A 144179-nucleotide genomic window follows, 5' to 3' on the forward strand; every position below is an offset into this window, starting at 1 on the left:
GCTGGGATTTGGTTGGAACACTCCAAAAAACAGCATTGCACATAGTTTGGGATGAATTTGCCTTTATCCCACCTACCTGCAGTGGATAAACAAGATGATTTTACCTCTCAATTAACAATTTGGCAATTGTATATTCTTGCATTAAGAAAAGAGATTAAAGGCTCTGCTTGTAGCCCTGATCTCCATAGAAGAAGTACGCTTTTCTTTAGTCACTCAATAAATGTGGAAATTTTTCACTTGGAAAAAAATTTTTGTAGGTTCAGGAATTTCGGAGTCTGTGAAATTCTATTTATGAGCAGGACTAGGTGGTAATGATTTAACTGATGGTTAAGCACACCAACAAACTATGCATAAAAGATCTTTTCAATAATTATATCTCTTCATGGAGCGGCAGGTTTTTGTGATTCAGGTCCCAGACAGTAATTACAAACCAGATGCTATTTTAGACACAGTCTGCAGCACACCCTTGGTACTTATTCTGAAATTCAAAACAAACACAAAGCCACTGTTGGAACACTTAAGGCAGAAAGATGAATTAAACTGAAGTAGTGTGGTATCACACATGAATTGCTATATGGGTACTGTATATATTATTATAATATTTTCTGTCTGGGTTCACGATCATGGAGCATGATTGGTTTTGGTGGAATTATTTTTTTAAAGTTTTGTATTCAACCTTCTTGGTCAAAAATCTCAGGTTTCATTTGCAGACTGTGTTGCATAAAAATCACCATGTGTCAGTATTGGGCTCTTGGAAAAGTTAGGATGAATTGTTTCCTGACTGTGGTGGTTTGACCCTGACTGCAGGTCAGGCACCCACCAAAGCCACTCAATCACTCACCTGCTCAACTATGCAAGGCAGAGAAAATATAATGAAAGGATCATGAGCTGAGATAAGGACGGGGGGTGTCACTCACCAATTACTGTCACAGGGAAAACAGGTCTAACTTGAAGACATTATTTAATTTATTCATAGTCAAAATCAGAGTAGGATAATGAGAAGTAAAACAACACTTAAAAACACCTTCCCACCCTCTTACCTCCTTCCTGGATTTAGCTTTACTCCCAATTCTCTACCTCTTCCCCACCCAGCAGTGCAGGGAGGTGGAATGGATGTTACAGTCCATTCATCTCAAGTTGTGTCTGCTGCTGCTTGGGCAGAGGAGCCCTTCCCTTACTCCGGCATGGTGATCCTCCCACAGGAGACAGTCCATGAACTTCTGCAATGTGAGGCCTTCCCCCAGGGTACAGTTTTTCATGAACTGCTCCAGCGTGAGTATCTTTCCATAGGTCCTGTCCTTCAGGAACCAGCTGCTCCAGCGTGGGTCCCCCATGGGTTCACAAATCATGACAGTAAACTTGCTCTAGTCTGAGCTCTTATCTCTGTAGTTCCACAAATCCTACCAGGAGCCTGCTCCAGTGTGGGCTTCCCATGGGGTCACAGCCTCCTTTTTGGGCATCCACCTGTTCCAGCGTGGGCTACTTCATGGGCTACAAGTGGATCTCTGCTCCCCGTGGGACCTCCATGGGCTACAGGGGCACAGCTGCCTCACCATGGGCTGCACCACGGACTTCAGAGGAACTTCAGCTCCAGCACCTGGAGCACCTCCTCCCCTTCCTTCCTCACTGACCTTCATGTCTGCAGGGCTGTTCCTCTCCCGTATTCTCACACCTCTCTTCTCTGGATATGATTATTTTGCACAGTAACTTTTTTCCCTTCTTAAGTCTATTATCCCAGAGGCATTACTACCATCTCTGATTGGGTCAGCCTTGGGCAGTGGTGGGTCCATTCAGGAGCTGGCTGGCACTGGCTCTGTCAGATATGGGGGGAATCTTTTGGCAGCTTTTCACAAAAGCCAATCCTGTTGCCACTCCACTACCAGCACCTTGCCACACAAACCCAATATGCTGATAAAAATTGAGGCTTGTCAACAAACTGTGAAAGACATTCCTGTACCAGGATGTTAGGAGAGTCTGGATAAGAGACATAATGCAATTTTGGAACAAGATAATGTCATACTCTGCCTCCGAGAAATACGAGATATTTTACTTTTGTGAATAGTGAGCAATCGTATGCACTAAACACAGGATGTTTTGCATTCCTTGCACATTGAAGTGCTGCTGACTCATCTTGCACCCTAAAATGTGGTTTTGATTCAGGCAACCAAAACAAATAATGATTTACTTTTTTTTTTTCTTTGTCACATGTAATTACCCTTTTTGAAACAGTTCCTAAAAGGTGCCAAAGGGGAAAGGAAATTAATATAGAGCAATAAATCTAAATCTCCTTTCCTTAGAGATCCTTTCTCTTAAGGACAGTAACATTAGAGTTTGCTGTGCCTTTGGTTTATATAAAACTTCCAGAAAGTATTCACTGTTGTTATTTGGACAGTTGGATAGCATATTGTGTCTGTTCCCCTGGTAATTGTGTCTGTTCCCCCTATGGTAACTCCCTTTGTAAACACAGTTCTCTTGCTTGTCCACTTGTTTTCTGTGTTGCTGAACATTATTCTGGACAAGTGTCAGAATGCTGACATCTCAGGCTGTGTTATGGCCTCATTTTATTAAGGTACTTATCCAAACTCCTAAAGACATCAAATGTTTGATTTCTTTAGGAATAGACATGAGAAGCCATTGATTTTGTGATTTGCTGTCACCGTGGATTTTGTAGCATTCATCAAAAGTGTTCCAGGCCTGGCCATTACCATGAAATCATTAAATTGCAGTCTGGCAGTATATTCTACCATGTTCTGACATTCTGCAGCAGCCCTTACATCCCTATACCTTTGGTCTACTACCTGAAGACAGAGTGCATGCTTTTCTAATGCAAATGCTATTGCTGTGAGGTGAGTAGCAGATGAAATATGACTGAAGGTTGAAACAGCTCATTACAAGCCTTGACTATTGGACCTGAGCTCACTAGGAAAACCACAGGAGAAACCAACATATTTGGGGAAGTTTTCGTATAGATGAAGAATGGGACCAGTTGAACCCATCTCTCCAGTAAAAATCACTGAGGGAAAGATGACGAGAGAAAGGTTTTGAGGAAGGGAAGAGAAGAAAAGGCAGATAGCAGAAATGAAAAGTAAAACCAGTAGACAAATAAAATGAAAATATGTCGAGCATATATCTAGATGCAACTTAGATGTTATTTCTACTTGCAATGGAATTTCCAAACCAAAATGTCTTAGATCTTATGAAGATCTCCAGAACTTCTGAACGTTTAGCTTAAATGTGCTGTCTTGCCTTAGCAGGATGAGGGCAGAAAAGGGAGTGGGAGAGAACGGAACTCCACTTGTCAGGCAGATTGGAGGAAATGAAAAAACAATTCAGCAGAGCCTGACACCCAAATTTAAAGATGCTCCACATGAAAGGAAGGATTTTTTTTTTTTTTTGAGTGAGCTCAACCTATTATTTGTCAGTGTTTGGAACAATGAATTTTAATTTAAAGTAGCTCTAAAACAAGGATAGGAGGAAGTAGCTTCCTGTCCTTTCTTACTGAAAGAAGATACAGCTCCAGAGTCATACTGAGAATTCCTCCTTCCGTTTCAATCCACTTTAACTTTTCAAGTAGTTTAAGTAGTGCAGAAAGAGAAGAAGTTTGGGGGCATTTACAAAAATCTGGATAAAAATGCAAGAAATTAATTAATTGGGGGAAATATAATAGAAAAACCTTTCACTCCTGCTACCAGTAACAAGAACCTACCCATAGCAATAAAATGTTTGTTCCTAATTATCATTGCTGGAACTGTGTGATACTGAGCAGATTATAATCATCACTGCAGGTGTACAGTAGGTTTCTGCTACATCTGATGCATAGTACCATTCAGGGACTCTTTTACCTTTTATGATGGCCTAACCTTATTTTATTAATTGACCAAAATTTCACCTGTATTTCTAATTGGTGCAGACTCAGAGAGATGTTTGCAGTTCCTGTAGCTCCAAAGTTCCTTTTCCATTAGATTTAAAATTTTACTTCTTTGTAGGATTTCAGTAATGGAATTCAAAATTAAGCAGAATATATTTAAAAAGGTTATTTGAACTTTGCAATTATGTATGTTGCTGCATGGTCTGCCTAAGTTAGAAGTCGATGAGATTCCTCAAGGATAACTGAAAAGAGGGGACCAGGGCCAGGCTTAGCAGACTTTTTGAGTGCTTAGTGTCCTTTTCCTGAAACATGGTCTATAATAAAACTTTGAACTGAAAGTAAAAAGCCATCATGTTTGGTGAGTTGAGGTTTTGAAGGGAGGAAATAACAGTATCAAAGGTTGTTTTCTGGCAGATAGAAGAGATATTTTCACTGGAACAGTAAATATTTGGAACTGAGTTACACTAAAATACAAGAACTGATTGATGAGCTTGGAATTTTTTTTTTAAGATATATGATTATTAATCAAATGTTATTTAGTAATTTTTTTTTTAATGTGGTGAACTGTCTTAAAAAAAAAAAAAAAAGGCAAAAGTTATTCAAAAGGTCCAAAACTGTTGCATTTTAAAAAGATATTTCTTTAAATTATATTTTTGGCAGACCCAATGTAGCTCAAGTCTACTAATCTATTGTTTAAAAAATGTTTTTGTACCAGTTACCAGGATATAAATGATATGTTTACAGTAACATTCTCAAAACAGAATTCTGCCTGCTAAACTTAGTTACACAACTTTATAAAGGTTCAGCATAAAATTTATTATTAAGAATAGCTTCCCTAAAAAATATGTTTTTATTGATAGTTTCTCCTTTGGGTAAGGACCTAACACTAGCTAACTTACTGACATTTCTGACATATCTAAATGATTCTTTAATATTAAAGCAGTTTTAGTCAAGCTCTTTGAAACAGACTGTTCAGGCACTTGTGTTATGGAACTTTTACAGATTTCCCATGTGTGCTTGTACTGCAATATAAATTCACTGAATGCTATATGGCAAGTTATTAAGTGGTTAAAGGCCATGGTGTGGTGGACTGAAGTGTGTGGTTAATTAATATGGAAATGATAAACGCATAAATATACCCAGAGAATTGTTTGATGCTGTTTAAATCGCAATATTAGAATAACAAACAGGGAGACAAAAACACATGTTGCTTATATTAGAAACCTCTGTTAGGACTTAATCACTGACAATATTGTCAGATGTGAATGGAATTAGTTCATCATACAAAACACTATGTAATTTCCTTGTTGGAAAGGTTACTTTTGGAGTGACAAAGTTTGCAAACGTAATCCTGTCTTTAGTCAGCCTTGTTCTGTGTCTCTGCTCCTTTTTGAGTTACTGTTTTCTTACTGTAATAGCCCATGTCCTCAGCTTTTCAGGGACATCACTCTGCACTCCCTCTCCTGTCACTCCAGGTACTTTATAGACTTTGTAACATGTCCTCACTAGGCATTTCCCCTGCAGAAAGTCTCAGTGAGCAGCTAGTAAGCTTGTTACTAACAAGGTATCTCCCTTTATTTTCATCTCACAGCTGATTAGCTGTGCAGGATTACTAGGCTTCTCAGGTTGAGTCCTGTGTGGGATGTCTTATTTGCTATTGATTGGGTATTTTCAGTGAGGATTCTCAACTTTTGGCTCCTCACTTTTAGTTATTAACAGGCTGTTGCAATCATCTTTCACCTGTCTTGGTCTTAATGGAGCTTTTTTCAAGTCCATAGGCTACATATAAATACTTAAAAGTATGATTCTTCTGGAAAAATGTCGCAATGGATCTGCAGTATATAAGAAAAACAGAAGTTTTTAATGTTGTTTAAGTGAACAGTTTCAAAATGACTTTTTGTAGTTTTTTGCTAACTCACTTTCTTCTTCCTGAAATCCCCCACGTTATCTCTGTTCAGGAATGTCCTAAGGAGATATCTGGAAGTTTTCTCATTGGCTTTTATCTACTCCTTTCTATTGGTTGTTAACCCTTTCTTGCCATTGGTGGGTCTGCCAGACCCCCTGAACTTTTAATTGGTTATTTTGTAATCCCCCCCCCAAACCTATATATATCCCTACCCATACAATAAATCTCTCTCTTGCTCACTCCTCTGCTGGTCTTTGTTGTGAGTCTTGTTGGGCTCCATGGGGACCACGTGGTGGGGGGCAGGGGGGGAGCATTTTCCCTTCCAGGTAATGGGCTAAAAACCCCAGGTCCTGGAGTTCCCCTTTTCCAATCCACCGTCACAGAAAAATGTCTTGAAAGGAGAGATGTGTGGGCCTGTTTTGACAGAGGAAAAGGCTTTTGTTTGTTTATTAACAAAGAAATAGAAACATGCAAACCAGTACTTTTGAAAGACATTAAAAACAATTTTGAAGTTCATACAGTTCCTCTCCTGGAGTATATTTTATAATGGCTTAAGGGACAGAGAGGCATAATTAGCACTACATTCATTGCCAGGGAAAAAATGCCTACAGATGTGTGCCTTGTTAATCTTCAGTCTCTCTTGTTACCCCAGCGCACCACATGGAGCACCATTTACAGGTACCTGTACGTAATGCTGAAAAACAGGAGTCTATCCAGGGCCTAAAGGTATTACCATTATTAAGGATAATACCAACTTCAGAATTACAGGCCTGTTCTCACTTTTTTACTTCGTGCCTGTGATATCAAATAATCCCAAGAAGAGAAAAGAACTAAATTAAATTCTTTCTTAGTTGGATGAAATATTGTTTTATGCCATATGTTACATGTCAGTAGCCCTTTATTAATGTGGTATGTGTAAGTAGGATAGATCTTCCAAATGAGAAAAGAATGAGCTTATCCCTACAGAGACAGAGAGACTCTTACTTTATTAGAAGTCAGGCGCATGTAGAATCCTTTCTGATGGATATGTAATTTCAGTTGGCGTGAAAAAAAAAAAAAAACACAAGAAAAAGAGGACAGGAATGTTGCCTTTCTAGGTGCATTTTGTTTGGTCATACCAGATACATCTTTTCTGTTTGTTTCTGGGCTATACCAGGGGGCCTCTGGGAATATCTTGGAGCTACATGTCAGGTGTTGACAGGAGGACTGCTAATTTTGCCACTGTGCCATGCTAAACAGTGATTTTGGTAATTTAACATACTGTTACTTGATAGAAGCACTCCTGTGGCTGCTTGATTTTTTTTCTTAATATTAAGCATATATGAGATTCATATTTAATATGTCAAATAATCTTTCTGTAATGATGATTGTGGGCATGGGATGAAACAAGAGGAAGTTTCAGTATCCAAACCCCCAAACTGTGTTCAAGTGCTACCAAGTAACTGCCATGCTAACAGCTTTGTCTCTCTGGCCTCATTTATTTTATCAAAACACAACATCTATGGAGAAAAACTGGGCAAAAATATTTCCAAAGTGTTTGTTGGTTTTCTGAATAATGAACTGAACTTTAATATATTAAATACAAAATAGTAATAAATTACAGTTGCACAATTTCTTACAGAGTTTTTATTAAGATCAAAACTTATTTGTTCAGACTAGATTTATATAAATAAATCACAGTACATTTTTACTTGTGTTTAGAAGTTGTAGTACGTTTTACAAAAGTAAGATTTCTTTTGTCCCTCAAACCATCACTGCGAAAGGAGTCATGCATTATTTCTACTAAACGAACAAAATGCCCACCTAATTGAGAGAGCCTTGATACAGGTATGGCTCTACTGTCCAAAATTAGACATGAAACACAGAAATACCAGGACTATTTATTGAACAGGAAAGAATAAAGTATAGTACAATGTTCATGTGTTATTAAAACCAAAAGTATACCAAAACAACACACCTCTCTTCACGCACCTTTGCAACGGGTATTAAAAATGACAACTGGTCAGCATGCAACTGAGTAAAACATTCCAGTTTTACAATGTCTACATCTGAGCAAAAGAAGGAGGAACTAAAAACTCTAGAAAAAACAAAGAAACAAATTAACAGCCCAGGTGCTTACAAGTCCTCAGGTCATCTTCCCCTCTTGATACATGTGCTGCCTTCAGCTCGCAGACAAAACCTTTCCTGGGTGGTGTCCTTCACTACCATCTGGATTAGTGCACCTCATGGACCTTCAAGGAGATGGAGGTCCTTTCAGAGAACTGCAGGACCCTGGAGAACTTCCAGCTGTAGTTCCTTGCCCAGCCCACTCTATTAGAAATTAAGCTGTAAACATAACTCTTGGAACTACTCAGCCTTGAATGTGCAGTACCACTAAAACACAACTCACACCTCATACAGCCAGGTTTACCTACCGCAAGGTTGTCACTTCAGGACAGAATTATGACTGCAAGCAAGGTTTGCCACTAACTGCAGCGAGATCCAGGATGATCCTGTTGCAAAGTGTGTCCTGCTGCTGTTCTTCCCAGCACAGGGGGCTTCTATTACGTTCTACAGTATTGTGGATTACTTTCTCTATGTGTTTTCTTCTTCTAGATAAGAAAGGCATTGTTTTCTGAGATGTAATCACTTGACAATGCACTGTTCTAAAGGGAAAAAAGCATTTAATTGATGGCACTTCAGATGGAGTCACTTAATCTAATTTTTTTACTTCTGTTCAAACAAAATGCATCAACAGTAATTTCAGATCAGTTTCTAACTGGGTAAACCAGATTTTTCAACTAAATTTCCCAGTCCCCATTTATCATTCACTACTTTTAAACTAGGTTTACAACAATTTTATTTTTTTTAATTGCAGATATGTCCCCACAGTGCTTGAATGTGATAAGCATGTAAACATGTCTCTTATGTTACTGACTTTGGGTGCTCATGATAATATAGCTGCATACCATGTTTGCTTGTTTAATAACACACAAAGGAAACCAAGCCAAACCAAAGAATAAAAACAACCAAAAAGCCCCTTAACAACCATCCCGTCAAGCTAAGAAGAGTGGACTAAAATAACATCTTCTTTTTCATTCTTTTGCATTGCCCTTTGCTGTTTTATTTTGGACTGAACCAGCAGTTTGCCCTGCCAGTAGTTAAATTAGACCTCTAAGAAAAAAGTTGCTCACACGTACTGCTTTGGTGTTTTGTGGATCTGCTGGCATAGAAAGCTGAGGTGTGCAATGGCTGGTAAGAACAGTTTGAGCACTGAGTCTTTTATACTACATATTGGCTTTCTGTTCTGGTACTCCCCACGTCCCCAGCTCGAGATGCATGTCTTTTTATCCACTGCCAGGATTATTGACAGGGAAAAGTGAAACTAAAGAGAGCAGGAATGCTTTTGATGTCTTGTGATTTCAGTGAAAACAGACAAAGACATATTTCAGCACTCAACTGCAGAAAAGTTGTGCTGAGAGAGTTTTTTCATGGAAATATCACACAACTGTCCATTGTACTTGGCCTCGGTGTCAGTAACTTGGAAGGCTTTTCCATTGCCACTCACTGCTTTTCCATAAAACAACATCTTGTTACAAAAAACTAGAAGTTAAAAACTAAAATTTAATAGTACGTTGGTAAAATGAGTGAAATGGGATTAAAATCCTGCTGAGATGCACTTCTAAGGGATTTCCTCTTCTGTTTCAGGGTTAAGATACATTTCATAAAGCATAATTATGCGTTCACAGCAAATAAGAAAACAAATGAGGGTCTCAACTTTGAAATCATTCTTGTGAGTCTACTACTAATTTACCTCTGAGAATCACAGTTCAGAAAAGAAAGACTAAACAGTATTGGGACCATAGTTTCCTCTGGGTTTCTAGTGTAACTATCCTCTATTTCTTCCAGTGGCTGTTGTATTATTGTCATACAGTCCAAAGATAGCAGCAGTCTACTGGGAGACCAGAACCATAACATGAAAATATTTCAGGTCTAGGGAATATCACTGGTTAAATGGAGTATAAGGGTGAAGAGTGAAGTATCCAAATATAGAAAATTGTTATCATTCCATAGATGCACTACTATGATAAGGCAGATATTCATAAAAAGCACATAGTAATGCCACAGCCCGAGTAACACTTTGCAACTCATGAGACGGTAAAAATTAGAATATAATAAATTAAGGGGGTTTTCCTCATCCCCAAGCCTTTGAGGTATGCTGGATTCCACTTAAAATGCTCACTGTCACAGAGATTTCTTTCTTATTTTTCAGTAGAACTACATTCAAAATAATTCTTTTGATGCCAGACCCTTGAGCATTAAATAAACTGAGCATGTTAATAAAATAAAAGAACCCTAACCCACTGACAATTATAATGATACTGCTCTTCAGTTGATGCCCCTTTGAATTGCTAGAGACAAATCCCAGAAAGGGACAAATCCTGCACTGCTTGTGTAGGTGTTTTCCTTTTCACAGAACTCTCTTGCTAATGTTGCAGTGGCAAAGAGTGTCGCTGCTGGCTCTGCATTGCAGGCAGGGATGCATGTGTAAAGATTTGTCCAGGAAATCAAAGAACTTCACCCCAAAGCAAGAGCTCCTCCTTCTTTGCTCATGCTCATCTCCCCATGTTGACTCCGGGGAGATGAACCTGGGTAAAGAGTGCAGGATTTTGCCTGAGGTGAGGATCATGCAGGAGTGGATATGCACAATGGATCGCACCACTGACTTGCTGATACAAGGCTTCAGCTGAAAGTGCAGTGAAATAGTTTTTCTGTGGCAACTTCATGTCTGTATTTTTTATTCTTTTGGAAGTGCCCAATTGTTACCCATCTGAAATTGTGCTTGGGCAGGTTTTGAAGTGTTCAGTTTGCCAGGAGTGCCCTTGCCCACGGTATTCTCCACAGTATGGCATGAGATTTTTGAAAAATCACTGTACTTACAGGGCTTCTGCTTTATAGCTGCAGCACACACAACAGATCCAAGATTTCCTGCAAGTGCCAAGCTTACTTTACCTATAAGCAGTTCTGATTTTCTGGAAGATCTTCATTGAAAGGTTATAAAACTAATTTTTCAGATTTGGGGTAAGAATTTTAAGTATTTCTTCATTCTGTGCATGCATATCTTTGTCAGCAAAGTTGCAAATCCAAAACACTTAGTGGCCATTCAACACATACAAGACATGAAGCAATGTCTTATAAAGCACATAAACTTATCCAAACTATATGTAAAGATCAGGGCTCCCTATCTGTAAGTAAATAACAGACAAATATGTTGTATAAAATACCCATACTTTGTATGGGTATTTGCATTTTTTAAACAAAAAATCTCATGTAAAAACTTGAATCAAATTCTCTCTAGAAAAATTTGGAGGAAGAGAGTGCATGGCTAAATAAGTGGCAAAAATTTTCTCAGGGTCTCTTGTTTTGGGGCATAGATTTTATTGTGTGAAAGAGTCCAGTGCTTTGATTTATTTTCTTTTAATGGTCAGAATTTGTCAGAATTTACAATATACCATCATGTAAAATAGCTTTGCTAATTCTACCACAAATAATAAAGGAAGTCTTCACAGGCACTATATATTTGGAACAGCATTTTAAAATGACGTAAGGTGTGCTTGTGCCCAGGCACACATGTGGGCTTGTTTGTATGATCAAACATTGCCACCTGTGACATGCTTCCAACATTTTGCAGTGTTGTGGACCCAACTAAGAAACATTGACTGGAATATCATCTACAAAGGTTGAGGACTAACAACCTCCATGTTATACAGATGGTTATCTTCTTTCTAAAAGAACATACTGCCATTACAAATACGATATGCACCTTGTTCTCACTCAATAGAACTTTTTTACAGTTTTTCAGATTTGAAGGATTTCTTCAAGCAACCATATTAATTTGTTTTCATGTAGGTGATAGGAAGCACCAAATGAGATTGAGGACACATCTTGTCATCCAAAAATAAATGTCTGACAATAATTATTCTTGAAAAAAAATATTTAGAAAGCTATCCATTCACAATACTGCACCTTTTTTGCAAATACAAGGACTGTGTTTGTTGCTGCTTCTCATATTTGTTGGTTTTCATTGCTATCATTTTGCTTGTAAAACCTGGGTTATTATAATAAACAGAAATGACGATTTGAATTTGGGTAATGCTTACGACCATATAAATAATCTATCAATAGCAACAGTGTCAGCTGGAGGATCAATGCTACAAGTGGATAACATTATGCTACTTGAAACCAATAGCTCTTCACACAGTAGAAGACTGAGGGTCCTATTCAGCAAATATTCAGGGTCCTATGGCTGTGGCCCCAGAGGTTCCAGAAGCTCTCGCTGAGTCTAATCCTGATTCAGGAACCAAAATGATATGCTGTGTATGTATTTCTCTGCACAGCCTGGATGCGCTGGACACCCTCCCCCACTTGATTCCTGGGAAGGAAAAAAATATGTCTCTGTTTAGCTCAGTGACATGAAAAGCAGTCCACAGTAATGAAATCTAAAGAAGTTAGCCAGGCATGTATGAAAAGAACAGGATGCCTGTAAAAAGGGAAGAGCTCTCCAAACCTAATTGTGGGCTCTAGCTGCAATGAAATTTATCAAAGAGGGAAGACAGGTTGGATATAAGGATGTACACAACTTTTGATAAGAGACACTTCTATTCTGGGCAGTAACCACTGAGTTACTCCTACAGATGAAAGCTTGGTGAGCTATTTTCCAAACACAGTTCCCAAATGCCCAGGTCAGCATTTCAGGCATGACACTTCAGCTAGTATCTAGCTTGTAACTGAGGGCACAAACATACAGGCAGAGCTTCCTCACTTTGCTCCATCTTCTTTCACAGATAGTTGCATGTTGGCAGCATCTGTGCTATGCAAAGGCAGAGTGCCTTCCCACTCTGACTGCTGAAACTGTGCCGCTGTGGTCCCCAGGCACCAGTAAATGCAGTTGCTTATGGACACACGGAGAGACTGTGGCATTCTTCCCAGTTTGCAGCATCTTCCTATTGCCTGAAAATTATTTATGGAACTGCCTGGGGTCAGCACTCGCAACCAGGCAGGTTAATCTTCAGTTGCACCACTAGTAACATGGCCTCACTCTGATGCATAAGGTACCCTCAGAGAGGCTGCTTCCATATATTAGGTGCTTACAGTATCACTCTTGGCTTGATTCGGATACTATGGTCTTTCCTGTCCTTCAACATGGGGGATAACACTGTGAGTGTTCACAAACATGATAGTTTCTTTTGACTGGGATTACTGCCTGACATTAAGCAGTGACAACAACAATGGAAGTAAGTCATGGCAACTCTTAGGAAGCAATTTAGTTAGATCTCTGATGAAATTTTGTGTCTCATGAATCAGGATTAGTATTCCCTGTATTGGGGAGAGGATTAGACAGAGGGATTAAAAGGACATCTTTACCCCACTGGACTCTGTGGAATAGCCCCTGAGGATATGGCTAAGAAAGAGTTCAACAGGAATGCCAAATTTCTGCTGAATAGGTTAAAAGGGTGAGGAAGCCTCTTCGGCAGCCATCCAAGCGCAGAAGACCTGCATAACATTCCTGCTGAATAGGGCCCTAAAGACAAAAAACAAAACAAAACAAAACAAAAAAAAACATAGGAACCTTGAAAAGCTTTTCTGATTGTGTCGCTTCTTATCAGCGCCTCAGATCTCCAGAGACACTTAAACATATTTTTTTCAGTGCAGTTAGGCATCCTTTGAGATGTGCTAGTGCCATGGATGATACATTGTTACGAGAAAAGAGGTAAATAAGGTTGTTATTTATAAAAAAAATAGATCTTCATTGTTCTGTAAACAAGGTCCATTTCTTTTTATCAATTATCATTGAGAGTTAACCAAGATCATATTTAAAACACAAAATCAAACCCTTAATTGAATGTATAATGTTTGGTGTTTTCATACATATATCTTATAGACATTAGTTACTTTCTGTATCCCTAAAACTGAAAGAAGCAGACTTAACTTTCACTTTATGCTTGACTTTTAATATTGGTGTTTCCAAGCTCTTTTCTAGGATTTACTTCATGCATGTAGATCTTAGGTTTGTTCATAAAATTTTATCCAACCTCTAATGTCATATGAAGGAATATTCAGAATTACTGTAATGGGGAAGTAGGAAATTAAAGTCTTACCTCTACAAGAGGATGCCAATGAGCAATGGGTTTCCGAGGATATGAGAGCATTTCATTCCAGTGGTCACGACCTAGACTTTCTGCATCGTTGCCTACTTGACATACTCCAATGACCTCATTGTGACCTACACTGTGAAAATGTTTCATAATATTTTTTTCTTAAAATTTTACCTTTAGAACCATACCATTTGCATATTTCATTAGAAACATTAATAACAGATTTTTAGAATTAATTCTTGCCTGAAAAATATCATGTACTATAAAATTCATAGGTTTACTGTTTGCATTTCTCGCTAATCAGAACAATTTAATATTTCCCCCCCTTTATAGCACCCACTGTGTGTCTGTGTGCATTTGTTTCTTATTTTTGCATGAAGAATATAAAAGCTTCTTTGTCTCTGTTCTGTAATTAGCTGCAAATAAAAGTAAACTCTAAGCCACAGTTTTATAACTGGAGGCCTGTGTGTGAGGGGTTTGAGTAAATGTGCTCAAACAGAACATCAATGTGTAGAATGTCTGATTATATGCTCACTTACTTCAGTTCTGGTAGACATATATGCAGCGTATTAATGTCAGTTATGAATGCAAATCTATATTTTGAAATGTAGAAAGGAAATTCTGCCTAGCAAAACAAAAAATTTGAGCCTTCTACCCAGATCAACATGAAATTAATTCTCCACAGAGCAAAAGTAATAACTTTCTTTCTGGACTCAAATCTGCTGTACAAGATTTTACAAGCCAATAGTTGATGTCATTTTACAGCTACAGATTTCTCACCGGTCATAATCCATAACTGCTATCGACAAGTTAATTTGGTCAATGTTTTCTGGAGGGACATCAAAGACTATGGCTTCATTGTAAACGGGATTAAGGGTATTCCTCTTGGTGGAAGTTTTTCTTTTCTTTAGTCGCCTTCCTTCACACATTAAAGAAACCTTCACGTAGGGATCTGTGTGAATCATAAGAACAGTGTTGATTTTCTTTTGACGCTTTTAAGCAAACATAAATGGCAAGTGAAGGGAGCAGACTTCTTGTATTGTCCATACCTACTTGCAGAATTCATCTTCTGGACCTGACTGGAATTTGAACTTCTTTCTTACCATGGAATGCTTGGGATGCAGTGGAGCTTTGAAAGTTTTACCTGGTTGACTGCTTATAATGAACAATTTAGGTGCAAGAAGCCCCTTGTCATGTACAAACTTCTCAGAGGGTATTAAAATATCCATTGAACCGTATTATACATGAGTATTCTATACAATAGCCTGTGTATCAGCCTATTTATAGCAGCCTAATTACTTATTAGATTGTAGCACAGACAGAAGACAACGTTTTTCACAATGGGATTTACTGATGTATGGTTAAATATAATTCAAAATGTAACAATTAGTAGGTTGTATTTCTCAAGACAATTATAATTATTTTTAAACTCCTGAATACAGTAAAAAAAGAAAAGCTATTTATTTCCAGATCCTTTCTGGGAGCTCTACAACTCCCTATCAGTATTTAGAAGTAACTTATTAATTATTACTTAAATTAGTTTATAATTTTAATTATCAAATTTTAAGAGGGTGGCTGAAAGGACTCTGGGATGTTCAATTCTTTGTCAATATGCCAACAAAAGCAGCACTGGTTCAGTGGCTCTTGAGGTTGGCAGAGTGGGTCAGTCTGCCTCTGTGCCATAGCCATAACAGTCTGCTGCTCTAATTCCCATTGTTAGGAATGAATTTTAGCCAGTTGTGCTACTCTGAATCACAGTGGCTTTAGAAACAGTTATCCTGCAGTCTACATAAGAGCAAAGTGTTTTAAATTGTTGGTTACAACTGAGCAATCTAAAATATATTATTTATTTCTCACAAACTCCTGTACTCAAGTAACTCAAGAGCTCAAGTAACTCAAGTATAAGAATCCTCTTCTCAAAAATCATTCTGGGATTTGACAGGGTTGAATTCTTTATCTCTCAGGAGGGAAATCGGACAGAAATACACACTGAGTATTAAATTAATTCATACCTGATGCTCCTGTTATATCCATTGCTTTTAAATTTCTTGCCTTTATTATTGTAATAGTTAGTCTACCAGCTGTTGGAAGGTAGCAGAGTGAAAACATAAGGTCACCAAGATCCACATTATCCTGTTCCAAGAAAAGAGAGAGAATATGAAGCAATAATAAGAACTTTCCTATACATAACAGAAGCTAAAGATAAAAATATACTTTTGGGGGTCTACAGTTTGCAGGCAAAAGGTAAATTCTCATTCTGAAACACATCTGAAAAAACAGACATCCATCCGCAACAAGGTTTGAGTCGCTACGTTTGTTGCTGGACCACCAAAGTTCCCAAGGGTAAATGAGGTTTTAGTTTCTAGCACTCAGTCCTTGGAGATGACACTCATTTAAGTAATGTAGTACTGTAAGGCAACGGAAAATCTTTGTCTTGTTTTATATTTTGTAGTAATTTGTTTGTTCCATTGACAAGTAGCCACAGATGTCTGTGCTTTCCCTTCTGGTCTGCAGCAGGATACCCACAGAGAGTTTCACAGAAAAAAAAAATCGGTTGCACAGGGCAAAGTCTTATGCAACTCTCAAGTTTGCATAAACTTAGGTATGATAGGTCTGAAGTGTCTATGGCAATGGGACAATCTCCACCAGCTGCAGAGTAAGGGCATTACTTCCTGTGCCTGGAGCAGACAAGCTCCCTTAAGTAAGCTTATCCGCCTGTTTCATTGATTTACAACCCTTTCCTGTGTTAATGGCATCAGAGTTTCAGAAAGGTCGTAACAAGTGTGCAAACCCTATTTGCAGTTACAAAACATTGTTTTCTTGGTGGTTGTTTTGTTGTTGTTGGTTTGGTTTGGTTTTGTTTTTTTGTTTTGTTGGTTGGTTGGTTTTTTAAAAGAGAAATTCAAGTCTTTCATTAAAAATATAGTGAATAAAGGATTGTATTAAATTATTCCTGTGATTTGATTTGCATTTTTTTTTGGCTGAGCAATGAATTCATACTTTCATAGGCCTGTCTCCTGTAACCTAATATTTCATTCTTGACTTCAAAAAATTATCCTATCCAGCAAATTCAAAGCTACATTCCAGGTTTTACGAGGGGGAAATACAGCTGTTGTGGAGTGTATCTTGCCCACTTAGCTTTGTGCAATAGCTCCTCTCCTTTCCCAGTTCGGCTACTTCTGTGTCAGTCACCAAAAAATGAAGGGTGGCAGATGATATAGAAGGTGAGTGAAGATACCTCTCAAAACAGCCCCTAACACAGGTTTGTCTCTGAGCTGTCTGGCTGCTGTACAGATCAATGCCCAGAGCCTGAGCAATTATATTACATAGTTTTTATGAGTTACTAGCAGAGATAATCAGGACAGAAATTGTTGCTGTCACAGAGTTGTAGAAAAACCTTGTGTCAGAAGGGAATTTTAGGTGTTGCTTGATCCAACACCTTGCTCAAGAGAGGCGTCTTCGCTTTAGCTCTCAGCTCATTCAAGGTAAAAACCCAAAACACATACATTCATTTAAAAGTAGGTCCTTTCCTTGTGCTGTTATTTAAGAGAGATGCTGCCAAAGAAGGAAAAGGTTGATATTATGGGTCCTTTATCAGGAATAACCAGCTTTAAACCCTGACTTGACTTCATCAGTTATCATCTTTTCCATTCTAAAGGTCAGTGCTTCACAGTGGCTGTAAAGCTAATAAAGGCTGTGACAATATCGAGATAACTGATATGAGTCACCCAGTTTAGTGTCTCTTGATGGTGCATACTTGGAAACAGACCTGCTACAACAAACCGTGTCACTGACACTTTGTGAGAGGATCAAAGTGCTGTTTGAGAAGGTGATGCTGTAAGAAGTATTACAGGCTAAAGCTATGTCAGCACATCTAGGAGGAATTTCTCTTGGCTGACACCTGCACTTAACATTACAGGAGGAATTTCCCAGTGATTAGCTGGAGCTTGATACCTATAGCCTGGAGAACAGGAAGCAAAGTTTTCATTTATCCTTCCCAATGTGACAAAGAGCAGCTTCCAGCATGGAAGTGTACTTCCCCAGCTCTGGGGTGCTGAGATTTGTAGCTGTGAAATCCACTTGTGCTACAGCTCTGAGGGGAGCAGGATTTCATAAACCATTTAAAGAAATGATTGGCTAAAGCCATCTTTTTGAGAATTTGTCAGTCTAGAAAATTTTTGATAGAGAAGTTATTTTCAATGAACTAGCCACTAGCCTTCAGAAGAAGACAGCATTGGTGAATCACTCAGGTTTTCCCTGACCATAAAGAAGCCCATTAGGCATCGGTTGCTTTAACTGTGTATTTTGGCATTCCTCAATATTGTCAGGCATAGCAATGTCACTCTGTATTCAACTCCAGTGCTCCACATGGTGACTAGGAATGAATTCTCTGAATAGTGTAAATGCTTCACTGTTACTACCAAATACAAGAGTTTCCATTCCAGACATGGTCATCCTGAATGAACACTTTAAAAATTTGTTATGAATTCTTATCAAGAAGTTCATAGGTAAATGTATTACTATAAAATTGTTTCATATATAAATACCAAGAAAAATTGTATTATCACAGAATACCCTGAGTTGGAGGGAACTCACAAGGATCATCAAGTCCAGCTCTTGGCCCTGTACAGGACACCCCAAGAATCACACATGTGCCTAAATATGTTGTCCAAACGCTTCTTGAACTCTGTCAGGGTTGGTGCTGTGACCACTTCTCTGGGGAGCCTGTTGCAGTGCCCAACAACCCTCTGGGTGAAGAATCTTTTCTTGATATCCAGCCTAAACTTCTCCTGACACAGGTTCATACAATTGTCTCAGTCCTGTCACTGGTTACCAGAAAGAAGAGTTAAAATATGTTAACCTTCCGCATAAATGAACTGGCTGGATAGTCAGGCCCAGAGAGTGCTGGTGAATGGGGCTGCATCCACTTGGCAGCTGGTCACCAGTGGTGTCCCCCAGGGATCGGTGCTGGGCCCAGTCCTGTTTAACATCCTTACCAATGATTTAGATGAGGGGATTGAGTCTATCATCAGCAAATTTGCAGGCGACACCAAGTTGAGAGAGAGTGTCAATCAGCTGGAAGGCAGGAGGGCTCTGCAGAGGGACCTGGATAGACTGGAGAGTTGGGCCGATTCCAATGGAATGAAGTTCAACAAGTCCAAGTGCCGGGTCCTGCACTTTGGCCACAACAACCCCCTGCAGCGCTACAGGCTCGGCACAGAGTGGCTGGAGAGCAGTCAGGCAGAAAGGAACCTGGGAGTGCTGATTGACAGGAGGCTGAACATGAGCCAGATTGTGCCCAGGTGACCAAGGCCAATGGCACCCTGGTCTGCATCAAGAACAGTGAGGCCAGCAGGAGCAGGGAAATGATCCTTACCCTGTACTCAGCGCCGGTGAGGCCACACCTTGAGTATTGTGTTCAGTTCTGGGCCCCTCAGTTCAGGAAAGACATTGAGGTTCTAGAGCAGGTCCAGAGAAGAGCAACAAGGCTGGTGAAGGGACTTGAGCACAAGTCCTATGAGGAGAGGCTGAGGGACCTGGGGTTGTTTAGTCTGGAGAAGAGAAGGCTCAGGAGTGACCTCATCACTCTCTACAACTGCCTGAAAGGAGATTGTAGGCAAGTGGGGGTCAGTCTCTTCTCCCAGGCAATCAGCAGTAGGACAAGAGGGCATGGGCTTAAGCAATTTAGGTTGGATATTAGAAAGAAGTTCCTTACAGAGAGAGTGATGAGGCATTGGAATGGCCTGCCCAGAGAGGTGGTGGATTCACCATCCCTGGAGGTTTTTAAGATGAGGCTGGATGTGGCACTGAGTGCCATGATCTAGTAATCACAGTGGGGTTGGATCAAGGGTTGGACTTGATGATCTTGGAGGTCTCTTCCAACCCAGTTAATTCTATGATTCTATGATTCTATGCTTAGGAAAGAATGGATCACATATGTTGAATGCAGTGTCAGGAATTATTCAATAATATACTGGTCCACAAACTTTGTCTTACATGTGAAAAATAATTGTCACCTTCACTGTGATGTGTTTTTAGCAAATGCTGCAATGACAATACTTTGTTAATGCTTTTTGAAAAATTTCATTGGGTATTATACAGGAAAAACATTGTTATACTGGAAACAGAGTCTCTGATTTCTTCAGTCTTTTCCAATTCTAGAAGTTTTGGTGTTGTAGCAATGGGTCACAGATGACTGTGAGATTATTCATAAGCCAATGCCGGCAGTAATCTAACCAGGGCAGTCTGAGAATGTGACTGAAGGGAAGCTTGCAGGCCACTTTTTGCCATGCAAATCCTTCTCTAAGTGTGAAAAAGAAGCCCTGTCTTCTCACAGTTTCATTTTGACTTGCAGGGAATGAATGACTACTCCATCATACTGGCTACTTGTAAATGTTTCCTTAATTTTGCTAAGACAGATTTTCTAATAGAACCTTTCCCCATGCCCTGGCTGTTCCTCCCTGCTTACCCCTGTTTCTGTAATAAATGGGCAACATTTCAACCATTCCATTGTAAATTTTGCTGTTGGGGCCTCAAGGTTCAGTTAGAGAGGTTTAATGAGGGAATGTTCTTCAAAGAGTGCCACAATCTGTGACTACACCACAGAATTTGCATGTGTGTGTGCACCTATCTGAATAACTGCAGTGAAGCAGGCAACATGCTCTGACTGGGGACCAACGATGTCACAGGTGTGACCCTTCCATCCAGCAAATACAAGTCTTTACTATAAATTCAGTTTCTTCACAGAACCAAAGCCTATGTAACAGAGCACAGAGAGGATTAGTGAACATCATCACAAGTTTAAAATCACTGAGCTGCATGGCTTAAGCCATGGATTGTCACTAAAGGTGTGCTGTATTAGCAAGAAAGAGCTTCAAGGAACAGAATTAACAAGCATAGAGGGCAGGATCTTCTTCAAGGATAATGCTCCTCTTTGAATTCAGTACTTATGTTACTATGTATGCTTTTGACAGTATGTGGGAATGTATTACACTGCCAGAACGATTTTAAAATTCCTGCCTAGGAAGAAATGTCATAATATAGTAGGTTATCAAGTCATGCACGTTGTACATTCAAAAATATGTGTCTAACTTCATTCAGTGTGGTAGTAATACCATACTGTGCATGTTACAGTGCAACCATGACAGCTCTAATACAACCAGACCAAAAGCTGGGCAATTGTATTAATAACTTAAAGGAAAATAAATAGAAGATAATTAAATTCCAATTATAATTTCTGTACATGTATATGCTGCATATTATTTTTCTTCTGGTACTGTTCAGCGTGAAACATATAAGACGAAGAAATCACTGCTTCTATTTTTAATCTGTAACTGCTCATTCCTGTGTTTTAAAAAAGGTAGAACAATCTTGGCATCTGCTTTGCTTTTCCAGTGCCCCAGGCTGTGGCCCCAGGCTTGAGGTGATGGCTGAGTGCCTTGATGTTGGTAGCTGTGCCTTACAACAAGCTGCACTGCCTGTTTTTGATAATCCCACCCAGATTTGTGTCTGAGCCCTCATACTGTTCATGCAGTCCTTTGTTCAAAGGGCAAGAGTATGAAGTTGCTTCCTTAAAAACCTCCCAGTGTTACCTAGGAGAGTTATATGTATTCAATCCAGCTGGAGAGTTCAAACCAGAGGTGTAAATCACAAGGTTTGCCTGAAAACTGCAAAAAGAATGAATCCCACGCTGAAATCTCAAGGTAAATTTGACTCTTTGATTCCTGTTAGGAGCATGGAGACATAGCTCCCCTCACATTATCCTTCCTACTTGCTCCATTTTCTGGTGGAAATCATTTATAACATTATAAAATCATATTATTTGAATAATTTTCAGTGGCTTCTACTGAAAGGTTTAGTTTTCCTACTTTTCCAAGAAAACATTTCTGCTTTTCCTCCTGTAAAATTAAAACAAAATAAATATATCTTTAAAAATGTTGAATTATAATAGTAATATTAATAGGTTTTTAATCTAAAATCACATGGTATTTATAGAACTTAAAATTATTAAATTTTGCTGCAGGATAAATCACTCCTTAGTACTGTGTCAGCAGCTCCATGCTGTTGCTTAGTGAGTATAACAGTCTATTAAACAGGGAGAAGTGTAACCTTAAAGAGGATGGTGAACATCGGCCCATAAATGGCCTCACCTTTAATGCCTTGGAGGCTGCATTAAGCAGCTTAGGCTATATCAAACCTTCTCGGGGAAACCTGTAGATAACCTGGTAGTCAGGGAGTTTTTGACAAATGGGGATGACATTTGGGATCAGATTTCTCCTCTCCCTTCTCATAAATATATTTGAGTATTTATATATAAAAATACTAGAGTATGTAAAATCATGCAAAACAGGCAGCAAGTGATGTAAGAAAACAAGACAGATTATAGGTTACAACTTCTGCTTCTGATGCTGGTCTGGAAGAAGATATGCTGTCCTTGCGTTAGGCATTCTTAAGGTTTGTGCACATTTTTTGGCAACTTGAGTTTTGTATTTCTGGAGCGGAGAAGCCGTGATAGGCCTGTCACCACACAGGGCCTGTGCCACTCTAATTAAAGCATATGCCTCAATTATACCAGGTTCCTCTGTTCTCCAGCTATAAAAAGACAGACAGTACTTTTTCACTTTTCGGGTATGTTGCAAAACTAATTATGGATTGTGAGGTGCTCACACGTATTTTTATGCATCTCACCAACTTACCATTAATGGGAGTACTTACAGGCAGTGATGCCCTTGCTTATTTCCTTCTAAGTTCCTAACTGTTGAAAGAGGTTTTCAAGGCATTAGTGATTTTAGAGATTTGATAAATTCCCACTGCTATGTCAGAGCTGTACAGCTCAGGCATTGGTAGCTCTGCATCCTACCTCCTTTAGCAGTTACACATGCCTCTGCAAAGGACAATGGAAACCAGAAAAATAGCAGAGGTTTCATGAAATGAGATGTATCACTTAAGGTTCTGAAGCACAGAAAGGATAGATTACCACTATTTAATTAAAGTCTCTCTTTTTTTCTCCCCTTGTAGCTGAGGAGAATTAGTTACATTTTAAACAAACAAACAAAAAAATCTTCCTAGTTATTTCCAAATCTTAATGGAATTATACTGCTATAGTCAAGATAAATTTTACTGTACATCATTCTAATATTTGATAATGTGGGGATTTGAATTTTGCAAGGATTTATTTTAGAGGACGTTGACTCAGCTAAGACAAGGATGATTTAAATATACTAGGTATATGTGTTAAGTCTAAATGAATTAAAAATATTTTAAATAATGCTATCTACTTTTTGGGATATACATTAATTAAATTGTTCATCTGCTTTGAGAAGCATGAAAAAAGATTTGAGTGATAAGTTATTAATTCAGTTGAGGACACAAATATTATGAAAATCCCATACTAAAAAAAATTTGAGACACTAATCTGTTTGGGAATGACAGTAAATCTAAAGTATCTAACATGAAGAATTCAATAAGTTAGCTTTATATTTTTTATTATTACATCATAGAGTTATTTTGAGTTATATCTACAAGAAATATATACAAAGTCTTTCAAAATGTTTTATTTTAATTGAATTTGTATGTGACTAGAAGAGAGCCCCTAGCTTTCTCATTACACGTTTTAAGATGAATAGAAAAGATATGACTGGAAAATTCTATTTTCATGTCATCTTAAATCAAAGAAATGAACTCTGGTAAAGTAGGTATTTATTAATGCCTCAACCAATCTATATCTACAGAAATATGATTAAGTAAAGTGTGTGGAAAATGGGAATGGCCTGTCTTTTACTATTATTTTTCAATACATCAATGTCAAGCTATATTTCATGTTTTAGTTTAATTTCAAAATTGCATAATTTTCTCACTGTGATTTCATTTTTTTGCATTTCTTTGGCTCTATTTCTTTTCTTCATGGTTTTCTTAAAAAATGAAAGCAAATAGAGCTAGGTGTGCAAAAAATGAGTCTAATTTCACTGACTGGGAAAGAACAATAGCTATTCTGAAGCTTGGTTTCACTACAGTGAAAGAATATGAGAAAGCTGACGTGTTTGCTTGTATTTCACAGGAATTTATACTGCTTTGGGTAATTTTCATGTCAAGTCACAGATGGGCTATCAGCTTTTGTGCCTATACAGCTGTAAGATGTATATATAGAAACTAGTCTGATGGGATACATAAAGAGGCAGGATCAGAAAGTGTACCTTGGAATCCCTAGTACTCTCTTCATGGGCTTGTCTGTGGTACAGTAATTGCTACTTAGCACACATTGATAAAAATGCTGGACCTGTGAGATTTTTGCATGACTATTACAGTGAAAAGTAGAATCAACTAAAGAATCTAAGCAAAAAACCCCTGCAAAGTGGTAGAGAAAACCCTTAGGCCAGCCAGACTACTGAAGGTGTTGTGTATTCTAATTAAAAAAAATGAACCAACAAAACCCTCTGACAACTAAGTTCAACTTAACTTTGTTGCTTAACAAGGTATGTACGTTGATTTTATTTTATTAGACTTTATATTAGTGATGCCAAGATGGTATTTGGAGCACGTCATAGTCAGATAGACATCTTGCCCCACAGAACAGTTCTGAATACAACTACTTTGTACTGCACTTAGTAGGGACTGAAGAAATAAGAAGCCTTCCTGCAGACTGGGCTGCAGAGAACCACTATGATTTTCAGCTCAGGGAGTTTATGTTCTTATTTTAACTTACTTATAGTTTTGCTGAGCATCTCGGCAACCTCTCTGCGAAGGCAGTATCCAAAGTAAAGCATCCAGCAGATAGCATATCCTCTGTCTCCACTTCAGAGCCTGAAGATCTTTTGACATGGATTTTTGGAGTCTGTGTGCTGGGGTTTTTTTTCCCTCTCCTGTTTCCATTATCCTTGTGTCATGACTGCTGTTCTGTAAGGTAGGTCACTGCAGGCCACATAAGAGGGATCCTCCAGACACAGCTTTGTGTTATGATCATTCAAGATACCTTAGAATGTGGGTAGCTGGAGCCAAAGGATAAGCCTTTCACTCCATGTACACTTCAGAACAAAACCAGTCAGTGTCTTTGAGAAGAACATACACATAACTTTCTCTTGCCACAATGCCCTCAGTAAGTAAAGAACAGAGGCCTGCTCCTGTAGGCAGTCAATGTAGTTATCTCTCTGAAGACTCAATATCTCCACTTCCATAATTTCTACCCTATAAATAGGATGGAGTGATTAACTGAAACTGCCTTTCTAATGGGTTAGCTGCATATCGTCCTCAGTTATCTGAGTGCATTTACAGAATATAATTGTTCTTACTGAGTAATTTAAGACTTTATTGATAAATTATTCTGTGTTAAGAGCCTTTAAAAAAAAACTCCATTCAGTAAAGATAAACTTCATTCCTAAACTTATTTTTAAACATATGCTTAAATCGTATAGATTTTACTGGCTTTGAATACTTTTCACAGATCTTCAATTCACAACTATAGTGGTTTGCTGTCTGGGCCTAAGAGTGAATCTAATGAATTATCCTGTAGCTATCAAGATAGCAATAATGTCTTAATTTGTTCCAAACAAAATTGATGAACTGGGGAGATAGTCTGAATTGAAGTAATGAAAATTACTGGAGATATGATTGGAAAAGCTGGAGTACTTGTCCTGTTTGTGTGTCTGCATGTGTGGCCATGTCAGAAATTGATTTCACAGGAAAAACAGAAACAAGGCACGCTGAAAGTGAAACTTCTGTAGAAAGTTAATATAAGTAATTTTTAACTCCCTCATCAGTTATTAAGAAGAGGAAAGTGTGAGTACAAATTTGGCTCTGAAGGGTTGCTAGATGGCATTGAAGTTCAAAGACAAAAGTTAATTGAAGTTTAAGTTTCTCCTTGCAAATTAAACGGTTCCTCTGAAATTTTGGTTTCCTGAATTGTTACTGCTTTTTTTCAATTCTTCTATGATTTGTTACTTTGTAGAAAATACAAAGTTCAGTGTAGACTTAATAGTAAAAAGAAATCTGCCCTGGCTCTTCTTTTCCAGTTGTTGCAGGATGCCTTGAATAATTTTGGTTGATACCGGGGGGTAGGGGTTGCATGTGTGTGTGTGTGTAGGATAGGAAATGCCTGAAAGCCAGAGAAAATAACTGATCTTCACGATCTGATATGTAAAAGTGTACCCTGCAAGACATGAGTTCATAAGCACGGTGCTGTAGACAGATTTGTTTCTCCTACCAATGTATTCCACCTTGTCAGAGTTTACAAGTTGCCACCTTTGGTATTGTGCTTCCAAAATCTGTTGAAAGGGAAGCCTCATGAGGGTGGGATGATTTCTGAACGCTAAAGCTTTAAGGGAGAGCACGTTAGCATGGAGTGGACTTAAATCTTTCCCTCTGCAGGGAAGGCAGTGGTGCTTCAGAACTGTTGACAAGCTTGGGAAGAGCAATGAAATGTCAATTGCCCTATATAGGAATAGATGTTCGGAGGGCAACTTTTGTCAAAAGGAAATAAAGAAGGAGCTTCTGCTGGGAAACATAAGAGTTTTGATGTTAAGTGAAGGTGGTAAAAATGGAAGGACAGGTAGGTCAGGCAGACAAGGGGATGCCTCACAGAGGGCAGTGTCACAAGACAATCTAACAGTGCAGTCTCTGAAATTGGGCACTAGTTGCCTAAAGTGAAGACCAAAGCTTTTAATGAATGTCCATCCGTATTTGTCATGTCAAACCCAATAATTTTTTCACAACATGTAATTGATTTTGACTAGACCTCCATTTTTTGTGAAATACTAAGACTGAAAAAACCCCAAAGTAAACCAGAGGTTAGTGGTGGTTTAAAGGCAGTACCCTACAGTGCAATCTAATCTGGGTGGACCAACCTTGCTGACTTCAAAGGAAACTCTTGGTGAACATCACATAGATTGAAAAAGATGAGAAAATAAGCCCTCGTGGTTTCAAGGCTAAATGCTAGCTTGTTGTAAGAAATGGAGGCTAAATTACAAGTTAAGTGTTCACTATCGCTAGGCAAACATGAACTCAAAGAAAATGAAGCAGCAAATCCATTCTAATGCATAAAATTATTTCTACAATTTGCCAGTTACCTCTTGCTTCCATTCTGACATAAGTTGAAAGATATGTTTAATTATCTCCATATACCACTAATAATGAAAATTTCAAATGGATCCAAGAGAAATTGCAAGAGAGGAAACTGGTTCTTAAAGTTTATTAATCAAAATATTTTAATCCAGAATGTCTTACCTGTTAACTTTCTTTCCCCTAGTGTGTTAAAATGAAAATGTCAATTTAAAGTGAATCTGTATGCAAGTTAATGGATTGGCCTTTCACTCCACCTTGAGTTATGAGGGCTGCATGTGAACTTTGAGCTTCACTAAAATATGAAAATTATCATTCAATTATTTGTTCATGTAAACGGACTGAGAGCAATCAGTATGTCAGGGCCCTGAGGGCACTAACAGCCCTTACTGGCCCTGACTACCTACCAGGGCTTCCCCTCCACATACCCCTGGCCCATCTCCCCATTTCAGCCTGACTCAGGGAGCTTGGCCCATCCCTAGCTGATGCCAGACTGATGCCAGGTCTGCCCCCCAGGTCCCTAACTGTCCCACTCACTGGCTGGAGTGGTGGGATGGGACCTGGGTGAACAGGTCCTGCCCAGAAGCTCCAGGATCCCCTGCTGCTCTTGATGCTGCTCCTGATGTCCCAGCCCGCAGGAAGCAGCCAGCCCTTATGCCCTGCTGACACAGTCTTAATAAAGGATAGTCCTGCAGAGTGGCCATTCTGTACAAAAAAGGCTAATTAGACATGGTGCTGAAATTACATGATACTAGAATTTTTTGGGCCCTACTAACAGTTCCTCACCTTCCCTTGGCACTGAATGTCATTCTCAGTGTAGGAATTTTGTGTTGTGTAAAGCAGCTGTCTGTTATGTCATGTATTCTGAGCACATCACTCTGAGAAGGAGAGAAACTATGCACCTGAGTAGTGCTGAAAAAAGATGAGAGGGTCACAGCATTAGGAAAAAAAGATGTTCTTCCCAGTCTGTGCAAGAACTTAGAGTTTTGTGGATGTATTCATTATATGTACATTAGGTGTTCTGAACTAACTTCCTTACTGTTCAGGCTTAGCACAGGTCATACACAAAATGGGTAATAAAAGGACATTTCTACAAATCCGAATCTACTTTGAGTGTAAGTTTGCTCTACAATTTTGTTTTCGAGGAAGCTGATATAAAAATGAGGATGGACCAAATAAAAATCACGTACTTGAAATACAGAAAGGTAATGTCAAACTCTATGCTGCATGTCTCTCCTGCCACTGCAGAGCTTTTCTCTGAGGTAGGTTTTTTATTTTTTTATTTAATCAGAGGTGCAAAGGTGTGGAGTTTTACTGCTTTGATTGCCCTTTCACAGTCATTCCATTTTAACTGCAAGTTAAATGGAAGAATAGAATTATGGACATTAAGGTTAATCCTAAAAAATACAGTTATTAAATATGTCAAAATAGATGGACCCTAAATCTTCAATACTGCAAAATTACCTCATTTTATAATTTAGAATCTCTCTGGTTTCCAAACACAAAATAAATTGAAATAATAGAGGGAGGAAGAATGAAAAAGACAATAAAATTAATGATAACAAGACAATGTCATTCCAGAAGTGTGCAAAGGAGGACTGCTTTCATCCTTTGCTTCTCAAACCATGCTACAACGAAAATTGCACATTTGTATGAGGAGACATGTTGGAGGTTTAGTGGTTCCTTTTTGGGGGTGGGGAGAGAAGGCAAGCTCTTCTGTTTCCTCTCAGAGACACAAGTGACAGTTTCATAACAGACTGCTCTGTAAAATTTGCTGACTGCAGAACATGCTGAGATGCTGTTGGTATCTCACGCTTTCAGAGCAAATCTCCCTGCCTCACCTCCCCAACGAATGTTCTGGAATCTCTGGTAATCCAGTGACATGGGGTTACTTCTACGACTTTTCTCAGGCTACTCCAGGAACATTTCAGTGTTTCTCAGTATCTTAATTGCTGATGCTACCCAAGTTCATGCAAATCCAGCCACCTTCCTTTCTTCAGAGATAGTTCTGGATTATTGCCATTAGGACACTTAAGCTATGTGGATCTGCTAATGAAGAATTTATGCTCTTGCTGTGCATTATCCACCTACCTTACAAATAAACACAACCCTTTAATCTTGAATCTGCTAGGCAGTTTACCAACCCAGTACTACATCTACTTAGGAGCTATACAGAAAGAAAAGAGCTTTAAAATAAACAAAAGACTATGAGGAAGCTGAAGGAAGGTGAAGAAAGAAGACAGAAATCCATTTTAGAAAATGCAGACTCTGAAATCAAGTGTATCATCCAGGTATCTACAGCATGAGCAGGGGAAGATGTGACTGTGCAGTGTGTGATAACAGTTCTTTTTCTGTAATGCTCTTTCTCTATCAGATGTGTTCGTGCCTCCCTATTATATTAAGATATGCACTGGAGGCAATTTTAGGGCCAATTCAGTGAGCATGTTTTCTCTCTTAAAGAATGCACAGAGGGTAGCGTAAGATGTGAGATAAAGAGAGCACTAAATATAGAAGTGCTTTAATGCTTTAAGTCCATAAAAAAATGAGTCAACAGAACTCCCTCCTCTTACCAGACTTTCCTTCTAACTTGTTTTACCTTGCATGTATAATAATAATAATAATAATGGCCAGTCTTCGCGAGCAAAGATCCGGGGAAGGTCTTTACACCTTCCAGCCTGCGCATTGGATTTTTTAGGTGAGACACAGTGTGCGCAGAACTGAGCCCACCCTTTAATCCTAAGGTTCATCTGCTGGGGCCAAGCGAGCTTGGATGGTGGCAGTGAGGTCCTTAGGATGTAGATGGGTTGCCTTTTTAAGGGTTAACGAGCTCCATCAGCCCGGGAGTGGCCCTGACCGGGAATCGAACCCAGGTCTCAGCGGTGACGCCGCGCCCTTACCACTAGACCACCAGGGGCTCCTACCTTGCATGTGCTACATGTGAAACACACCTAGAGAGGAAAAGGATTGTCTTCTGCAGCTTGTTTTGTTCTTTCTCATGGAATCCTGTGCGCATGTGTGAGGCATGTATGGTGAGTTGTCCAGACTTTTACCTGGTTATGTTTACATTCAGAATAAATAATGTTATTCAGTACCTACTTGCCCATGGGTAAGAAAAAAAGTAGCACTTTTAGACAGCCTGTGAGTGATTCAGTAAACAGTGTGTCACAGTCACTTGGATGCCTTCTCAAATTTTCAGTTTAGTTGCTTATAATTTAAATAATTTGATGGTTTTTAGATGAAATCAGAGTTGTGAATTGACTTGTTCTAAATGGCAAGTTCACTTTAGACTCCATTAATTTGATTTTGGGTACTCAATCTGCCACCTTAACAGGGCCTGACTTCAATTTTTTGGAAGGAAGTATGAATTTAGTGTATTTATCTCAGACCATCCTGACTCATAACTTTTGAAGCAAAACTATCTGAAAAGAAGGGTAGTATCTTTTGTGTGGGGGCTGATTTAGCACTGAAAAGTTTTCTGAAATAAGTAACATTTGAGAAGAACAGAAGTGGCTGGATGGGGATGAAGAAAGTGAGCATCTACTGCTATAGATACTTGTTTGGTTTTAAAAATATCTGTATTTTAATGAAAAAAGTATTACTGTTATACAGAGGATGAAAAAGTTTTTATATGTTATTTCATAATAAAGTCTTTGTACTGAATGAACTGTTTTCATGGCTTTCCCAAGAATGTTGATACTCTATATAGAGTAAGGTGAAAGATTTGGAAAAGGAGCTGGTAAATGAGAAACCATGCTGAGCTACCAAAAGGAATGGGTCAGAGATGCTCTGCAGAAACCTGGAGGGAAAATAATCTGTTTTCATTCCATTAGGAAGGTTACAACCAGGCAAAAATTGAAGATGTGGATATAGAACTCAGCTAATTTCTGATGGAGAGATTTCTATCTGCTTTCTCCAAGAAGAAAGGTGATAGCTCACTCGTATTTTACCCATCAAATTTTGGGGGAGGATGAGTACCTACAAATCTTTGTTGAGTAGGTCATTGTCATGTATTTCTTTTACAGAGAGGAATAATAGGATGGTAATTTGCTTGTTCTGCTGTTCTAGTACATTTTCTGATGTGTATCTCAAGTTATCTGTTTAGTTATTTCATATGGCTTTTTGTACTGTTTACAAGATACTATTTCCAAACTATAGCAAGAGAATATGCATGAAATCCGAGCTTCAGTAGAAATTCTTTCCCTGACTTTACAGTACAGTCAGGATCTAATCCTAAGCACTACTCATTTCTACCTACATAAGGCATTGTGGTCCCAGTAGAGGAAAGTTTATTGTTAAATTAGCATTTACTGTAAGATTCTGTGCTCAGTGAAGTATAAACATGAAAGGTTTTCATTATTTTTAAGTGATTCCTTTCTTCCTCATGATCATAAATAACTCTCTAGGGTGCTCAAAACCAAAGTCTGCTGCTTTCTTTCTATCATTTCTGTACACACTTTTGTTTCACTTTACTGCATACATATTTATTTTATTGTTGGGGTTGTTCAGAGGAGTTATCGTAATGTAGATCAGATGGTTTATTAAACCACAGCTGGCTTTGAAAACTACTTATAAAACCCCAGCATGCTTTTAAAAAGAAAACACATATAGAGTTCTATGAATTCTGAAAACAGATATAAACAATGCAGTATGGTGCATTGTTCTTTTGTTCTTCTGAGTTAACTTTCGTAGTGTTTGGATAGAAGTTTCTATATAAATGGAAAATTTTACATATTGGATGATATGGCTTATGTCCTATTCACTGCTCCTTTTGAAAAAAATTTACTGCAGAAAATGGAAGAGGTGATGTTGGGTAGGAGGGGCGATGGATTTGAGGATGTTAATAATTGATTACCTGGCAAGCAAGGTTATGTTTTCTGATGTTGTGATAAACTGCTATTTTTTAGATGGCAGATTTGGCCCAAGTATCTGAGTGGGGAATTTTATCCCTATAGTTCGCATAATCAACTGTGAAAACCTCCAGCTACCAGTTGTTTTCTTCTTCCATGCCCATCACAAGAAAGATGCCATCACTAGTCAGAAATCTTCTTCCAGATGGTGTACGTAGCTTTAATTCGGAGTTTGCCTGATGAAAGGAGTAGTTAACAATTAAGCATTCACTTGAGGTAAGAGGTAGATGTGACTACTGTTTTCTTGAGTAAATAGAGCAAGGTGTTAATTCAAGCAATGAAGGGCCAGGAACATGTAGCTACATAAATCTCAAATGTCATGATACCACAGATATTGCTAACGCAGTCATTTGAGCCTGTCACTTCACCAAAGTACATCGTATGAAATCCTCACTGATTCTCTGCTAGGGAGCCACAGGAAGGCTCAGGCATTGCAAAAATCTGTATGTTTCATTTATCCCTGTGATTACTTCTAGTGACTTCAGTGAGACTAACTAAAGAATATCCATAATTTTAGAATTTGGGTGTGCATTATGAATTGCCTTTCAGTGTTTGTGACAACTCGTGCAGAATTCAGAGATTTGTGTGTGTGTGTCATTTAATCTTCCTCAGGCAAGAACAAAGGGAGGTTGTTGTGGTCTGTTGGATTTTTTCAGAAAACAGTATACTTTATATATTGTTCCTGATACATATGTATTCTGAATGTTTAGAGAAATGAGTATTCATGAGGAGAAATGAAATAAAATAGTAAGTTAAAAGGAAGATCTCTGCTCTAATGATGTCATAAACTTGGGGCTGATAAATCTTCATGAAAAACTTTTAGTCAGGTTATAGGTGCTCAGTTTTGCCATTGTTTCTTTAGCTCTGCTCTCAGAAGAATAGCTCACTTACCATGAAAGAGTGATACCTTTCTGTCCCTCTTTCCTTGGATAGTTTGACTGCCAAGTAACCTATTTTTCACAAAGTGAAAGATTGGAAGAGCATAGCTATATATTTTTCTGCAGTAACCTGAAGAAGGTTCTCTACAGAGCCTTGGCAGCAACCCTTGTGCTCTGAAGGGCTGTAGCTAAAGACAGAAAAGCTGTCCTGTAAACAATTAGGGCCTCCATAATATTTGGAATTATACTTATTGACCATATAACCAAATCTTAGCAAAATGCTTTGTATATCCTTTGAAATTTCTACTCTCATTTATGTCAGTTCAGTTGTTTCACCTATTTCTTTCAAACAGCTATAAGTTTCCTAGACTAGGAGAAAAGTTAGAAAAGCTATAGGTACATATATAGATACATATTGTGGGAACAATATGTCCTTTTCCACAAGTCATATCAAATTTCAGCTGCAACTTCTGATGTTTTCCCCCTACAGAGGCAGTGGGGAGGCCTGATTATGTAGCCAATGGTATGACCTTATCTTAATTTTGGCAAGATCTAAAATTTAACCTGTAATCATAAAACCCAGGCCTCACAGCACTAGTTATGATCCAGTAATACCTCCCCTTTATACAGATGATACTTTGTCCTCTGTAGCAGGACTCTGGCCTCACAGCACTAGTTATGATCCAGTAATACCTCCCCTTTATACAGATGATACTTTGTCCTCTGTAGCAGGACTCTTGCTACAGATCTTGGAATAGTGAAAGGTAAAAGTGTGAGAGAGATTATCACCTCTAACAAGACTTTGAAAGGGGCCAGACAAATCATTGGTGAGAAAAGAGCCTGTGTACAGTGGTAACTGTATGTTCACATTTTAGGTTGTGTTAGGATGCCTGTTGGGTATAATGTGTGGTGCTTCCTAAATACCTTGGCTACACCCTTCCCAAAGAATCAGTATATCCAGGTAAAAGTTCTGGGAACAGTTATAGTAAGCCCCTACGTAAATAGCAACAAAAAAGTCCTCTTACTGCTTAAATACAAGACCAAGGCAAACTAACATGAAACCTTGGTAAACAGACTGTACACAGAGGGAAACTGTAAAACTCTGAAATACTCTGTTTGGTAGAGAAAGGATGCCTGATGGTTGTGATTTCTAGTGGGGCTTAAAGGCTTAAAATGGCTTGAGGCTTTTCACATAGGCACAATATGCTCAGAGGGAAGAATACTTTCAAGTTTGGTTCCAAATATTGAAACTTCATTTAAAGTGTAGGATTGTTCAGAAATTTTGATGAATCCATAAGCTATTAAATTGCTTTCTGTGACCTCTGCTAGAAAAAAAAATAGAGTAAGCATTCCCCAAACTGTTTAATAATTAAATGCATATTTGAAGTGATTTTTTTCCCTGCCTGGCTAAATACATGTTTAAATTGAAAGTTATATAACCCTGTAGAAAAAAGGCTATAGCACAGTCTAATCCTGAATTTTGTGCAGAATGGTTACAACCAAGATCCCCTTAATACAGCTATTTTAGTCTTAGCTCTGTGTGAGTGTTCTTTGCTCATCTTCAAGAATTGCTGCCTATGAATTGTAAAACACTAGAGCAGTTTTTTGTGTGTTTGTGTTTGCTGCTCCCACTGACAATTTTGGATGGTATAATTGAAGGACAGGCTTGGCTGACTGGGATCACAATTTGGCTTTGCTTTATGTGCAGTGTGTCCGTTACTGTGAGCACTCTGAGATCCTTGTTTGATAGAAATTTCTGGAAAAAAATAATTGGCAGAGGAGGATGAGAAGAAAGAGGAACAGGGACATGTAGAACAGGGACTGTTACAAGACACTTCCACTAAGCAGGAAACAGGAATTTAGGATTGTGTCTAGCCTTTTTCAGCATGCAGCTGATGCGTGGAGGAAAATGTTCTTCATACACTATTGTTGTTCCGGGCCTGTTGCACCAGGGAAACACGCATGACACAAGGGCAAAAGACAAAGCTCAAGAATATGGAGCACTGGTGGGCAGGGGAAGAACCAGTGTAGGAAGCAGTTTTTCAATTTCATAAGGACTGTTATTTCTATTTTGAAGCAGAATATCCCTTGCTTGACTTGAAACATTTTGCTTTGATAAAAATCAGGATTTTTTTTTCTTATTTCATCTTTCAAGACATTAAAAAATATAACAATAGAAGGGCATTCCAAACGAGAGATCAAAACATCTTATTCTGGAACTTCAGCCTTCTCAAAACACTGACTTTGAAACACTTCTTTTTCTTTTAAATTCTTTAACTGGAATGGTGACATTTTTGCTATGTGGGTTTCTTTTTTATTCTTTTGCCTGCTTTAATTTCTTTTCTTTGGTTGTTTATTTGTATGGTTTTTTGTAGAGAAATATCCATCCTGAAAAAGCTCCCTTGGAAACTGTGATGGCCCTGCTCCTGGGTTCTGCAAACTTCATGTGGTACATACACATATAAACAACTCTCTGAATTACCATTTTCTTAAACTGCTCCCAAACCCCCAATACATGTTAGCTGAAGCTTCAGTGATATTACAAGATTCATCCTGTTTCTGGCTATGCCTGTGGAGTTACAAGGCTTTTAGGTAATCACTTGCACAGAATAGTCTTTGTTACTTTTGGAGCCAAGCTTTGAGTGCTTGTACCACCGACTCAGGACCAGAAGAGCTGCATCACAAACCACTGTTCTTCAAAGCATTTGACTTTTTTTTGCTGTTGACCCTTCCCAAGTTTTATTAAATATTATTCTCACAGTTACCCAGTTGTTCCAAGCAGAATTAGGCATATGATGTTTTTAACTTTTCTGAAAACACTTGTTAATATTTTATCTTTACCCTATGCAATTGTACATAACTGTATCTGTTTAGCCATGGTAAGTGCTGGCCCTCATCATTTAAATGTAGGTCATTTCTGACAGATCTTCTCCTACAAAGTCATTAGTAAAATCATTAGACTAAAAAAGAAAAAAAAAACAAAAATACAAAAAGAAAAGTCCAGTTTTGAAAATAAACCTATTTAAATATGTGGTCATAAAAATATGGAAAAAAATTAAGAAAAACACTGGCTGCACCTGTTTTCTACTGTACAATGAGTACTATACCTGTTGTGCTGATGCTGAAGACTAATTAATTTCTGTTTCATCCATACTGTAGTAAATCTGAAGGATTAAAGATATGTGACTTTTCACCATCTTTTATCTGTGAAATGGATCATTACACATGCACTTTTATTTTTTCTGAAAATTTGACTAAGAATAGTCAGAAAAAATCATGCAACAAAAGGTGATACTGTGGCTTTGGAGAAGATGAATATCCACTGATCTGCCTCTCGAAAGCAGCTATGCTTTCTGTATTTTTGAGTTCTTCTGAGTTTGTTTGTGGGTTTGGTGTTTAGTTTTGGGTTTTTTAATAAGTTTATTAAGTGAGGTGAATCTTACCTCTTGCTTTTACTGCCTTAAGTTGTCTAGTCATGAAATAATTGATGCTCCTAAGCTTTTGCCATGCTTTAACATGGGCAAGATGCATGAGTCTGCAAATCTCTTTCTTCTGAAGAGACTTGCATTTGCAAACCAATTTATTTGGTACATCTCCACATCAATAACTGGTTGTTCACCTGATGCAAAAACCTATGTGGTTAAACAAGTGGAACACTAGGTTAATACCAGATATGTTTTCTGTATTACCAAAAAAAATGAAAACAAAAATCAATTTGTGTTTCTCTTTTATTGCCACAGTCCTAAAAAAGAGATATGACCCTTAACATTGATGGTTTGGATTTGAATTCATACACAGAGGCAGAGATTTGGTTTGTTTCTGTTCCTCCTCAAACTGCTAACTCAAAAATTTTTTAACCTTTGTAAATATTTTAAATGCTTTCCTGAGCTCTTGCTCAATGCCATTGCTTCTCTAAACCCTGCAACTTGCCAGAACAGGGATTTCAGAAATGCTAGCTAAAGCATCTTGACAAGCTAAACAGTTTTTAGAACTGGAGTAGGTGGACTTAGCTGACTTCCTGCCAGCTACAGTGTCTGCACACTGTCGAAGGAGATAAGCAGTGCTACACCGAGCGGATTAAGGCTCGTGCCAGGAATCTGCAGATTCTGGACCTGGTCTCATTTCTGCTATTAGGAGTGCTGTGATTTAAGCATGTTACATCCCTTTTGCCCAAGTTTGTTCTGCTGTCTGTGAATTAGGGACAATATTTACCTATTTCTTTCAAAGAAGGAAGTTTATTTTCCTCAGTTTTTGAGGGTATAAGCCCTAAGGACTATGACCTCTACCTATGAATCTGCATTTGGCAGACAATGAATTGCTCACAGCCTGGTTCTGAGCAATGCAATCTCTGAGGAGTTTGAGGTCGGAATAGTTTTGAACTGCAAAAATCTGGCAGGTTTTGTCAGATTTCAATATTTTATACTTTTATCATGCTTTCAATAAAGAACTGAAAAAAAATTAGTGTCTTTTTGTTTCTCTTCCACACATACTGTTATTGGCATTAACATCTCTGAAATAGAGAACTTGAAAATTCCATGTGGTGATCTTATGATTCTAGTTGCATCTCAGTTATACAACGTAAATGCCTAAAAATACAAATTCTCAAATTTTTCTTTCTTGGGCAAACTTGAGAACAACAGCAGTTAACAATTAGCATTTTTAAAATGCAGAATTTCAAACACTTGTAACCATCCTACTTTTTAACTCTCTCTTTGTCAAAACACTAGCATGCATATCAACATACATTCTAAATTCATTATTTTTAAAATACTTTTTGTTTCCTACTTCTGTGAAAAACTAGCTCATCATTATCTGACACACTGTTGTATTCTTGACCATTACTCAGACCCTAAAAGAGCTTGAAGATTCTTACAAAGAGATGCAATCAATTTCTTGCCTTTAAAACTTGTAGCATATGCCGGCTCTTTCTGGATGTCAGAGTGATCAACTTGATATACAGCTCATGTTTCTTCATAGCTTTGAACTATCCAAAGCTATCTTTTGGGTTTCAGTGAACCATACACATTCCTTAAAGTCTGTGGCATGTTACTTCTCAAATTCTATATGTATTACTCAAGGTCTTCTCTATATGTATTAATCCAGGGTCTCCTTTCTGTAACCTCTTCCCAGTTTCAGAAATATTTCCTTCTCTATTTTCACTCTCCTTTTGTACCCTGATCTATTGTTTTATAACTTTGGGGGCTGGATGCTACACTCTTCAATACTTAGTTAGAAACAAGTGAAGTACTTCAAGACAGTAATATTAAAAACAGAGTAACCCTTTGAATCCTTCCTAGTCCTCCAGTTGTTTGTAGGTAAAGAATAAACCATGGTTTGAATGCGACCAACTGCTTTCTACCTTTATCAGACTTTCAGTTTACTTCACACCTTCACAGAAGTTGACAAAGAGGCTCAAAGGAATCACAGATAAGGATAAATGGTAGCTGTCATTCAGGTAGCTACATTTTACAGAATGTTAGGTACATAATCACTACAGATCTTGTTGTAAATATTCTTTCAGGAAAGAATGTTACAGAAATATTCACAAAAACAGATTAGTTCAAACTCAGGGTAAAATGAGAGAAAGGTGCCAATGGGGTGTTATGAATAAGGGTTTTTTTCAAGTGTATATATAAAGTTAGACATTCATAGAAAGAGCAGTTTTCATTGTACCAGTGCCTAGATATTAAACATAACTATATTTGACAACTAAAAAATAGTATGAGTGGCAGAAGCTATATATACTGTAACAAAGTCAGAATATTGCCTCCTAAAATGACTAGTCATTTTGGAAAATGCTGGCCCCGTTAAAAGTGGAAATATACACTGTTCTTTCTTAGTCTGATTACCCTCCTGTTCTAAGTTGAGGCCAAGTTTAAATACCCCTCTCTAGAATTAACACCTGCTTAGTAAGTGCCAAAGGCTGAGCACTTTGAGAATTCAAACATCCAGTATGAACCAGAGTTAGATTTCTAGCTCACGGAAATCCTCTCTGTGCCCTGTAGCTGGCTGGTGATGTTTAACAAGCAATTCTTCAAAAAGGATTTGCCTTTCTGGGTGCACAGCAAGTTATGCAAATGGATCTTCTTGGCATCTTCTGAAAGAGAAGGTTCTCCTTTATCTGAAACAGACTATCTGACACCTTCCTGTTTCATATCTGACACCTTCTTCTGTCATAGCTTTTCATTTTCTTTTGTGACAAAGCCTTTTGTTTTTTTTTTTTTTGCCTGATCCCATCTGAGTTTGAAGATGGCAACCAAGGAAATATTAACCACTTTTTTTCTCTTCAAACATGCCATCAGTCCATGGAAATTACAAATGCAAAGAAAAAACCCCACCCCAAACCATGATTATGTTTTAGATGCTCTTAAACAAAAGATGGCAACAAGAGAAACACAGGCTAAAAATAAAAAGCATCTCTTTTTTTCATGGTAAGCCAGTAGCCAATGTACATATTCAAAAAGCTTATCTACTTCATTTCATGTTCATCTAAAGTTGATCCACGTAATTATTTCTCCCATTATACAGCCCATTGATGCCTCTTTTTCTGCTTGGAGAAAATGTCAGTGTTACAGGAGAGAGATTTTATGCTCAGAGGACCTGGGATTAGAAGAACAATTTTGATATTGGAGATTCATGTTTGGCAGCAGATTGCTTTTAAGCATGTAAAAAAATTTTATGCTGACATGCATCTGTGTTATGAAATAATTTATCTTTAACTCTGGGATGGTAACAGATGTTATTGTCTAAGGAATGAAAACTGCTGGTTGGAGATAAAAAGAATCTTTGAGTGTTATTAGAAAACAGAAGAAAGCACATGGCATAATAGGTCAGTTTAACCACATTGTTTGCAGTTAATCTGACATTTCAGGCATAATCTGCAGTGCTCACTTGAAGTAGGACATTTTGCTGGGAAGAGAAGGATTTGATACATTCTTTTATATTGCTGTGTCAAATTTGATTAGAACATAATGAAATGAAAAATGTAAAATAAAGGCCTTTGGGCTCACTGGTTATGTAGTGCAATAAGACGCACAAGGAATTAAAGTGAATGTACTCTTCAGAATTGTGTCAAACTTGTCATGTGTAGTTTGTGTGGAGCTTCCCTTTGTCTCATGTTTCCTTGGTTTATCCTTCCTGTGTGCACTCTTTGTTGATCTACATTAACTGAATTTCCTTCATTAATTTTGCCCAGAATTTGCCTGTTCTCCAGTATTATTATTTGAAACAACAAGGCGTTCAAATATAAAATCATTGAAAACCTGTGACAGTTGATACAGTTTTGGTTTGCAACCATAAACCTCCCCATGGTGCTCAAAACTTAGCAGAAATTTATTCCTGGGATGCACTAATACTTCCTGCTGGCTTGGAGAGCAGCCACAGGACCATTCACTGCAGCAGCTTCATGAGTAGCCTGCAGAATTCAGCTTCTGCTGTCAGTCTGAGAGATATCTGAGCTACACAGACAAGAAAATGGGCTCAAACTTGGTTACTTAAATGATGTGTGGAGGGTTTCTCATAACTTTATAAAGTAAGTTCTAACCTTTGAAATTTTGGAAATGTTAATTGGTCAGCTAAGTACTCCACACTTTCATTTATCTGATACTCTTATCTCAGAACTCACATTACCCGAAATTGGATGTGTTTCTAATGTCCTGTGAGTCACTTGCTTTGAAAAGGTCTCTTCTAGCTGGAAACCCAGTCTAGGTGGCAGGTTATGTATTCAGTTTGGATAAACAGGGTTACACTTCTCACAGGAATTAGTATCAGTAGGAATTAATAAATGACTCATGTTTCAATCCTGCATTTAATTTCAGAGATTACAGAAAATCTGAATACAAATGACACGCTGCATCATTTTTGAAATTTGGAAGGAGAAGTGATTCGAAAGAAAATACCAGAGCAAACCTTCTGCCTAAGTTAAAGCAGGGAAAAAGGACTTGTACACATCAGAGTAACTCCAGCATGCATTCAGCTTTCAGTTGACCGTAAAAAATGAAGTTGATCTTGGGATGCTTAATGCTGTATGAAGACAGCCTTTCATTTGGAATGACTTGTCAGCTGCTCTGTCACATCCTTACTTGTCCCTTGTGGTTGAAAAGCGATAACTTCTCATACAAAAGCCAGATTCCTCCTCTCTGACACCAAGGCCCTGCCTGTATTCCAAGTGAGGAACTGTTGGTGCTGCTGATGCACTTCCATCCTTGTGTGGGACAGGACTGGGCAGTGAGTGTACATGTTCCACACACTGACCAAGAAGGCTGAGAAATCACCTTAAAACAAGGGAAATATCCATTTTCAAAAAGAAATTCCAAACAACAAAAAAAAAGGATTTCAGCAATTTGGTCTGTAATACAGGCATGGTACCAGACCACAGAGGTATATGATAAGGAACTCAACTCAGGAAAGTTATTTGTCTCAGAACATCCTTTACTTTTTAATGGCTTCTTATTCTCATCTAAGCATATGCTTAAATGCTTTCCTGAACCGAGGTCTAATAAAGTTACACTTTGATCTTACTGTTCATGATGTTTGGTTCATCTGACTCTAAAATATGCACTCCATTTGAGTGTGGTTTGACATAACAAATGAAATATTTACTGACACTTGGCACTGCAGTGTACCTTCACCTCTGTGGATTTCTGTAATGTATCATTCTCACTGAAGGTCTGTCCTCTGGAAGATGTGTGGGATTCATTTCTAATGGCATTACAAGGAGGTTGGCTCCTGCTTTGAGAAGAATTCTTTTTCAGAAGTAATTTCTGTGGTTTTGTACCTGATCACTGTTTGTATTCCTGCTCAGAATTTGATACCAGAGACTTTGGGATAACAGAAAAAGAGACTTAATGTACAAGTTTCCCATTTCCCTAAGAACAAAATTATGGCAAACAAAGAGTTAAACCAATTTGGATGTTTCACTGCTTTCACGGAACACTATTGTCTGAACTCTCTTTGACTGGATTATAGCTAGGGGGTTATCTGAATTTATGAGAATATAGTCTTTTGAAGGACTTAAAATCACTACATATAAAGAATGTTGAATCTGCAGTTCTGGCTGATCAGTATGGTGTAATTTACATGACAAATCATGGAAAACACAGAAAAGTAGGCAAAGTAAGAAGAGTAGTATTTCCTTAAATAAATTTTAGATTAAGTAAGATTAAGAGAAGAACATTTCTACCCTATCAGCAGCACAATGACTAAACCCACTATATCGTACATAAAACATGCTTTAATATATCCAAAGAACAAGAAATTAGGACTGAAAATGCACTGTCATTTTCCTTGGATTAAGGTCAAAGCCTGAGAAAGAGACAGAATAGAGTATTTTCCTTCATAAATTTAACAGACAATTTCAGTTATAATCATGTTAAGGAAATGAAATCAGAAAAAAAATCAAAAAGAAAAATTGTAATACTTACATTGGTGACATATTCAATATCCTTCCAAATATTACATTCCCTGGGAAAATCTGTCAAATCTAAAAAATTATCCACTACCACTTGGCCAATCAAGTCATGTCTGGAGAATCTGTCAAAGTCATATACAGAGAAATGGAGTTTCCTCGTGTTCAGGTCATTGTATGGGACAGTAAATAAAAAAACTTCATCAAATACTGGATTTAGGGTCTTTCTGTGAACTTTAGTCTGGTGTTTTGTTTTCCTGTCAGGAAGCAGATATATCTTCACGTATGGATCTGATGTGCCAGAGAAGTCCTTTGCTGGCAGGTTGATGGCCTTGTGAATCTTCACTATCAGCTGCTCTAAATCACAATCATATTTGAGAATAAAGTTCAGTTTTCCACATGCCTTGATATTACTCCTCCGGCCATCGTCCGTATCCACTGATCTTTGCTTGTACAGTTCTGGCTTAATGCGGCCGATCCCCGTCAGTTGCTCTTGTTTCTGAACCTGCTGGATGTTGAAGTCCGGGTTGGAGAGGTTCAGCTGTCTTCGGATCGAATTGTGCCTTAAGTGAAAATGAAAGAGCTGAAACAGACTGTGTTGAGGATGGTAAGAATCCAGGCACACACACTGTAGATCCTGCTCTCATTTGACATATTTTTGTAATGTACAGCTGGGTCAGACTTTTAATTCATGAAGGGATAAAGTGTGAGACCCAACAGTTGTGAGAGCTGACCTTCAGTGCTAATGTCACTCTATTTCTGTTTCCATGTCTGAAACCAAACCTGGCTGAAGAAGGTGACAAATGGAAATTCGTGGCCATTGCAAATCCAAAGGATCTATATCTTATTGGCAAGTATAGTGTGATGCAAGAACTCTAGCTATTTTTATCACTAGCCATTTTTGACTGAATCCTGTACATTAATGCCTACAAAATGAGTTGCATTATGCAAATGGCAGCAGGGTCAAATGAGCTTGCTGATTTCTAGTTCAGAGGTAAAGCTGGACAAAGGAGGATGCTTCCTGACATCTCTGCACTTTAATTATTTGTTGATTTCTACAATTAACAAGTGAGCTGTTCTGGCCTGAAATCATTTGTTGAGCACCCCAACAATTGTTTGGGTTTTTTTCTCTCATACCTGATGTAATGAGCTTTGTGGTACTTTGGCTAAAAAACTCCTTTAGTTTCATTACTCAAGGATAAAAAGTTGTTTTAATATTCAGTCCTGTGAAATTTATTACCTGGAGTCCCTCACTTATTGTGACTGAAATTTCTCCCTAGTGAATGGTAACAGAAATCAAATTTGCAAATCCTGTTGGGGTAGGGAGATGTGAAAGTTGGATTAGGTAAAATCCTAATCTTAGCTGAGTGGGGTCCTATTTTATCATCCTATTCATATTGAGCAGTCACTCGGTTATTGGTGTACCGTGAGCTGTGGTTGAACACAGAAAGAGCACATGGAAAATTCTAGCAGAGGATTAGCCCAAAGCTATTTATATTGAATCTAATCAGCAATAGTTCCTCCTCTATCACTGTTCATTCATTCCTTGTAAATATCTGGTTTTGCATGCTTAAAACAGGAATAGTGTCTTCTGTACTATCCTAATTTTTTTTCTCTTGTTGCATAATAAATACATTATCTTACAGTTATACATTAGTCATTTCCAGGATAAAATATCATCGTGTAACCAAAAAAATAAGTATTTTTTCAACCCTTAAGCTCCTCATTGCAGTGGCAGGTGCAGAATATCCTGTGGAGGAATAAAAAGGAGGGCACTTCAGAGACATCTTAGCAGTGACTGTAGCAGGGGCAGCTGCCTGGTCTCTGTGGCCACAGAGGAAAACCACATCTGGCTCCCCAGTTACAGCAGAAAGCAGCAGAGGCAAGGGTGATTTCTCTGCTGAAGGAGGCAGGAAAAGGAAGACGGGCCCCTCCTGCTCAGTCAAAGTCTTTCAGGGAAGACCTGGGCAAAAGTAAGGGGTTATGAAAGAGAGGGGTTTGCTGTTCTGTGCCAGCAAACGGCATCGGATAGGGAAGGGACCTGGAAAAGGATCCCTTGGAGGTAGAGAGCCAGTATGACACCTGCTGTAGAGGGCCAGCCTGGGAACATGGCCAGAAGAAAGATCTGCACAGAAGACCTCGTCTTTGCACTCAGGATGCTGAGGCAAGTTCTTTTACAGATTGAGATTAGCATTTGTAATGCTCTGGGAATGTCTCAAATTCTTTCCGAGACATGTTCTGGGCAACTGGCAATTACTGAACTGGCTGTTGTCATCTCACCCATGTTTCAGGTATGCCTGCAGGAAAGAGTCTTCATTAAATTTGCTCTCGCAGATGGCCAGAAAGGAGGCTAGCAAAGAGCCACTGGGCTAGTGCTGTACCTTCTCCAGCTGCAGTGCATTTGCTTTGACTCAGATATTTACTGGGTCTTCATATGCTGATCTTTTTTCTTACTGTATGAAACATAATCCTTCTATCACCTGCCCCTGCACATAGTCTCACCCTCACCCTTTCCTCTTTCCTCAACTAACCAGTTCCCCTGGAGATTTCGCTGACCCTTATTCAGTCCCTTTCCCCCCCACAGTCATGACTGTGGCTAAAATCTATGATTTTTAGTCCTATTTCTAACTCTTACAAGTGTTTCATTAGCTTGCCCTACTTTTCTTCTTTGGTTGTTTTAAAAATCTTTGAGGAGATATTGCTGAGTGCTCAGCATCAGTGCTCAGTGCAAATGAATATGCTTTACAAGCTAAATCTAGGCTGTTCTGGTGCTTTTAAGGGACACACAGTGCTCTGCATTATCCAGCTTCTGAGGGAGAAGCACAAATGAGACAGTAGTTTACAGAGAAGTAGAACAGGATTGTGATCCTGTCCTTTCAACCTATGAGGTTTGTGCACCTCAAAGAATAAGGTTTATGTGATTTTTTCTTTAAAAGAATGTGGCAAGTAGATGATACATTTTTATCAGATCATTGTACTGGATAATCAAGCTGTCCTTTTTGGACTGTATCTGTGTTCATTAATATCAGAGAGAAATTGGAGTAACTGACCGAGCAGAAGAGGTGGGTTCAGTGATCTGACGATGCATTCGCACATTGTAGACGCAGTTCTCCTTTGTTCCCGCCTCAGTGTCTAATGGAATATCAGGGGAGGTATGGCTGATCTTCATGGAGGACTCTGGATAGGCTGTAGGCTGACCCAGATAATCCTCACTGTAGTCACGGTCATTGGTCTCTGTGTCTGTGTAGTTCAGTGATTCCTGCTTGTTGTCTTTGTTCCCAAATGGTAGACCACGCTCTCGCCAAGGGATCCAACACAGCTTCCAGGATACGAACAGAGAGACACCAAACAGAGCAAGACCACAGGCTGTGACAACTAAGGAGAGCAAGCTTATTGAGATATCTGCAAACAAGAAAAACAGCCATGTCACTTCTCTGTGCTCTCTGGAGCTCTGTATCTCTGAACATCACTAAGGGAAGTTAAAGATCTCCTGATTGCAGATCCACAGAAATTGAATTCTGGTTCCTGCAACAGTCATAACATACAAACATATTAAAAGTTCTACTTCCACCCCCCTTCCCCCCAGAAACTTGTTTGGAATTCAGTTTAAGGCTTACCTTGATAGAACTTGGCTTATATTTTCCTTCCAAAAGCTGGATGGTATGAAAGGTCATTCTGAATATAAAAAAGGGTTGTTCACTTGCTCACTCAACTTTCTACTGACGAAAGAGCTGTGTCCGCAATATATTTTGCCATTTTTCTTCCTTTTATGTAGTGCAGTTTCCTCCACCTGCTTTACCAGATCCTAGTACCTTCTTTTCCAGAGACTGTATTACAGTTAAACGCCATGAAAATATGTACACAAGCACATACGTGACCTGAATTCTTTTAGATATTCAGCTGGTGTATCTTGGTTTGTTATTTTAATTCCATTCCTTCTAATTTTAGATTCATTCCTATCTTTGCAAATTATTTTGACTATGCCTTGCTATTCATAATTTAACTAGGATACCAGTATCTCTTAGAAACTGAAATTTTTCTGGTTGTTTTTTGTTTATTTTCTTGTTTGTTTTAAACTCCAAAAGGTCTTTTATTCTGTTTCCAAACTTCTGATATATAAGGAATGTGGACATGAGTTTTCTGTTGGTTTTCCCCCTATTTCCAGCATTATCCTACTCCATCAACACAAATAAATTACAACTGGGAGAGGTTTTTGCTCTGTTTTGCTTTAAGTTGCACATTGGGAAAATGACTCAGTGGAACAGCTGTTTTTATGGTTACAGTCTTTTTGAAATTAGCCTCTCTGTGGATTACACAACACATCATGCCTTAAACACAATTAGTGAGAATTCTATTTTACTGCCTTAAATTATAAACACAAGCTGATCAAAGCAATTTTTCACACTTTGTGTAGGTTCAGAATGTCAGGCTGCATCTCTCTAAGCAAACAGCTAGCCTAAATTTTCAAAGGATGGCATGAGGTTGAAATGTACTGCTTCTACCAAGAAAATTATTTAAGAATGACAATTCAGATGAAACAGCCCCAATCCATTTGAAAGGAAAAAATAAGAATTTTTTTTTTTTTAAAGTGGAAAAGTCAATACCTTTTGTCCCTGCTGTGAATCTCATTCTCACTGGCCAGACAGATTAAATTTCCTCAGAGAGGGGGAGTGACTCTACAGTCCATTTCGCACAGGAGCTGTCCAGTTTACTTTGCATGCTGAAAACTAATTTCAAACAATTTTAGACAGCACGGCCCTTTCTGTCCTTCTCCAAGTCATATGAAGACAAAGCTCATTAAGAGTGGGGGCAGCACAGTAGCTGTTTGGAATTACAGCGAAGAGTTTGAGAGCTGAAATCAATTAAATAAATTCCTCTCATGCATAAAAGGCAATTTGGGAGAAAGTAGAATGGTCTTTCTTGATAATTTTTGAATATTTATTGGTAAACAAGTCTGGCAGTGGAGGCAGAGCACAACCTCTCTGTTTGATTAAAAAGCTGAGGATCTAGGGTGCAGTAGTAAAAGAAGACCTTCAGAAGAAAGCAATTTGTCTTGGATTCCCTGGAGAAGAAGGAAGAAATGCATCAGAGGTCTGCAAAAAGGCCTCTTTTTATAAAGAACTGATTCAAGTAAATGATCCAGCATTGAAAGAAATGAGAAATTGGGAGCTGTCAGAATCAGCCAGAAGATTACAAGATGAGAACTGAAGACTGCCCAATGCCAAGGATGTGTGAATGTGAGGAACGATTTGAAAGGCAGGCCAACAGTCCCCTAATCTTGTAGGTGACCTTAGCAAAGGACAGTCTTCTAAAGAACTGAAATCATGAGAAAAAATACATGAGGACAGCATGAACTGCTTTTCATTTGGAGGGCTTTGATAACATACTTCTGCATTTGATAATGTAACATCCCTATCTCATAGCTTACTTCCAGAGAAGGTGGGTAGTAAACAGCTCAGGTAACTTGCCACGTCACAGCATAAGAGGAGTTTGTTTTTCTGTTATCTTGGCTTTACTTGTTCCTGACTCCTATGTGTCAGAAAGAAGTTTTTCGTTCTGTGAGTGGAAAGGGGACCATCGTGTATCTGTCTTACTTCTATGGAACACACCAAAGGGCAGTGCTCTAAGCTGTTACCTTTCACTGGACAGTGATTTTCATATCCTCCACACTTGCTTGGCAGTTTTCAACAATTGGGCAGATCCATTGTGAATACCTGGGGTAAGTACAGTCCCAAGTGAAGAGATTCTTTTTTTTTTTTTTTACTAGCAACTGAAAAGTTAAAAATGATGCAGAAATAGCAAGTGAAATAGTTTTCTACCTCTGGATCACATCATCAGTTGTTATCACCGACTGGAGATATGAAGGTGGCCTTTCTCTCTGTGACAGATTTTATTACAATCAGTGTGATGACAAAAAAGCCTCAGTTCTCTTACCAAAAACTGATTATGGAGTCATTGCTGGATCCATTTTTAATTTTTTAACTTATATTTTAAAGTAGATCTGTTACACAGAAAAGAAAAATCTCACTCTTTATGTCAAGTGAATGTATGATAGGAATATAAATTCTCTTGTCTTCAGATTATCTTAGTGAACAGAACCACAGAATTACTGGGGAAAGGACCCTTCAGATCTCTGAATTCAAGTATACAAGGTCACCTAGGATAGGCTCCCCAGGACAGTGCTCAAATTTCTCCAAAGATGAACACTCCAAAGTCTGTGTGGGTATAATCTTGTTTTAGTAGGGGTAAAATACTAAATGGGTAACATTTTTTAGATCACAATAACCAAAATATCAAAGCTCTAAAATATTACTGCACCTTGTAGACTATCTAAAAAAAAAAAAAAAAAGAAATAAAATTATGCCTCTATTTTTATTGCACAGATTTTTAGTACAGATAAACTGAACATAAGCTTTTAGATTGAATTTCAATAAAATCATAGATTGTTCTAAAAGAATTTGAATGGTGTTGAATTTTTAGATACATGTAGCATGATTCCTGTTCAGTATGAGAGGTTGCAAGAGCAAAGATAAATGTATAATGATCCAATTCAAATTCTGAGAGTACAAAAGTGCAGGCCTGCGAGTTGTTTGTTTTCTGGCATAAATGGTTGAGCCTTACTCTCTAAAATTCTGATGCTGAAAAAACTTACCAAAAAATTAGGCAAGCAAAATGCTGAAATAATAGTGGTGGTTTTGTCTGTTCATACATGAAACAAGGAATGAAGTAATTTTTTTCCTTCTTGTGTTTATAAAGTTACCATTTGGATTGCTAAATTTTATACAAAAATCAAATATCTAAATTAGCCAACAATGAGGGAAATCAATAGCTTATGCAGATCAATTTATGTGTCTAGATATGCAGTTGGAGTTATGGAATCAAAAAGCACATACTGTGTTGTATATATTTGGATTCACCTGACTCCAAAAGATTCAAATAAGAACAAACATATGAGAAAGGAAAAATAAGTGTGAATTTCTCATCAACCAGGCACAGACAGGGCAAGGGAACTGCTGACCAATAATATAATTATTTAGATAATCAAGTTGTTGGTTGTCTGGATGTGACAGGTGTTCCACTAAGTGAACTCCTTTCCCAACAAACTGTAGTTTAACTTGAGGCTGAAAGAGTTTTACCCAAAATTCTAACTGGAAGAGTTCTTTTAACATGTTCTTATTGAAATAAAACAAGCTTTCTTCTCTATCCTATTTATTCTCCTCTTTCTAATAAAATGCCTATTAAGATATACCAGCATTATTGTAATATACACATTGATCTGTTGGGGGAAGTTTGGTTAGAAAGAAGTGAAGCAAATCTTGGCAATTTAAAATCTTGCATTACAAGCATTCTTTCCTTATTTAGAACCCAACAAATTTCAAAAGGCATTCAATTAAAATAATAAAATAATTTGTTCTGAATAATCATATTACTAAACTTTAGGATACATTGGGACAGATCAGTCAATCTTTGTGAATGATTGTCTAAATTTAGCAGAAATTTCAAGCTATCACTTCCTGAGGAAAAAAAATATTCCTTTTTTGATTAATTTTTTACTTCTTACAAGGAGATTTTAAGGAATATGAAGTGCTCAGTCAGTGAATTTTCTTGAAAAACAATGGAAACATCAGTGCCTATAGCTTAAATCCTAGCTGTGCTTTTGAAAATCTAAGTTGTCTTTCTCTTGTGTAAATACATCCATGGAGGGTTAGCCATCATTCAGCTCAGTAACTACTGTAAAAATCACTGTTGGGTTTTTTCTTAATATTACTCTAAGACCCTAGCTTTTCCAGAAGAGAAGAGTTCTTAGGATTGAGTATCTAAAGCAGTGTTTAACCTAATATTGCAGTGTAGTTTCCTTTGTGCTTCACAGGTTTTCCTTAATTAACATACCTGGCACTTGTCCAGGACAGAAGGTATCTTTTTGCCAAGACGCCTGAGACAAAGGAATAATTCTCAGCAATACTTCTCTGAAATACTGTTAATTATTTATAATACTGTGTTTAGAAACTTTCTGGTCAATTCTTTAAAGTGAGGCCACTGAAAGCCAAAGGAATATATCTCAGATTATACTAATTTTATTACACTCCAACTTTTATGTGTCTGACCCTGACATTTATGAGTGTGGACCAACAAAACAGACCCAAATGAGATCAGTCAGGGCTTCACATAGTGAGAGCATTCTCTATGCTCTGAAAAAGTATTTGTAACTGGGTCTTACTGGTATTTGTAGCTGTTATTAGCTTTTAGTGGCTTTTTTCCCTCCCAAGTTGTGTGTTCTACATATTCTAGGTAGGTTTTAGTCTATGTAAAGCTCTTGTGTTGGTTAAGACTGTTCTGATCCTCTGACTGACTTGCATGTCTTTTTATTCCTAAATAGTGCTACAAATTCCAGTTTATCACTGTGTGATTTCTATTCATCTGCTTGGCATGGGTTACAAACTTGTTTAATGTTTTCTCAGGGATTGCCTAATATGAACTAAATCTCATAAATTAACCAGATCAATGAAGTATAATCCTATGATTTCACTAAGGTACTTGTACGTAAATTCCACAGCACAATTTTGATATCGAATCAGCATTCCTAAATGGCCAACAACAATTGTGCAAAAACAGTAAGAGATTTGTTTGCACATAATATTTTTCCAGCAGCAATTGCTGTGGTACTATTCAAAACTGACATAAGATTGACATAACAGCTTGTTGGTAAGATCACAAAATTAAAGCTTTAAGTGAAAAAAAAAAAAAAAGAACTTAAATTATTCATGGATATACATAAACAAGAAAAAAGTTCTAAAAACATAGCAAAATATTATTTTCTTTTGTTTTGTATCAGCAGAAAGTTTTGCTTATTAAGAAGAAAAGTTAAGTAGAATGGGTTTTTTTAATTTCAGGTAAGGTGGCTTCATATTGGAGACTTTATTAATTACCAAAAAAAATTGTATGTGAATTGGTTCTGAGAAGAATTTATTTTTGTTTGCACACCTATCCCTAATATATTTAGTCTGCATTAATGCAAATTTCCTTGACAACTTAAATGACATGTAATATTCTGCTACAGTTTGTAAGTGACAAAGAAGCCTTTACTAATCAGACAGCTGGCTGAATGAGCAGTGATTTTTAAAGACACAGTTGAGAAGAGTCTTATGTTCAAGGCTTGCATTTTTCTTTCTGACATCTTGCAGTTTTATCTCCTGATAAAGAACGGTGCTGTTCCTCTTGTGAAAACTAAAGCTTCTGTTTCACAATCAACATGGACACAGGGCAGAGTAGAAAATAAAGTGTTTCATGTCTGCACAACTTCAGTAAAATTCATCCAGGTTCCCATGCCTCATTCTTAATTCTTTTTGGTTATTACCACATTCTTTTTCAATAAATGCTTCACATAACTGATAAAATATGCAAAGTTACTGTATAATTTTGATTTATCATATTGAGTGAAAAATATTATAATCTGGGGAAAAAAAATCATAGATAGAAGAGAGGACAGCATTTCTAAAGATACCATGCCAGATTTTCAACTACCCTATATATGGAGATGGCTTCAATGGCTCCATTTCATCCTGGTAGGAGAACCACTTAGGATGCTACATTTGCAGGAAATGTAGCTGGAGCAAAGGAACACAAAATCTTCTAAAAGCCTTTTGGCATTTGAGACATGCTTGTATCTTGTTAGCTAAAAGGAAAAGCTGATGATATGACTAGTGGGAAAGGAATTTTGGGAGTATACACTTACACTGCAAACTCCTGTGACCACTAGGCCTGTGAGGTCCTTCCCAGTGCAAAACCTGAGTAGCTGTATTTTGTAGGAGTTAAGTTCCTGTGACTATAGCCAAAAGCCACAATGCATATTTCCACCCACTTTCTCTGCTACTCCTTATGCATTAAATCATAGAATCAGATGATTTATTCCAAGCAAATAATTAATATGATAGACTTTTCTTTTTCCTGCAGAATCACTCAAAAAGTGAAGAGAGTTGCTAATTAATTCTTTGCAAGTGTTTATCCTTGTGTTTTTTATGATATGAAAAATAAAGGTTCATACAGTAATTGAAGAATTTAACTTCTCATCTAGTCATAGAAAATGACCAGTCACTTTTGGCAAGTATGTTCCCTCATTAGCAGAATGAAAGGTTTTAATAGTGAAATGAAGGATGGAGAATGAATAAAGAATAACCTAGGAAAAATTTTCCAGTAGAAATGTTTTGACAAATTGTGTGTATTAAAAATTATGAAATTGTCAGGATTCGTGAATATTTTAATGACTAAGCCATCAGAGCACACATCAATCTTGAATGTTATGACCTCATGAATAATAATGAAGAGAAATTGCCATTTATTTCTGCAATATATAGCCAGTAGCAGGAAGTTCCCAGGTTATGGAAGAAGAGCAAACAGCTTACTTGAACCATGCCAACAGGCTTTAAGTTCCATTATAGTCCTTGAAAGCCCAGTAAATCACAATAAATATTAAAGTATTTGAGAGCACTAAAGGAAACAACAGAGAAGCATTTCATTTCCCATTTGTATAAAACTGTACAGTAATATTGTACAGTTCAATCAAAGTGCTCAAAACAACAGTTACAGAGATTATAGAATCACAGAATGGTTTGAGTTGGAAGGGACCTCAAAGATCATCTGATCCCAAACCCCCTACAATGGGCAGGGACACTTTCCACTAGCCCAGGTTGCTTAGAGCCCCACCCAGCCTGGCCTTAAACACTTCCAGGGATGGGGCAGCCACAACTTCTCTGGGCAAACTGTTCCGGTGCCTCACCACCCTCACAGCAAAGAATTCTTTCCTAATTTCTAATCCAAACTTACTCCCTTTCGGTCTGAATCCATTCCCCCTTGTCCTGTCACTACATGCCCTTGTAAAATGTCTCTCTCCATCTTTCTTGTAGGGTCTTTTCAGGTACTCTTCAGGAAGGCTGCAATTAGGTCACCCCAAAGCCTTCTCTTTTCCAGGCTGAACAATCCCAATTCTCTCAGCCTTTCCTTGTAGGAGAGGTGCTCCATCCCTTTAATCATCTTGGTGGCCTCCTCTGGACTCACTCCAGCAGGTCCATGTCCTTCCTATGCTGTGGACACCAGAACTGGATGCAACCATCCATGTTATGTTAATAACCATAATAACCTGCTTTTGCTAATAACCACTAACAATATAATTTGATATACTAATAAAAATAATAAAAAAGCAGAAACATTTTTTGTAAAATTCTGATTGATTTCTTTAATTGTTATACCCTTTAGGGCACCATATTTTCAGAGGAAAAGCAAAAAAAAAAAAGTAGCATTTATGCAAATGTCTCACTAAATGACTTTTTTTGGTGGGAAAATTTGTGAAATTAAATTACTGTGAGAGACCACGGAAGATGCAGATAGACCACTAAAGTGTATGAAATGCTGTTTGAGCTTTAGCAAAATTTGTTTCACATTAATAAAGACATACCTAACACTAATAAAGACATATATATGTAAATGTATATACAAATACATCTATAATGTGATGAATGTGATTAAAAGTACTTTCAGAGAGCCAGCCATAATGATTAATACAAGTTGTGTTGCTCATATAGTTCTAGTAAAAATCTATATTTTTCTTTCAGACTTCCATTTTTTTCCTAAGGGAAGCATTAAATTTCACCTACCGTTTAGCCCCTTGTCCCTATAATCTTATTAAGTTCAGTGAAAATCATTAGCCTTTCTGATTTTGAATAACCCCCCAAAATTATCTCTTTTTGAACTTTACTTCTTTTTTTTTTTTTTTTTTTTTTTTTTTTTAGGAAATAAATATGTAAGAAATAAGAATACAGTATTACTCTTTTGGGTAATTTATGTAGAAGTGCAAGCTCAGATTGCTTGGAATGGAAATGGGGTCAATTACTTCATTAGCTTCCTTTTCAGAATCAACTACTCTAAGCCTACATTATGGGACTTTGGCATGTCAAAGTGGTTCAATATTTACAATTCTTGCTTTACATTTAAGGAAGAGCCAAAATTAATTTGCTTTTTCTATACCAGCAGATCATAAAAAGCTTGTCACAAGTGTTGAAACCTCACAAGGGGCTTCAGGAAGGTTCCTGCACAGACTGATATGGATAAAGAGGAATTGTATTGTTCAAATTATATTGCTCCCCAACTTCTTAAACTGATTAAATAGCCTGATTTTTCTTTTAGGAAGGAGTTGTTGGCATAAAGGGAAATAAAGACAGCCCTGAAAGCTTTTATCCTTCTCAGATGAGGAGCCAGATGCACTTTAATGTTCACACTGACTAGTTTTAAAAAGTATTTCAGCCATGGCAAATTTATTATATATCTGTTATTCTTTGTGAATTTAATGTTCCCATTTTATAAAAGGAAGTTTTTTTGGCTTATCCATATGTATTAGGGCGTGATGGAAGTCCTACTGACTGGGAACTTAACTACTAAGGAAGATAATGAATTAATAATTTACAATCAGATCATGTTTACTATGAATTCACTGTTTGAAAAAAAAGATACGGAATATATTCTTTCCCATTCATACTCCACTTCCAGAGAGCAAAAGAAATGAGCTCAAGGCTTCTACAGACTTACAAATGGGTAAATCTGGAAATCATAAAATGATAGAATCATTTAGGCTGGAAAAGATCTATCAGATCGTTGAGTCCAACTGTCTTGTCTGTCTGAAATACTGTCTACAAGAAAACTGTAAAGCAGATATGAAAACAGAAAATCAAGAGAAATCCAAAGTGAAACATCCTAAGAATGTAGCAGCTAAAGAACAGGATGAGAAACAGATTTGATAAAAATTATCATTCAGATTGCTCTTCTGCTTGTTCATTCCTAGACAGGGATTATTTTAAAGCTGTGATGCTCTTGGAAGCCTTCCTAATTTTATCAAATCCAAATACAGAGAAGAACTTCAACTTGCTTGTTTTTGCAAAACAGATACTAAAGAATGTATGCTTTGAGTAAGAACTGAACATATAGGGATTTCTGTCTTCTTGGGTTCAATTGTGCAGTCATGCAAGATATTGTATTAAAAGGAATCTGTCAAAAGAACTAGTAGCAACAACTCTCTTATGAACTCAATAATTTCATTTTGTACGTAGTTGTGAATGTAAAATTGAAACTGGGCAGCCTGAGGGGTTCTTCTGCTTGTAGAAGTTTTATGGAGTGGAAAGCTGATACACCGCAATTATAACCAACAAAGCAAATATTGAACACAGTGTAGTGGTCACCCTATTGCAGATTAATGGACCCACCCTACTCAATATTTGCTATTAAGAAGAAAGCAGGAGTCTAATCCTGCTGTTCCAGTGAAACCAAATTGCACTGGGTTACAGATACGAGCGCACTGAAGTTTGGAGGCTGAGAAGGATGGTAATATTATCTTCCTGCCCAACAGTTACTCTCTGAGGCTGTCTATTCCTACTCCACAACATGCAGGAGGTGTCCAAATGCATGGCTTTCTCACCAGTGTGCTACAGTACAGGGAGCACAATGTACTGTAGCTGACTGAGAGATAAATTCAGGGCTTTTTTCTCTACAGCTGATTTAAGCACTTTGAGCTATAATAGATTAAAAAGAGAAAAAAAATCAAGAGGATAATAAACCTGAACTGTGCACTTTAGCATCAGGAAAGTAACTGTGGGATTGCTACTCTTAAAAATAGAGATGTCTAAGTTCACCAGTGGGATGCAAACTGTTGTCAGTGATTCCTGAAGATTAATGTATTAATATGCCCTTAAATTCCTGAGTAAAGTTGGACAGTTATATCTCGAGAAAGGCAGTCCTAACACATGGTCAAAGGGGTATGCTCAACAACAGTTACTGTGAAAAACTCAGGAGTTTCTGAGAACCTGCTGGATTCATAAGGAAAACAAATCTTTAGAAGGAGGTAGGTGGAGGACAAGGGACAAAGATGAAACTTTAACCCTATGTGCTGTCAACTTCCAAATTTGCCAGTCCCCCTTTTACTTTTCTGTTAACAATACCCATAGCATTGTACTATGGAATACTAAAGCATAAATGCCAGAGAACAGTATCAAAAACTAGTTCATTAAGGCTAAAAATTCTGGCAATTGACAAGATCAAGATATTTCGGCTTTGAAGGAAAACAGCTTATTTTTGCCCTTTGTTATGGGTTTGCTCTGGGCCAATTTTCTCTCACCCCCCACACAATTGCTATAAGTTGAGAGAAGGTTTATGAAGACAAAAGAGACCTGATGTGGGGAGAATAACATTAGGATTTATTACTAGCAAGGTAAAAACTAAAGAACTATATATACAAGAATTCTAACGAGGCAAAAGTATTATGTATTTACAGAAGTACCCCTCCCCCCTTGTATCAGCTCAGGAGAAGAAGCAGTCTCATTTCTATTTCCAGAGCTACAGGTCTTTTAAATAATTTTGCAGCACTTAAGAATTCCTTTTCTATTATCTCTAGGACAACAGCTCCGATTCATCGCCTCTCTCTCTCTCTCTCTTCTATGTCTACCTCAGGGCTGGGCCTACCCCCTCCTGGGCTAAGACCGGAAGATGGGGGTTACCCAGGCCCTGTGGGGCCTCACCATGGTCTTCCCACAGTTACAGGGGATAATGGCTTTTGAGTCCACCCCTGTTTCTTGTGGGGTCCCTCCTCATGAGAGACAGTCCTTTATGGACCTATCTAGTGTGAGTCCACCTTCGGGCAACAGTTCTTCCATTCTCTGTTGTCCCTTAGGGTCACAAATTCAGCTGCACCAGCATGAATCCCTCACTTGGATCACAAATCCTACCCAGGCTGACTTGCTCCAGTGTAGGGCTCTCTCTCTCCATGGGCCACAGGTCTCCAGCAGGACTCTGTTTCGCCTTAGGCCTCCCATAGAGTCATATCTTCTTCATGCACTCCTCTGCTTTGGCGTGGGCTCCTTCATGAGCTGCAGAGGGAGGTCTCCGCTCCCCAACAGTCTTCCACAGGTGGCAGGGTTTTTAGTTTTCAGTCTCTTCCTAGCTGAAGGGGGGAGGTGGGGGGGAGAGAAGGAGCCCCCAGCATCAGGCTTTTCTTCTTTACTCTTTCCTCCGCCTGTCAGCTTTGACCTTGGAGGCTGCGCTGTCTCTCTGCCTGGAATTCCCTCTGCAATATTTCTCATCCAGGCAGTCTTCTTTTAAAGTTTTTCCTCCACTCTATTACATGTCTTGGTCAGGGGGGCTGTCTCAGTTTAAATGAGACACAGGTGTTTTGCTGAGGATGAGTTATGAGGAAGACCCAAACTCCTCCCCCCAAGCAACTGTAAATCTGAAATTGAGAGGCTCCGATTGAAGGGAAAAAAATGTGGAAAAAGGAAAAATAACAGCCCTTTATTAAAAAGATATATGTGTATTGGCAGAAACAACAAAAGGAAACAAGTGAAACAACTAAACAATACTCCTATACCCACAAATAATCCCCTTCAAAACAGACCGATATACAAGAAAAGAAAAAAAGTAAACAGTTCCCTTTGTGCCCTTTGGTGCAATTCTAACCACAGTCAACAGGGGGCGCTGTTGAATCACCAGAGGTGCAGAGCTTGTAGTGTCCTGTCACCAGGGGGCGCTGTTGGGTCACTGGAAATGCAGAGCCTGCAGTAGTTCATGCTGGTCAGCAGGGGTTGCTGTGGAATCACTGGTCTTTGCCACGTGGGGTGACACTCTCCAGGGTGTGTTGGAGAAACTGAAAATGGGTTTCCCTCCCTGCCACACACACACTGGGAAAGGGGAGGGAGAGAAATGACAGAAAAAAGAAGTCCTTCCCACTGGGAAAAAAGCTCACTCTGTTCTGCTGGCCAAGTTGTGCGGTATAGTTTTCCTTCTCCCTTTGATGTGCACAAGAACCACTGCTAAGAAAGAAACAAACGGAAATGGAGAAGGGGAAAAAAACTCCTCAAAACGGTTCCTCTCTGATGAAAATCCAAGCAGAATCCACAGCTGGCAGCCAAGCTGAGAACATAAACCACTCTGAGCTCTCCTCGGACCTTGTTCCAGCTTCAGCAGCCAGCCAGAACTCCTCCCACCCGTTTCCCAGGAGAAGGGGGGGGCGGGTGGGGAAGTAAGAAGGAACTCCTCACCCCTGTTTCCCAGGAGACGAGATTCTGAGGGCTATTAACTAAGAGGCAGCTTCTTTTGTGTTACTTAACTGCTCACTTAACAGCCCTCCATGCAGTGGGCTGCGGGAAGGGAAAAATTCCTGCTTAGTTCCTAAGAACCAGCAAAACCATGACAGGGGCTTCAGTGCCACACCTGCTCCCAGCCCTGGGCCAGGGTAGAAGGGAGGCCTGGCCCACTTGGGGCCTGCTGCCTCCCCCTACATGGCTCCTAATTTCTTCTGTGCAACAAAGCTTCTCTTCCGTTTTCTTAAATATGTAATTGGCAGAGGCATTACTAAAACTTTTGATTGGCTTTGCTCCGGAAATCCACCAGGAAAAAACTATTTTCAGCCCCAACGGGGGTTGGTCGGCAAACCCACGACACCCTTACACCTATATGTAAAACCAGACGTTTTCCAACAAACAGAATCTTTCAGGAAAGGCCTGTTGCATCAGAAGTTAATTTCTTTTTCATTCATCTTGACATAAAGATCAAGATACTAACACTTTAGCATTTCAGGGTTTTAAGTGTGATAGTAACTTAACTGAATACCTAAGCCTTGCATCTATCTGGAGGTTTCAAATGCTGCAAGGGACTTTGTGGTACATTTTTCACCTAAGAAAAGCAAGAAGCGTTATTTTAGATATTTAAGAAACACCATGAGCCTTTTTGCACAACTAAAGAAACTTGTGAGCACCAGAGACTAAGATCAGAGAAAGGATCAGAAGCTCTTACATTCATACAAAAAGTCATTTATAGCAATGACTGTCTGTTGAACCCTATTTACTAGTATCAACCACTTTGAAGAAGTATGTTCTTTTGACGCATCTAAAAATGTTTGTCAATTAAAAAATTATCAGTTATTCTTTCAAAACCATACTGAAGATTTTGATCTATTTCCCTCAATGACAATGAACGGACATACTTAATGCACTCCATTTGTCAAACATTGCAGACTCAGGCAGATGGCTCCACACCAATTTACATTGCTTTGTGTATTCAAAGGTTTCTCCTTTGCTTTCTTTACATGTATGCTCACATATGTACGTCCCAAGTCTAATATACATCAGCATGGGCGGAAAGCTAAGATTCTGAAATATGAAATAAATACATATAAACTGACTGCTGACATAAGATTACAGCTCTCAGATCTGTATGGCTGGAGCACAGTTTACTGAGGGAGCTTGCTTTGTTTTGACTGAGCTGTAAGGAGTTGTGTAAGAAAGCCAAAGCTTCTCTCCATGGTTATATAGGTACTGAATCACCACCCCTGGAGGTATTTAAAAGATGTCTAGGTGTGGCAGCTTGGCACTTAGGGACATGGTTTAGTGATGGACTTGGCAGTGCTGGGCTAACAGTTGGATTCAATGATCTTAAGGGTCTTTTCCAACCTTAATGATTCTATTCTGTGTTTCTATGAAAATCAGAGTCATACAGTGATCTCAGAATTGCAAAACTAAATCCTCTATGCATCTACAATGCCCTGATTTTTACTAGCAGCTAGATATAGGCTTATTTTTATGCCCAGGGATCACTTAATTACTCTTCAGAAGTGATTAAGGGGTTGTCACCTTTCTTGTTGAAGTCTTCAGACAACCTCTCTGATGCACGGTAGCTTCATTACTGTCCATCAACTTACAGTATGCCCCTCAGCCTCTTGGATGATGACAAGAAGGTCTACTACAAGTATTTTCCCCCAGTGTTGTCCAATATGAATGGGAAAAGATATGCAAATCCAGATTTTTAAGGCAAAGATGTAATTTAAAATATTTCAAAGAGAAATTTGCATGATATTTTTTTCAGATTTTGTCTTTACTGAAGTTTAGTGACTTCTGCTATACATCTAAGAAATAAATGACAGCCTTCTGTCCTTATTTAACTGATCAAGAACACTGCCACTGTTGGTAGGATGAATAAATTATTTTAAAAAAAAATTGAGGTTTATTCATGAAAGCTGCGAAAAAGCATTAAAGTTTTGTATACGTTCTCTCCAAGTGTCTGAACATACACAGTTAAAACCACTGTGAGTAAATCTGGATCTGAAAAATGATAATGGAATGTAAACAGTGCAACAAATGTGTTCAGAAACCCTAGTGGATATTTGAAGGATTGTTTGTTTTTCTATTCACTTTACCAAATAGTTTGTAGAATAAAGATGTTAAAATATCTCAATGATTAAACTGCTTATTACTAAGCAGCTTTTCCCCTTCTTCTACAAATGTCAAAGTTATTTAAATACCTTTTTACAAACAGGAGCAGAAACCAAGATATAGCACAATTCTTAAGGTGAGATTTGGTAAATCAGTTGAAAGGTTAAAAATGGAACCTGGATCTTCTCACTTCTTGTTAGATTGTGAGTCTAGTAGCTTTTCAGATGCTTCTCTAGTGAAGCAGGATGCAAGAGAAGGGATGCAGGGAGTTTTACAAGCATTGCTTAGCTCACAAGCAAGACTTTGACCACTAGACAGATGGTGTGGCTTCTTCAAATCATCTAGTTATAAATGAGTTAATTAAATAACTGAATCCTGAGAAAGTGGTCGTCTCTCCAAGCACACCTGCTTTCTGTGAGGCAGCAGGCACTTTGCCTATGTGTGAAGTACTGAAACCGTGAACAGACCTTTGCAGGAAGAAAGTGATACAGAGAGTCAAAAAAAAAAAAATGCGTCACTAACTCTTGAGCATAAAGGGACTGATGCTGAGCATCAGTTCTTAGGTTGTAAACAAAAAAAATCAGGAGTTTTTGGGTAGATTCCAGGAAGACTAGAATACCATGAATCACAGAAGTGTAGAATCATGGAATAGTTTGAGTTGGAAGAGGCCTTAAAGATCATCTATTCCAAAGCCCCTGATGATCAGCAGGTTGCTCAGAGCTCAGAGCCCCATTCAGCCTGGTCTTGAACACTTCCAGGGATGGGGTATCCATAACTTCGCTGGGCCTCACCACCCTCACAGTAAAAAATTTTTTCCCAATATCCAATCTAAATCTTTTCTCTCTGTTTGAATCCATTCCCCCTTGTCCTGTTACTCCAGGTAAAAAGTCCCTCTCCATCTTTCTTGTCAGCTCCCTTCAGTTACTGGAAGGCCACAATTAGGTCACCCCCTAAATAAAAGAGAAGCCTTCTCTTTTCCAAGCTGAACAAACACAATTTTCTCAGCCTTTCCTTGTATGGGAGCTCCTCCATCTCTCTGATCAGCTTAGTGGCCTCCTCTGTACTCACTCCAACAGGTTGATGTGCTTCCTGTGCAATTACAAATAAATTCCAAAACAATTACAATCAACTTCTTTAATAAAAAACTGAAGCAGAGGTTTTAATAAATGTAACAATTCTGGAAGATCTAAGCAGTGATATTTATATACAATGCTAAATGATTCCCACAATAAAGACTTGTAGTAGTCTTGCATGCCCCATGTAATGTATGCCATCTTCTTGTGGAATATGTAATTGTAATAAAAGTTAATAGCCTCTTTTAACTTGGAATTCTGCAGATTTCAATCTTGCTACACTTTCTTCTAAAGCAAACTCTGCAGTATTTCTTTTATAACCTTTTATTATCAAAAGATCATTTTACATATTATGTAAGAACTTTAATCTGATAATTAATTGAATGGAGAACAGCAAAATAATTAACTGGATTCAAAGTAAGCTCTAAAGTAGTTTGAAAGTGCTGGAAATCAGTCCATGGTATTTAGGCTTGGTTTTTCCACTTGCAGTAGTTAAATTCAAAATAAATAGTTTCTGTTTTCATCCGGCATTCTGATAGAAAATATTTCTAATGGCTTAGATGTACAATTATTGCCATTATTCAACATATCCAGACTCTTGGAGATATTACGTGTTTGCAGCAAGTAGCATCTACTGTCATTCTACTAGAAAATGTATTCTACGGGATTTGCATTTTCTTTAATTAAGTTAATTTAGCTAGATCTGTATCTTATCTCCTAAAATTATTTTTCTCAGAAAAAATTGGAACAGCTAGTTTCTTAAGATGAGGAACTAAAGAGTATCCTCTGCTTTAAAAGCTCTGCAAGGAAAGTTATGATTAGCTGTTCCTTGAACAATTTACTGTGACATGAAAAGAGCAGGTGCTGTCAGTCTAAATTTGAGAACCAGACCTGTAGACCTATACTCCAACATCCAACCCCTGAGTGAGAGCAGGAGACAATGTAGCTCTCTGTTCTTGGGAAGGAAAATTTTGCAGATTTCTGTTGTTTATCTGCAGAAAGGGCTTCACTTTTTTTTTTTTTTTTTTTTCCTGCAGTCCTAGACTGTTTCTTGGCAAAGCTCTTTCTTTTATTGAGGTTTCTAGACAGTCCATGCTAATTCTGGAGCTTTGGCTGTTTAAATAGAAAATATTGCCAGGATAAACTGGCAGATGAATTTTTATGAGCCATTCAGTGCTTCTTCCACCTTGTGACCTGGAGTATGTAGAGGAAACACATTAATTTCAAGAATTACTGTCCAGTTCCATAAGCAAAAAACAAATTGCTCTGTGTTGGTAATGATTTGTTTGTCATGCCTTTATGCATAAGCCACTGTCCCTGAAGTTACTGAGATGTCAAGTACAGCAGAGCTATGTGTTTGGAACATGAACTGTGGAAAAATCTTTGTGTTTTTCTACTCTGAAAAAAAAAAAAGTCTCTCACCACAATGATCCCCTTATTTTGAATTGTATTTTTGTAAGCAATTAACTCCCCATTTTTGATATCCAAACAACAAAATAGAAATGTACTGTGCACTTTAGCATATAGCAATTACAGTTAATTGCATATGAGATTCTCAATGAAATTGAAGATGAAACAAGGTGACAAGCAATTTACCAGACTGCACTTCCAGTGCCAAAATCAATTACGACATTCCAAATCCTGTAAACATCAATAGTAATTAGTAAGCTATGTGTCATTGTGCATCTTTGACTGATATCTAGCATGTACTGTCTTATTGTGCTTAGCTACAGGGAAGACTTAGTAACAACTCTTTTAAGAGGCAGTGAACAGCACACATTTACAGAGAGAGAACAAAGTATCTGCGGGTATAGATACTGCTGCTGCAGCTGCCAGCGGCTCAAGTGTGTTTAGGCCAGCCTCTGGATGGCATTGATAGCATAAATACAGAATAATAATTAATTACTAGGCAATGCTAACTAAAGCAGAATGAGGCTGAGTATGAGGCTATATTCCTAGCACTGAGCTTATTATTCAGTTTGGCTCACTATTAGATGATGTTAGTACCAGGGGATTACAAATCCCTCTGGTGATTATTCTGCAGTGAAATACCACCAGTTGCACAGTATCTTATTTCTTCTAAAACGGAATGTCAGATATACTAGGTTCACTCAAGCAATAAAAAAGAAAAAGAAGATAAACACCCTTACCAGAGAGAGAAATTACAATCACAGTATATGGCATAGTTTTTTTAAGACAAGTTCAATTATAATCAGTGATATACTTTTCATATGATACACACACTACTCTATCCAGGTGGGTGCACACAAAAAAATGGGATGTAAGGAAGGGACTATGAGCTTTGTAACCTTCTTGCAGAGTCCTGACTGCTCTTCCCCTGGTCTATACCAAGGGGAGAACAACTGCTCTCCCTACCTCCCTCTCAGAAGTACAGCATGGAAACACTGAGTTTTCACATCTCTTCTCCTCCCCCAAGACTTGCTCAGTTGGATTGCTCTCAAATCTGGGTAATTCCAAAAATTCTGCTACTTCTAAGGGAAAACCAAACTGACTGTAAATTTCTAGCCGCTGCTTTTTCATCTTCTGGTCTCTAAATTTTTTATTCTTGAAAAGAAAAAAAACCAAAAAGCAACTAAAAGTAGTAATGAGGGTTTCTTCCCATTTCACCAGACACAGCTACAATACCCACTCTTTTCTTGCTAACTGGATGGGATTTGCTGATTTTTTCAGCTACTTCAGTAGAACGATTTTAGGATAATTTTTTTGAATGTTTGGTGCATTTTTATTTGTCGTCCAACATAGGTAGATAAGGCACCCACCAATATCTACTGCTTATCCTGGTCCCACATGACCCCTTTAAAATAAATTTTAAAAATGGAGTTAAAAATAAATAAGTAAAATAAAATCACACTTCTGATAGCTTGATTACACTATGAAAAAATATACCTAAAACTGAATTACATGAGTATTATTTGAAATCTTCTCTTTAGAGTCAGGAGCTTGTACACATCCTTTTCTCAGGAGGTGTCTGTGATCCTATTTCCTTTAAATTAACTCGATTCCCATCATCAGGTTGTCATTTAACAACTTGTATTTGCCTCACTAAATTAGCAAAGATTACCTTTCACACTGCAAATTTCTAACTTTTGGAGACAGTCCATAGCATTGAGGGGAAAACTGACCACACTGTTATATTTTTAAGAATAAATTTGTTGTTGTAATTGTGTTTGTTACAGCATGCATTTATTATTCAAATAAGGCAAATTGGAATAAATGAGGTGAGATCATTCAAAACTGATGACTATAAAACTGGAGGAGTGTTTTGAACAGAAGCAGTTATTTCTTATTTTATCAGCACAAACGATTATGTTTAGGTTTTAAAAATATACATGCAGGGTTTACATTTCAAATTCCCACTCAGTTTCACGGGGGTACAGGTAGTTTCACTCATGCACGTTTCTTGGAAAATTTTACTCAGAGATTATTTTGAGTGAAAGTAGTGCTACAGAAGCCATGAGATCAGATTTAGTGATTGTGGTTTATAGAATCATAGAATCACAGAATGATTTGGGTTGGAAGTGATCCTAAAGATCATCCAGTTCCAATCTCCCTGCCCTGAGAAGGGACACCTTCCACTAGATCAAAGCCACATTCAACCTGGTCTTCAACACTTCAGGGATGGGGCATCCACAGCTTCTCTGGGCAACCTGTTCCAGTGCCTCACCACCTTCACAGCTAAGAATGCCTTCCCAATATCCCACCTAACCCTGTCCTGTGCAGTTTACCTGTTAGTATTGTTGTTTTGTCAGGTGCAGGCTATGGTATGTGCTATGATTTAATTCTGAAAACATAAATCTAAGCTTGCAATGAGGTATCATGAATAAATTACATAGATAAACATATCAAGCCCAGCAGAGAAATAGAAGTTTTGAAATCCTCCTTATGCTTTTATTTATTCCCATTTGAATGTGAATTCTATCAAATCACTGCCTCTCAATTATGGCTTCCTTGCTGATAGCAGAGGCACATTTCTATTGGCTAACCTACACAGGAGGAAAATATATTCTGTTTATTATTTATAAGAGTAAAGTGCTGAGAGGCCCTAGTAAAGCCCAGGTTCTCATTTTCTGTTTGCTATGAAAATAGCACGAGCCATATTCAGGCAAACTACTTTCCACCTAAGTCCTTGGACCCACTCTTTTCTCTTCATTGCTTTTTAGGCAGGTTTCTGCTCCGTGCTTCACTGACATCACACTTGAGACATGCTCTGCTTTCTCTGTGGATTACAGACACAACATTAGATGGAATTTTAACTGCATATCAGTACTGGAAAAGCAGTTGAAAGGGCGGGGAAAAACAACACTGACAGATTTCTACAAGATCACATCCCAAGTGCCTGGCAAAGTTGAAAAAAGAGTCTTATTTTCCCAGTCCCCAAGTAGTAATCTATTCCAGTCAACGAAGCCCTATTCATGTCTCTAAACAATACCCCTGAACCCAACACATTTGAATTAATATATTGCCAGCTAATATCTGATTTGCAGGATTTACAGCCAGACATCTCCTATGCTGTTATGTATGTTCACAGTCCTCCTTAGCTGGGGTTAAATCCTTCCATTACCTTGAACCAAGTGCGTCAGCATCACTCCTTTCATTCAACTGCTGATGCAGGAAATACTCTGTCAAAGCTTGCTTTTTCCTCTATTTTTTTCCCAAAAACTAAGCAACGTTTGTGTTTTTAAAAACAACGATATACATTTACCTCAGGAGTACTCAGGGATTTGGCATCTATTTGCTGTCATTTACTGGGAAGAGTACTTCTTGAAACGTTGTAAAAGGGTCCTTCCCCGTTCATCAAGGTTAATTATGCAACACTTCTATATCTAACATTTTTCCTACTCCTGTCCTAAGAAAACTATTTTTATTTATTAGCAACATTTCCAGATTTAACAACCCTGGCATGTGCTATTCTATGCACAATGAATCCAAGATCTCATGTGAATACCCACATTGAGGTGATGTTTCTTTCAACATCAATGATTCTATGATTGCAATAAATTGTTGCCAACTGTGTTTCAAACCGCTGGGACTGCTACAGAAAAGTAAGAATTGTTCATCTTTTAAAGCTTGGGATGTTTTATACTGCTGTAATCCAAAGACTTGTGTATTTCCCAGATGGAGCTGGCTGTTCTTGCTGTCAGGCATTCTACTACACTCCTTTACTGATTGCTTTATTACATCTAGTTTGCTCATATATCTTTGAGATAGCATTTTAAGGCACTATTTTTTTCAGCCTTCCGATCTGCTTTGCTTACTGAGAAAATAAAAAGGGATTTTCATAGGCCTTGATGCAGCACTGATGACTTGAGAAAAGAAAACAACAGAGGACAGAGGGACTGCACAGCTTCTTTGCTCCTCCATTTCCTGTCCAGCATATGTCATAGCAGCTACTGTTAACACGGTTGGGGAGAAGAAGCAGACAATGGAGAAAGAAAAGCAAAGGGAAGAAAGCTGTTAAATTTACCCTTGGCCAAAACATCTCACAAAGTCAGCAAGAAGACCGTCCTGAGAGGAAATCCAGTGTGGGAGACAATTAGGGATGCTGCTCAAGAGAAAAGGGCCTGGAGAAATAAAAGGCAGGACTGATTTGGGGTTTTGAATTCCCTAATTCCCCTCCTCCCTGGCTCTCATGATTTTGAATGAAACATTAATACTGCTTCAGATGCTTCTTCCCTCCAAGGCCAATCAGCTGCTCGACAGGGCGTGAAGCGGTTGTTCATTTGAACGGCTAAGGAGGGAATGGAAGGACAGAGCTAATTCTAAGGCTTTCCCAGCTCACATTTGCCTTGACACACAGGGAATGACCTGAAGAGCTTCTCTTCACTTTGGAAGAAAAGTGGTGCTATATTAATTCTGCATAAACAAGCCCAACTTGTCAGAAGAGATAATTTTTCACAATACGACCCTAAACATAGTTTTAAGACTGGAGTAGACACCTCATCCTGCTTAGTGCCATGGCAACAACCTACCACTGGAAATCTTCCTCATACAGAGGGGTACAGAAAAAAGGAGGTAAAACTGCCAAACGACCAAAAATGTCAAATCATAAGACTTCCATTTTAACAAAATTACTGTTCCTTCTCTCAGTGCACAGAGCCTTTAGGATAAAGAGTGAATCTCAAGACTGAATTTTACATGTTCCTAAAGGTGAAAAACTACTTCCCCCTAATCTGGGAATGAAAAGAAGCTGAGGTGGCTGAAGATGTTGCTGGTTTTGTTGCTATTAAGGTCTGTTCTGGTTTCCAGTTCCCAAGAAAAGAAGAAAAGAGAGAAGAAAAATACATCAAAAGAAGAAAGAGCAGTTTTTGTTCACAGTGCTGGGTCTGACTTATAACACTACATTACAGAAGGACGAATAGAGTAATCATTATCAAATCGCTCTGGCAAACCCATACCTGTGCACTGCTATTTTGGGAACTGTTTTTAGCTATTTTATCATGACTGGCTCCTAGCAGCAGTAGGAAAGAAATCATCTTGACTAATCAATTCTCTCTTTATAACACAATGACAACAGAAAAAGAGACAGGTACAGAACGAATAAGGTAGGCAGGAACAAGACATTAACTTGAGAACGAGAGTAGATGTAAAAATGTTACACCTTCTTCAGCTAAGAGAAGCTGGCAGGAACAGTGATGCTGCTATGCAGGAAAGAGTCAAGGTGACAGGTTTTCTTATTAGGTGAAGCCACGATGGCCAGGCTTTCTCTTTCCTGATTAGCCACAGCCCTACTGTCAGTGTCAAATCATGCCTTCTCAGAATGACTTAGCAAGCTACTGAGCCCTCAAAAAAAACCCCCAATCAACAAACAAACCAACAAGCATGTGATAGGACCACAAGACAGTCAAAGCATTTGGACAAATCTGCTTTTTTTTCTACAGTGAACTCCACAAAGAAGCTCAAAAGGCTTTTAAATTTGGAGAAAAATGGCAGATTTTAGTGTAATATAACACAGAAATATAAATTCTTACAACAAAGATGCAACACAGTATATCTACAACCTTTCCTGTTCATTATGTCCCTGTAGGCAGGTCATTGAAATCCCAGGCTTCAGCTTAGCTAACTAATTTCTAAGTAACAGCAAACCTGCTTGGTGATCGTTTTGGTCCCTTGGGAATATGAGTGATAGGTCTCACTTTAGAGGCTTGGCTGCCTCATGTTCACCTCCTGAGTAGCACAAGCAACAGGCGTCATGCCTGTGCCTGCTGTACCATCAGGTTTCATCCCTCTTTATTTGTGAAACAGCTATGAAACCAAATAAAATTAAACAAACAAACAAACAAAAATAGGTCAACCCCTCACCTCACCTTTCTGTTTATCAGCTAAGCCTAACTTCTGGTCTCCTGTTTGTTTTTTTTTTAACTCATTAATCATCTTTAATATTTGTCAATTAAAAAAAAAAAAAAGGAGGAAAAGTTTACATTAGACTTTTGTTTCCATGGATGCCTTAGTAGCATCTGCAGAAATAGGAGCCTTTCTTAATGACAAAATCTACTGTAGAAGAGAGCACAATCATAGAATTAAACAAAATTGGAGCTATTGGTTTAGATTTGTGTTCAAGCAAATTGATAAAGCTTAAAAATATAAACGAGCACTGATAAAAGCATTTTCTGTTCAGAGCTTTACATATTTTTACAGCAATGCCAGACCTCTTTCCTCTTGTTTTTGTTTGCTAATGGACCTTAAAGCTCTTTTCAGCAGGTAAGAACTGCCATAATGCCACTGCTACACACATCCTACATCAGCCCTACTGCACAAAAAAGAAGAGCACTAAGCAAGAGCCAACTCAATACCTGTTGCATGTCCCTGTAGCCACACTGGGGAAACACTTTCTTCCTTTATGATGTGCAGAGAGACCTTGGCATAATGAACACTAGAGAGCAGCTACTTTTGGTTGCCTTCCCAAAAAGAGACAGAATAACTAGGCATTAGTTTTATCCATTTAACTTCTCTAGGAGCAAAAAAACCCACAACTTCTCTTTTAACTGGGTTAAACATCTGCCATAAATGGAAACAGAAGATCATAAGACTGTTGGTCTCACTGATCATTTTCCAATTAGTATTGTACATTCCTTTCTATAATAGTAGGATTATTCATACTGAACTACAAGGTTTAATTATTTATAAAACTTGTTAGTTGTTAGAAACACCTTTTGTACTATCTTAATATTTATTGGTGAAACAATCAACTCCATAGCCATAAACCTCTTGCAAATTAGAAAAGAGGTAGAAAGTCTTAAAAGGGGACTCTAAAGGGAACTTTATATACCTGTAGCCAGATGCCCCATGAGATAACCTGTCCATAAGATGGGTCAGACTTTGTGTACTGGTTAATTACGCAGCAATACAATTACATTACACTAAATGGGAGAAGAAAGCAAGCCATACTATTGAAGTCAGAGAACTAAAACACGGTTGAATTAAAAATATTATAAATGGGGCAATAAATAAAATGAGCTGCTGCTTGAGAAATGGAGTGGGAACACCCAGATGGAAAATCATCTGAAACACTGGTATATGCACATATAATCTAGAAAAGGAATGCAGCAACCAGACACTAAGTAACCTGGGTGGGACTGATCAAGACTGGTTTACAAGAGGAAATTTTAAAAGATAAATATTTAGTGGTCTGTATACACAAAAAAATACATCCCTCACAGGGGGAAAGGAAGTATTTGGGGAGTTTCATAGACAGTGAGATAGAATTAAGATATTTTAAACAAACTTCCTGATGGAAATTAAACAAACTCAAGAAACATATTTCAAAGGGAAGTCAGCAAGGTTTTCTTTTATGTGTAAAACTAAACTGGGAAAAAAGAAAGTGAGAAAGTATACTGGAAGGGGTGATCCTATTTTAAACCCTCATTCTTATTATTTTAAACACCCTTTGAAAGTTTCAACTCCAAACCATTAGTGCCTGATCTTTTTGTTAGTATGGTGGTTTTACAAAAATAATCTGAAAGTTTTTTCTGACAGATTATGGACTATTCCAACATTTATCTTTGGTACACACAACAACTGTAAATTGGCTTAAAATGTACATACACGTATACCAGTTTCAACTGTATTCACTGTATTGCTAAATTCCAGCTAACCATGGGAGGTATACAATATCAAGTCCTGTAGTGTACATCTGCCAAAGGAAGCCAAACTTGGCTAATGAATGTCTAAAATAGTTTTAAAAAGGAAGTTGAACCTACTGAGCAGCTTAAAACACAAAATTCAGTGTGATTACAACAGCTAATGTAACAAATGTGCAAACCATCACCTGTTGTACATAGCACTTCTTTCTCTCCAAAAAACTGATTAAGTACTCACTACTTAACAGTACTACAAAACATGTAAAAAACGATTTATCTTGTCAGATGATGAACTTTAGGAATTGCAGGTTTTGTAAGTTGCAACTGACAGCATTTTTATGGAAATTCCTTCCATCTGTAATTAATTATTCTAAATTCTTATCCCTTGAACTAAAATTTTGTTAGCAATATGAAAGGGATCTGTTAGCAATATGAAAGCTTTACATCAAAATAATCTCTCTTTATCTCTTTGGGCTAAATAAAGCCACAGAAGAGCTTAAAATAATGACAAAATACAGCAAAATATGCACAGTCCAACATTCTTAAGTACAGCTTTGCACTAAATCAACAGTGATCATTATTTTCAGTGCAGAAAGAACTAAAACATAGAAATGTGGTTTAAAACATAAATACATAAATTGCATTTTATGTTCAAGCTCTACATATTACACACCAAAGCTGGTAGAGCACTGCACAGCCTCAAGACTGAGTTTAACTGGATCTGCTGTTATGACGGTAATAATTTTGGATTTACATTTCTAGGTCTCTGAATTGTCTGTGTAATTAAACTCACACAAATTAGTTTGGAAAGGAATTTTCCAGAAAGCTATCTGGGGGAACACGTGGCTGATCATTTGTACTTGGATCACTAAATATATGGATCACAAAAATATGTAACAATTCAGAATTCTACCAGTACTGAAAAACAGAATTACTGTAACAGAGGTTCATGTTTTTTGAGGAATTAATGACCCGTAAATCCATTGCAGTAATACCTCTACTAAGTCATCAGAGCTTTGTGTGTCAAAGTTAAACTGTTGCCTGCAGTAAGTTTATGGATAATCCTTAAGAAAGCATAATTAGCAAAGTTCTTTCCCCTCTCTCCTTCTATCAAGGAGGAATGTGCAAATCCTAGTGAAATAAGAGCTATGACAAATGCAGTGATCAAGTTTTAGTGGCAAAAAGTTTGTATGTACAAGGACTAAATTTAGCCTACTGCTCCTCACAAGCAAAACTGGCATTTAAGATGGGAATTCAGATGTAAGACAGACTGTATGCTATTTAGCCATCTTAATTTTCAAAAGCTGATGTTCTTGTCCTTACTCTTCAGGTTATTTTCAGTTACGCTACTGCTTCTTTTAGGAACACACGCAGGATCACTCTCAAGGAGAAAAGACAATGCAGAAAGAATAGCGTCTTGTCGATACCATCTAGGGAGTCTTTCTGCTGTGCCTTCTGCAACCGGACTTGTCTATCTCACATTGGCCTTTTTAGCCATCCGCGCGCTTGTAGCAAGCGTGGGTAGAGCCCTTCTCAGATCTTCATTCGCGAAGCCTAGCCATGACGATGATTTTCAGTTACATATATTTTTGTTACCCACAGTTCAAAATAACCATTTTCTTTAACGTTCACTGCACATTTGGAAGAGAAATGCTTAAGTTGCATGATGACTGTAGTGATGACTGATTTCTGATTCAATTAGTATGCTATTTTAACTTTTAGTATTACTTCACAAACAGGCTTGCAATGACTTCAGTAAATATTATGAGTATACTTTTTTCTGTTAAATACAAAGGGGCGTAGTTGGCATCAGGCTATTTAACACAGCATAAAACATTGTTATATTATAGATTCAGTGCATAAGGGCAGACTGTAAACAACAGACATTTGGTATAATTCCCATAAAAGTGAGAAGTAAAACCAAAATGGAAATGGAAGCCCCAGAAACTTCTTACGTTCCACACCTCCACAGAAAATATGGATGCAGAGATCAAGAAGGGCTAGAAGCCACCTTTCTGTTGTCTTTTCCCCATAGACTGAAACTTGTCCTCCTCCCTACAGCAACCAAGAGCAGCCACAGGACAGCACTGGCATTGAGTCTTGGTCAGAGGGACTGCAGAAAACCTACTCATGTTTGTCTTCCCAAGGTAAAGTACTACTAAAGAATACTGAAGTTGCTTTGCACTATTGAAAATATATAAAGTGATTTCAGCACTGCAGTACTGCAAGGATCTGTCCTTTCGTGTCTGAAGAGTATTTAACATGACTATGCTGCAGCCTCACAAAAGCTCAGTTTTATCATAAGAGTTATGTTTGTAGCCTTCCTTTTCTCTCATTTTGAAGTGTAAATCATAACTTAGACATCTATACAACTTTAGGTTACCTATAAAAAGAACAAAAAGATATTCTAGGCAAAAGTTATGTGCAGTTATAGTAAAGTCTTTACTTTTATTAAAATTAATTTACCTTTAAATCATTATTAAGCATATAGGTAGTTCCTTTACTTTGAACATAATTTGCTCTTTTCTACAATTTGTTTCAAAGTTTAATTATCTGTTTTAGACCAATTTCTCAGAGAAAACCGATACTAAACTCTTCCAGTATGACAGGAAAATCTCTGAGAGCCTTTGTTCAAAGGGAATTAAACTAGCAGAGCATCTTAGAATACAAGCAACAGGAAGTAATTATTTTTACCTTCTTCAAACTTGTTCCTGACTGTTCAAAAGAGAAAAAGAATACATATTTTCAGTCTAAAACACATAACACCAGGGTGGTTTTTTTAAACTCTTGAAACAGCATTTGGTTCTTGAAACCCAAAAGAACTTGAGCCTCACACATGTTAACTTATTCGATCTCATGTCAGTGAATATGATTCATACTTGTCCTCTGTCCTGCAAAGACTCTTGCACTGGCATGACATACAGAATACTATCAATTTGGACCAGCAGCACTTTACATTCCTTTTGCAGGAGAAAAAGAAAATTAAAAATACGGAAAGCAATGGCTCATTGTAAGTAAAATAAAAATAACAAACATACTGAAAGTTATTTCACCCATTCAGATCTTCTTCATGTCTTTGCAACTTGTAAATGCTTTTTGGATTTATCTAGATAAATCTAGATGTACTTAGCATCTTGATGAAACTCTGCAACTTGATGTGTCCCTGGAATACTTGGGGAGGGGAGGCAGAGAATAAATCAGTGTGTAATTTGAGTTACAAAAATTTATAAATACCCTTCTAAGAACTTAAAATTCTTTCTGAAGACAGGTTTTGTTTTTAAACTCAGATCTGAATTAAAGGAAACTTGCTGGAATAATATTTAATTGCAAGTATTAGCTTCGTAAGGAATGACCAGTCTATTGGAATGATCCTCTCCACAGAAAACTATGGCTCTCACATTCCATCAGTGGCTTTGGAGGCCTGTTAGGCTTTTTTGTTTCTCTGTGCTTTTCTGTTTCCTGAAGTTGAAAGTATACACTAAAAAAAAAAAAAAAAGTACCGATTCATAAGATTCTCAAATTCCACTGCAAGACCATAACTGCACTTTCTTGTACATTTTGTCTTCAATATCCACCCCATTTTCATGACCACATTTTTTAATTTCTTGATTGTCAACTATCTTTACCTCCATCAAGTACTAAAATCTGACTTTCTGTTACTGTACAATACTGTACAAACTTATGACCTGCAGCATACTTTATGCTTAATGGCCATCACCATACCCACAACATTCATCATGTATTCTGTTTTAGCATCTATTAGTCAATTTTAAAGAACAAAATTAAGAATATTTTAGGACGTTACTGGTTCATCCTCAAGGTGTTTAATTAAACACAACAGAAAAGGAGAGCAAACTTCACTTTTTATTTCTATTCATTTTTTCTGCTACAAAATTAATTAGAATTAATTATGATTAATGGTCTGGACTTTTTTCTTCATAAGTAGCTTCTTTGTCTTAATTCCTCTTTTAGTGGTTAGTCTCTCCATTAAGATTTTCTGCCTTCATGGTTTTTTTTGTTGTTTTAATTTTTGATTTTTGTTTTTACATATTAATGTAATTCTTCTGCTCAAGGAACTTCAATTCCTCATCTACAATATTTGCTTTATTTGGTGTATGCGGTGATATTACATGATCTTGAGTGATTGTTTTCAAACGTCCATATGACAAATGTGATTTTCACTTGAATATCTCCAAAAGATTCACACAACTCTCCTTTATGAATGTATTACATACTTGATGTGTTCAGACTTTGCAATTTACCCTCATAAAACCCTTTTGTGATACAGAAATATTATCGATGTTTTACAGTGGAACAGAAAACGAGTCAGCTTATTAAAGTACTGAAACACTTAAGAATGCCTATTGGGATTTTCAAGGTTTCTCTGACTTATAACCCTTATTGAACTAATTGAAGATTTTTTACTAAATGGCTAATTTGCATTTTTAGTTTTCTGAAAAGCTTTAAAATCTGACTCACCCATGTCACCCTTTATATCCAGTGGACCAGTGCATTAAACCCAGATTTCATCAGCCCTTAAGCTTATACTGCACATGCAGGGCTTCCCACAACAGGGCAAATTACATGAAAAATAAAGATGTGGCACATACCACAGGCATCTAGTCCCCTCCTGTCCCTGTCCTTCTCCCTTCTGGTCTAAGTCACATACCAAAGCCTCAGACAGCAGGGAGCCACAAAGCCAACTGCATCAGATGTCAGACAAGAAACACGTGGATCTCCAGGGATCTGGCTGCTCCATGCTGGGATTGAGGGGTGCCAGGAGGCTGAGCTTGTACACAAATACTTCTGTCATGCTCAGTAACCCCTCAGCTCACTATCTCCCTCAGTTAGGGTTTGATTTTTCTAAATATTGACAGGGGACAGAGCCAACATGCATAAATGGCTCCAACCAAAGTGTTGTAAAATTGTCTATATCCACCATGGGTTTAGGCAAGTAGCCATTTTATTTCTGAAAAACTTGTAAGCATTTCCCCACGCTTTGATTCCTTTGCAAAACCTAATCAGGTGTATGTTTTCTAGTTGCACTTTTCTCAACTCAGTTGTACACGTTGCTTTTTCAGGTGGCCTAAAAGCAAATTACTCAGTTTGGCTAATTCACATCACCTTCACACCTTGGGGGGCAGTAAGTTGGAACAAGGATAGCATCATCTTCTGCCCAGTTCTGACAAGGAGATGCTGTATTTCAGCATGGGTTTTCTTGACATCTGTATACTTAGACCACTAGTGGCTGGAAAGGGAATGGTTTAGCTGTCAGGGCTTTTTAAGCCCATTTTGCCCTTGCTGAGTCAATGAAACTCACTACATAAAGCAGACTGGATTTGGTTAGTGTACTGCCCTTTGATTGTGAATCCTATTGCTTCATTTTGGAAGTCACGTACACTGCATTCTTAGAGGTCACACCCTCATATCTAAGGACTCGCTAAACAAACCACATGAGCAGACATTTTACTGGGACAATATATGTATTTTAATCAAAGAAATATAAGACTAGGTAAATTAATAAATTCCTGACATTGCTACCTTACAGAAGTGCTTTCCAAGTCAGGGCTTATGGATAACATGTTGCCTGCTAGACCCTCTGAGACTGGCTGCAGCTGCAAAAAATAAAAATGTTACAATTGAGGCCAATAGGAAGATGCTGCCTGCAGCATAATTGCTCACTGTTGTTGCAATTGGCTGGCAAAGGTTAGGATCTGCTGCTTTGTGTAATTGAGCAGGTTTGCACAATACTGGAAGGCTGTTGTATAATAACAGTTGAAGCAAAACAGGTAGAAATAAATACACATTTTTTAGGTAGAGGTGATAAATTTTTACTGAGCACACTATGCTTTAAAAATGCTCCCAAACAGATGCCAGGTACTCTTTTTGCCCGAGGCTGATGGAGAAAAAGCAGGTAGCTTCCGAAAGAAATCTGAAAAACTGTATCCAAGTAGCTGAGGTTAAAGTCTCCATATGCATTTCAAGTAGTTTTGTATCCAAAGCGAGCACTGATTTAGGCAGACATTTTTGGAATCATGACCTGATATACAAATATGTGATTGATCCTTTAGTAAATGAAAATTACTGAAAATCACAGGCGTCTGCCACAAAAACTACTGCTTATATGAACAAAGTAATTAAATATGAACCAATAACTAAGTCTGCCTATTTTTAAAGAATCCTTATCAAGCATTGCATGAATCACTTCAATTTGAATATTTCAAGTAGTGAAAAGCTAGAATGGTAGCAAATAGCTTTGGATACAAGTGAACTGAATGATGGAAAATTCCTTATTCATTTGTTGTGGTAGCAGACCTTTTTTCCCTCTCCATTTTTTTTCTTAGTTTTACTTATTTCATCCAGGCCTTTTAGCATATGCAAGGATTTGTCAGTAAGTTGCACTCTGAGTGTTACTTCAGGCTCACCAAATCAAAAAAAAATACGTAAGAATAGTGTCACTAGACTGCCCTACGCTAAGTACACTGATTTATTTCAGAGAATAATAAACTAATACTGTGCTCTGATGACTAGCTGATCTAACAGCAAGGCTTCCCACTACTGCAAATGTTTCTCAACTTCTCTTTTAACTCTCTAAATTTCTCCTCACAATGAGCAAACCCATCTTGATGCAAAAATAAATATAACAAGCTCCTACTTTAAATTGCAATTTGCCTTTCCCTTATGGCCACAGACATAAGGCACATCCGCAGTCTTTCCACATTTTTGTGCAGCTGGAGCTCAGCTTCCTTATGAGAAAGCTTCCTTGAAGTTTTTTAAGTAGGAGTGTTATGCCAAGATGCAAAAAGGCAACCATAATCCTGACACACATGACCATAATTCTGACATACAAACACAAAACCAGCCGGTGAACATCTTGCAAGCCCCACAATCTCTACTTGTACCTACAGAATTAAGAGGAATAGTCTTCTTAGTTTGTAACACACAGAACTGGGAAGTTAGGTTAAATCGCGTTCCAGTTACATTGGGCTTTCTCCTCTGCGCTTAACTCCGGAGAGCCGGGAGGGACAGGGCAGCCCCGGGCTCCCAGCACTGCAGTAGAGCCGCGGCAGCGCCGGGCAGGGCGGCTCCGACCCGCTCCGGGTGAGCGGCGGCGGCCGAAAGTTGCCCGCCCGCCCTCTGCGCTTCCGCACCCGCTGCTCGCACGGGCAGCGCTGCAGCCTCGGGCTCTGCATCTCCCCCGGCATCTGGCGCTGCAACCCAGCGCCAGGCGCAGCCGAGCCCAGAGGAGCGTCCTACCCCGACCAGGCCGGGCAAATTTCCCCCCAGCCCCGCGTTCCCGGGAGCATCCCCCCCTCCACTTTCACCGCTCCGTTGCCGCTCGCTCCGGGCAGCCCCCGCTGCGCCGGCAGGCCTCGCCCCGCGGCGCCCGCCCGCCGAAGGATGGCGGGGGTATTCGCCCTCCTCCCACAGCCGGGGCCGGGGGAAGCTGCCGGTGCCCGCGCCCCCGAAGGCAGCGGCCGTACCTGAGTCGCTGAGGCGGGGCCGGGCTCTGTCCCGCAGGTAGTAGATGAAATCGCGGCAGTTCTCGTTCTCCACCGCCCCGACGGAGCACAGCTCGGCCAGCAGCTGCAGTGCTTTCTGGCAGATCTCGTCCTCCCTGTCGCCGGGCATCGCCCCGCAGCATCATCGGGAGCGGAGCGGAGCCCTGCGGTCAGGCACCACGCCGCTGCCCGCCGCCTGCCTGCAGCTGCCGGGCCGCCGCCCTCATCTCCACTCAGCGGCGCCCGCCCCGCCGGGCCAGGCCGGGCCGCCCCGCCGCTCCCCCTGCGCCGCTGCCGGGGCCGGACTGGGGGGGTCCCACCTGTTGAACGCGGGGGCGGGAGGGCCGGTGGGGCCGCGCTGCGCAGCTCTGCCGGCGGCGGGAGCGGCCTCCGTGCCCCTCTCCGCCCCGGGTGCAGGTCTGTCCTGAGCCCCGGCCCGTGGGATCCGCGGCCGGCACCCCCAGAGCTCGTCCGATCGTCTGGGAACTTCAGAGGCGGCGCAGGGGCTGTCAAGGGGCGCTGCTGGGCGCGGGTTCTGACGGACAGCGCCCCGTCCTCACCCTCCCCATCGCTGAGCAGGCCCGGCCCTCCTCCGATAGCTTATCCCGTGCCGTGTGCCCTTGTGTCTCAGTGCCCGCTCCTGCCCAGGAATTATCCCTCTCGCTCAGCTTATCGCCTGGAAATGCCTCTCTATCCCCGCGCCCCTCGCAGTAGGGATCCCCGGAAAGTGAAAAATGTATCCTGGACAGAACGGAGATCTTCATACAGCAGATTCATATTTTGGCTTGGCTGCTTGAGGGGTTAAAAAGGGTTAAAAGGACGGCTGAGAAACCTCAGGCACCTGAGACCCAGCCATAGCTTGAGGGGAGGGCAGGAGAGCCTTTCCCGGAGGAGGTGGGGGCTGAGGAAATGTCTGCCATTAGGCATGTTTATCCTGACAAGTAGGAGATTCTTAAGGTGCTGCTTTGCTTTCTGAGTTTGTAGGCTGGGAGGCTGGTGGGTGTCATAAGGGGAAAAGCTGAGAATTGGCTGCTCCATTTAACTTCATTTTTTTTTCTCTCACTCCCTTTTATAATAGTTTAAGCAAGTATCAGAGGCCGTGATGAGCTCAGAAAGTTCAGACTATTGTGCATGTTCAGCCTACTGTTTAAAAATTGCTGATAACAGTTCTAGAAATAGCATAATTTTATCGTAGAAGTTTTTCTCATTTTAAAGAAAAATGTATATCATTGAAATAAGATGTATTCTGGGAAAGGAATGGATGTTAATAAGAAAAGTTGTTTACTAGTGTAACTCATCTCCTAATGCTTTTGCAACATTGCTTATGTCTCAAAGGCATTGGGTTTTCCCCCCTAATTTTTAATAGAAAAATAATATCTGTAAATATGGTTGCATAAGCCAGGTATAATTTTATCAGTAATCAAACAACTAATTCATGCTGGCTTGTTGTTATTAGGAATTAACAACAGATAATAAAATAGTATGTAGATATTACAGTTGTTGACGTATTTTTGAAGGCCAGAGGTTTTGATGACATCAGTATATGTTTTCAAATCTAAACATAAGGAAAATTCCTACTGGTCTCAATAAATGCTGCACAAATACATATCATGGTGCTGGAAAAAACAGGAGGATTGGCTTGTTTCCCTAATCATGCAGGGAGAAAGACAGTTCTTGAGAGGTACTGTCAGTCACACTAAGGATTAGGCTTTAGCAGTCCTGTTGCAGTCCTACTTCAACGAAGAAGGGGTAAAATTTAAAGAACTTGGTAAAGCTAGAGAAACCAGAATGTCTTGTAGGGAAAAACAGTTCAATAGGGGTAGGGAATTAGTCATACATATGTAAGCTGTCTGGGGGCAGAAACTTTTTAATCTGTAAAACAAAATCAAGTCCTGGCCAATGCTGGGGGTATGTCATAAAGAGGTGGAAAGACAGAGGAGCTGTCAAAACCCACTGACAGAGATATCTGTGAAGTACAGTTGAGTTAGTCCAGTGGTCGTCTGTGACCAGATTTTGAATTACTGTACAATATAATTGTGACTCATTTAGGCAGATTATTTGCCTATGTTTTGGTAGTTTGGCCCTGGCCAAGATGGCTGTGCTGTTCTATAGCTTTTACTCTGTCCAGGATAGACAAATACAACAACTGCAAAGCGATATTAATGCAGTTACCAGAGTGTGGTTTTTATCCTGTGGGACCACAAGCTCATTGCTAGCTTCGGATTCAGGCTTGATGCTGAGTGAACTCTGGACAGCCAGGTGATGAAGTGTTAATTTCTTTATCCTTCTCCTATAACTAAAGTATCTTGCTCATTTTTTTAAATAGCATGCAATTTGAAGGTGCTGAGACGTTTGTAATACAGATGGTTAGAGTTAGAAATTTTTCAGTCTGGTGGAGGAGAAACCACAAAACTATTTGGACATCACTGCTCATAAATAAAGGCATCTATTCTCAAAATCCCTGAGCTCTAAGTGCATGGTGTGAGCAAATGCCCATGTCTCTGGAGGTGGCAGCAGTAAATGTAATCAGCTGTGTCTCAAAGCAAGTGCAACATTTCCTTCCTGAGTTTGTTTGTGAAAACCAGATTATATCTGCCATTTTGTGATCATTGATTACATGTTTCTCTTCTTGCAGGCACTCCTTGTTGGGATGGGTTTACTCTTTTTGTCAGCTGCACATTTTCCTAATTCAGGGGACTATGTTACATTTGGGATCCCTAGTGAATGCTGTACTAATTAACTGTGCACCTAGAAGGGCATTGCATTATGCAGTGAGATGCTCTTATTAACCTTATCTTGAGAGTTACAACTTGTACTGACTGAAACTCCATTTTTTTCTGTTTAGCTCAGAGCTGCCCTCACACAATACAGTGTACTCAGAAAAACAAGTCCCCAAGCCTGCTACACACAAAGTCAGAATAAGTTTAACTGTTTGACTTACAACAGCTCTGTCTTCATCAATTGATATGTTCTTCTTTGCTTGAAATAAAGCTTTTCCCCAGTGTTCTGGCAGAACACAAGGATTGCTGGCAATGAAGTAATCTTCAAAGCTGAGGTGTTCATGAAACAAATGCATTTCTAGAAGAAAGTGAGGCAACTTGTATCAGAATTTTTATTATGGCTATGCTCCAACTAGAACTTATCAAGTATTTGTATTTATAATTGCTTGAATTACATTTGCCCACAAAGAGGTGGGTATAAGCTCACCATGAACTTTTTCTTTAACAAAAGGGAGAGATGAGGCCATGTGTATTTCAGGAAATCAAGAAAACACATGGAACTACTAAGTTACTAGTGAAACACGACAAACAAGATTATTTTTGTCCCCCAAAAGTCAAAGTGTGTGAATGTGACAGGGTTTTTAGGGAAAAAACCCTCTCTGCGGTCCGTCTAGTAAAGACGGGGCTGCAGTGATGCAAGCCTTAGTGCTGGCTGGATGAGACAACACACAGCACGCAGGCTGTTCAGAGGTAGAGAGACTTTATTCAAATTTCCCACAGCTTATAAGGCTGCTGGAAGGAAGGGAGTGGCTCGGCTATTCGGGTAGCCAATGAGAGGGGCAGAGATGTTAACACCCAGTAGGAACCCAGGAACCAGGGAGGGACAGGTGATACAACCAATGGGATTAGGATAGGGGTGTGGTCTGGCTCTGTGGGCAGGACTAACATGGCGCTGCCAAGAGCGGCCACATGTGCATAAAGTGAAAGAGGTTTTTTACACGGTAAAGGAGAATCTGGAACAATAGATTCGCAATATAGGCTTTCCTGTGCTGACTTTGGGAAACTGCACTCACGTCTGTTTCTCCTCTACAGCTTGTCTCTCACAATTCCTCCGTTTTTATTTAATAATGAAGCATAGACTTGCGAAACATTGTGCATCACCAGACCTTGAAGACACTTGACTATACAGGGGAGAACACACAGAAGGATTAATAACACAAACAACCCTAAAAGCAGAAATAATAAAAAATTTTTCAGGGGTGATGAGAGTCCTTCTAAAGACATCCAACCAAACATGTCATCCCAGCTAACCTCGTTTGATTTTTGGATCTGTTCAATGACTGTGTGGAGTTCGTTTATTTGGGAATGGATGGACTGACAGTAGTCTGAGAAATTTAAGCAACACAGACCTTCAAACTCACTACACCCATGTCCATTAACTAATAACAGAAAATCTATGGCTGCTCTATTTTGTAAAGTAGCTTTTTCAATTTGTTGGGAATCCAGTAAGAGGTCTTCCAGTGCTGCACTGGTTGCATTCACCTCTGGCTAGCCAACATCCCATGCTTGTGAGTAGATTTAGGGCATGCAAGGTCCCAATTGCTGGAATGATTAGACTGCCCCACATGTCTCGATTATGAGACCAAAAGTTGAGGTTAGAGTCACAGTCCTCTTTGAATTGTTGTAAATTTTGAGATTTGAACAGGGGATGTTGGTGAACCAAAGGGTCAGGGGCTGCTTGAGGGACTGTAATCCTTTTGATTGATATCTCATGTTTTGTGATTTTTTGGGGGGGATTATTAACTAGAGAAGGCAATGCCTTAGCAGGGTTATAAAACGTTACTTGTCCAAAGGTGCAAGGTCCTCCAACTGCCTCTTTAGGGATTGATTTCCATACCCAGAATCCACAGATAAGGAATACCCCTTTAGGGAGGACAACAGACAGGGAGGGAGATTCAATTTTAAAAGGTATTTTTTCCTTGTACCAGAACTCAAAACTGGAATAGGCTCCATGAGATGTTACATTAAATTGCCCTTTACTTTTCCCCTCCATTTTTGTATAAAAATAAAAATATGAGCTGAGGGGAGGGTACATGAGTAGGACAAAAACAGAACAAGGAGAACGTTGATGTGGTTAAAGGGTACCATTGTGCTGAAGGCAGTCACCTGAAGTCCAGGCCGGAGAAGGGAGATGCTGTTGTAGCTTCAGAGATTGATGCATCTATCAAATCTTTCTGTTATTGGCTCTGCCAGACTTTCTGCCTCACTCTCGGTCTTCCTCTTCTGTTCTTAATGGATATATCATTTTATGCTGCTTAAAAATAGAAAGTGCTTAGGTGAACATATAAGAAATAGAAATGTCGGTTACTACTACTGAGTTTTTGTGAGATGATGCTTTTCTGAGCAGCTTCATTCTTGAGATGAGTTAGTTATTCTTCACAGAAGATTTTAGGACTGCTTTTAATGGGAGGATAGTTAGAAAATAGGTATGCCCTCATTTGGCCTTTTTACTCATCACTGACTTATAGAGATGGAAACAAGTTAGTGTTAACTAAAGGGAAGGTGGTATCCTCATTTTGAATATGTTAATATACAAAAATAGCTGTTCTTGAGTACAGCCAATAACATGGCATTGTTTGAAGATTCTAAGATCACTGTTAAATACTGTGACGAAAGAAGGGATGGTGATATATTTTCCTTATGGTATTTATAATATCTTAGGGCTTTTTTTTTTTAAATCACATGACATTTATTGACATCTGTTCATATTTTTAAAGCATATTGCAGAAAACCAGTGCTAAAGTGTAGAACACTACAAAGCTTTGTTCCTTTCTCTGCGGGAGACCTGTAAAGTTGCTTCCCTGTCAGAATGAGTGAAATGTCATTTTGGAGTTTTCTGAATGATGGTAAGTAGGTTGCTTTCTCACAGCAGGTCCTGAAGGAAGAGCAAAGTGTCTATCCTGCATTAAGTAAAGAAAAAGTGTGTCAAATCTCTTAGATACCATCAAGTGTCACTAGAAGCTGTGCTGTACTAGAGGATTAGGAATATACATCTGTCAGGCAATGTCCTGATACAACTGGCACTCAGCTACATTTTATGGAGTGATTTGAAGGCATGTAGATAGTGAATGAGTTGTCTGAATGAAGGTTATGAGAAAAAGCAAGACAGCTACAGAAGTCTACCATAGCTCATCAGTGGGATTTTTTGGTTGGATATTTTTTGTTTCCCCACATCACTATTGGACAAAACTTTACTGCCTATAGAAGAGGAAGAGATGCAATTTCAGAGTAGAAGATACTGCCTAAAAGACTGTAAACAGTGTAACATGAATCTGAGCTCTTTCACTTTCATGACCTCTTTATAGCAGATAAACATTTTTTTCTTGGTCTTCATACCATTCACGTTGTTAAGAGAGAGTACTCTGGGTGCTGTAGCTTGTCATATGCTATTTTCATCTATCTTAAGAAAGTTTCCTTAAAACTTGAGAAAGAGAGAGGAAAACACATCTCTTCTGATTTGACTTTAATTCCAATTTGACAGTCTCTTCCTTGACAGCTTTTGCAAACTCTACCGGGAAAAAAAGTTTACTGAATAATTCAGTCTTGAGAGTGAATTGAGATCAGAGTTGAGTTCCCAGACTTGTGATTTGTGGTTTTTGTTATTGACTGCTCACATGGATTTGAAATTCTGTCTTTGCAGCTGGTGTTTTTTATCCCCCCTTTGGATGCTACAATTTTGTCTGGCTTTCCATCCCTGAACACCAGCTCTCTGGTCGTGCAAATAAACACACAAAGAACCATCAAAGGACCTTCCTGCTACCAAGGGGAGACATAGTGAGCATGTTACACTAAGCTCCTTCTAGCTGGAGTTCTGCATATACCTACGCAACTATAAATCAGAATTTAACCCTGGACCTGAATGTTAAAGGGAGTCTAGCAAAAGTTGATGGAGTCAGCATGCTGAGTATGAAACCATCTTTTCTGATTTCCAAGGTCCAGTGGTTTTTTTCCTGTTCAATGGGGTACTATTTATGACACTTTCCCTCAATGTTAGTTGATGCTGCTTTTGTTACTGAAGTTTTAGTCTTACAAATACACGTGAAAACATGGTGTGAGAGAGTGAAATTGATATCCCAGACATAATCGAAGGAACACTTCAGTTTTACCTTGCAACTAAAGGATGGTCCAGTAATCAAATCATCATCTGTGATGCTTTTCTTTTACTGCCAGAGTGTGTTCTCTAAACTGCACTATAACTATGTTGGAGATACAACACTGTCTTCTCTCTAATAGCTAGAGTTTTTCACAGATAAAGAGAAAAAGTATTGACCTTTACATTACTTAATAGACTGTTGTTTAGAAGAAGAATATGAGTGTTCCTCTATTAACCTGGACAGCCATTGCACTGTTCTTTTCTGAGGCACTGTTCCTATTACATTCCCTTCATGTGCTGAAATATCCAAATTCTTAAGAAAGATGAAAGCTTGATATTGGAAAAGAATCTCCTGAAACAGGGGTGTCTTAGCTCCTTCCAAATATACCCATGAAGTTTGTTATATATATTAACATGCTAGTGGGAGTCAGGCAATAACATGAGCTGGTCCTGTATATTATGCATCTGCAGTCAGTAAGTAAAACCCTTCAACTTTGTATCATTTGAGTATTTGTAAATGCATAAACAATAGAGCCAATTTTCTGCAAGGTGGAATTATGATGTGACTCAAAGTAGCTTGTACCAAAAAAAACCCCAAACAATTATAAGAGTCTAGATAATATTCAGGACTCTATATAATATCTGAATCATGCTTATCAAAACTTAAAACCACTGAATAAAGTAAATGCTATTACCTCTAAAGCATTTTTTTTCCTAGTTCAAAAAGCAAAATCATCTGCTACAAAAATTAGTCTGAAAATTGTTATACTATTTACTAGAACCTTTATATAATTAACTCTTATTGACTATCTCAATGAGTGGTACCATTTGTATGAGTAAATAAGTAAGAGCTCAGTCATAATGTGGAGTGCAGGAAAGTTCTGCTAATGTATTTCCATTCAGCTGCTTACAGCTACATGTTAACATTTCCTAACCAAAAGAAGGAGTAAAATGTTTGGTGGCTTTATGATGGATTTGTAAGAGAATTCTAAGAAAGTAACTTTCAGTGAGGGTGGTGTAGTCCCTTATCCTTGAACCTTAAAAGATAACAGAAACTTTGCCTAAATAAGTTAAAGCCAAAAACCAAACTCCAAGACCCAAGGGAAACCTCTTTTTTGATTTCTGGTAGATTAATGCTTTGCAAATAACAGATATTGCTAGTGTTTCTGTAGTCATGGGCTTCTTTGAAAGGCAGTTAGATTGAGACCACATTTTTAATTAAGTGACAGGTCAGATGGGATCTGTTTGCAAGTAAAATAAATCCACAAATCCACAAGTCTCCTTCTGGGTTGGTGAAAATTTTTATTCCTTTTAGATCTATCTTTAGTTCTGATAAACATATAATCAAATAAGCTAGAGTTAATCCAGAAGGCAGTATTGGTTAAAAATAGTCAATTAATTGCGTCAAGAATGGGCTTTCTTCTAGGTATTCTTGAAGTAGGAAACGTAGAAATGGTTGGGTGTGCAATCCCTTTTTGTTGCAGTAACTCTGCTACATAAAAAGAATGCAGGAACCTGTAATATTGTTAAATTGACCACGTGTCCAAGATGGTGATTTTAAACCTTTGTGTAACCCTTCTTGTTCCCATAAACCCCTCACTGTACCTGTGGAATGCCTGAGAGATAACTAGAAACTCATCTATTGGTTGTTAACCCCTTGTCATGATTGGTCACCCTGGGATCCCTCCAAAAGGTACTTAAACCGTTGTTAGATCAATAAAGCCCTCTTCGCTCTCTCTTCGCTGCTGGACTCCCTGCGTGCTGTGTGGTCTCTGTCTGCTGGCATAGGTGCCTCTGCCACCTGTCCCTGCCACGAGGGATGGGCGGTGGGGAGGTGACCTCAGCCCTGGAAACCTTCACAGAGCGGCAGGGAGGGACTCTCTGGAAACCCCCCCAAAACTGCAACACCTTTTCTCACCAGCATGAACTCAAATCAAGAGTTGAAGCACACGCTTGTACATTGTTTCAAGTACCAGAATACTTCTGGCTGTAATTACATGGAACAACCCACGTCCCTAAATTTAGATGCTTCCCAAGTATCAGGAATCAGGACTGCCTATGGTAATACTCCTGGAGTGTTGGTTTGAGTAAAGATGGTAGGATCCTTTTCTCAAATCTCTGGCTAAAGATGAAAACTCCTTAAAACAAAACAAAACAAAACAAATTTAAAAACAAAACAAAACAAAACAAAACAAACAACAACACAACCAAAAAATCAAAACCAAAACCCAAACCTTATTCTGAAACTCACCAGATTTTATAAAAGCTGACTTGGGCTCAACCTTGTTACTAAGCAAACAAATGACAGAAATAGCATTGTTCAAATTCCTCTTATTCTCTGGAAGAAGGAGTTGAAGGAATCACAGCTGAACATGGTGCTTTGGCCGCGGTGTAACTTGAGGTACCACTGCCGAGCAACCACAGAACCCAGTGCTTGGCTTAAATCTGCATAAGTCGGGGAGTTTTGTGGTATCTTGGGCATCTCCCTTCCCAAAAGATTAACAACTTCTTTCTCCTGTTGCAGTTGAAACATTGGGTGAATAAATGAGCAGTGCTGCTGTGTGAGATACTTTTGAGGGAAAATTAGGTAAGCTGTTTCTTTGGCACAGGCATAATTTCAACTTAGGACTGAGACCCCATGTGTAAATATGTTTTTCCACATTTAACTGGCAACACAGAATAAACTTTCCTCAGAAGAGTAGGGCTTTTTAAAAATGTATTACTCTGTGATGCTGAGGCAGAAGACTCTGTAGTTTGCTTTACTGGTTGTAAGAATTATGACCTATGCTTTAGAACAGTTTTTCTTCCACCCTCTGATCTTCTCCCCAGACAGCTAAGAGCTATTTTTCCTTCTCTGAGGATGATCTGATAACGTTGATGCTATGTGGTAGATCTTGGCCACCTGCTTTACTTGGTTATGTGAATGCTTTCCTGAGTCATACTCCCAAAATACATTGTTGCCTAAATCTAGGGAAAACTGACAATTGGTAGCAGTTCAACTTTCATATTACACCAGAATTTATGTTAAAAATAAGTTCTTACAAATGATTAATATCTGTAAAACATATGGGGTTTTTGCTGAGAAACTAGGTAAGCACCTAGTCTGCCATGTGAGAAGGGTTTTCTCTTGTTATTAATTCCTCCAGGAATTAAAATCCACAGTAAAACACTGTGTAGGAAATTGGGATTCATGTTCCATACTTTTCTAGTTAAATATTGACACTGTCACAGAGATGTTCCCAGTCTGTGTCAGCTACTGTTAACTTTGAGAGCCAGGTGACTTTTCAGGCACTGTGACTTTTCAGGTTTTTTCAACAGAGTGATATCTTTTCAGCCAGGAGAGTTAAGGTTGCTTTTTAGCAAGGCAGGGGACACAAACCATCTGTAAGTGAGCTGTTAAGTTGTTCTATGAGCCAGAACCTGTGGGCAAAGACATTTTCTGTGATGAACTGACTCCTGGTCTCCCCTTTCTGTAATGGGATCTAAGTGATGTGGTTATACTGAGATCCCACTGTTTTTTCTATTATGTTTTTTGATTTTAAGCATCTGTAAGAGTGCCTGTCTTTGGGAGAGGATTCTAAGCAGTATTCCATGTGGATGATGAGGTCCACCTTTCAGTCTGGAGGAAACAGGGAAAATGTAAAGTGCTGTGCTGGTGCCAGCTTTTCCTTGGGTTGCCTCTGCAGTGGTGCTTGGAGTGGTTTGACTCCAGCAAGCTCCTTGGTCAGTAACTGGGCTATTTTGAATTTTGCTGAGGTGTGTGCCTGTCTCCATGGATTGATTACATGTGAAAGTTGATGGCCCCTTTCCCTCATATTTGGAAGTAGAAGGTGAGGAATTGGTTGTCCACCCTGCACTTGTACTCTGTGGAATAACTGACTAGAGCAGGACTTGAAAAACAAATTTAGGGTCATAGCAGAAAACAGACAGAGCAAGTTGACAATGTGAAATTGTTGCCAAAAAAAAGACAAACATGGTTCTGCAGTTGGGAATATACTTGGGAATATTGCATGGAAGACAAAGAACATAGTTATTCTGATTTGAAATTGCTGAGGCTTCATCTAATGCAAGTTTTGGATACTGCATTTTCAGATATCGACAAACTGAAGAGTCTTCAGAAAAGAGAAATGAAAAAAATCCTAGAAAACAATTCTTTGTAAGCATGACCTTTGAGAAAATGCTAAAAGAAATAGAAGGTTTCATAAGCTTTTCTAAAGAAAGAAAAAGATCTTTTGACTGTGGAAAATAATTTTAGGTTTTCTGGCTTCTTTAAATAGATAATGAGTATGATTACATAGAAAAACAAGGAAAAATACAAACAACACAACATACAGTAAAGTAAATGCAGTTTTCTATGCAATAGAAGACTGTCTAACCAGATAAGGAAAGAATTTAAGTGAGCAGTGCATTTTTTTCTTGAATGAAAATCACGCAAAATTCTACACTGATGTCTTAGAAGTGGTTTAGTTTAACAAAAATTTATTTTGATTTAAAATATTCCTACTTGAGCAGATAAGCATACCTTTGCAGCTGCTGTTGAATATGGATTAAATTTAGACAAAACATAAAACCTTGTCTTAATTGCTTTGAAAACAGCCCATCTCAGGCCATTTAACACCCGATGCAACTCCCAACAAATTAATTGTGAAGACACAATTAAGAAGTAAGAATTGAAGAATTCTTTACACTGTATAACAACCTTTACTCAAGCTGGGTCAAAGCAAAGTGATCTATATGGGTGCCTGTATTTGGTGCAATAGGAACATTTCAGTAGATTGCAGCAGTCAGTTCTGTTCATGTGAGGCCTGGAGATTTTAGTTCAAGATGGATCTCATCTTGTCCTCTAGATTCTAGTCTTTTATTGTAAACTGTGGATTCACTTCAGTTCTGCGCTGTTGCATAGAATCAAAGGATTAGGAGGTGAAAGCTTTACGGTTCCTCCTTCTGAATCACACAGTGGACTTAAAATACAAAGTTATTAAACCAGACAGGTATGTCTCCTTTCCAATATATACTTTATCAAAGTACAAATGTAAGCAAACTAAGGAATGTGTGATATGATAATTTTATTGGTGGTTCTCCCACTGAACTGTTAGTGGTGACTTAAATTTCTCTGTGTTACATGACAAAGAGGTTATTGGTAATAACTTTGCTCTTTCTTGGCAGACATGCCAAATATCAAGGGTACAGAAATTTAATCTTATTATTGATAGCAACTAGACGTTTTTAAGATCTTCATCAAAAAGGTCTTTGAACTTTTTATTCTGTCCAACAACTTGATACTCACAAAACAAGGAGAAATTCTTATAAAATGTGAGCACCTTAGTTTTTTTTCAAAGGCTCATCTGTCTGTCACAGGAGTTTTCTAACATTTGATGAAAGTATCTAAAGCTTTACGTTAAAGACCTTGATAATTAACAGATCAAGACTTTAATTCACTTATGTCTCACAACATATGCTGTATTTGTGTGAATGTAGAAACAATCTCTTCTGACCCAGTTTGCTGCTTCTAACATTGGAACTAACATTGATTAATAGATCTTAATTAACTTATTGTAGCCTTACATAATCAGAGTGTAATTTCTTAAGGTGTAATTTCTTAACTTTCTGACCTGAAAGTTTTATCTGTAGTTTGTATCTGAATTCAAACTTTCCTTTTCTTCATTATGGCACAACAAGAGTTGAACAAGAAATGTCTTTTGAATTTTTTGAAATTAGAAGGTATTTCATGATAGCTCCTGTTCTAGATGGGCAGAAATCATGCCTTTTTTTTTTTTTTTTTTGCTTTTGCTAATAAAAGAGACTGTCTTCATGTAGCTAGGGACTTCAGTGGTTGGAACACATCTTGGGAAGAGAGCACCCTGAACCAAATGCCTGATACCTCCTTCTCAGTGAGTTTCCTAAAGCTGATTTTGCTATATCCAGCTGAGTGGGACGGAGGAAGACCTACCTTTTAAATTCTTTGCTTTTCCACTCTCTCAAAAAGTTTATTTTTCTAATTAACATTCCTAAACCAAACAAACACAGTTGCATTTCCTTACAGAAACCTGATCAGTTAAAGCATTCCTGGCAATTTGTGTTGCCAAAGGCTTTGGCAGAGCCAGAAGTGAGTGGAGCTTTTTAGTCCCAGCAGCTGGATTTGGGTTCATCAATATAATTCTTCTTCCTCTCTTGAGATATAAGATGACTTCCCATTAGTCTGTATTTTCTTGGTTTGTTTTTGGTTTTTTGTTGTTGTTTTTTTCTCTTATGTAGCTCATAAATCTTTATTTAAAGACATGAGGTCTTGGTTTATCTGCTCTCCCCAGGAGTCTGAACTCTTCAGTTCTAGACTCCTTGCTGCCATTAGGGCAGCAGGGCTGATACGAGCTTGCTTACTGCAGTTTGTCTTCACCCAGTGCACCCAGCTATTTTTCCCTCAAACCATGCGGAGAAGGAGAAATTATTCATATCCAGCTACAGTCTTTGTTTTTTCCCCTGTTGTTCTGTTTCTGTTCATGTGCAGGCTTTTCAATTTCGTGAAGCAGCTTTACATGAAAGCTGAAACGTAATTGTATCCTCCAGAGTAAAATGGACAATTTCTGTGCCAACTGTGTTTTTAAAGAAAAAGATTACAGCAATCACTCTGCTGCCTGCTTTCTTTGCGAATGAATCCCTTTGCTGATGTAAAGCTGTTGCTGTTGCTGATTAAATATTCTAAAACACCAGCCAGACCAATTCTCTATAATTCCATAAGTACACAGAAGATCACCTTCATTATTTTTGTCAGGGGAAGAAGTAAAAAATAACAGGGAGGTCTCTTTCAATGTTTTACTTCAGCAAACACTAGTGAGGATTCATTTCAGTATACATCATGCTTACTGTTCCTCTCAGCTCTCCATATTAACTTAAATTTCCTTGTGGAATTTGTAGCTTTCTGATATACCTTGTAGATCTAAGGCAACAAAATAAATACTGTGAAGTTTGCAGTTTTTATTTCTTTGTTTTAAACTGAATCCCTGGAGTGTGGTAACATATCGCGGGTAGGGTTTCGTCCCACGACAGACCCAGTGGCACATCTTGTATGGGAGACAGGACACAGGAGTGTGACCCACAAAATGGTGTTTATTAAAACAAGATGACAGTTTATATACAGGGGGATAGAGAAGAGTCTGGAACAGAGGTGGGTTTCTTGCTGGGGAACCTCGAATCCCGAGAGCCAGTGATAAGTGAACTTGGAGGGATAGGCTGCCTGGAATATGTCTGGTCACGCAGGGGGAAGGGAGAGCTTAGGGAAGAATGGAAGGAGTGACCTGGGGGCAGAGACAGGGGAATTTGCAGAAGCTGCAAGGCTGCAGCCTTGTAGCTGGGTCCCAAGCAGTTCTGCGCAGCTGCAGTTGCTAGGAGACTTTGATAGAGATCTCTTCTTCTGAGCCTTCCTTGTAGCTCTTTTGCATCTCTCTCAACTCTCTGTAGGCCTCTTCTGGTCCACCCCCAACAGTAACATTTGTTTATGTCACAGAAAAAAATGTAAAAGGGTGCATGGGTGCAAACAAAGCAGTTTCAAATATCTTTTTACACCCCATTTTTATAGTTTCTAGTACTCTTTGTCTCGTTCATAATATTTTTATATGGCCTCGGGAAGTGTGTGGTTTTCAGTATTTTGTCTTTCATTGATTGCATTTTGTAAGATTTCCAGGCTTAGTCATGCATTTTATGTTTGACTATGGGCAGTCTTAAAGTAGTTTTCTTATAGTTATATTGTGAGCATAACAATGCCAATATATCTCACTTTCTTGGAATAGTGTACGGACCTCTTTTTCTCCCAGCCAGATGATGTTACAGACTACCTGAAAGAATACTTGATGGCAAGATTATGCAGTGTAGTTCTTGTTCCCCAAAATGTATTTCTCTATCTCAAATCTGTACAATCCTCAAAGGCATCTCTGATATCCCCCAGAGCAGTCCAAGCCAGCTTAATGAATAGAGGTAAGGAAAAACAGTGCTCTAGCTGTTTTGAACAAGTGGCATTTGCAAAAGTAGGAGAGGTTCTTAAACTCAGGACAACCTGAACTCAAGAGACTGGGCTATCTGGGGTGATACAGTTCTACTTTGGAGGTCTGGTTAAATTGTAAGACTTGTAGTCTCCTTTTGAGAGGTGCTGAAGGGCTAATTCCCATTATTGTATGGTTCAGCAGATTCAGCAGATGTTCTGTATCATGGGATGAAGGGGGTGACAAGCTGTTTCTCCTTTGGTTATTGTTGCTGCTACATCCATTCTGGCTACTGATTACAGCAGCTGCAGGATAGACTCAGTGGTGCCACATCATTGACTTTTTGAGCACTGTATGTTCATCTCAACCAAGGAACACAGAAATAACCAGACAAGCCCTAAGGAAGTATTAGAGCCTATGTCTATAAAATACAATTATGCTCTGAAAGATGCTGAGCAGTAAATCTGAATAAAATCAGTAAGAGTGTGCAGGGCAACACAAAGCAATACAGCGGAAGTACTGTGTGTCTAAGAGCATTGGAGGTACGAAAAAAGTCTTATGAAATTAAAACCAGTGATACGTATTTAACTACACTTTACTAGACTGGATTATAAACAGGTGTGAGCATAGGTACTTAGAGGCTTGGGGAAAGAGGCTTATCAGAAAATCTGCAAATGCCAAGAGAAAAACTAAAACATCATAATACTGTAATAACCTCATATACTGTCAGATAAAAGGGTGAAACTTTAGAATGGGATTGTCGTCTATGTGTCTGCTTCTTTATGTGGAAATCTAATGGATTCTGACAGACTTCTTTTTAAGGAGATCCTTTAACTCCTCTTTTTTCCCACCAATAATGATAGAAATTTTCTTTGAGATGTAAGGTGCTACAAAAGCCATGGGGTTTTTTTCTCCTCATTAGGAAGCACAAAAAAAAGGTCTGCATTTTCAGAGAATAACTGGTTGCTACAATACGTTTTCTTACTGCTAACCTTACTAAATCACGAGGGATGTAACCGCAACTAACCTGACTTTAGCCAAATTAGAGCTAACTTCCTCTTCAGCCTTTACCTGAACAAAAGCATTCATCAGTCATCTTCATGAGTTCACAAAACCCTAAGGTTACAGGCAATTCTCATGTATTGTATAACCATCTGCAGATCTTAATGCCAGACATCTTTTAACAGCATCCTTTGCCTAAAAGGAAAAATGGTTCAAAGCTGTTGTGGGAGAGGATAGAGGTTTCTTTCCCTTCCAAGGCAAGATGTTGTCTTCTTCTTTCTTAGTCCAAGCCTGTAACTATTTCAACCTCCCAAGGTCTGCCTTCAAGAGATACTTACAAGTTATGGAGAGGTAGTACTTGAAATCTGAAGCCAATATTTTCTTCTTTTTTTTTTTTTTTTTAATGGCCAGTCTTCGCGAGCAAAGATCCGGGGAAGGTCTTTCCACCTTCCAGCCTGCGCATTGGATTTTTTAGGTGAGACACAGTGTGCGCGGAACTGAGCCCACCCTTTAATCCTAAGGTTCATCTGCCGGGGCCAAGCGAGCTTGGACGGTGGCAGCGAGGTCCTTAGGACATAGATGGGTTGCCTTTTAAGGGCTAACGAGCCCCACCTGCCCAGGAGTGGCCCTGACCGGGAATCGAACCCGGGCCTCGGCAGTGACAGCGCCGCACCCTTACCACTAGACCACCAGGGGCTCCATTTTTTCTTCTACCATCTATACTACTTAAGATCTTTTCAAGACCTCTGTTTAATGGTAAATCAAGAGCACTTTAGTGAAGACTACTGACGATTACTGTCTTTTTTAGGAAGCACTGATTTTGTGTGATATTTGTGTACAGCATTACTTGAGCCTGAAGTTTCAGTCTTTTATGGCAGATTTTTCTGCTAGGTCTTTAGATCTTTCCCATTGTACTTGATCTCTGAGAAGGCAGAGCTTACGCTGTTGGAAAAATGCTGACTGAACTGTCCCTATGCCTTGCTTAGTACTTGAGGAGCAATAGTAACCTTCAGCCGCTCTTATCTCCCAAGATTTAACCTACTCTAAATCCAGCCTTACTGCTAGTATAAACTGGTATCTGTCTTAAACATGCTTCTTTCTTGTCTTCATTTTCTCTCTGTGAGGTTTTGAAGAATCACCATTAATTTTAGCTTTCCTGCTGCGCATCCCCAACTTTAAACCAGCCCAATCTCTCCTCTGGATTGTTGCCAGGGGCTATAGTAAGAGTAGTAACTACTTTATGGTTTCTTCCATGTGTCTTAATTTTAAATCTTTGACGATCCATGGCTAGTTTCACCTCTAGAGTTTCTTTTTACCTGACCAGTCACAGCCTAAGCTGTACCCATAAGTCTCATACCAGCTTTAAAAGGAGTTACATTACATATCTTCCTGTTTCTTCAAGGTCTTATTTTGATTGTGTAAGCATGTCAAGGTCTATCATTCAGCTGCATATGCTCTCCTTTTTCAAGTTCTATCCTCAACCTAAATACCATCTTTCAGCAATGCAGTGGGACTTGACATACCTTACCGCCCATGGCAGCAAGTTTACACTTCTGTCTTGCAGTCCTCATGTCACCCTGAAGGCTCTCAGCCTGCAGCATTCATCTCACTCCTGCTTTTCTGATTTCCTGAAAGCTAAATCTAAGTGTAGTTGTAGGGCTAGTTAGTACTTGCCTGAACTGGAGTGACAGCTCATTTAGCCCTGCTTCCTCCAAGTTTCAGTTTGGGAGCATCTGCAGAATCAAAAGTAGTGCTGAGTCTTGAAGGGCTCACAGGGCTGAAGTGAGTGCTATGGACAGGACAGGAAGATACAGTCCATTTTGCAGGATTTGGGAGAAGGTCAAATGTGCGATGGATTTTTTAAGACCTGCAGGGCTAAAATGAGGCAGGTACAAGTCATATTTCTGATAAAGCTTCTACATTATAATACTTTTTTGTCATCCTTGTATCTGTGGTCATGTTTGTCTTTCATGATTTAATGGCCACTTTTATGATTTAATGCCCACTTCAGCTCCTTGCTTGAGCTGTCCCTAACTACAGCCTAAGCCATGACCCTTGGGCTGTTATTTATCTCTCCATATTAGAAACTCTTTTTAAGATCTCGTCCTGAAGATTTTGCTCCTCATCCCTTAATATATGCCTGGCCATGTGAGTTGCCCTTCCCATTTACATTACAAACCATTAATTTATGCTTACACCATAAATGTATCAGATGGAAGGAAGCTGTATCTCTTACTCATGTTGAAACTGGAATAGAGTTACATTTTGGAATATTGTTCTCTGGATGATGTTCAGCTGGTGCAATGACAATAAACATACTCTGAATTACTATATAAAGAACCTTTTTCTCATTTATCATTACTAGCATCAAGCATCATCTTAGGTCTTTAACCCTTGCTTTCCTGATCCCTGTTCATGTTTTGGTCTGAGCCTTATTCCAAGTAAAAACCTAGTCCAGTGATACCAGCCTGATTCAAGTAATTTTTGTCGAAAATAGAGGTCTAATCCAATAATAATTCTAGGCTTACAGTCCTTCCTATGATGATCCATAATACTAGTATTAATTAGTTCCCTTCCTAACCTTCAGACAGTTGTGTATGAATTACTAAATTTAATTCTTTATTATGTTTTCTAGATCTCAAACCTTCTCTTTGACACCTCTAGCCTAGAAATACATAACTGTTCATTTCTATGCTGTATTTACTTTGGCAAATAAATAAATTGACTTAATAACTAAGCAGTACAAATCATAACTAAAGTATTGATTGGAAAGCATGCAGATATAATGTATTTACGTAAACAACTCAGTATACATACACAGACATTTTTACTCCTAGAGATTATTATCTTTTTACAGAAAGCTATCATATACATTAATAGAACTAATAAATAGAAATCATAGAATCATAGAATTAACTGGGTTGGAAGAGACCTCCGAGATCATCAAGTCCAACACTTGATCCAACCCCACTGTGATTACTAGATCATGGCACTCAGTGCCACATCCAGCCTCATCTTAAAAACCTCCAGGGACGGTGAATCCACCACCTCTCTGGGCAGGCCATTCCAATGCCTCATCACTCTCTCTGTAAAGAACTTCCTTCTAATATCCAACCTAAACCTCCCCTGGCAGAGCTTAAGCCCGTGCCCTCTTGTCCTACTGCTGATTGCCTGGGAGAAGAGACTGACTCCCACCTGGCTACAACCTCCTTTCAGGTAGTTGTAGAGAGTGATGAGGTCACCCCTAACCCTCCTCTTCTCCAGACTAAACAACACCAGCTCTCTTTGCCTCTCCTCACAGGACATGTGCTCAAGTCCCTTCACCAGCCTCGTTGCTCTTCTCTGGACCTGCTCCAGCACCTCAATGTCTTTTCTGAACTGAGGGGCCCAGAACTGGATATAGCACTCCAGGTGTGGCCTCACCGGGAAGGATCACTTCCCTCCTCCTGCTGACCACACTGTTCTTGATGCAGGCCAGGGTGCCATTGGCCTTCTTGGCCACCTGGGCACACTGCTGGCTCATGTTCAGCCTCCTGTCAATCGGCACCCCCAGATCCCTTTCCACCTGGCTGCTCTCCAGCCACTCTGTGCCCAGCCTGTAGCACTGCAGGGGGTTGTTGTGGCCAAAGTGCAGGATCCGGCACTTGGACTTGTTGAACTTCATCCCATTGGAATTGGCCTGACTCTCCAGCCTATCCAGGTCCCTCTGCAAAGCCCTTCTGCCTTCCAGCTGATCGACACTCCCTCCCAACTTGGTGTCATCAGCAAATTTGCTGATGATGGACTCAATCCCCTCATCTAGATCATTGATAAAGATGTTAAACAGGACTGGGCCCAGCACTGATCCCTGGGGGACACCACTGCTGACCGGCTGCCAGCTGGATGCAGCCCTGTTCACCAACAGTCTCTGGGGGCAGCCCTCCAGCCAGTTCTTAACCCAGCAGAGAGTGCCCCTGTCCAAGCCGTGGGTTGCCAGCTTTTTCAGGAGTGTATTATGGGAGACAGTGTCAAAGGCTTTGCTGAAGTCCAGATAGACACATCCACAGCCTTCCCCTCATCCACCAGGTGGGTCACTTGATCATAAAAGGAGATCAGGTTGGTCAGACAGGACTTGCCCCTCCTAAACGTGTGCTGGCTGGCTCTGATCCCTCGTCCATCCTGTCGGTGCTGTGTGTTTGCGCTCAGGATGACCTGCTCCATAACCTTACCAGGCACTGAGGTCAGGCTGACAGGCCTGGAGTTTCCCAGGTCCTCCTCACAACCCTTTTTGTAGATCGGTGTGACATTCGCCAACTTCCAATCATCTGGGATCTCCCCAGAGAGCCAGGACTGTTGGTAAATGATGCAGAGTGGCTTGGCAAGCTCTTCCGCCAGCTCCCTCATCACCCTAGGATGAATCCCATCTGGTCCCATGGACTTGTGTGGATCCAGGTGGCTCAGTAAGTCACTATTTCCTCCTGGAATACACCGGGGCTATTCGGCTTCATGTCCCTGTTTACCAGCTCCAGAGGCCAGTTGTCCCGAGGGCCACCTGTCCTACTGGTGAATACTGAGGCAAAGTAGGTGTTAAGTACCTCAGCCTTCTCCTCATCCCTGTTAACTATGTTCCCCCCCAAGTCCAACAAGGAATGGAGGTTTTCCTTGCCCCTCCTTTTGTTATTAATGTATTTATAGAAGCGCTTTTTGTTATCATATTTGTGTGTAGACTTCCCTTGTGCAATTACATTATATTTTCAGAGTGTAAGGAAAAAGGCTCAAGCTCTCCATCCTCACCCTTCCCGTTGGGCTAGATTTTTCCAAGAAGCTCTTCTTGAGGAGAAGCACAGGGAGTACTTTGTGTGCTGTGCTCTCTCAAAAAATATGTCAATGTGCTGTGTTGTCTGCGTGGCAGCTGGTCTCTTGGAAAGCCTGGATTTCATCCAAGTGAACCAGCATATGTGTGTGGTACAACCTTCCTCAGTGGACCCATGATGAGCTTAGTAAAAAAGCTCTATTTTACATGCCATGATTTTTCATATGGATTAAATTCAGTCTAAGCCCATTTTCGCTGTAAGTACTTCTAAAGAAGGGAGGTTTCTAAGGCAGCTGCCCAAATACATTTCTTCAATCATTTGAATAGTAGAATTTTAAAAATATTTAGCCCTTTTGATGATGAACTACATTTATAAAATAAATGCAAAAACTAAGGTTATTGGTTTTGCAAAGGACTCACTGTGAATTTAGTGCAATATCCTACCTGTAAATAGCAGAATTTAGTTTGGAGGCTTGATTTCTCAGAATTGATTGGGAGCAGAAAACGCAGATTAGAATTAATCTATATACACAGTTTGTTAATACAACTCTTCAGTAATGGAAAATCAGTTTCCAAATCTTGACTTTTCAGACTGAAAAATTTCTTATCAGACTTTAAGGACCTATTTTTTGTTTGTGGGATTTTTCATTAAGAGATGTCAGGAAATGCTTTTTATCGAGGCTAACCGCATACACATGGTTATTGTCAACTTTAAACTCTTTTCTAAAAGGGATGATGAAAAGTGTAAAAGAAGACTGGCAATACCTAAGATTCCTGGAGTGCTACAGATGTACTTAGTGCTGAGGCCTTGCCAGCATCCTACTGCCTTAAAACATCACCAGATTGGTGTTTGAAAATAATGATGTACAGTGATGTCAAGCCAAAGGGTTACACCCAGGAGCTGTGATTCACTGGAAGACTTTCTGCTGTGCTCTCCTAAGATAAATTAAAGATAACATAAAAAATTTTGTAATGCAGTTCATAGCAGCCAAAGAAGGTCCTGTACTTCCCTCGGATTGAGATTGACATGCAGCTGCAAATATAACTCACCTGTTTATTGGTAAATCACAAAGACCACAGACCTAAAGGGCTTTGATTATAATCAACAAAAAAATGCACTCTTAGCCAAATTATACTGAAGGTTTTTGATTTATAGCTCTGTGACACATTCCTGTTTTTGAATCTGTTACTGTGCTTTTACTTTGAGGACTTTTGAACACAGGCAGATGCTTTGTTGCTTGCCAGTGGGAGAGGGAAGAGCTTTTTGTAAAAGTAGCAGTTTAGTGGGACTTCTATGGCTAGGGTTCATACTAGTCAGATCTTTCCTTTAAAAAAAAAAATACTGCTGCATACAGTTTATTTTTTATGAAATAAAAAGTTTTGATAACCTTACTTAACCTTGATCTGTACTATGTGATTTACCTTAATAAAATACCATTTTGCCTTGGGCTTTCTGCTGACTGTGTTGTAAGATTTGTACCACAAAACATGTTTGTCAGTATGTGTTACATCTCTTCTCATCTACCTTGGTCTACCTGCGTATTTATGTAACCTTCTGTATCATCAAGTGCTTACCCTCACAGGGATTCTGGAAAATACCCTGTCACAGAGATATCAGTGCAAGACGCGTGTGCTTCTCTCTCTGCACACCTGTGTCATGTTGTACCACACAGCTGTGAGTGCTAAGGATCTTGTAATTAGGTGAGGCTGTGCTTCCAAGGAGAATTAAGAGCACAGGACAAGTGTGAATAATCAACACTTGATTTCTGATTTGCTTCATTTTCTTTTCTATCTGTGTAATGAGAGAGCTTGCAGTATAGGGAGATGCTCTATGAAGGAGCTACATAAATTTCTCAGACAATGTCAGAGGCAGGGAAACACAGAAGGGGGAGCTTCAGCACTTTTTCTCTAAAAATAAATTTCAGTGAGTACTGACTCTGTTTGTCCTATACAAAGTAAAAGACTGTCCTTTATGCAAATAGTTGGAAAGGAGAGAATTACAAATGCAATAACAATGTAAGACATGCTTGACTGGTCAAGAGGTAGAATAGGGTACAGCATTGTGTATATGGCAAAAAATGATGTGAAAATGTAGGATTCTGCAGCGGAATGAAGTCTGAATTACAACTGGCTGGCTGCAAAACTTGTCGTGGGTAGCATTGAGTAGAAAACCTGAGTGATAATTGTGCTATGGAGTTGGTAGAGGATCAAAGCCCTGCTCAATGGGAGAGGCACCATGAGCATTCATCAGACCCCTGCAGTGTGGGTTTTCTTCTGTTACTTTTTCTTGTGTGTATTTTGTCAGCTGTGGGATCAAGGGGAATAGAATAACTGTATCTTGGTTTTTAGCAAGATTTCTTTATCATTGTGTACGTTGGAATTTTATGTGCTGTTGGGTTTTTGTTGAATTTATTAGAAACTCCTTCTATTTCCTTTCATTACCAATTGTGCTCAATATCTGATCTCTTACTCTTCTTTGAAGATTAAGCAAAACAGGTATCGAACGTGTTTGGGGGGGGGGAAGGTGTTGCATTTGTAATTTGCCTTATTGGAGAAATTCTGGGCTTGCATTTTTCTAGGTCCTGTGTTTCTGTTTCTTATTGCTGTTTGTGTCTTTTCACTAACCCATTTCGCACTGCAACCCCCAATTCTGGCATTACATGATGATGTTTTTCTCCTGTGTTTATTATCACTGCACTTCATTTAAAGCACCTGCGAGTTTTACTTATAGCTATCTTATTCCTCTTCAGCTTTTCTCACTTCTTATTTTCTTCAGAATCATGGATGCTGTCATTCATATTCTCATTCAAAACACCTTCACACATTTATATTCTCAAATGCTTTATTAGTCAGGTCTAAAATAACTGTCTCTTCCACTTTTTCATTTTTCTTCTGTCTCCTGAAACAAAAGGTTTTCTTATCACATTTCCTGAATTTTTGGTTAGTCTGTGCCCAGACAGCTGTTTAGGATGCAGGAACTTGTCATCAACAGCTATGAATCTCTTAAAGCCACTTTCCCAGCCCTACCACACAAGTAGTACAGGGCTGTAAAGCTGATCTTGAAAATGCCACAGAGAACCTGTTAGTCTACTACACAACGACAAGTGGAACTGGGTATCTAGGGCTTTCATATATTTTGATGATATCTTCTTTTTATTACTGTCAACTGAGATAGATTAGGGCAGGCCAAAATTAGCCATAACTCACCCCAGGCTTGCTATTTGCATGTTCTTTGCTCACTGCAAAGTGAGTCCCAGAGTCCTGCAGATCACCATCTCCATCTCTGCTTTAGAACATTCTGCCTGAACACATGGAGGACAGACAGCGGGGAAAATGAGGGTAAGGGACACAGGAAGTCAAAATGTATGCAGATACCTGGGAATGGACAGTAAACTTTAACTGTAGAAACTGGAAGCAGTTTCTCCAAGAAAAAGTTTTTCCTTAATATGTTGTAAACATGAATGATACTTGATAGGGAACTGGGGGGACATAGAGACTCTTTAATTGTGTGCTTTGCTAAAAAAATCTGCTTTTTGCAAATTAGGAAGGCTCTGAAAATGTGATTATACATACTGTGGGCTCCAGTAGGTTTCCTGAGCTTCACTGAGGAAGAAAGCAGAATCCTCCTGAGATTCTGGAATACTAAAACAGAGAATTGCTGATACAACAGAAATGTTTACTTCAAAGAATTGCTGATGGACTGTGAAAGGATGGATTTTGGATCACAGGAAGACTTACCCCATGTGTGCTAAAGCTAGATTACTGCCTCAATCATTTCCTAGTTGTAGTATACTATCTGTACTTCCATATTGGAGCCTTTCTTGCCTGTATTTTCCATTCCTTGATGTAAAGGTTTGCAATATCTATTAGAGAGAATGCTCTGTTAAAGGAAGTTTCTGGACTAACACCAAAATTGCAGTTTTATTGGTAAACTACCAAAGTTATACCTCAGACCAACTTGAGCTTTGAGAAGCAGATTGTCTCTAGCATTGAGCTACTTTTGTATGGTTTTTATGGCTTTAGTTGCTATGATATGACTTTGGTACTTGTTAAGAGAAGCAGATAGAGGTCACTTGTCTCCTTGGAAACCAGAAGATAAAACTACTCTAGTTGTATCTGTTGCCTGTATTTTGATACAAATAAGCTTTTTCTTTCCCAAAGGATAGCTACCTAGACATTGAATCATTAACCATTTTGTAATGATTTTCTGTCTTTTTGCAAAGTTGAGGGGGAAGAACAGTAACAGCACTCTTAATTGACCTGCTCAGATCTACTATTTGCCTCAAGCATCTTTCATTCTAATTAGAAATCAAAGCATTACAAGGTGTTCCCTTCACCTTCTGCTCCTGACAGCTTGTGGAGTCTGTCTTTTATCCATTCCTCTCTTCAGTGCAAGGTATGTAAATATCTATGTAAATATTTGAAATAAAAACCTTGTAGAATATGTTCTTTCTGTAAAACTTAGACTGTTAATGGTAAAGAGCTCATTTATAATACATGTCACTGAGGTAGTTGTTATTATGGAGATACTAATGCTGCACTGAGACAAGAATGGGAAGGTGTTAATAGTCCTAACACTGTAGATTCAATAGATAAAGAAACACCTTAGAAGATACAAGAGAAAACCAATATTCTCTTTAAAGTATATAGTGGGAGTTATTTTTTACTAATAGACTTGTGGTAACAAGTGGCGATTAGGCAGATGTGTTCTTGAGACTTTTGTCTCTAAGCATCTTTATTTTCTAGAATATTTCTTGTACACTTGCATTTACTGCAGGGGAAAATGGTGGTCTGCAGTGAGCCTAATTGGATTTGATCTGCATCACAGCTATTGACCTTATGACTTGGTTTCAGACATTAGGAACATATGTACATATACATATGCAGTAATACTTGTTCTGTAAGCCAATAAAATTGTTCCTACCATGCAGAATAGTTCATTTTTTCATCTTTTAGTGTATCTTTGATTCTTCTCCAGATGCTACCTATGATGTGTTACACAGGTTACAGCAAAAGCCTGAGCTGCTTAACTCTTAATGTACCCTCCTTTGTTTAAAGAGGTAAAACCACAAGATTTGTTTCTGTACTAGACTTTTAAGAGATCTAGAACAAATCCATTTCCAGAACTGAGCAGAGCAGTGTACTGGTATGGGTTTTGGCTTGTGAAAATTCCAGATGAACAAAATGTAGTATCAATTTAAGTTGCTTAGAGGAACCACGGAGCCCCTGGTGGTCTAGTGGTAAAGGCACGGTGCTGTCACCGCCGAGACCCGGGTTCGATTCCCGGTCAGGGCCACTCCTGGGCAGGTGGGGCTCGTTAGCCCTTAAAAGGCAACCCATCTATGTCCTAAGGACCTCGCTGCCACCGTCCAAGCTCGCTTGGCCCCGGCAGATGAACCTTAGGATTAAAGGGTGGGCTCAGTTCTGCGCACACTGTGTCTCACCTAAAAAATCCAATGCGCAGGCTGGAAGGTGGAAAGACCTTCCCGGATCTTCACTCGTGAAGACTGGCCATTATATATAGAGGAACCACATGCTTGAACTGTCTGAAAGTCCCCTGGCTGAACAAACTACCACCAAATCTGTGTATCTCTGTGGGAAAGGATATATTTCCTTTTTTCTTCAAATTAATTGCTAAATATTTTCTATAGCAATAGTTGGTTTCATTGCCAGGAGTGTGTTACACCATTCTAAATCAGCAGCTATGTTTGTGCTGTCCCATGTGCCTCTAGAGCTGATAGAAATTTCACACATTGCATTTTATTGTGTGCTTAGGCTGTCCAACTGGCAGATCATTTCTCTATAAACAGTTTTGTAATTAGTATAACAGGAAATCCACATTGTCTCTTGGGGAAAATGCAGTCTCCAAGGCTGCTCTGTTCTGTTAAATTTCGAAGCTACTAAAAATCAGGAAGAATTGCCTTGCTGGTAAAATGTGTACCTCCTTCCCACTGCTTGTTATGTGCCCCAGTTTTTACTGGGCTCTTGGAGGCTGTTGGTGATGATGGAATTGGAGTGCACACTGCTCCCAGCAGCGTTATGACTCTCTTTTTCTGATTTTTTCCTGGTCAGTAGACTGTCTCCAGTCACCATGCTAACCAACAGCAATTCATCATCAAAGATCTTGTCCCTGTGTCCACTGAATTACAATTTTGGAAGTTCAGACTTTGGGTTCTGCTTTGAGTAGGTTACTGTAGAGCTACCAATGGTTTGACTAAAAACAGTTGGTGGATCTGAAAGTGTATTTGGGTATTTGGGCGAGTTGTGTGGTACGTTAGGCGGCAAGAAATTGTTTTGGCATTGGAATAGTATGTGTATGTGTTCTTTTTGTGACTTTCCAGCTCAGGACTTGGTTTTTGTTACTTTCATGTGTCCTAATAAATAATGTCTGGAGCCCAGCTTTCAGTGCTACATTGATGCTCCTGAAGGGGAGCTTTTTGTAATCTGAAACAAAAATATGAAGTAACTACTTAGTGTCTTGTTCTGCAGTGCAAAGCTTGTTAAGAGGGTTTCTGTGTGCTCAAATAAAGTTATCCATGGAGAAATGGACACGAGTTCCAATTAGCATTTAATGTGCTGCAGTATTTTTCTGTGGTTAACTATTAGTAACTTTCAAAGTGACAGGAAGGGGCATGATGACTAAATCATGCTCAGTGGTAGTCTTTTATCACTTAGATGAAAAAGTTGCTACTGTTTATTTTTCCTCACTGATAATATAAAAAGAATAGCAAATTGTGTAGCACTAAATACTGAAACATATGCCTGTCTAAAAAACTTCATAATTTTTTCTTAACACAGAATATTCTGATTTGGAAGGGACCCAATAAGGATCATCAAATTCCAACTCTTGGCCCTACACAGGACAGCCCCAAGAATCACACTCTGTGCCTGAGAACATTGTTCAAACGCTTCTTGAACTCTGTCAGGCTTGGTGCTGTGGCCACTTCCCTGGGGAGCCTGTTGCAGTGCCCAACCACCCCTCTGGGTGACAAGGTTTTTTCTAATACCCAACCTAAACTTTCCTTGACACAACTTCAGGCCATTCCCTCGGATTTTATCAATGGTCACCACAGAGAAGAGATCAGTGCCTGCCCTTCCTCTTCCCTCACAAGGAAGTTGTAACTGCAATGAAGTCTCCCCTCAGTCTTCTCTTTTCCAGGCTAAACAGCCTAAGTGCCCTCAGCCACTCCTCATATGGCTTCCCCTCAAGGCCCTTCACCATCTTTGTTGCCTTCTTTTTGGATGTTCTCTAAGAGCTTACTATCTTTCTTATATTGTGGCACCAAAAATTGCCACAATATTCCAGGTGAGGCTGTTCCAGTGCAGAGCAGAGTGGGACAATGTTCTCCCTCGTCCAGCTGGTGATGCTGTGCTTGATGCCCACCAGGACAGGGTTGGCCCTCCTGGCTGCCAGGGCACTGCTAACTCATATTCAACTTGCCATTGACCAGGACCCCCCAGCTCCCTTTCTGTGGCACTGCTTTCCAATCTCATTGCCCAGTCTATACATATATCCAGGGTTGCCCCATCTCCAGCACTTTCCCTTGTTGAACTTCATCTGGTTGGTGATTGCCCAGTCCTCTAATTTGTTGAGGTCTCCCTGCAGGGCCTCCCTGCCTTAGAGGGAGTCAACAGCTCTTCCCAATTTTGTATCTGCAAACTTACTTAGTATCCCTTCCAGTCCAGTTCAAGTGGTTTATGATGTTGGAGAGCACTGGGCCTAAGATGAAGCCCTGTGGAACTCCCCTGGGGCAGGTAATACGGTATTTGTGAAAGGATATATCATTGTCTCTGATGAAATGCCATGGAGATATTTTCAAAAGTAGCTACTCCAAAGGCAGCCAATTGCACAGCTGATGGAAAAAACCATGGAAGCTTACAGTGATAATGCAATAATAAGCAAAATTCTGCATGTAAATAGTGTATGGTCCAAATAAAGCTGAAGTTGCCAGGGATGAAGTCTTTTATGTGCAGAATTTACAAGGCCCATGGTGGAATTTTTTTTTTTTTTTTAGACCTTTCTGGAAAGAAAGATCAAAACCCCAAAACATTTCACAAAATACTTACCAAAAAGAAGAAAAAAGAAATATTTACAAATTTCTATAAAAGCACCTAACTGCCTGTATCAATTGGATTTTTCTCTATGGAAACTGGAGAAGGCTGTTGTAAGAAGAGGAGATTAGAGGTTTGATTTTTTTTTTTCTTTAAAAAGCACACAGCATTGACTTGTTGTTGCCCTTTTTGCATTAGATGTGTAACTCCATGTAATTTAATTCAGCTTCCACAGAAATCAATTGTGAATTGAACTCTCTCAGTTACTACTAAAGCGTTTTAATGGTTCAGCATTTATCTAACGAGCCCTGGAATAACTTGTATCAAAGTGGTTTGGTAAAGGCTGATTTAATTTTTTTGAGTGATACTGTCAGGATTTTAGACCTATTGGGAATAATCCTCAAACTTGAATGGCTGTACTAAGTGCAGCTGAGGTGGCATAACAAAGTCTTTCCTGTCTGATGGTGGTCTTATGTTCCTTCATTTCCAATTAAAACTTTACCTTTATGCTTCTAAGGTTTTTAACCACTTTCAGTTTGTCTATGCAACTCGTGTGAGTATTCAACAGCATAAAGAAAGCAACATTAATAATAGAATTAAAAAATGTTATTTATTAGAAATGTATTGAAATGATAGTTTGAATTTCAGTTGAAGATAAAGTTTGTGTAATGCAGCTCTGCTTTCATTTTGAAGTTAACATTTTATTGCTTGTGATAGATCTTTGCTTTGCAGAGGATCTCTACAGCTAGATATATTTTAATGAATGTATGCAGAGTTATATTAGTAACTAACTACAGTTTGGCTTAAAATAATTTTATCCTACCCAGAGGGAACTGGGAAAAGAAGCTGAAAAATAAAAGCCAGTGTTTTGTTCTAACAGCAATGCATAGTCTTCTTTGGAGTTTATAAAAACCTTGGAACTTTTAAACTGTTTCCTGCATAATACTGTGAATTACTTACATGAATCAAGGTTACATGAAGCTACTTATCATCAAGATGGCATTTTCAATATGGAACTTCTTTGTTTAATTGGGTTGCTTTGGGTGGTTTTTATTGGATTAGTCTGACACTTAGGTTTTGAGAGGTTTTGCAAATGCTATCTCTGCAAAGCTTTTCCAGGAGATTGCAACTCATCTCACTTTCCAAAGTACTTGAGGTTGAAATTAACTAAAACATAAAATTTGATTCAGAACTTCCCCTATTTCCTATGTATCAGATATAAGTGTGTAGGAAAGCCAGACTGAGAAGCCATCATTCTGTGGAAAGGTTTTTATTCTGTTTAAACTTGGTGACTTTGATAAACTATTCATAGATTAAAGGTCTCTTGAGCATATGTGCATTTTTAAGCTGGCCCTAAGTGTTAAATTTGGGGGTTTAATAGTGTCTGAAAGAAATACATTGTTTCAACCACCCCCTGTTATTTAGTTTGCATCACTTAATGCTCTAAAGTCTGTTAAATTCTAAATTGATTAGTTCTGTAATTTTTATTATTTTTTTTAAACAATGTCTTTATATAAATAGTACATTGTTAGATCACTGGGGAAAGCAGAACTCTATTGGGGTGCTTTTGCAAAGAAAACAACTAATTTCCTAATTCTTGCAGTGTATTTGTTGTTGCTGCTGTAAAGCCAGGAGAAGATAACTTACCAACTGTTACATATCCTATTGACCTGTCCTGGTTTTATAGAAGCTGAAGCAGAGGATTTGTGAAGTGTACACAGTGCATTGCACCAGAACTAAAGAGGAACGCTGAAATTTTACAATTTCTTAGAAATATTAGATTAATCCCTCTTGTTGGTTTAAAAAAGAGAAGTAAGGATGGTATGTTTGCTGCATTGGGATATCGAGGCTGTTTGCTAGAATCCATTTTTGGGTAATAACAAAAGTGCTAGATGAAGTTGCTATGTAAGAAGCAATAGAATTGCTGATTCTACTTGTATATAAGTATTTTTGCAGGTTAGAGATACAACAGATGTGTTCAAGAGGCTGTTGGGAAACAGCCAGTGCATTAGCATATCATCCAGCTTCTCCTTTTGCCTTGCCATGTGGAAATAAATGTGGCAACAATTGCTGTTATTTTTGCTATTTATCATCAATCTCCTGGAGTAAGTTTGCTTGTGACTTTCTATAATTTATCATGACTACTGAGAAATCATTAGATGAGAAATGTTACTTGGATTTTACTTAGACGAAATCTGAGCTGTGCATTTCTGGAACATGATAGAAGACATCTTATAGTGCTCTTATATGCACATAGATAAACCAACATTAAATAACCAAAAATATGAAAAGTAATCAAGTATTAGAGCCTTTGCTGAAGAGTCAGGGAAAATATCTAAAAGACTTGGGCAATTTCCTGTAATTATTTTTTTGATTAATAAAAAAGGACCTTCATTACCTGAAGATACTCTGTATATCAAAATCAAACCTTGCCATGCAGACAGCTGGTGCAGTATGCAGTAAATTGGTAGTAAAATTTGAGAATCATCTCAGATTAAAGCACTGCTCTCCATTACAAGGAAATTAGTCTTTTTTTTTTTTTTTTAAGGCAATTTCTGAACCAAACAGAAATGGCTGCTCTCAGACATTCAGAAAGCAGGATTTATGAAATAGCATGTGATAACTGTGTTGGCTTCAAAGTAGACAAATTCCTTGGAAAAATTTCTTCTTGCCCAAGTCCCTTTTGAACTGTTGGAATCAGCTGTGTGGGACACATGTTGAAAAACTCTACTGGAAAATAAGTACTCAATGCTGACTGAATTTTTTTTCTTTATATTGCTATCGATTATATAATTTGTAATCTGTACTGCAACATATTGAATCATGGAATGAGAAGAATTTCAAGGGTCCTTAAAATGTAAATATAACAGATCTTTTTAATAAAGCAGTGTTGTGCTGGACACTGCTGTTTTGTATTTCAAGAGCATACATAATTTGAGTGCACATAGACAAGAAATTGTATTAAAATTGAAAAAAAGCATAGCTTTTAGGCCTTTTTTTTTGAACTACAAACTTTCTATCTCTATGTAAAGTAAAAATGTAAAGCCTTTTGACTTTGTTGCAATTTGCAAATGCTTTTCCCCTCCAAGAGTTCTGAGAGGGAGTTGTTCTTCCAGGACACAAACTCTTCTCTCCTCTTTCTCTTCTAGAACTTCTGTGAGTGTCTTTGCTGTGAGATAAGAGAGGTAACTTCCAAAGTGCTGCAAAATTTATCCTGTATGCTTAGCCATGATTTCTCCCATTCCTCACCACCACCTCCTCAGCAAACCTAATCATGTAGTCACTGATCTCTACGTGTGCTCTCTGGGTCAAGCAAGTCCAGAGTGGGAACAGTGAATACATTACATTTCTCAAAATGCTCATCTGAAAGTGTGGCACGATGAAGAGGGATCTCTGTAGGCTTTTCCCTTGTTTAAGTCTAACGGTGAGATCCAGCAGAAGTCAGAAGAAATGATGCTTCTAGTAACTGAACTGTCAGCTTTAAACTAGGGAGTCAGTAGCACAAAAAATATCTGTTTCTGCTTTTGTGATTAAGGCCATCTGGGAGAGAAGTAGATTTTTGTTAAACTCTGGGAGTTAGGAGAGTGCTGCTCAACAGATATTAACTGTTCCCAGAGAAGTGGTGACTAAGATTACTCTGCCCTTGCGCCTGCCTGGGGGAAGGGGATAACACTTCCACGTTTGGGTCTCTCTAGACTGGGGGAAAGTGTGTTGGAAGCAGGCTGGTTTGGAAACCAAAGTTTTATTCTGATACGTGGTTTGACTAGACTTAATACCTCCTTAATACCTAGTGCTTTTTGTCTTCTGCATGAGGCTATGCTAAAATTGTTTGATATAGATGTGCAGTGTTAATGTGGAACATAACCAAACCTGTCAGAATTGAAGGAGTGCCTGGGCAATGCTCTTAGTCATATGTTGAGTTTTGTGTAGTCCTAGGAACAGTAGGGAGTTGAACTTGATGATCCTTCTAGGTCCCTTCCAACTTGAGATATTCTATGATAAAGTTAATTTGTAATAGTTTTTGCTGTTTGGCAATGCTGCTTTTCCTGGGGCTTTGATATGAAATTCCTGGGCAATACTGTTACAACAAAGAATTGGAGCTTTTGAGACTGTTTTGTTTTTTCTTTAAAATAGCTAATTAAATTATGGGATTTACTGTTGCAGGATGTAATAGAGGACAAAACTAAGAGTTCAGAAAGTAATTTGATAGACTTGTGGAGAAAAAAACCCCAGAACCAGAGTGTCTAGTAGCCTGATCTAGTGTCTAGTAGCTGCTCATCTGAAGTTCCAGAGGCTTCCAAACAGTAGATTTCCAGAGGCAAGTAATCCTACAGAAGAAGACCTACCTTGTTTCTTGTAATTTTTGGGTTTTTTTCCCACAAAAGTGCTCTTGGTCTTTGCCAAAGAGTATCTGATCGTAAATAGCTGTTACACCTCTGTACTGTTCACCTGTTCCTATGGCCACCCTTAACTTGACTCCCTAGTTAGGTCTGAATGTCCTCTTTTCATACCTGAATCTTTTTGACACTTAGACCTACTGGATTTTTATGTGGAAAGTATGAACAGAAAAGGATGGTGCTGGGGGGGAGGAAACAGTGGCCTTTGGCATCCTTTGTGCCACGTCTTCCAAGGCTGTCCTCTCTAGATGAAGCTGTCGATCTGGCAGGCTGCAGACATTCTGCATCCTGCCATCTACCACAACTGGTAAAGTCAGAACAGTTTGTCCATTGATATGTCTTACTTTGAAACATACTGATGTTGTTTACAAGATAATTTGCATAAAATGACATTCGTGTGCAAAACTTGGTAACTTTGAGCCAGATGCTTTTCAAAAGTATTTACATATTTGCTGAATAATTTTGGCAAGGGGAATTCTGTATGACACACTTGTAAATAACTCATGACAGTATTCCTCATTGAAAATCTGAGCTCTCTGGGTTAGAAAGAAGTAAAAGCATGTATTGTTCCTCCTTGATGGGATGATGCATACCTCTTAATAATTGCAAACAAGAGGTGCTGTTGCTTTATTGCTGCCATTTTAAGACTGTTGCTTGCAAATGTGCACAGCATTTCTGTATTGTCAGGCATTAATTCATGATTCCACATTCCTGCCTTCAAAAATGCAGTAATACTAATGTTAATAATTCATCTTCTGAAAGAACACTAAAATAACTATGGAAACGCTTTTTGCAATGTACTGCATTTGTAATTTTATGATCACTCTAAATACCTGCATTATTTCTGAGTAAATATAATTAGAAGTATGTAATGGAGTCTTGTTAGGGAAAAAAACCCTGCTGTTTTTTTTCTGTATTCTACACTGTCAGCTTCTCTCTCTTCTTACCCTACACCCCTGAAACTGCTTTCTCTTGTATGTGGAAGAAAGATTTGGCAAATCTTTGCCTTTGAGGGTGATTTGCACAGGAATCTTCAGTGTCTTTCTTTAGAGATCAGAGATGACTACATGCTGGACCATCAAAAGCCGTCAGAACATGCTTGCAGGTGAGCAATGATATATCATCTTGCTGGGAATAATTCAGTAATTCATATTTTCTATACATCTTTACTTGGCTTGTATAGAACCTGCTTTTAATACTGGAACTGGCAAAGACACTGGGCCCATGTGTCTCTAAAATGTCAGTTTGTGATGGGACAGGGAAAAGTTTTTTTGGTTTTTTTTTGTGGTCAGCAAATATTAAGTGGTGTTAAACCATATTCTACACTGTGTCTGTCCAAAGGTAGTAAAGCATCCTCTGAGATGTGTGTGAATTTCCATTTAGGTTGGATAACTATTGCAAAACTACCAATGTATTCCAAACCGCTTTGATTCAGTGATGCTTTTAAGAACATAAAAGCAGTTACCTACGTTACACAGGCAGGAATTTCAACAGGGGAGGTGAGATAATAACCCACAGAGCATCTTATTCCAGTCCTTGCATCTGGTTCTCTGAAGACTTACAAAGACATCTGTAAAATACTGGATAGAGATATGAATGCTTCAGAAATGCACTTTTCTGTTTTCAAGACACCATCATCCTAAATTTCCTGGACACATGTTCTGTTTGTCCTGATGGCAGAATTTCAAAGAATGAAACTTGAAATCTACAGGGAGTAATTTTTCAAGGAAAATTACGTTTATTCAAGAATCCTTAGTTTCTAGTTTACTTTTGCTCATTTCCCTATTTTCAGAAGCACTACAAAAGAGAGCACAGAGTGTCAGAATAAACTAGATATGCAGTCCTTTCCAGAGTGTAAACCCAGGCACCTTCTTGTCTGATACCATCAGTCAAACTCACATTTTCCTTTTGGAAAGCATTTCCATTATCCCTGTTTTCGGAGCCAGTTTTTTGATCCAGGAGGACACCTACCTGTTTTCCAGTGGGCAATACCCACCACAAGCGTCCTTTCCCAGAGCAATGTTGAGCCCTCATTGCATGGGAAGGGAGCAAATGGTTCCTCTTGCTCAAGCAAAGGGCACTTGCTCTTAGGCCACTTAGTTGAATAACTGGCTCCTCCTCTGCCTCAGCCAGAGGATGCCCTCCTTGCCTTAAAGGCCAGATACAGTGAATTTCTGTATCCCCACCCTTAGTTTTTCCGTTTTCATATTTGCTGTATTAGAAAGATGCTGGGTAGATTTTTGGTTTTGGTTTTTGTTTGGTGTTGGGGTTTGTGGGGTTTTTTGCTGTTTTGTTCGGTTGGTTGGTTTGTGTATTTGTTTGTTTTAATTTTAATTTTAAAATACTGCACCCTAAATAACTTCTGTTATAAACAGTTAATAATAATTACCACAATGTTATAGCTGGAGATATTCCTCCAGGAGGGAGGTCTGCCATAAGATGTGTTGCATGCACAGCTGAGGCACCTACTCTCAGTGCAGGATTGTGAAGTAAAGTGCTGGCAGTGGAACCATTGGCACCTGATGTAGCTCATGACTAGAAATTGCTTCTCAGATTGTGTGCATGGACAGTAGGTGGTATTACAGAAGATAATGAAGTTATTTGAATTTGAGATTATATTTACTCCTTCTCTCTTTGGTATTGTGTTGACCTTGCAAGACCATGTGTAGCTGCTTCCTGATGTCATTTCATTGTTGTCTAGAGTAGCTTCAGCCTTTGCAGTAGCCACAGGCCACATTACTCCATCTCAAAGGGAAATTTTATTACATTTGCAGAAGATAGTACAGCAATTAGAAAGCTTTACGTGGAGCTATTGCAGTCCTTTCTGCTATGTCATACCTGATGGCTCGATCAAGACCACACTGTTTAGAGGATGTAATAATGTACCCAATAAACAGAATATTTTGAGAGAATTGTGAAATCCAGCTGACAGCAGTAACAGGGAACCCCAACTGAAGATTAAAAGGCCCTTCAAAACATAATACTTAGTGGGGTTTGAATGTAAACAGGGGGAAAAAAAGTAGTATGATTTTCCTCCTAACCTTTGAGGACGTTTATTTCCTTAATAACCACTTCCCTGGTTGAGCTGCAATACAGGTGGTAACACAGAAGTCCTCATTAGAAGTGAGGTTTAGTTACAAGCATGCTAAGATTTCACAGTGGGGAAATTGTCAAGGTGTTACAAGATAATTTGGTTTAATACTTAATAAATCTATAGATGAAACCTGAGGGATTGTAATTGCACACCTGGAGGAAATTTTGTAGAAAAATAGTTACCGTATATAAATAAAAAGAAAAAATAGTTAATACTGTGGAAATACTATGGTTTTATCCACATTATTCTACTTCATTCTCTAACCTAACCCTTTACTATATAATTTCAGTTAATCAACCCCCAAATCAATATTGGATCTTAATCAATATTGGTAAAAAGATGTAATTTCTTGGTTAGCGTACAGGACTTGACCCCTTGGCAGCACTGTGGATAACTGTTCATAAATCAGAAATTGTCATATAACAAGAATGGTTTTTATCTTTTTGAAAGAATATTAAAGTAAAAGCTTCAATTTACAGAGTATTTAGAAGTGAAACCTGACTATTTAAAAGTGAAGCCTGGAAAACCAGAATCATGGTGTGGATCCTAGTGACAGAAGACACTTCAAAAGGTCCTGAAATAAGCCTTTTTTCTGTGTAAAATGTTGATCCCATATCCTAAAATAATCCTCATTATGTTAGTTTGGAATTACGTTTTCATTTTCTGAAACACTTGATACTAAAGTCTTTCTTTAAAGTAAATAGTTATATATTATTAAATGCATGCATTTTCTCATTTAATAGTTAATATTTTTTGACAGTGTAATGTCAGTATTTAACATTGATAAATTTATGATGTTAACATAATATGTATAATATATATGATTTGCCTTATTCCATGGTGATGTAACCTGAAAGGTCTGTGTCAATCTTTGAAGGATGAAGAGACCAAGGATGATGTTTATAGAATAAAGGAAGTATTAGCAATTGATTAGTTATCTTTTTAAATGAATTACAGAAATTAAAATTCACACTCTTTCAATTGCTTTTGGGGTGGACTTAATGGACTTTCTGACTGTAGAACTGCAAGTGGCATTGAATCTATCTGAGTAATTATATTTTTCTTTCTAATTTATCAGAGCACATTGTGTACAACCAAGATTATGCTGATAAGGCCCTTCATTGCCTCCTTTTGCTTTGGTGGCAGGTGAGAAGACTCCTTGGTAAGCTGTGGGGCACATTCAAAGAGCCATGTTCTTTCCCAGCATGTGTCAGATGGCAGTGGCAGGATGAAGATTTAATTAAATGTTTAGGTTACTTGGTTTATAAAAGGTAACAATGCTTTCTAATTTTCTGGCAAGAGTTCATGATGGATCTACTTCTCTCTTTTGAAGTAGAAAAAAAAGCCAAAAGGGCCTTTTGGGTCTGTAATAAGTGATATATTGGTACCTTTAGTTTAGGATTGGTGACATTTTTAGAAGATTACTGTTGTGTTTAGATTATACAGTGAACAGCCAGATGACAAACTGAAAGGATTTGATTCTTAGCTATTATGTGCCATGAAATAGGCAGGAAAAAACCTAACTGACAAGTGCAGACATGTTTAGATCTCAAGTGGGAGTATTTAAAACCATCATATCTCTGGTCAGCTATGCATTTAACTATGATTTTTATTTTGTTTTCTTTTGATACTTCAGCCTTTTATGGAGGGAGATGTCACAACACTGTGAATTAACAGCTGAGTTGTTGAAGCTATGGCAAGAATTAAGAGTGATTTTGTTCTCAGTGTTGAAAAATAACGTCTCTTCAGAATTGCGGCACTGATTTGATGGATATTAAAGGTATTTTCTGAAAATATTCACTGACATCTGTAAATTTCTAATTTAATGTGTACCTTAAATCATCAGAAGAGATTCTGTTTGTACTTTGGATATAGCCATAACTCACTGCAATGTCAAATATATGCTTTAAAGACACTTCTGAAACTTGTTATTAAATTTTGGATTTATTGTAGCTAGGAACGTATTTCAAATGACTGTACACAAAAATTCCATTTTCTGGTTATTTATAAAAATCTTCATGCCCAGTTGACTGGGAGGCTTTCATGTGTCCAGATAGTCTGGTTTTTGAGGACTGGTAGACAAGCATCATTTCTTTTAGCTGTTCCTTATTCTTCTAACCTCCTGTGATTCTCTTTTGTGCTGCAAAAGGCTAATGAGTCACCTCTCATCATTCAGTTACTTAGATTTTCAAGTCACAAAGGAGTTTTCAAATACTCACATTTCCCAAAGAATACCAAATGCAACTATAACTGCAGAATACTCTCATGGTACTGTAAAGTTTCTGATTCTGTAAAAGTGAAGAGCCTTGGAATAGGATCTTTTTAGGTGTCAAGAATTTCTCTCCTCCAGGCACTGATGATCTTCGGGGGATCTCTTTTTCAGGTCTGCACTCTCTCAGGAGTCGTTTTAGAGAGAGAAAAATGACAGAAAAGTGATGGCATAGCTGATAAAAGGGTCAGGCTGCATCAGAGACAGCAAAAAGGAATTCAACTAGAGAGCAAATCAGTAGATTTAAGGATGAAAAGGTAAATTCTATGATAAAGGAGATAATGTAGACATCTGGGAGAAGAGTAAATACAGAGATGTGATATTAGTATGAATGTGAAGAGAATGTAAAACAGAAATCAAATCAAATTAAGGATATTTAAAGAAATCACCTGAAAACTAGGAGAAGAAAGCTAAAGAGAGGTGTTACCATGTTAGGCATCAAAATGAGCCGTAGGGACCTGCTTTAAAATAAGAGAATTAAAACTATTAAAAAAAATAGATTGTGATGTGTATAAAACTGAAAAGTGAAAAATGGATAGCTTACAGTTTAGTCTGCTTGTTCTCTTGAACTAGTGGCCTCATTTCTTATCGTTTCTGTAAGGTCTGTGCTTAATGCTCTCACATTTACAATTCATTGCAACAAGGATGACCTCTTTTGTTACATATTGCATATGTTCTTACAACTTCTTGTATCTGCAGTTTTTCCCCTTGTCAGTTTGTTCTTTTTGCCTTCTAAATACAACTTTTAATTCCTTGAATATACATTACTGACCTCACATACTGTCAATAATAAGAAATATATTGGTACATAAAGAAACCATCAAGACTTAGAAAGCTACTGAAGTTTTCCCAGGTTAACTGTGTGTGTGAGAGAGGGAGTAAAATACAGTGTCTAGGCTTAAAAGAGTGTTATTAGGAATACAGTTTCTAATTTTTATTTTTATTCTTAATAACCCTGCAGTAAGTGTTCTTGGCTTCAGATGCAGTGGACTTTTATTTTCTATATTAAGCTATTGACTTAGCTGCTGCTGCACAATTTTTTTTATTAAGTAAGAAGTTGAATTGCATTGAATTTAATCCATTGGTATGAAATTTTGACCAATTAAATATATTTGCACTGAGGAATTTGTAATCCTATTTTATAGATGATCTGTATGTTTATTTATTAATTAAATATTGGTTAGCTGTTAGAACTGGTGCTTGCACAGGCAAACCTCTTAAGAGTTTGAAGTCAATGCCTGACTTTCTCTATTGCTATGCCAGGCTACTTAAGAACACAAACTAGTGTGGACAACTTTACCCCAGGGTGCAGTTTGTCTCAATGTAGGGTTAAAAATACCTTATCCCAAACCTCCAAAGGCAGAGCTGCCACCACAGGTACTCTTGGGCAATTAATAGAAGTCAGCAGAAATTTCTGAACATCATTAGTCATTTATAGTGATAGCTCTAGAAGGCAGCTTTGAAGTGAGGTGGAGTTTTCTGAAACTAAGTGGTAATACATTTTCAGTCTTTATTAGAGTGTAAGGCCTTATATGGGAATGTTATAAAAAGTGTGATTCTTACAGGCCTAATTATGCCCACAGCTGGAACTGTTCTCTCTCAGTTCATTTCCTTACTGGTTGAAATGGAAACAACTCTTTGAAAATCTCATTATGGTTAATAAATTCAGTTTCCAAAGACATTTTGGATACTTGGGGCAATCTTTTCTTTTGTGAAAATGAACAATGCTGGATGTAACTTTGCTGTCTTCTCTGAGTTATGGCTGCACTCTACAGCAAAGAAGATTGACAGCAAGTATTTTAATTAGAATTATAATAATTTTTAGGGTCAGATATCTAGATCCTGAGAGGCCAATGTGAACTGTACATCTTCTCTAGTAAACCATGAATCAGCATGCACTGCAAAGTACATTTAAGAAGCTGCTTTATCAGTTCCTATGTTTTGTCTTCATTTTCCTATTTTATGTTTGTGCTAATAGTGTGTACCTATATAAGAGCATGTATTTCTGACTTTTGACAGTTTGAGGGCAAACTGGAGGAATTCTTGTTCCTACAGTCTGTGGCAGCGTTTGTTCACTCTTCTCAAAGATGAGTTTGAAGAAAAATGAGTCCTTCAGTTATATTCTTAAAAGAAATAGTAAAGAAATTCTTTGATGAAGAGTATACCCAGCTGTTTATGAAATACACTGTCATGTTTTCCCAGTGATGAATTGGGTAGGTCCCTGAATGCCTGATTCAACTGAGCATGGATTTTCTTCTTTGTGATGAAATTACATCAAATATCAGTGCTACTCTCCTGTTTGGGTATTAATTTGGGCCATTTGCAAAGGTGGAGAGGGCAAACCTTCCTATGAAATAACACTGAACACACATTTAATACTCATGGATGGGGGTGGATAAGGAGTTTTGGAGGCAAAAATCCTCTGGTTATCCAGAAAACATGTGGTGGTTGCGGTCTAAGCTCCTGATGGTGGATGTGAAATTTTGATCTGGGCAGCTTAGCAGAAGTGACAGTTCATTTAGTTCACCTTTGCACTCAGTCAGCATGTAGCTTTACAGGGAAATTTTGATGTTTCACATTCAATTAGGACCAGAAATCTGCCATTTGAGGACTGAGCTGAAAACATGAGTACTGCTCAGGTAGCCAAACAGAATGCTTTTTGTTTCCAGATAACACCTGGAGTTGGTAAAGAAGGTTTTATTTCAGTTGCTGGCCAAGCGGTAGAAGATGCGATGTCACTGCTTCTCACCTCATCTGGTGATGAAAACTTTTAGGGTCAGTCAGAAAGTTTCAAAAAAAGCAAGTTATTCCTTAAGGTAGAACTGATGTCTGAAAACTAAACTCATTGCAACTCTTGGAGAGTAAGTTTGCTTTTTAACTTTCCTTGCTATCACTGTGAACTGCAGAGTTTTCTCTTCCTGAACACATAAAGATGATTATAAACACTTCCAATATCTGGGGATTTTGACATGTCCATTGCATTTAATGGAAAATTGCAAGTGTATTTACAAGTCATTGAAGTGATGGAGTTTCCATAAACTCCATTCCTCAGAAAATCTGGCTAAGAAATAAACTTGCTTATACCTCGAGCAAAAAGTTAAATGGGAAAAAGATTCTCTTTTGTAACAGTTTAATAGAGCCTGATTTGTTTAAATGACAGTAGCAATTATTATCACTGCAAAAAATACTGTTGCTCATGTGAGCCTCATTTGTTTAAAGCTTTCCAAAGGTTTGTACAAATTCAGAAGTATGAATTGTTTTAATCAGAAATAAAAAAATAGTTACTATGTTAATCAGTGTGTTATGAAGGCAGAAACAGGAGAATATACCAAAGAACGTTTGTGAAGAACTGGTTTTGGTTTGTATTGATGTACTGGGTTTTAATTCAAGTAATATCACTTTATTTATTGTTCTTTATACATTTAGTGATAGTGGCCATTGGGGGATTTGTTTTAAGTAGTTCAGAAATTCTTCTAGGAATATCATTGAAGCTTATTTTGTGAACTTTAAATTTATTTAAGAGCTATTCCTAAGACAATTTTCCTTCTAATAATAATACCCAAAATGGTATGCTAAAGTGAAATATGGTTATTTCAATTCCTGTACCTGTAGACTGTAACTAAATTAGCTAAATTATCTCTTTTCTTAAAAAAAGTACTGGAGATTCCTGATGGAAGTGCTATATGGCTTTATGATCCTCAAAATGCTGGATTTATAGAAGGCTTTATTGACTCTCCATATTACTCTTTTTTCTATATCGGTAACAGGCAGCATAATTCTGTTGATGAAAGACCAGTATTATAGAAGAAACCTGCCTCTTAACATGTTCCCAGCATCTGACATAAGAGACAAAACCCTCTGAGGACATCAAGTTCCAATAGAAGGAGTAGTGTAGGAGCCCAGCTAAGCCCCTGGAGACAGGGATCCAGAGCATTTGGGAAGTGTTAATTAAGAAGCCCTAATGGTGCTGCTTTTAACTCCTCACCTCAGGCTGTGAATGCAGAGCAGGCATGCACCAGGTGGAAAGTGCCTGTATGATTTTGTGGGAAACACAAGTGCGCTGTTATGGGATTACTGAATCTCTCACTGATTGATTCACTCATTGATTTCACTCATTGATTTCCAAAGCAAACATCAGTCTCTAAACAGAATATTTGAATGGGCTCTGAATCTGAAAACTGTTGACTGCTTCTCTCTCATAAACAACATATCTTTTCTTTGGGCTTTTTAAAAATCCCCTTAGTTTTGTCCATATGCTATCAGATTCTCCCTAAAATGCTAAGAGCTTTACATACTTGTTTCTCTGGCTTCTGCAGTGACATTTTTGGCCTAGGATTTAGCTTTTAAAGAATACTCTTTTGAGGACTAAGCCTTGATGTCTTGTCAAGATTTTTTAATTAAAACTCTTTTCATCAAATCTATGTGTTTTCTTAAAAAAAAATAATATGGCAAAACAATGACTACAAAATTATATGGGTGGATTACAGTTTAAATGTATAATTACTTTATATGCACTTGAATTTTAATTTTACTGTTTTCTCTTACCCCATAAGTTCCCCATTGTGGCTTAATTGTTACTGGCAGTGAAAATCTGCAATAATCTCAAAGACATCTGGTTCCTTCAGTTTTATTAACTTTAAGCAGATAGGAACAGATATATTAAAACATACCTATTTCTTAAATACTTGCAATCTCCAAAAACATTAGTTATGTCTTATAGGAATGGTCCAACCTTTTGTTCACAAACTGCTTAGCTTTCTTAATTTTTTTCGTAAAAAACTTTTAAATCTTTTTTCTGGTATAAACTGTAAAAATAACCTGATAGTAAACCGCATGGAGTTGGAGAGATAAAGTGAGAGCAGGTAAAGGCCCAGCAGGAATCTTACTGCTCATCTTTCTGTAAGGTAGGAAGTAAAAAGAGCCTCATTTGTTCCTTCTTGCAGAAGGACCTGGACTCCAGCAGAGTCACTTTGAATGGTGAAAAAAAAAAAAAAAAAAAAAAAAAAATTGCAAGAATATTGAGTGCAACACTAATAGGCTTTTGATTGTGGCATTCCCTTATAATTTTAAGGGTCTCTAAAGGACCTGTGCTTTCACAAGTGTTCGAGGCTGGGAATGTTTACACTCTGTGATTGCTTGTAGTTATCTCCCTGAATGAATCACCAACTTGCATGATGGCCCCAAGCTTGAGGAGAGGCCAGGCCAGCTGAATATATGGTCTGTGAGAAAGGTTTAAATGCCAAAATTAAAGAAGAATGTGAATGCATGGCAGCTACTTTGTCTGCCAATCCTTGCTAACAAAAATGACATTGGGAATTTTTCACTGCAGACCCAGCAATAAGTGAAAAACAGACTGTCAAGTAGCCCTGCACTAAACCAGTTACCTTCACTTAACCTGGCATATGTATAACAGAGGCTACTTTTTCTTCATCCTTAGGACTCTTTTGCAAAATCCATCCAATGTCACACTCCTGTGTCTGCATTTTAGCTGGAATACCAGTACATACTGATATGTTCTATAAATAAATAAAATACACACAGATGCTGCCCGTAATCCGAACACAAACTCACAGAGTGTCAGTTTATGCGGTGCTTTATTCAGGGCCCGGGGTCCCTGTGGACTCCTGTCCCAAGACAGGTACCCAAAGACCCACATTTTGAACGCATCTTTTATACTATTTTCCAAGCAAGGTTACATGATTAGTTTTACATTTCACAGGAGACATAGTAGTTAAACATAAACTTACATATCACTTTGATTATATTCAAGTATTAATCCATTTACCTAACTGTAAACATCGTATAATTAAATCCCACCACCAGATTACATCCTATCTCTAGTTGCAAATTTTCTTGTCTCGGTTCTACTTGACTTATTGTTTCTTTTTGGCCAGCACAGCCTTAATGTCTAAGCAGTCCCAACTTAGCTCTGACATGCCCTGACTTGTTTCTGGCAGGGGTCTTTTCAGGCCTATGCTCCACACTGCAACAACTCCCCCCTTTTGAGCATTCTTCAATCTTCAATTGCAAGGATGCTCAAATCTTTCTGTTGTCGCTTATGATTCTTCGGGAGGAGAATCACCGTCCGGAAGAAGGACTTCTTTACGAGTCAGCGCCATCATAACTTGCCGAGTGTGTTGTCTTTCTTTTGCGATTATTCTTAAGAGACACTTATATACTATTAAAGCAACAAGAATTATTATGCTAAACATTAAAACATATTGAATGATGGAAGACAGCCATCCTGACATATGAAGACCGAGGGAGCTGAATAATTCGCCGATCCAATTATGTTCTGCTTCTTTTTGTAATTTATGCATGTTTCCTTCAATTTGTTCTAATTGAGAAATATCATTTTCAATTTCATGTGTGACATTTGGGATGTGGATACAGCAGTGCTCATCCTGTGCGTGCAGGTAACCGCAAACCCCATGTTGTTTCAATAGAATTAAATCTAATGCCATTCGATTTTGTATGGTCATGCGTGTGGTTGCTTGTAATTGAACATTCATATCACGAAAACCTTTCTTGGTAACTGCAGCTAATCTTTCAGTTTGTCGCATTAGTTTAAACAGCATTTCTCTATTGCGATATGATGCTATTGGTGCGAACAAAGACTCCATTGCCCACCCAAATTTAACTGCATCTGACGGGTCATGCCAATTTTCGGAGTCTCGTTCTGTATCTCTCTTTTGCCTAGGTTGCATGTCAAGTGTGGTCAATTTTCCTGATTTCCAGTATGGGCAAAGCGTAGGAACACCCAAGGTAATTTGTGTCGCCGGTCCATCTACGGGCATGTGAGTGGTCCATTGTCCATGTCCCATTACCCAGACTAAATTTCCTGGACTTGCCACCGTGGTAGTTAGGCAGTCGAGACCACGTAAATTGTTGTGACCTGTCATAGAGTGATTATACCCACGACACTCACAGCCTAATTGTAAAAGCATTCTTACAGGGACTAAGCTAATGTCATTATTGGGAGTGTCACATGTGTAAATGCGAGTGCAATTCCACAGTCCTGTGGGTGAGACTATTTCTCGCCACTGTTTGTGTTTCGGATGTAAAAAGGAGTAATCCTGATTTGTGGTACCTACCCAGTGGATGCACCATTGTACCTGTCCAATGTAACTATAAACTTCTAAGAGGCTCGGCCCCCAAATTGTTTGCCATTCTGTCATTGTAGTGGAACTAGTAATATTTTGACACACTTGTTCACGTTTTTCTCGCAGGATAGGAACTTTAACCGCTTTACACGGTGTATTGAGGATAACAGCCGAGGGTGACACTACACAGTTGCCTTTGATTTGATCACCAATTGGGTTGTTTAGCCATTGCCAAAAACCAGGCATTTCTTTACATTGGTTTTTAGTTTTCACTTTTGTTAGTAGACAGGCAAGTGTTAGATCAGTCGAAGTAGTTGTCACAAATTTACAATTCCATGTAGTATTTCTAAACATTTTAGGGACTTCTGGTACTGGTATTACTCCCCATGGAATTGGATCTCCGGCTGATTGAGGCATCGGGAGGCATGCAGTAATTTTGGAGACATTTTGAACTCTCCCAAAATCTCTAATTAATCCAACTACTAAATTTTCTTGTGTGATTTTTCTATGTGGGACCTGCGAGATTTGTGATGCATGAGTTTGTCGGGTCACTCGCCCAGTTTTTACATAAATAGAGGTAGGATCATTCCATCTGGCAGACTGCATGTGAGGGGATGGTAATTGCACTGTAGTGCTTTCATTGTGTGTAAAATTAAGTGTTTGTATTTTGACATATCCATAATCAAAACTCATTCGAATCCATACTATGCAGGAATATACACCATTTGCATTAGAGGTTACATTGGGTACCTGCAGGACGGTATAGCCTTTTTGCTGTGTCACATTCCATACTGTAGTCACACCATTCATCATAATGTGGTCCTGATCCATCTTTCGCCATCTAGCACTCACTTCTTCTAATCCAGCTCCCTGGTCGTCAGAGAAGGAACAGGTCAGATTGACGGCTGTACCTTCGGGTACTAAGAAAGAGGAATTAGAAACACTGACTTTAACAAATGCATCAGTAGTATTTATCAATAACAACAATATTATCGCTCGTGTTACAGTCTTTATTTGACTGGCCGGAACACCATTTTGGTCGGTGCAATGGGCTCCACAGACCACAGCTTGGGAACCTTCTTGACCCTCGTGTAGTGAATCCAGTTGTCGATGCCTTCGACCTTGACTGCTGTGTAGGTTGTCATCAACACCTGGCGAGGCCCGTCCCATGATTCTCTCAGTGGTTCTGCTGACCAATTCTTCAGGTAGACCTGGTCTCCTGGAGAGATGTCATGCACTGGATTTTCCAGAGGCAGGGGCCGATTCCACTGTAAGGCTCCCCGGAGTGCTGCAAGGGTCTTATTTAGAGACAAAATATAGTTAAATACAATTTGGTCTCCCAGTACATGAGGATCACCCTGGTAGGTTGCTGCATGGTATGGTTTTCCATATAGGATCTCATATGGGCTCACTCCGATTCTTTCTCTGGGTTTAATTCTAATTCTTAACAGAGCAAGCGGCAATGCTTGGGGCCACTGGATTTTTGCTTCTTGACAAATTTTCTTTAATTGATTTTTCAAGGTCTGATTCATTTTCTCTACCTGTCCACTAGATTGTGGTCTCCATGGAGTGTGGAGATTCCATATTATTCCTAATGTTGTGGCTAAATCCTGTACAACTCCTGCAATGAAATGTGGCCCTCTATCTGAGGACAATCCTAACGGTACTCCAAACCTCGGAATGATTTCTTTTAGGAGGGTTTTCACTACTTCTTTTGCCTGATTAGTTCTACATGGGAAAGCTTCTGGCCATCCTGAGAAAGTACACACGTACACTAGTAAGTACTTGTATGTTTGAGCTTTTGGTAATTCTGAGAAATCTACTTGCCAATAATCCCCTGGAAGTTGCCCAATTTGAAGTTTCCCCATTTGTACCTGTTTCCTAACTATAGGGTTATTCTTAATGCAGGCCGGGCAGGTTGCATTCACCCTTTTTGCTAGTGTTAACATCTGATTTGAGAAAATCTTATGTTTTAGAAATTTTACCAAAGCCTCTGCACCCCAATGGCACTTACCATGTTCAACTTCAAGTACTGTCTTCATTATTCTGATTGGCAGTATTACCTGTCCAGTAGGGGCAATATACCATCCTTTCACATTTTTCTTTGCTTCCATCATTTGGGCCAGTTTCTCATCCTCTGGTGTATAATGGGGTTTTTCTTCCATGTGCACTGTTGCTGGATTATCACGAGTTGGTAACAAAGCCATTTGAGTCCAAGTTCCTGTAGCTACCCGCCGAGCTGTCTGATCTGCCAGTCTGTTCCCTTGAGACTCGGGTCCTGAATCAGGCCGGTGTCCTTTCACATGCATTATTGCTACGGCTGCTGGTTGATGTATGACTTCCAGGAGTTGTAGTATTTCGTCTCGGTGCTTTATGGCTGAGCCTTGGGAAGTAAGTAGCCCTCTTTCCTTCCACAGTGCCCCATGTACATGGACTACTCCAAAGGCATATTTAGAGTCAGTCCATATGTTCACCCTTTTTCCTTGACTCAGATTCAGGGCCCTCACTAGTGCCCAAATTTCAGCTTTCTGTGCAGATGTACCTGGGGGCAGTGGTTTTGCTTCTACAATCCCCTGTGAAGTAACCACCGCGTACCCAGCATACCTGGTTCCGTTTTCCACAAAACTCGATCCGTCTGTGAACAGTTCCCAATCTGGATTTTCCAGCGGTTCATCTTTCAAGTCCTTCCGACTTGCATAGACATGCTCGATAGTCTCCATGCAGTCATGTTCCAGGACTCCCTCTTCCTGTGTGGACCTGAGAAACTCAGCTGGATTGAGATGGTTAGTGACTTTTAATTCAATGTCATCCTGTTCTCTGAGCAGGGCCTGATATTGTAACATTCTGCTAGAGGAGAGCCAATGCCCCCCTTTCTGCTCCAGAACAGCAATAACCATATGTGGTACGTACACTGTGATGTGCCTTCCCAGTGTCAGTTTACGTGCTTCCTGAATTAGCGTCACTGTGGCTGCCACTGCCCTCAGGCACCCAGGCCATCCCCCAACTTACAGTATCCAATTGTTTTGAGAAGTACCCGACGGGTCTCTTCCATGGTCCCAGTCGTTGGGTAAGTACTCCCAGAGCCAATCGTTGTCTTTCACAGACATACAGCTGGAAATCTTTAGTTAAATCGGGCAGTCCCAGGGCAGGTGTTTCTCGCAAGGCTTTCTTCAGAGTTTGGAACGCCTTTTCCTGTGCTGGATTCCAGATTAACTGTGGCTCCTTTACGGCTTCGTACAGTGGTCTAGCAAGGAGTCCGAAGTCAGGAATCCATAGGCGACACCAGCCAATCATCCCTAGAAAAGATCTCAATTCTTGATTATTCCGTGGGACTGGGATAGCACAGATGGCTTGTACTCTGTTTGCTCCCAGTCGCCTGACACCTTGAGAGATTTCACAGCCTAAGTAGATAACTTTTTGTTTAACTAGTTGGGCTTTTTCTTTTGAGACCCGATAACCCGCTTGACCTAACATGTTCAACAGGTCAATAGTCAGCTTGTAACATAATTCTTGTTGTTCAGTGCCCAGAAGAATGTCATCAACATATTGCAGTATTATGTAAGAGAAAGGAGAGTCCTTTACCTGAGTTGTCTTCCAATATTCGAGTTCCTTTGCCAATTGATTACCAAATATTGTAGGCGAGGATTTGAACCCTTGGGGTAGCCGCGTCCAGGTGAGTTGTCTTTTCCTTCCAGAGTCGGGATCTTGCCACTCAAATGCAAAAAGGTGCCAGCTTTCCGGTGCCAATCGGATGCAGAAGAAGGCATCTTTCAGATCTATTACTGAAAACCACTGGAATTTCTCAGAAACAGATGTTAACAAGGTATAGGGATTGGCTACGAGAGGGTAAATGTCTTTAGTTAACGAATTGACCGCCCGTAGATCTTGTACCAATCTGTATTTTCCGTTAGGTTTTCTGACTGGAAAAATAGGTGTGTTAAATTCTGATTCACATTCTTGTAATATTCCAAGAACTAGAAACTGTTTGATTAAAGGTGCTACCCCTCTTCTTGCTTCTAAACTGATTGGGTACTGTTTTACCTGTACTGGCTGTGCTCCTTCTTTGAGCTCTATTACTACTGGGGTTGCTGCTTTGGATAATCCTGGAGCTCCAGCCTCCCACACCCAAGGGACCACTGCTTGTTCTATTTCGTGAGGAATTGCTTCTGTTTCTATTTCATTTACAGTAAATATCTGTGCCACATTTCTTCTGGAATCTCTAATTTGACCCTACCCTTTTCAAACACAATTTTGGCTTGCAGGGAAGACAACAAATCTCTCCCTAATAAACATTCCGGGCTATTAGGCATGTAAAGAAATTGATGATCTAATTGCTTTCCTCTAAATTTAATATCCAGTGGACGCAAGAATGCCCTTTCCTCTGTTTGACCTGATACACCCACGACACGGACAGTTGAATTACTTAAGGGACCCATTAATGTATTCATTGCGGAAAAACTAGCTCCGGTATCCACGCGGAATTCCATAGGCTCTCCTTCTATCTCCAGGATAACCTTAAGATCCCGATCTAGTCAGCTTTGACTCTGGTAATCCTGCAACATAAATGCTTGGGCGACACCTTGCGGTGTCCCAGTATTTGCACCCTGCATGTTTTCACCAAATGGATTTACCCCTAATCCCATACCCATAGGACATTCATTTTTCCAATGTCCCTGTCCTCTGCACAGCGCACACTGGTTCAGCCCTAATTTTCCACGTCCTCCTTGAAATCCAAACCCTGTTTGGTTACCAAAACCGCGACCAACCCCTCTTCCTCTAATTCCCCGCCCCCTTCCCCTTTGTATTCCGCCTCCTGCAGCTTGTAAAATTGCCAACATGTTCGCTCGCTGTTTCTTTGCAGATTCTTGTTCTCTATTATTATACACTTTCCAAGCTACCTCTAACAACTTTTCTAAGTTCCTTGTTTCTTCACCTTCCAGCTTTTGCAGCTTTTTCCTAATATCTTCTTGCGACTGCCCCATGAAAATTAGAGCCAACTGTAACCTCCCTGATTCAGCTTCTACATCTAAGTCCGTGAATTGTCGAGCTGTTTCCTTTAACCTTTCCAAAAAGGCAGATGGGGATTCTCCCTTTTCCTGCCGCACTGAATATAACTTAGACCAGTTCAAAGTCCTCGGAATCCCACTCCGTATTCCTTCTACTAACAGTTCCTGATAAGATCTCAACCTATGATAATCGTCTGCCGCGTTCGGATTCCATTCTGGGTCTTCTCGCGGTACCCAATCATTCACTGTCCCCTGACCTGGCTGAGCGCGTATCCGTTCTCTGGCTTTTTCAACCATCACTCGTAATACCATTTCTTTTTCAGTAGAATCCAGAATTGTATCCAACAAAACCTGTAAATCATTCCAATCTGGATTCTGAGTTTTTATAACCATTTTAACAACACGTGCTACGCGCTCAGGGTTTTCCCTGTATGCTCCCGCTGACTGTTTCCAAATTAACAAATCATTAGGTGAAAAAGGAACTTTTACCATCACCCGCGCTCCCCCCGCCCCGACCGCCTCTCGCAAAGGAGCCATTAACCTCGGAGGGGAGGGTGACGCAGCCCTCCTTTGTTCCTGGTGTTTCCCCCACTCCCTTCCCCCCCTCCGAGTTCTTCTCGCTAACAGTGTTTTATCAAGGCGCTCTTTTTCTTCTTCGTCCGTAGATGATTCTAATGGAGGCATGGGTGGGGAAAGTACGCGTGTCGGGGGTACAGGTAGAGAGGCTGCACGCATCGGAGGTACGGGTGGAGAAGCTGCAAGCACAGGGGGTGGGGGTGAAGGAGCTGCCAGCACCGGGGGTGGGGGTGGGGGGTCTGTACGCATCGGCGGCGCAGTAGGGGTAAGACTTGGGGATACCAGCAAGGCTACGTCCTCCTCGGGTTCTAAAAACCGCATTTTTTGCTCTTTACATTTCACACATTCAGTTTGTGATATTTTTAATGCCAGCATCCCAGATTCCTCCAGCCACCCAGGCTTACGTTTTAAATAGTAAAACAAGTCCAGATATGGTATTTCCTCCAACCTATTATTGTCTCTCAAGTATTGCATTAAAGGAGTCATTATTTTTGATGTTATCGTGCCGTTTCTCGGCCATCGAACCCCCCCAGTATCATACTGGGGCCACACAATATTACAGTAATTGATTAACTGTTTCTTACTCAGTCCTTGCCCAAAATTTTCTTCTTTCCAGTGCTTTATTATACAACCGAGCGGAGAATCGTCAGGAATTTCAGAACACGATAACGCTTTAGAGGCTTTAAACGGCATCATACCCACAGCAACACGAGACACGTACGTGAACTACAAATACCACACGCAGTTACGAGACCGGATTTCACAACCTGCCGGCCGGAAAAACGCCAATTTGCCACAGCCTTTGCGGCGTTTTCACAGCTAATCTTGCCGAGCTCTGCTGTTTTACGGCAAATGCCGGCTCCGCGCGGTTTCTGTAGCACCGATGACCAACGCTATACGCGACCACAAACGGATTTTCGCCGAACCCCGCTGCTTACGGCAAATGCTGGCTCAGCGCCGCTATTCGCTGCGACTAGCTACCACAATCAATTCCTACCGAATTCCACCCGGCGCCGCTTTTCGCCGTGACTAACCACAATCAATTCCTACCGAATTCCACCCGGCGCCGCTTTTCGCCGCTTCTAACGATACGGTACTACAATCAATTCCTGCCGAATTTCCCTGTTTATGGCAAATGCTAGCTCGGCGCTAGCAACCTTTTCCACAATCAATCTTGCCGATTTCCCCCTTTCGACAAGATGCTAGCTCAGCGCAGCTTTGCTGCGCTTTGCAGCTAGCAATCTTTTTCCACAACAAATCTTGCCGATTTTCCCCTTTCGACAAGTGCTAGCTCAGTGCAGTTTTCTGCTTGCAACTTACTGGCTAGCGCCTAGGCTTCCCCAAATTCCTCTTTTTCGCCCAGCCCAGCGGGTATACACAGTCCCGTCTAACAGGTAGGCTTTTACCACCGATATTAGAATAAAGCACCTCCGGGCTTACCGCGTATGGTTGTCCGACGGGCGCGGGGTCGGTCACGGGTGGATGTCCTCCCCAGGAATTCACCTGGCCGCCGGCGTGGAGTAGATCAGCTCGTGGATCCGCCCCAGCGTCCCTCGGAGTCCCTTCGTGGTCGCCAAAACTGCTGCCCGTAATCCGAACACAAACTCACAGAGTGTCAGTTTATGCGGTGCTTTATTCAGGGCCCGGGGTCCCTGTGGACTCCTGTCCCAAGACAGGTACCCAAAGACCCACATTTTGAACGCATCTTTTATACTATTTTCCAAGCAAGGTTACATGATTGGTTTTACATTTCACAGGAGACATAGTAGTTAAACATAAACTTGCATATCACTTTGATTATATTCAAGTATTAATCCATTTACCTAACTGTAAACATCGTATAATTAAATCCCACCACCAGATTACATCCTATCTCTAGTTGCAAATTTTCTTGTCTCGGTTCTACTTGACTTATTGTTTCTTTTTGGCCAGCACAGCCTTAATGTCTAAGCAGTCCCAACTTAGCTCTGACATGCCCTGACTTGTTTCTGGCAGGGGTCTTTTCAGGCCTATGCTCCACACTGCAACACAGATATAACTGAATATCCAGTGGAAACCATTATGGTGAGTAAGAGTCACCATTTCTTAACCATTTTTTCAGCATAACATAGATACTTATCAACATAAAACCCTGCTTTAGGTTTTGTGAGTTATTAGTAATTAAATAAACATGGGCTTCTGTTGCTAGAAGAATTAGTACCAATATTGTTATTGTTAAATAGAAATAGATACTTAAATGAGCATCATATTTTTATGTATATTTTTTAAACACTCTGGTTTTTTCCTAAGAGGGTTACAAAGCTCTTAAGAATAATAAAGCATTTTGAAGTTCTTCAACATTTGGCAAGCATTATTCATAGAAGAAATATGAATAAGTAATACTGAATGGCAGCAGATAGTTGTATTTTACCTGTAAAAGACTGTGTTAATGGGGACTGCTGTTAGCACTCATCATGAAAACAAGCCTGTTTACTTGAGATGTGAATTAAAAATAGGGGCAAATGTTCTGAAATAAAGCAGAATCAAACTTACTGGGGGAACAGGGTTTTTTTTTGGGAAAAAAAAAATCAAAAACCAGAAAGTAAACTTATCATCAAGGCAAGTGGTTTGATAGATCAAAGATTACTATTTTGTTCTAATCTAGTGTGTAATAGAAATTTCCTTATTTCTGTCTCTGTAGTACAGTTTGTTGTACATGAAGAATCATTTAATCTTTGATTTTCCTGTATTTTAATTTGTATTTAGTGCAGAATCCCAGAAAACAATACAGTGCAAGCTCTGGAGGAGCCCTTTGGCTCTAGCACAGGATCTACTTGTTTATTGCTGTTTAAGAACTGTCTAGGCAAATTTTAGAAAGTAAAATTTCTTTGAGCATTGTGGAAGTTCTTTTGAATTTAAAATGTATTATTGGCATTATTCTAGGCAATATCTGTTTTTACCTTTTCAAAAACAAAGTCTTCTGATTACAAGTAGGCAGTTTTTGATGGCTGCTCAGGTGTCTGTCTTCCAGTTTTGGCCCCAGAGAACCCCAGAGATTCCCAGTCATGTCTTCTAGGCCCATCTGCTGTGGGAGTAAGGGTGGTTGGTAATGTTTGTGCTTTAAAAAATTAGATAAGTGAATTGGTAGTAAAAAAAACTCATCTGTGTTGTGAAACTAATGAGATGGAATGGAGGGAAAGGTGCTATTGTGCACAGATTCAGCATAATTTGTTAATGCTTTAGGAGTCTGGACCACCAACTGTAATAATTTGTTGATGTTTGACAGGACTAAAATTTAGTCAGGAAGTGTTACTGGCATAGCTGTTACCTGTCTTCACAAACTCAGAACTTTGAAACACAGCAAAATAAATAAAATACACAATACAATGGGATAAAAGTAACAAAGCACAGATCTGCCTATTCAACTACTTGCTGCTGTAAAAAGCAGATGGGGAAGACAGTGTGTTGGATTACTTTATGTGTGCACAGACTCTAATGTAATTTCCTCCATTTTTTCTGTTGTGTATGTTTTGTTCTGATAGCACTACCTCTCAAATGCCATTTTAGTATCTACCAACTGTTGCATTTAGTTGGGAGAATTTACTGCCTTCTAATCCAATCACTGCTCTTGCACTGAAAGTATCACGAAAGACTTTCCTGTGTCTTAAATCAATGAGAGCTTGAAATTTTATTCCTTCCTTTTCTTCATTTGAAGTTGTAATGATTGTTTAGGTAAAGCACATTTGAAATGTGTGTGAAAAATAGCTTAGTTCAAAGCAACAGTAAGGGATAGCATTTATTTAGGAGCAGTTGAATCAGCACACAATGTTGATAAGGATGCCTAAAATTCATAGGTGTAGTGGTGAGAAAAGTCTGTATTCTTTAGATCCTTCCTGTATTACTGTGTACTTATAGCTTTAAAGAAACACATAACAATACTTTTACTACGAATTTGGTTCTGTGAAATTGGTGGGAAAGTCACTGTTTTGAAACAAATGAAAGATTGCTGAACATTTGTTAAAACTGGGGCTGAATTTTACCCTTATTTACCATTGTGTTTCCTGCTGATTGAGTTGTTGCATTGACTGCAGTTCAGAGCATGTTTTTTTTCTAATAAACATCAAACTGCTGTTTACTTTTGCACACCTGGTTTATCTCCTCTTTTTCCCCATACAACTGGTAGGTTGAGGTGTCATTAGTGTCATACTTAGTGGACTGACTACACAACGTTAGTAGTCCTTTGATATAAATCTTCAGAGGCTATTGTGATTTGGCAGTTGAAAAATGATTAACGTAAAAAATCAGCACAAACAGATCACACTTCTTGGTGTCATGGCTTGTACACTTATTCATGTTTCAAAGGGAAATATAAATACTTCCATAGTTGTCAACTCTTACATTATGACATTCCCCTGGACAGTGTTTGGTTCTGCCTCTCAAAGCAGCAATGACAGCGATTGTGTGCTCTGGATTGGAGTCAGCAAGTGCAAAAACATCTCTAACATTGACTACTGAGAGCAAGAAATACAATCCACTGCACATCCTAGATCAACCCATTCAGTACCTCACCTGGCAGAACTGCTGTACTGGAACAAGGCAAGCCAGGTAATAACGTACAACTCACGCAAGTTACACTGATCCTGGACTGTAAGAGTTAATCTTGGATAACAGCAATATCCATTATAATCACAGGCCACTTGAGGGTTGAAATGAAATTTTCATACTGTACTTGCCTCTCTTTTGCAGTGGTTCCACTGGCAAATAAGTACAGGTAAGGAAATGGAGAAGTTGGGCCTCCCTGTGCAGTGGAGAGTGTGGGAGAGAACCCACAAGAATGAGGGGAGCAGGTTCTTCAGGGTTAGAGAAGTGTCTGGAGTAGCAGGAGTCTACACACCTCTCCCATTTCCCAGTGCGTGGGAAGGGAAACCTAGTTTTCTTTTGGTTTCTCCGACACACCTCGGAGGGTGTTGCCCCCTCCCCATCCCCCCTGTGGTGGTGACCAGTGATCCCACAGTGCCCCCTGCTGGCCGGCATGGAGAACTGCAGGTTCTGCATCTCCAGTGATTCAACAGCGCCACCTGGTGACTGTGGTTAGAATTGCACCATACAGCGCTAAGTGAACTGTTTACCTTTTTCCCCCTTTGCTAATTTATTGGTTTGTTTTGAAGGGGATTGTATGTGGGTATAGGACTACAGTTTGGTTGTTTTACTTGTTTCTTTTTGTTGTTTCTGCCAATATATACATACCTTTTAATAAATGGCTGTTATTTCTCCTTTTCCATAATTTGTTTTTCCTTCAATCGGAGCCTCTTAATTTCAGATTTATAATTGTTTGGAGGGAGGAGTTTGGGTCTTTTCTCATGGATCATCCTTACCAAAACACCTGTGTCTCATTTAAACTGGGGCATAAAGGCACACCAGTTACTTGGCACAGGTGCAGTTCCTCCTCATTAGCAGTGGGAAGGAGGAGTTGCTGACTGCCAGGGGCTGGATCACACATTGCCAAGCAACATATGGAAAAGCTGTGCTTTCTCTATCGTCACCTCTGCTGCAAATGAGGTTATGGCAGTGTGCTATATGGCCTAATGGAGTTAGAAAAAGTGACATTAGTCTAGCTTATTGATAAATTAGTGGAAAAGTCTGGAGTGAAACTTGAGATTCTCCTTTTTTGACAGTATTTCACACTACTTTGTCTGTTAGACTGGAGGGAAGTTCACACACTTATTTTAGGATAGATTATGTATCAACTATCTGACTGAAATTTCCTAGAATTTATTCTCATTAGTCATTTTACTGTAGAAGAAGTTACAGAATCTGAGCAAATTAATTTTGTTCGTGACTAAAGTAATACTTTACTATATTTCCAAATAAATGTCATACTGCTTAACACTAGAGTCATTCTGCTTAGGAATTTTGTACATAGGTAACCTAAACTAAAATCTGGTACCTATTGCTTTACTCTTTGCCACTTATTACATATCTTGTGTCTTAGATGACAAGCTTTGTAGAAGGCAGGGACCAGAGAATGTCAGAAATGGTGGATTCTTTTCTGCTTGTTACATGCTGTACATGTCTATTTGTGTCTTGATAATGTACATTACAGAAGCAAAGAGGATATTGAACTCTTACTATCACCTTCTACTCTCAGTTATGAGCAGGCCAGGTGGTTGCTTGTCTCTTTTCGTGGTCCTGCAGCATCACGTGTGCTGTCCTGTGATTTAATTTGAATTTTGCTTATCAGTGTGAGAGATGCTGCGAGCTTGGGATGAGGAGACTTCAGATTGGTGATAATGCAGGCACTGATAACACCAATGCAGACAGATATTGTGCCTGGATGGCAGAGGAGCTTCTCAACAGTGAAGTGAACTGGCAGTACTCTCTTATAAGAAGGAAGAGATGAACAACACCAGGAAACGGGGCAGGGTTTGAAGAGGATATTTCCTTGTCTTTAGGCAGGAAAACTGCTCAGGGCAGGGAACTAAAAGCACGGTTATCTTGTGACTGGGGCTGGTTTAGCCTGGATTTTAGTCTAAGGAAGAGAAGCTATTTTTCTATTGCATGATACCTCCCTTGCAGAACAATACGATGTGAACATTGACCTGGTAGAGAGGTACAACATTCAGACCAAAATCTATGGGCCAGAAGTTCAAATTTGTGATGTTTCAGAGAGGGTTAAGTGGGAATTAAGTGAATACGTTCAGATACTTTTTGAAAGAAAATATTTTTTGTTATCTCATGTATTAATTTGCATTTTTCAGATAGTTTGTAGTTCAGTATGGATATACTTCAATTATTGTCTCCATCCATTATTGATGGAAATCTTTTATAAACAGAAAATAAAAGAAAAACAACCGGTGCTATTGGTGCTTTTCCAATTTCAGCTTGCAGAAAGTGACTCTTAAATCACCAGCAAATCTTGCCAACCCAAGACCATTCATTTAATGTGGATATTACAGGAATTTTTCTAAGATGGTTTAAGAACACATGATTAATTTTTGTTGATTGTTAATTTTGAAGCAGCGAGGTTATGGAATTGAACTGTTTGGCTTCTTGGGAAAGAGGCATTTGCAACTTATTATTTGCCACTTGCCACAGAGTATTTTTAAACTTCTGAAAATGGAAATCAAAAAGGTCTAAGGTTGTCATGGTTCAGGTTTTAGCAAGGAATTTTTTCCTTCCCTTCCCCCTGCTGTGTGTGCCCTGTGTATAGGCCATCAGGTAGCTATCAGGGGAACAAAAGAATCGGCCCCTCCACTAATTGCCCAGAGATTAGTCTCCTAGGAAATGGGCAGATGAAGGAGCTAAAGTTTACTTTTTTCTCTTGTCTCCGGGGCAATGGGGGGGGAGGAAGAATTTTGGTGGGCGGGGTGTGGCTGGGGTTGGTGTGTGTGCTGGTGGGCTGGGGATGGCAGGACACGTCATCGTCGGAGAAGCTTGCTGCTGTCTTTTTTTACCCTGAGACGTTGCCAGCTGCAGTTTTTGCCTGAAGTGAATTCTAACCAGCTGAAGATCATGAGTTTTCTTCCATTGGGAGAACTTTCTGTTTTATTGCCATTAATTTTTTTTCCTTTCCTCCCCCTCCTCCCCCCCCCCGTCCTTTCCCAGTGTGGGAAAGGAAGGGGAATCAAGTTTTTTTTTGGTTTTTTTTTCCTCTGACATACCCTGGAGGGTGTTGCTTCCTCCTCCCCACCCCCCCAATCCCACGTGGCGGCAACCAGGGATCTCACGGTGCCGCCTAGTGACGGGCACCGGACATTACAAGTTCTGCACCTCCAGTGATCCAACAGCGCCACCTGGTGAACAGTACAGGACATTACAAGTTTTGCTTGACCTGACGGCACCCCCTGCTGACTGTGGTTGGAATTGCACCAAAGGGTGCAAAAATTGAACTGTTTACTTTTCCTTTTGCCGGTTTATTGGTTTGTTCTTGAAGGGGATTATTTGTGGATATAGGAGTGTTGTTTGGTTGTTTTACTTGGGGTTTTTTTGGGTTTCAGTTAATACACACATACTTTTAATAAAGGGCTGCTATTTTTCCTTTGATCGGAGCCTTTTAATTTTGGATTTATAATTGCTTAGAGTGAAAAGTTTGGGTCTTTTCTCCTAACTCACCCTCAGCAAAAGACCCTTGTCTCATTTAAACTGGGACAAAGGTAATATTTGATATTTGCTCAATAAGACATACCTTCTTACTAACTTTTGGACGTTGATATTGTGATCTTCTCCAACTTCGTGCCAGTCAGACTTAATTACTTTTAGTGGCACTGCATCAGTCTTATGTCAATGTAACTGCTTACAAATTTGAAAACACACTTTCAAAGATATTCTTGTTTGCCTTTTATAATTGCTTTTCAACTGGGAGATGGCAACATTTGATATGTTAATAAGTTTGTTATGTGTCTGTAGTACTTCAGGTTGAGGGCTGGGAATTGTAAATGAAACTCTGCTGCTGAGCTTTCTCCTGGTGTGTTTTGTTTTGTTTTGGTTTTTTTTGTTGGAAAGGGACTAAATGAGGAAAATACACAGTTTTAATCTGTTCATTTGACAGTTGCCCTCTGGTATTTGAGCTGCATAATGGGAATGTTTTTTAGTTATAGACTTATATATATATATATATCTCTCCAAGAGTAAGGATGATATTTTAATACCTATTAAACTTGTTCTGGGTATCTGACCCTATGGAATTAAATACTGGAAATCATATAGTGTAATTTCTTACTTCACATTGAATTCAATTCTTAATCCAACATGAATGTTCTGCATCACTTGCTAATGTAAGGAAATCATTATTCTTTGTGTCACAGTGTATTGAAGTGCAGAAGGACCTAAGGCACAAACATTAAAAAGTGAAGGCAAAACATGCAGTTGCAACTCTGTGTCAGTATGTGGCTTCTTAATGAGCAACCTGAGGGAGGTCTTGCCTGTTGTTGAACAGTTTATACTTTTAAAATGTATTATGTATCTGACTTCTTGCTCCGTAAGGAGTTTGGCAGATGGCTGAACTTGCATCAGGGGAATACACTGATATTAAATTAGTCTAAAGATGGTACAGTGACTAGGGATTTCTTTAAAATTCCCCATATTCCAAATTTTAAAAAAACCCAAACCTCTGTTATTTGAGATGCTTGCATTTGGGTCACAAGATGTTATTCATAAACTCACAAGTCACTTTTTTCATTGCACAAACCAATCTTTAGTCCTACAGAAGTAGTACCATGTGTGCTCTTATTGCAGTTTTATAGGAAGAAAAGTGTTTTTAGCAAAGGGGAACTTTCTCCTTTACTTTTCTACCAAGAACCAACTCTTGAGCCAGATGCTGGCACTTTGCCCAGTGCCTACGATCTCAGTGCAGCTCGCTGCATTGCCTTATCACTCATCTGTTTCTGACCTGATGGTGTTACCTGGAGAAAACAGTGTGGTAATGACATGAAAACATCTCTGCTGCCTAGCTGCAGTTCATTCAGGCTCTCCAGTGTGCGTGTCCATCTCTCGTGTGAAACACCCCATTGAAACAAGCTGTGCGTTTCCAATGCTTCCCAGTGCAGGGCCCAAAGTGTGGCCAAGCTGGATAGATCAGCACAGGTGTGACAGCAGGGGACATGCTTAGAGACCTGAAATTTAGAACCCATTTCTCTAACTCTAAACTCAGGTTTCAGTTAAGCTTCTGAGGTGTCTGCTAAGAAACTACTAGGCATATGTGCTGTCCATAGGCTCAGATTGTTCCTTCGGGCTTTTTAGCAAGGGCTTTACTTCTGGATAATGTTTGAAAGCCTAAATACAGGAGGAAATGCCCAACTTTATCCCTAGGAAATGCTCTCATATGGATTTTATTTTTTGTTTTACCTTTGTGAAGAACATAGTTATAGAAGTTGAAGAAACCAATTTTCTTGTGTTGAGCTTTGTTATGGAGTTGCATAAACCATCCATCATGCAAATTCTAAGTACATTATACTAAGTGTTTCAAGGTAATTGACAATGTTCCAATAATTTCCCCTGCTGAAAGGGATCTGAGACATTTCTAATGTAGTTATTTTTCCTTCCAACTTGTGCATCACAACAACCCTCTTAGTGCTGGCTTTGGTCCTTTCTCTTCCAATTTTAGAAAGATATGTCATACAGTAGTAATTTATCAGATTTTTAGCTACTTGCCTGTACTGGGAAATCAAGTTTAGTCTGTTCATAGCAGGATGTTATTATTGCTTTCATTACCCTACATTGGTCTGTTGTCTTGTGATAATTATAGTAACAAAGATTTCCTACTATCTGTTTGAGGAACACCACCAGAATATATAAGCATAGAGAAATTTTCTATAAATCAAACTTCTCCTGTTGTCTGTACAGAGGAAAAGGGAGAATATAGTTCAAATCAGCTGTTCTTATTTTTGTGATATTGAAATTTTGCTTTACCTGAAAATCATCAGTAGAGGAAAAGCTGCACTGCTGAGAAGAAAGTTATAGAGAAACAGCCTTGATGTTTGGAAAGTAGTTCCCAAAGCTTGTAAATGATAAGTAAGGAGGTAACTTCTCAAGAAGGATGAATAACCACAAAGAAGACCTGGGTTTTTTGTGGTTTTTTTGTACTAACATTTTTTTGTTGCTGATTTGTTGAAGACCACAAATTAGCAATATGTTTTGGTTAAATGTATTTTTTTCTTATTTGTAACAGTCCAAACAGCTGCACTCAGATTGGTTAGGCAGTCTCCAAAGCAATTTAAATATGTGCTACTTTTGCCAAGAAAGTTAAAATAATAGCAGTTTATTAATAAAGTCCATGTGCAAGTAGTTACAGTAAAGCATTGGCAGATCCCCATCAAGCTGAAGAAATGGGAAGAATGAGAACATGCTTTCAAATGTTTTATTTTACTAAAGCTGCTCTGGCTTTTTGCTTCTCTTTGAGATGCTAAAACAGAGCACAAAATAAGTAGCAGATCCTGATTTTCCTCTCCCAGACAACCCTGTTGAATTATGCCTTAACCTGCAAAGGACACATTGAAATAAGATTAAATCAGTTACAGAATAATATGTTACCCTCAATAAGTACAGAGAGAACAAAGTTAAGCAGCAGATTATTAGCATCAGTAATAGCAGTGTGAAGTTTATTTTAGTGCATGTGATGTATTTCTCTGTAATATCCACTGTGGTTGACGGATTAGGCCAAAGTCTATTATTTTCACCTTAATCAGCTTTATCACCAAATAACAAGATTGAGCAAACTGTCTATTTGCATGGTGCACAAATATCTGAATGTACCTATGGTGGTCTCTCTAGCAGAGGATAATTCCTAAGAAAGCACAGCCATGTTTCTCAAGGTTAGAAGAGTTTTGTTGGATATGCTTTGCTTTGCAGTCATGGGGCTGCCAGCGGTGGAGAGGTGAGGTAGATGAGGAAGGCTGTTAAGACAAAATTTTGTAACATATTTGTCATCCTGGGAGCCCCTGGTGGTCTAGTGGTTAAGGGCGTGGCACTGTCACCGCCGAGGCCCGGGTTCGATTCCTGGTCAGGTACACTCCCGGGCAGATGGAGCTCGTTAGCCCTGTAAAGGCAATCCATCTATGTCCTGAGGACCTCACTGCCACCATCCAAGCTCGCTTGGCCCCGGCAGATGAACCTTAGGATTAAAGGGTGGGCTCAGTTCCGCGCACACTGTGTCTCACCTAAAAAATCCAATGCACAGGCTGGAAGGTGTAAAGACCTTCCCTGGATCTTCGCTCGCAAAGACTGGCCATTATTTGTCATCCGAAAATTACCTGTTAAAGGAAGGTACTTACAGGCCACTGTGAAAATGTATTTGAGTTATTTAGCAATGCTTTACAAAGATGTTCTCATTATAAGCTTTTAGACTTTCAAAATGGTATGGAGTTTGTGAAACTTGAGGTAAACAAGCTGAATAGAATATTTTACAGCTTCTCTTGTATGAAGAAGGCTACGGGGTAAGATAAAGAAAACGATTGGCAGAGCTTTTGTGCTCTTCCTCTACAAAACCTTAAAAAAAACCCCAAAAAACCAAAAAAAACCTGAGTGACTGAGTCATATTCAGTAGACTAGAAAGATAATTTAATCGTACTCAAGTGCATGTATCTACAATAGGTACTTCAGTAGGCTTCCAGGCTGGGGCAGAGCCAGACCTGTCTATCACTGGCAGCACAAGAATATCCTAGTTCTGAGAGTTCTTCTGCAGCCCTTGGGAGTTCATCTATCTCTCTCTGCTACAGGGGATTTTGCCTCAGAAAACTGGGACAAAACTTGTAACTTTTTGCAAATACTTAAGTAATGCTTCCGGAATTGGTGAGTTCAAGGTTGAAACGACTAGGACCTGCTCTTAAATTCAGCAGACACCACACCACTGGCTTAATCTCTTCATGTGAGTAGTGATGAACTCTAGAAAATTATCTTCATAAGTACCAAATCTGTATACAACAAAATATAGCATTAAGGGAGGGGAAACAAGATTAATCTGTATGTAACATAATAACCATACATATACACATAGTGTGTGTGTGTAACATAATGTAGACATAATAGAAATACAAGTGAAACTTGTGTTCCACAGGTAGGCTGGCATGAGTGCCCACCTGATGATATAAACATCAAATATTTCCATAACACTCCACGACTTTTCTAGTCCCATCAGGCTGTATCAGTTCAGGCATATCATGGGCACTGCTGACCCTGATGCTTCAACACAGAAGTGTGAGTGATCTTGGGTCCTAACCTGAATTACAGTAATAAAGTTGCTCATCAAGAAGATGCTGAACAACAGTATATCTGGTTCACTGCTCCTGAAAAATAATTTTTTATTGTTTTACAGACTCTTATCCAAACCTGGAGTCCTACCCACAAGTTTCCTGAAGTTCAGTTTGTACTGCTACATATTAGCTTTCAACCCCTAAACCACCTGCAGAGCCAGGTCCTTAAAAATACAGAGACAATTCTTGATAATTATTGTTGGGCTTCTAAAGAAAGACATTAGTTTCATGCAGTCATGTATGTATAAAAAGTATTTTGAGCAGGTGTTGTGGACTGAAAGCAGGTGACAAGACTTGAAACCTACAGAATCATAATCTCCATCCTGGAAAATGTTTCAAACTTGCAAAGCTTCACTACGCATTTGGAATCTGGCATATTGTCCTATTTCTGTGCTGGACACCTAACGTACCATAAGGTTTTAACACTTTAGCAAACTAGGTTTCTGCTCTGTGTTATAATATGAACATGTAACACCATTCACTTTTCCTTTTATTCTATCTATAAAAGAAAAAACTTTCTTAAAATTTCTATATTAATCTTTATCCTAATTTCTTCTCCTAAATGTGTTTCAGAACATTTATGTGTAAATTATTCTGGAGACCATATTCTCTTTGGCCTCAGCTTTTAACGATAAAACCTTTAACTTCAGATAATGCCTCCTCCTTTTGTCACTGAAGTCTAGTATGTCTAAAAACAGGCTCAAGTCCATAATGGCCAGTCTTCGCGAGCGAAGATCCAGGGAAGGTCTTTCCACCTTCCAGCCTGCGCATTGGATTTTTTAGGTGAGACACAGTGTGCGCGGAACTGAGCCCACCCTTTAATCCTAAGGTTCATCTGCCGGGGCCAAGCGAGCTTGGACGGTGGCAGCGAGGTCCTTAGGACGTAGGTGGGTTGCCTTTAAGGGCTAACGAGCCCCACCTGCCCGGGAGTGGCCCTGACCGGGAATCGAACCCGGGTCTCCGCGGTGATAGCGCGGCGCCTTTACCACTAGACCACCAGGGGCTGCCACAAGTCCACTGTGCTGGTAAGAGACAGCATCTTCCTTTGCATTCCTTAAGAATGTCTATCTTATGGTTTTCAATGAGAAAACCCATAGGAAAACAGCTACACCAAATCACAAACCAACTTGTCTACTCTGAGGGAAAGGAGGTTAAGCTCTATTGGAGCCTTTTATAATCACACAAGCAGAGGATGGAACAGAGAAGACTACTTGCTGCCTCAAACAGGCTCTTCAGTCTCATATAAAGTTTCCAGGGGCAGAGTACAAAATGTGCCTTTTGCAAAGGGGACAGAAAGGGCTTGCTGATATAATCAGGGTTACAAAAACAAATGTGTTTTTCTTTGTATGTGTTCTCCTGGTTGCACACCCACAGTTGTCTGCCTTGCACAAATCCTGTAATCACTGTAGCCTTGCAGGCATCAGATCAAGCCATCATCTGCTAATCGTTAATGTCAAAAGCAATTCAATTGTGTGCTGCCCCATCACCAGGCAATCCCACTGCACTGACCACAATGTGTGATCACAGGTATGTGTGTTTGCTGTCCAGCTGTTACCCGGGTTTAGCAATATTTTGCAGTTTTCTCAGAAAAGCTTGAGATTTCATGTCAGGAAAAAGGGAAGGTTAATAGTAAAAGTATTCACAACTGTGAAAGGACAGTGTTAAAAACCATAACTAAATATTCATGCCAGAGATGTTACTATCATCTAGGCTTTTAGAGTACTGCCTGAATGAGGGAAATGAATTCTCTTTCCATTTAACTCGGTGGCCAAATTTACTTGCTTCAGTGGGAGTAGGATTAAACTCTTTGATAACAGAATTTCCTGAGGAAGGAAGGGATAGCATGGTCATGGACAAATCTAATCATTTTTCTGCTCTAATCATCTTATGCCTCAAAGAGGAACTTATACCCCAAGGGGGCTAATATTTACATAATTGTAATTTATTGGGTAAAGATTTTCCTAACGCAAAGAAACATCAAAGTGTTTGTCAAGTTCCAGAACAATTTTGAACTTCACATGGAAATGAAAGCTAAAGGAAAATATGCCTTTTGGACCAATTAGAGAGAAATGGCACACAGTATTTGAAATCATATAGGCCATTCAAGTATTTTTAATGGAATGCAATTAATATTTTGTGATGAACACTTATCAGTGCAGTCGCTGGGTACAATGTACATGGCTGGGGGGTTTTGCTGGAGTATCTGATTAAAATAATTGGTTATGTGTTTGAGCAGGGTGTTTGTGCTAACTTTA

At 39.0% G+C, this 144179-nt stretch overlaps 2 protein-coding genes across 5 annotated transcripts; both read right to left on the reverse strand.

Annotated features, from left to right (window-relative positions):
- Positions 1-7385: 7385 nt before the first annotated feature.
- Positions 7386-78326, reverse strand: SYT9 (synaptotagmin 9). 4 transcript variants are annotated; one of them, XM_050337114.1, is made up of 8 exons: positions 78045-78325; positions 45201-45552; positions 42167-42713; positions 15922-16042; positions 14690-14861; positions 13913-14042; positions 13179-13335; positions 7386-12186 (listed from the first exon to the last, which is right to left on the reverse strand). In XM_050337114.1, exons 1-7 carry the CDS (start codon positions 78190-78192, stop codon positions 13228-13230), a joined length of 1578 nt encoding a protein of 525 aa, XP_050193071.1. In that variant the 5' UTR covers positions 78193-78325; the 3' UTR covers positions 7386-12186; positions 13179-13227. The 4 variants fall into 4 exon arrangements, 3 of the variants coding, with proteins under 3 accessions (XP_050193071.1, XP_050193072.1, XP_050193070.1); XM_050337115.1 differs by lacking the exon at positions 13179-13335 and having other exon boundaries at positions 78045-78326; XM_050337113.1 differs by having other exon boundaries at positions 7386-13335.
- Positions 78327-122651: 44325 nt separating this feature from the next.
- Positions 122652-128155, reverse strand: LOC126651326 (uncharacterized). The gene is given in 3 exon segments (XM_050337112.1): positions 122652-126619; positions 126621-127814; positions 127817-128155. Coding segments are annotated over 3 exon segments (3474 nt in total). The 5' UTR covers positions 128105-128155; the 3' UTR covers positions 122652-124627.
- Between the last annotated feature and the right edge of the window lie 16024 nt (positions 128156-144179).

The sequence above is a fragment of the Myiozetetes cayanensis genome, unplaced genomic scaffold (assembly GCF_022539395.1).
Source record: "Myiozetetes cayanensis isolate MyiCay16 unplaced genomic scaffold, myiCay2020 scf6-25, whole genome shotgun sequence".
Classification (NCBI taxonomy): Eukaryota; Metazoa; Chordata; class Aves; order Passeriformes; family Tyrannidae; genus Myiozetetes; species Myiozetetes cayanensis.

What these genes read in the sequence shown, in the direction of transcription:
- SYT9 (XM_050337114.1), bottom strand. Translation starts at nt 78,192, where the DNA reads ATGCCCGGCGACAGGGAGGACGAGATCTGCCAGAAAGCACTGCAGCTG. An exon ending in GCCCCGCCTCAGCGACTCAG is followed by an intron (nt 45,553 to 78,044) that starts GTACGGCCGCTG and finishes TCTTGTTTGCAG; the next exon opens with ATATCTCAATAAGCTTGCTC. An exon ending in GAACCCACCTCTTCTGCTCG is followed by an intron (nt 42,714 to 45,200) that starts GTCAGTTACTCC and finishes TTTTCACTTAAG; the next exon opens with GCACAATTCGATCCGAAGAC.